The 141,597-nt window shown below is 46.0% G+C and overlaps 4 protein-coding genes across 11 annotated transcripts; 2 read left to right on the plus strand and 2 right to left on the minus strand.

Moving 5' to 3' along the window:
- The first annotated feature begins 2,169 nt into the window (after positions 1–2,169).
- AVL9 (AVL9 cell migration associated) lies at positions 2,170–63,145 on the plus strand. Of its 2 annotated transcripts, none has more exons than XM_031952799.1 (16): positions 2,170–2,379; positions 22,909–23,029; positions 25,306–25,391; positions 32,303–32,374; positions 40,377–40,466; positions 41,327–41,393; positions 42,377–42,417; positions 43,348–43,386; positions 44,845–44,914; positions 45,202–45,737; positions 54,803–54,937; positions 55,624–55,843; positions 57,089–57,206; positions 58,593–58,646; positions 59,098–59,186; positions 60,364–63,145. In XM_031952799.1, exons 1-16 carry the CDS (start codon positions 2,293–2,295, stop codon positions 60,480–60,482), a joined length of 1,944 nt encoding a protein of 647 aa, XP_031808659.1. In that variant the 5' UTR covers positions 2,170–2,292; the 3' UTR covers positions 60,483–63,145. The 2 variants fall into 2 exon arrangements, with proteins under 2 accessions (XP_031808659.1, XP_031808664.1); XM_031952804.1 differs by lacking the exon at positions 2,170–2,379 and adding an exon at positions 20,385–21,377.
- Positions 63,146–70,122: 6,977 nt separating this feature from the next.
- On the minus strand, positions 70,123–97,208 carry KBTBD2 (kelch repeat and BTB domain containing 2). Its single transcript, XM_031952813.1, has 5 exons — positions 96,969–97,208; positions 83,128–83,204; positions 78,321–78,824; positions 74,274–74,439; positions 70,123–72,774 (listed from the first exon to the last, which is right to left on the minus strand). Exons 3-5 carry the CDS (start codon positions 78,488–78,490, stop codon positions 71,239–71,241), a joined length of 1,872 nt encoding a protein of 623 aa, XP_031808673.1. The 5' UTR covers positions 78,491–78,824; positions 83,128–83,204; positions 96,969–97,208; the 3' UTR covers positions 70,123–71,238.
- Positions 97,209–97,737: 529 nt separating this feature from the next.
- Positions 97,738–106,900, minus strand: LOC116422812 (basic salivary proline-rich protein 2-like). The gene is made up of 2 exons (XM_031962547.1): positions 106,554–106,900; positions 97,738–98,812 (listed from the first exon to the last, which is right to left on the minus strand). Exons 1-2 carry the CDS (start codon positions 106,898–106,900, stop codon positions 97,738–97,740), a joined length of 1,422 nt encoding a protein of 473 aa, XP_031818407.1.
- LOC100929045 lies at positions 105,316–121,060 on the plus strand. Of its 7 annotated transcripts, XM_031952820.1 has the most exons (23): positions 105,316–111,266; positions 111,366–111,452; positions 111,648–111,746; positions 111,870–111,941; positions 112,041–112,136; positions 112,234–112,329; positions 112,427–112,528; positions 112,626–112,721; positions 112,819–112,914; positions 113,012–113,110; positions 113,208–113,309; positions 113,406–113,504; positions 113,602–113,700; positions 113,796–113,894; positions 113,991–114,074; positions 114,172–114,270; positions 114,367–114,465; positions 114,556–114,654; positions 114,742–114,840; positions 114,933–115,031; positions 115,131–115,229; positions 115,329–115,421; positions 119,566–121,060. In XM_031952820.1, the coding sequence occupies exons 1-23, from the start codon at positions 107,036–107,038 to the stop codon at positions 119,604–119,606; spliced, it is 6,285 nt and encodes a 2,094-aa protein (XP_031808680.1). In that variant the 5' UTR covers positions 105,316–107,035; the 3' UTR covers positions 119,607–121,060. The 7 variants fall into 7 exon arrangements, with proteins under 7 accessions (XP_031808680.1, XP_031808698.1, XP_031808691.1 ...); XM_031952838.1 differs by lacking the exon at positions 115,131–115,229; XM_031952831.1 differs by lacking the exon at positions 114,742–114,840.
- The last annotated feature ends 20,537 nt before the right edge of the window (positions 121,061–141,597 follow it).

Consider the following 141,597-nt stretch of genomic DNA (forward strand, 5'->3'; position numbering starts at 1 on the left):
TCCCGTCCCATCCACCCCATCCACCATTCAGGCCATCTAGCTTCCATCCATCTCCACACACTCCCAGATGTAGCCCTGGGGCAGATGCAATCAGAGAAAGGGGAATAAAAAAGAGCTACTGGAGATCTTGCCCCATATATGCAATGGACTAGCCTTGGGGGTCTTAAATGTATACAGTTCAAGGAGTTGGTCTATGTAACTACATGGGGATAGCTCGACATCTTCATTTTCCCTCATTTCAGACTGAAATGTGATGTTTCTTGCAATTACTTAAAAGAATTCTTCTGAGAAGGGTCCAGAGGCTTCCCTGGATGGCATAAAAACAGGGTGAGAATCTCTGTTGCCCTAAGTCTTGATGGGACAAAGTTGAAACAAGACCAAGTTCCCACTTTCAGCAAGCTTCTGATGTAGTGGGGGAAGAGCAGGAAAAGTGTGTGCAGACATAACTGCGAAACAAGAAGGGGCGTCCAGAATGGTCCCAGGCAAAGGACTGTGAGAAATCTGAGGAGGGACACATGACTTTTGGGGGTTCGTAGCAGAAAAAAGGAGAGAGACTCATCATGGGGAGAGCCAGAGAGCTAGTGTCCAGTTAAATCTAGTAGTCTCAGCATATTGAGGATCTTGTTCGTTTGCTTTTGTTCTTGGAAATTTCCTCATCCAGTCCGTAGCTTAGTAACAGCATACCTTTCATAAATGCTCATCCACGGTCAGACACTCAACAAACATTGATCAAGGACCTACTATGTGCCAGGCACTCCTGGTGACATAAAGGCAAAAGGAGCTCCCAGTCCAGTGGGAGAGAGAACAAGCAAACAAGTGTGTACCGAGAAGAGACAGACAGGGGAGACTGGAAAGAGCCTCAGAGGGAAGGCAATGAGCACTTCACAGATGCTTGTTCTTTTATTGACTGCAATCCAATCGAGATTAGTGCCAGTCTAATATCAAGATCCCCTTCCCCAAAACCAGTTGTCACTCTTCTTTCCAGGCACATTGACCCCCTAAGCCCCGCTACCTCACCAGCTATAAACTCTTGTTCCAGTCTCTCATTGTGGCTGGGAACATCCGTCCCAAGAAGCAGCCCCCCTCCTGCACCTTGAGCGCACTCGCTCCTGCCAGAGAGGCTGACGTTCCGCCGCCTCCTCACGGCCGCTGCGCAGGGCCGGGAGCCTTCCTGAGCGGTCGGCGGAGCTCCTACTATGCGCCCTGGAGGAGCAGAAGCGGCGCAGAGAACGCAAGCGGCTCTGTGCAAACGCCCCAGGCGCGGGGATGAGCGGGCAAAGGGTGCTCCCCCGTCACTCAGGGAGACTGGCTGGGAAGGGCCTCCTGGGGAAGGGGGGATTTCCCCGGGACCTGGAGGAAGGGGGGGGGGGGGGGGGGGGGGGGGGGGGGGGGGGGGGCGGAAACTCTCCAAGCTAGTCTTCTTTCCAACTAACCAAGGGAAAACGCACCTACGGGACTTCCCCCGGACAGAAAGGCGCTCCGAACGTGCTGGGCCTAGACACTGCCCCCGCAACCACCCCGTTTTACAGACGAGGAAACTGAGGCAGAGACTGAGTGACGGGTCCGCCGCTCGGGCCGGATTTTAAGGCGGGACTTCCGGGCTCCCTGGGGGGCCGTGGGGGGGGGGGCGGCCCGAGCGGAGGTGAGGGGGACGACAGCCCCTCCCCGCCAGGGTGGTGCCCCTACATGGGGGAGGGGGGCGGGGGGCGGCCCTTTGGTGCAGCCCCAGACACTGCGCCTCAGTTTCCTCCTCTGTAAAATGAGGAGCAAACGGCGCATCCCGGCGTCCGGACCCGGAGCCTTGGGGCGCCTGCGAGGGACCGAACGACGTGGTCCCCGAGCCCTGCGGGGGTCACTGTGGCCGGGCCTTTAAGGGACCGCGGGCCGACGGTCACCGCCCGGCTCGCCCACGAGGCCCGGGTCGCCCACGAGGCCCGGGTCGCCCACGTGGGCCGGGACCCCGGTGGAATCTGAACCCAGATCCGGGGGCTCTGGAGGCAGAGGGGCAGGAGGAGCAGAGGAGGTCCCGCCCCCTGCCGGGGCGTGGCCTTTGGGGCCGGGTCTCCAGGGCAACCCGGCCCCGCCCCCTCCGCCTTCCCCCGCTCGGCTCCTCCCGGCGGCGCAGGCCCCGCCCCTAGCCCTCCCCGGCGGCGGGGGCCGGGCCGGGCGGGGCGGGGCGGGGCGGGATCAGGTGACGCGGAGGCGGAAGCGGCGAAGCGGCTGCGGCGGGTGGGCCTAGCGGGGGCTGCCTCGGCGTCCCCTGTGGTCCGCGAGCCCCGGGGCGGGCGGCCCATGGAGAAGGCCGGGGGGCGCGGCGGCCCGCGGGGGCCCGTGCTGCACATCGTGGTGGTGGGCTTCCACCACAAGAAGGGCTGCCAGGTGAGCGGGGGAGGGGCGTGGGGGAGGGGCTGTAGCCCCCCACCCACCACGTGGGCCGGCCCCCACGTGTCTCCCACCCCCCGCGTGTCTCCCCGTCCCCTCTTCGCGTCTGTCCCCCTGCCTGCCCCAGGTTCTCGTCCCGGCCTCCACCCCGCCCCCCGGCGCCCGTCTTCAACTTTCCCTGCTACATCCCTTCTCTCGGGGTCACTTCCACCCACTTCCACCAAGCACCTGCCGCGCACACCGAGTCCCGGGGAGGCTTAGATCCGAGCAGGCCGCTGCCCTCCAGGCGCTTCGAGTCGGGGGCCCGGGGGGAGCCCCCTGGTGGGCGGGAGGGATGCGGGCCCTGCTTCCCGGGGCGCCCCCACGAGCTGGCCATGAGGGTCGGGGCGGCTGTCAGTCACCCCGCCGTCTTCGCGGGCCCGGGCCTAGGCCGGGCCTTCCCCGGATCTGGGGCCCCGCCGCCCGCCCTGGCAGCCCTGGCAGCCCTGGCCCGGGCCTAGGCCGGGCGCCCCCCGGAGCCGCCCTGGGCCTCGCCCCTGGGCCTGGGTCTGTGACTCGGGGGCGAGGCAGCCTGGCAGGGTCCCCGCTCTGCGGCCCTCGGAGGGCGCGGCCCTGGGCGCTCCAGCGCTTTGCTCCCCTCCCGGCGGGCTTTGAGGGGCCCCTCCCCGGCTTGTCCTGAGACGCGAAGGTTCGCGCTCTGGACGGGGGAAGGCCTCGGGCCAAGAAAATCCCAGGTAATTGAGGCTCTGAAGCGCCTCTGCTTGTAGATCGTCCTCAAACACGGACACGTGTTTTAACCTGCTTAGCATTTTTTATCTCCTTAGTGCTTGAGTCGGAAACCCAGAGAGGAACGGTCAGACACCGGGTTCTTTAACCAGAAGCGATAGAAGGCCGAGGCCGGGGGTCCCGGCAGCTGAGCAGCGAGCTAGCCAGGACCACCTGCTGGCCCGCCATCCCCCACGGGGCTCAGCCCCTGCCCGCCGCGTTCTCCGCCTTGTGCCGGGGGTGCAAGCAAAGCGGGGCGCTCCCTGGTCTCCAGAAGCTTCCGCTCTCCACGCTGAAGCACGTTCTAGAACAACTGTTGTTGCAAAAAGCCCCAGGAGTTCAGGGAATTAGACAGGACTTGGAGGTGACTTATTCTAGTCCCGTTAGAGACACAATTAAGCGCCCGGGGCTACAAGGTAATAATCGCTTCTGACACCCAGCCCTTTAAAGCTTGCAGAAATCTATGGGGCTTTGCTCCAGGTCCATGATAAGGAAACTGAGGGTTCCTCAGTGACAGTAAGGGAGAGGATTTGAACCCAGGGTTCTCCTGGCCCCGAGTCCTGCTTGCTCTCCACTAGCTGCCTTTGGGTGTCAGGTAGAAGGGCTAACAAATTTGAATACAAAGAAGGAAGCAAACTGGCCTCCTGAGAGAGGGCAGCAGATTGTGCATGAGAGGAGCTCCCTGCTCCTCACCGAGCTCTGCAGCAGCTCCCTCTCCTCTCTGGAAGGGGCCTCCGAGGCAGGAAGGAGGAGTTTAGAGAAGGCTTGGGGATTAGCCTCGGGAGGCCAGCTTTTCCATCCTTGTACTTTATAATCCATGTTTTTGATTGTGAACTTGATAACCATCCACTGAAATAAGTAATCCCATCAATACACAAAGACCTTTTAGCAAAATTAGAAGTAAACAGCCAAGAATACCTGTTACATCTCCTTCCAAAGCTGCTGCAAGCTAGAAGTTCCATTAACTTTGGCTTTGTGAGTGTGGGTGCCGCATATTAGTATGTGGGGGGGTCACCTAGCCTTAACTAAGTTGAATGGAGCCATTGAAGACTTTAACTTAAGAAGGCCAAGGTGTCTCCCATTTCATCCAGGCGCCCTGGCCTGTATCTGGCCAGGAGACCCAGAAGGCTCTAGAGGGGAAACTGAGGCAGCAACCTTGCACACCCTCCCTCACTCAAACCCACCTCACTTGCGGGTCCCAGTGTCACCTCCATGATGTGGCCCTCTTCCAGAACGAAGGACAAACAGCAAGAGCTTGTGTCAGGAGTGAGGTCTTCCTGACTGCAAGTCCAGCAATCTTTCCTCTATACCATCCTGCCATGGGAATATAATCATCTCGATTTAGGCATTTATATTGGTTGGCATCCCCCCAAATACGCACACTCACACCACACACACCTGGGATCCTAGAATCACATTCCCCCCATTTATTTGGTTTTGTCTTGATGCAAAAGAGACTTCTCAGCAGGCTCCCTCCAAAAACTGAATCCTTCAGCAAGTACCACCAGCAAAGACATAATAAGACCAGGGACATGACAGCCGTGGGGAGTTAGAAGAGGCTTGGGAGTCTCATAGACCTCTCAAATTCACCATAACCCAAATGAGCTCGTTAGCTTTCTCCCCAAACTGCCCCCTCTTGCATCCTTCCCTCTGCCCACCCTCCTGCCCAGGTTTGCACCCAGGGTGCTCAGCCTTGACCTCTCACTCTCCCCTCTCCTTCCAATCAGTCGCCAAGTCCCACTGTTGCTTCCTTTTCAGTGTCTCTTCCCTAAGCCCTCTTTCCCCGGACACTGTTGTCATCTCCTGCCTGGACCCTTGCAGAAACCTCCCCACCCCAGCCTCTCCTCCCTCAAGCCAGCCTCCACTCAGATATTGTCAAATGGAGCTTCTTGAAAGCAGGCTCTGAGGAGGTGCCCCCCCAGGCAGTGCCCTCCAGGGGACTTCGGTGGTCTCCAAGGCTAGGTGGGAAGTCTGGGCTTTCTCTGGCCTCTTGCTGCCTCCCAGTCTTCTCACACCTTACTCTTCCCCATTCTCTGTGATCCAGTGACTCTGACCTTCCTCTTCCTCGTCCCTAGACTCCCAGCGGGAGCAGCTTCTGTTGCCACCTCCTGGGCCCAGCTAAAAGCCCTCCTGACCTTCCTTAGTGCGCATTCCTCCTCCGAGATTGGCTCCCAGTTGTCCCTTGTCTGTGCCTCATTTTTGCAGGATATCTCCTGGCTGGCCTGCCAGGGACTCTGGTGGCTTCTTTGTATCATCAGTGTTTAGAAGAAACACTTGCGTTGGTCTGACCTGACTTGAAAGTCCACAGGGTCCTGCTCTCTTGTGTTATAAATGAGCTAGTCAGAGTACCTTAGGTAGGATTCGAACCCAGGTCTGAGTCAGCCGGGGCAGTGTTCCCACCAAGTGTGGTGCTCCAAGCCAGAATGATGTTGTTGCAGCCCCCTTCTTTCTTTGGTGTTCCTCTGCTCCACTTCCAGGGACAGATGTGCTTCCTGCAGTTGGTTCTCTGTTGGACCAGCTAATTTCACTTTCAGGGAAACTCCAGAGTTCTAGGCCAGTCATGGACCGTCTGGGTCAACAGGTAGGAACAAATTAAGCCCTTTTCCTATTTAATGCCTGAGTTTTATTTTGTTAAATATTTACCAGTTACATGTATACATTTTTTTTTTAATTTGAGTTCCAAATGCTCTTCTTCCCGCTCCTCCCACTTCCTTGAGAAGGCAATTTTATATCAATTTATATCAATTATACATGTTTTGCAGAACATATTTCCATATTAGACATGTTGCAAAAGAAAACACAGGCCAAAAATTAAAACAAGAAAAACAAAGGTTTTTTTTAAAGCATGCATCAGTCTGCCTTCAGATTAATCAGTTTTCTCTCCAGGCAATGAATAGCATTTTTCTTTGTGTGTTCTTTGGAATTTTCTTAGATCATTATCTTGGTGAGATTTGTTAAATCTTTCACATTTGATCATCCTTAGAAAGTTGCTGTTACTGTATATGATGTTCTTCTGGTTCTGCTCCTTTTACTTTGCATCAGTTCTTGTAAGTTTTCCCAGGTTATTCTTAAACCACCCCTTTGTCATTTCTTGTAGCACAGTAATATTCAATCACAATTATATACCACAACTTGTTGCCATTCCCCAACTGTGGACGTTCCAGTTTTTCTGTCACCACAAAAAGAGCCACTGTAAATATTTTTGTTCAGATGGATCCTTTTCCCTTTTCTTTGATCTCTTTGGGGTATTAACCTAGTAGTGGTATTGCTGAGTCAAAAGGAATGCACAGTTTATAGCCCCTTTGGGCATAGCTCTAAATTGCTCTCTCCAGAATGGTTAGATCAGTTTACAGTACATTAGCGTCCTAATTTTCCTACATGTCCACCAGCATTTGCTATTTTCCCTTTTGTCATTCATGTTAGCCGATCTGAGAGGTGCTATTCGGAGTTGTTTAACTTGCATTTCTCTGAAAAGTAGTGATTTGGGACATTTTTCATGTGCCTTTTGATAAATGACAGGCCGAATCATTTTTCAAAAGTTGTATCACTTCACCGACAAAGGAGAAGCATCAGGTGGCAGAAGCAGCATAACTGAGTCAGAAAGTCTTGATTTACGCAAGGGACCAAGTGACACAAAGTTATACTCAGGCTAAAGAGAGAAAGTAATGCCATGTGGGCCCAAAGACTGGCAGAGCGCCAAAGGGAGGGGAAAGGTGAGCTTGTGGAGAACCCCAGAACCAAGAGAAGGAAGCAGATCCAAAGAGGGAAGCAAGGAGCAAGTCTTTTCCATAGGTATCCCTGTCCTGTGAGTCATGTGAACTGTGCAAGTCCAGGGGTAAAGGTTCTCAAGTGTAACTCATGTCATTTGCAAAGAGTGATAGTTTCATTTCTTCCTTGCCTGTTTTTTTCCCTCCAATTTCTTTTTCTTGTTTTGTTGCTTTAGCCAGTATTTCTAGTACAATATTGAATAATCATGGTGATAATGAACATCCTTGCTTCACCCTTGATCTTACTGGGAAGGCTTCAAGTTTATCCCCATTATAGATAATGCATGCTCTTGATTTTACTTAACATTTTAAGAAAGGTTCTGTTTATCTCTATGGTTTCTAGATGCTTTTAGTAGAAATGGGTCTTGTATTTTGTTAAAGGTTTTTTCTGCATTTATTGATGTAATCATATGCTTTTTTGGTGTTTTTGTTATTGCTAACAGCCAATTATACTGATGGTTTTCCTGATATTGAGCCAGCCCTACATTCTTGGTATAAATGCTACCTAGTCATAGTGTACAGCCTTTGTTATAATAGTGCTGTAATCTCCTTGCTTCTATTTTATTTTTTAAAAGTGTGTTAATATTCACTAAGGAAATTAGTCGATAGTTTTCTTTCTCAGTTTTTATTCTCCTTGATTTAAGAATCAAAATAAGATTTATATTTGTAAGGAATTTGGTAGGATTTCTTCTTTATTTTTTCCAGCAATTTATATAGTATTAGGAATAATCATTCCTTAAAATGTTTGGTAGAATTCACTTGTAAATCCATCTGGCCCTGGGGACTTTTCCTTAGGGACCTCATTTATGGCTTGCTCAATTTCTTTTTCTAAAAGAGGGTTATTTAAATATTCTGTTTCCTTTACTGTTAATCTGGGCAGTTTATATTTTTGCAATTATTTATCCATTTCACTAACATTGTCAGTTTTGCTATTATATAATTGGGCAAAATAACTCCTAATAATTGTTTTAATGTCATCTTCTTTGGTGGTACATTCAGCATTTTCATTTTTAATACTAGTAATTGGCTTTTTTTGGTTCTTTTTTAAAAATAAAATTAATCAATGGTTTATCTTTTTATTGAGTTTTTTAACTTTCAATTTTATTAATTTCTCCTTTAATTTTCAGGATTTCCATTTTGGAATTAAATTGAGGATTTAAAATTTGTCCTTTTTCTAGTTTTTTGTTTTTTTTTAATTGCATGCTCAATTCATTGATCTCTCTTCCTTTCTTTTATTGATGTACACCTTTAGAGATTAAATTTTTTCCTAAATGCTACTTTGGCTGCATCCTGCAAATTTTGGAATGTTGTCTCATTTATCATTGTCATTCTTGTTAATGAAATTATTGATGATATTTCTATAATCTGTTTTTTGATCCATTCATTTTTGGATTAGATTATTTAATTTCCAATTAATTTTTAATATATGCTTCTCTGGCCCTTTATTAAGTGTAATTTTATTGCATTATGACTTGTATTGCAATTGATATTTCTATTTTTTAGCATTTGATTATAAGGTTTTTAATGCTCTGTTGCCCTGATAAATGGTCAGTTTTGGTGCCATGCGAAACTGAGAAAAACTATGCTTCTTTCTCTTCCCATCCTTTTTTTCCCCAGAAGTCTATCATAACTAATATTTCTAAGATTCTGTTCATCTCCTTGACTTCTTTATTTATTTTATGGTATCTAATTCCGAGAAGGGAAAGTTGAGGTACCCACTAGTATAGTTTTACTTTCTATTTCCTCCTATAATTAATTTAACTTTTCCTTTAAGAATTTGGATATGTGTCATTTGGTACAGGTGTGTTTAGTATTGCTATTCTTCATGTCTATGATTCCTTTAAGAAGTAGCCGTTATCCTGCTTATCCTTTTTAATTAGGACTATTTTTGTGTTTGCTTTGTCTGAGATCATGATCGCTACCCCTGCCGCTTTTACTTCAGCTGAAGCGTAATAGATTCTGTTCCGGTCCCTTATTTTAACTCTATATGTCTCTGTTTCATGTGTTTCTTGTAAACACTATATTGTTGGATTGTGGTTTCTAATCCATTCTGCTATCTGCTTCTATTTTGTGGGTGAGTTGATCCCATTGACATTCACAGTTATGACTGCTAACTACATTTTCCTCCATCCTATTTTCTTCTGTTTAGCCTCTCTCTCATTTTATTCTTTTTTTTTTTCTTTTTTTTTTTAAATTTTTTTTATTTAATAGCCTTTTATTTACAGGATATATACATGGGTAACTTTACAGCATTAACAATTGCCAAACCTCTTGTTCCAATTTTTCACCTCTTACCCCCCCACCCCCTCCCCTAGATGGCAGGATGACCAGTAGATGTTAAAATATATTAAAATATCATTTTATTCTGTTCCTCCTCTCAAGTCTGTTTTACTTCTGACCATTGCCTTTAAAAAAAAAAAAATCTGCCTTCTTTCTTTTCTCTTCACTCTTTTCTCTAATCCCATTCTCTTCCTGCTTCCCTGCTGGCTGAGATAGATCTCTATTACCAATTGAATATATACAGTATATATGTTCCTTCTTTGAACCAATTTAGATGGGACGTTTCCACCATACATACCCATTCAGCATTTTCTTTTCCTCTGTAACAGCTCTTCCTTGCTGCCTTTTTTTGTGAGATCATTTTCCCCAGTCTAACTTTCTCCCAGGGCATCCCTCTTTCTCACTTATCTGTTTTTTAAAAATACTGCCCCAACATAACCAATGCACTTCTGTGCTTCCTTTCTGTGTAAACTCCTAACTTCTCAAATGATGATGAAGTTTTTGATGTCACATGTATCTTCCCATATAGAAAGGTGAACAAGTTAGTCTTTATGATTTCTCATGTTTACCTTTTTATGCTTCTCTTGCATATTGTATTTGAAAATCAGATTTCCTCTTTAGCTGTGGTCTTTTCATCGGGAGTATTTGAAAATCATCTATTTCATTAAATAGCCATTTTATTCCCTTGTAGGATTAGACTCAGTTTTGCTATTTTGGGTTATAATCCCAGCTCTTTTGCCTTTTGATATATTATATTTCAAGCCCTCCACTCCTTTCACCTGGTAGCTACTAAATCTTGCAGGATCTGGACTGTAGCTCTGTGAGATCTGAATGTTGTTGTTGTTGTTTTCCCTGGGGGCTTAAACTATTTTCTGTTTGACCTGGGAACCCTGCACTTTGGCTGTAATATTCCTGGGAGTTCTCGTTTGGGGATTGCTTTCAGGTGGTGATTCCTTCTACCCTCGGCTTGCTTAAGTGCACTACTCAGGGCAGCTGCCATCATTTGGGTGTGTTATCTGGTACAAGCTGTGGTATGTGTTGTACTTGCGCATGGTTTCTCTCCTAAGTGGTTCGCACGTGTGCATCATACGTGTGCAGTGGGGGGAACATGTGTTGTGCACGTGTGTGCTTGTGTTGCATGTATTGTAGCTGCGTGTGTTGTGCATGTGTGCCTTCCACTGAGGGACTGCCCTCGACAGGAATAAAAGGTACTGGAAGGATTGCCTGTGGAGGCTTTCCTGTGGCCTACAGGAAGTAGGAGCTCATCCCTCACCTGGGGTTTGCCTCCCTGTGTGCAGGATGTAAAACGGGTCTGCCTTGTTTGGCTCTGGCTCTCTCGGGCCACTATTGGAAAGACTCCCTGGGCTGACCGGTGGCTGGGGAGCATTCTAGGGGGAGGAGCAGAAAAGAAACAGAGGTTGTTCTTTGATTGGCATGATTTCCAAAATTTTGACAGGGTACCTTTGCCTTCCTTGAAGCCGCCTGAGGCCCCTAGTCGGATGCAATGAGTAGCAGACTGGGCCGAGGTTAGGATGTTCAGATGTGGCTGTGTGACTGAACAAGCCATTGTATCTCTGTCTGCCTCAGTTTCCTCATCTGCAAACTGGAAATAACACCTGCTTCCCAGGGTTGTTGTGAGGATCCAATGAGACAATAATTGTAAATCACTTACAGTGCTTGGCACATAGTAGGTACTTGGTAAGTCTTTCCTTGTTTTCTTCCTTCCTTCTTCTCTCCCTGGTTGGTTGGTTTGTTTCACTGAGGCAATTGGGGTTAAGTGACTTGCCCAGAGTCACACAGCTGGGAAGCATTAAATGTCTGAGGTTAGATTTGAATTCAGGTCCTCCTAACTTCAGGGTTGGTGCTCTATCTGCTGCACTACCTACCTGCCCTGCCTCCCTCTTATATACAGAATGTAACTGAAACTTTTCAACTTTTCTGTGCATATGATTTTTTTCATATAACTTGCATAAGTTAACATGACACCTCACATAGGCATAGGACCATCAGAGAATTTTTTATCTTAGAAGCACATTTTCCCAGTCCATAAGAAAGGAGCCCTGTGCTTTTATAGGATGAGAATTAAATTACTTGGTCCTTAATTTTATCAGGATATGGTTTGTTGCAGCAGTATTTTTTTTCAGCTTTGAATTATTTTGGTGTGTTGTAAACACAAGAGATGATTGTGTATTAAAGTAATCAGACAACTAGAGAGTTTAAATATCTCTTGTAGTACTAACAGTCTTGCTGTAATGTCCACCACTTGTATTTTAAATAACTTACTAATTCACAAATTAAACTAACATTGACTCTTTGACATATATTCGTTCTTGGTTTTGAATCTGGTTATATGTTTGACCCAGCCCTCCCTTTTTCTCCATCCTTCCTATTTTTAATGTATCATTTCCTCAACTTTTGCACTTCTTCAGATACGCCAATTCTTTGAAATGAGGTGGGGCTTGGTCCTTTTCCTTGCGGTCTAGGTGGAGATGTGTGTCATAGTGTGTCCAGCCTCGTGCTTGACCCCTTTGCTTTTGTGTCAATAATGTTGGAAGATATGACCGGCATTGGAGTCAGGCTCAACAAACCCTTCCAGAAATCAGTCAGGAAAAACATAACCAGGGCAGACCAGAAAACTCTTTCTCCGAAGCTTTTTGGACAGTCTTTGGAAATCTTTGACTTCTCTGCTTCACTAGATCATCCCTGATGGGCTCCACCCACCCAGGCTTCTCAGTTACCTTTATTACCAACCCATTCTGGCACCCATTGTCATAGGAATGGGACAACACTGAGATTTTCAAAGGGAGCTCTCCCCTATCCTTAGCACAGAGATTGGCTATAGTAGACACTTAGTAAATGTTTATTGACTGACTGCTCTGTTTTTCCCACTCCGTGGAGGAGACTAGAATGTTCATCCCTTCTTGCAATAGGAAGAATCCGTCAGTGCTTGGAGAGGTGTTTATATTTATAGATCTGTGGGGGTAAGGGATTGACAGATAATTGATGGGTTCTTATTGGGAACTTTTAGGACAGTGGATCAAAGCAAGGCTACTTGCTATGTGGACCCAAAGCCAGGTCTGGCAAGTATATGAGCTTGTAAACCCTTTGGTTTGGTGACTAATAGGACAGATTTTGTAAACCTTTGTAGACTTCCTTCACATGCTAGAGTTTCCTGGATCTAGCATTCTCTACTGATGACTAAACCCATGATCCTGTGATCTCTAAGCTTATTCTAGCTTTAGTGTTTTAAGTTTGTAGCACTAAGACAATCTCCTTCTGGTTGTGCTGTGTGACAGCATCATGGAAACCATCATCTCCAAGAGTCACAGTCATGGCTGACTCAGAGGACAAGAGTATTCTGTGGCCTTTTACCAGGGGTGATTTGCATCCAAAAAGTAGTGAGATAATTTTTAAAAGCAGGCTTGGAAAAAGAAATGGGTCATGTGGTCAGAGCAAGGGACACACCTGGGGAGAGCCCAGGTGCTACAGTGGTACCCCCAGGATGTTCAGAGATGTGGGGACAGAGAAAATGGGTTATTGTTGACAAGGGCCGCCAGGGAGTCCTCAGCTTGGGCCCTGAGAACTTGTTAGGTTAGGTAGCTTGGGATTAGAAGAAGGTCTCCCGACTGTGTGCTAGAATCTCTGTGGAAGAGGCTGTGGAAGGAGAAAAGCAAAAGGTGCATAAGGTTGAAAAGGTGGGCTGAATTTGCCACCTAAATGTATTGATGGAAGAAGACTGATGTTGCTGCCTATCATTAGAGGAACATAATGCATATTCTAGGATGCCAGAAAAGATCCTAAAATACTGCCTGTAGGGGCCAACTTTTCTATAACTCTAATTCTCCCCTTAGAGCATGAATTTTTAAACTGGAGCTTCTGAACTTAGGGTTTTTTAAAAATGTTGATAACTATATTTCAATGTAATTGATCCCATAATATGATAGTTCTTGTATACTGTGTTTTATGCATTTAAAAAGGTAATTTTGAGAAGGCATCCAAGGGCTTCCCTAGACTCCCAAAGAGATTGGGGGATGGTGAATGGCACAAAAATGCAAAGAACCTCTAGACTAGATCTTCTTGCTTTCTGTCTCAAGACTTTGATCTCAGATTCTCAAAAAGAAGAGAGAAACTTCAAGCCTTTTGAGTGGTTTCTTGCTGGTGTTAATAAGTTTATAATCATTGAGTTTTATATAGCATTTTTAAAAGTTTCTTGTCTTCTAAACTTAAACACCAAATAAAACGGACCAAATATATAGAACATAAAAAGATTGTAGATCTCCATCATGCACAATTTCCTTTTCTTTTTTCTTATTTAAGTGTAACCTATAGTTTTCAGTCTGTCCATCTTTTTGGTTTTCTTCTCTTTTTCTGCAGTAGTCACACACTCACACACACACATGATGTCCCAGTTATCTCCACTATAGATTACAGAATTTTTATAAGTATCCATCCCATTTGATCCTACCGCTCTGTTGTATGGATGATCTATAGTGAAAATGATATCTACATATCTCTGTTTTACAGATTTGGAGTTCACTTAGTTGCCCACAGTCATATTAGCAGCAGTAGGTGACTGATTTCCTAGATTTAAGCTCAAGTGCCTTCTGATGGAATCCACCACCCTACACTTTACTGGATTTTGTGTTTGTTATATCTTATAGCCATCTTTTCTAGAAAGAAGGTAGGAGGAAACAAGAGGAGCCTAGGCATGGAAGATCCTAAAGGGAGAGAAGGACTAGAGAAGAGATTCCAAGCAATTCACTAACCCAATAGCGAGTGCGTAACAATTTTGAGTAGATCCTGCCCTCACCTCCTCTGCTATTTAAAATATTAGTCCAGTTTGGAGCTTGTTGCTCTGAAATCCTTTTTACATCTAAACATACCCCAAATCTGAGATTGTATTTCTGAGAAGAATTTTCTTTTGTCATTTTTCAGCTGTTGCTTTTCAACTGACGTCTTTGTTTTCTTCCTAAAAGTTCCCCAAAGTCATTGACTGCATGCCTGTGCTGAACACTAGCATTTTTTAAAGACATAATCTGGTACTTCCTTTAGAGCTGGTATTTTTATATAAGGCCTACCTCCCTATAGGCAAAGTAGATGGCCATCTATACTGTCTGGTCTAAGAAATGGGTCTCATAAAACCTCTCTCACTCATACTGTTCAGGACATTGCTTTTCTCTCTCACTGGGCTGACATGCCCACCATTTGGGGAATAAAAAAGCAGAAATTAACATTATATTCTGAAGATACCTTTTAAAATGGGTCTATATTTCCTGGCAATGGAGGAGAGTCCCTTTTGGGGGCTCTTCCCACAAATATAGCTTATTTGTTTAGATTCCTTATCTTGAAAAAAAACTAATGAGACTAATGAGACATGTGATAGCTAAATTCCAGTAGAAAGAGGAATGGGACAGCAAGAAGTCTTGCCTTTAAGGGCTTTTAGAAATGAAAATTATTCTTGTTTTTTTTTCTTTCAAAAGCATATATCTTTAACAGAATGAAAAAAGAAGAAAAAAAAAGAGAATCAGAGAAGGATAATGGGATGAAAGTTGATGGGATTATGATGAACTAGATGCCAGAGAAAACTTTATTGTGCTTGTTTTCTCTGCCAAGGAGATGACATTTGGATTGTCAAGGACAGAATAAAAATGGCTAATTGGTAGCTTAAATTCAAGTTAAATAAGGACCTAATTAGAGAGCATCGATCTGTCCTTGATAAGTTCAAGTCACCAGTCCCAGAACACTACATCCTGGGGCCTGAAAGCACTGGCCAAGCTGACTGCTAATCCTCTGGGATGCTTTTCCAAAGGTCAAGGAAAATGGAAGAAATGTCAGAGAACAGGAGAAAGGCATCTTTCTTGATTTTCAGAAAATACATAAGAGTTATCCCAGGGCTATATATCACTGATCTCAGCTTCAATTTCCAGAAAAATTTCAAAACAAGTTATTAAAGAGTACAGCAAACATCTGGAAAAGGGAAGTAATACACCCCAGTAGCCTGTGTCACAGATCCCAATTTGGCCTGACAGCCCTTTTATTGACCTTGAGGATCATTGTTCATAGAGTTTACCTGGATTTGAGCAAATCATTTCACCAAGTTTCTCTTTTTAAAATGAGCTTTCATACTCTCATCACATTGAAGTGGGAAGAGCTTTTCATATATCTGTTCATTTGGGGGGATTGGCCCCATCTGAGCTCTACCTTTGTTCCCAAATTAGACCTAAACCAATGGCCGGAGAACTTCCACTGTCATCTTGGAATCACAGGAAGCAACAGTTAGTCTCAGTCTCTCTTATTTGTACATAGGCAATATAACTTTACAGAGTTTCTCCCCCACCAGTCTTTTTCCTTTAATTCTGTTTAAATTGATTTTTCTCATACCAAAAAAAAAAAAAATCCTTATTTTCATTTAATCAACTCCATCTATTTTATGTCTTATAATTTCATTTGTTAAATAGCTGAGAACTTTTCTCCTTCCTATAACTGAAACAACTTTGTCACTCGATAATTTCCAATTTTCTGTGATCTTTTAAAAATATTTAAGTCATCAGTCCATTTGGAATTTATCATAGTTCATGGTAAGAGATGAATCTTATCCTCCCCCTTTTTTTGGCTATGACACTATAGTTTTCAAAAATTAAATTTTTTAAAATAAACAATCATGTTTTTCTCTCCTTCTGACCTCCCCCTCTCAAGAAAAATAAAACCCTTGTAACAAATAAGCAGGAGTCAAGCAAAACAGATTCTTGTATTGTCCATGTGTAATAACGCATGTCTCATTCTGCATCTTGGGTCCATCATCTCTCTAGCAAGAGATGGGCAGTACTCTTCATTGTCTGTTCTCTGAAACCATAAGTGATTGCTGTGAGTTGATCTGAATTCTTAAATTTATCAAAGTCTTTTACAGAGGTGGTGGTATGGTGGAAATTGTTCTCCTGATTTTATTCTCTTTACTTTGAATCCATTTGTGAAAGTCTTCCAGTTTTTTCTGAACCTCTCCCTTTCATCATTTCTCATAGTTCAATAGTAGCCCATAACATTTACATGCCTTGGGATGGAGAATCCCTCATTTTCCAGTTGGTTGCCATTACAAGAAAAGTTGCTATAAATTTTTTGTATTATGGTCCTTTTCAGCTTTCTTTAATCTTTTTTGGGAGAATAGGTCTAGGAGACATATTGCTGGGCCAAAGAGTACAAGATTTTTATTGAGAACTTCCTCCCCCAAGGTTCTGTGTTCTTGGATTTCTGAAAAATTCATGTGTTTGTGAAGGAACCTCCATGACCGTCTAGTCCAACCCATGCCTTTCCTTGACCTCCAAGGAGAGAAAATCTCAACCTCCCAGGGCTTCCCCTTTTCTATCTGACATACTTCTCCTTACTTAAATTAGTTAAATTAAATTAAATTCTCCTTACTTTAAATCTCTGCCATTTCCACCCATTGCTCCTACTTTTCCCCTCTGGAAGAGAAAACCTTTAATTCTTCTTCTGTATGACAGCTGTGTAAGCACAGCTTGGGACTTGTGGAAGGATTTACGGGGCGCAGACTTAGGGAATGCAGGTGATGCAAGGAAATGGTATACCCCATCACACCAGCCTGCAAAAATGTGGCACTTAACTGAACAGTGCCCTGGACTAGAGGCAAAGAGTTCAGATCCCTCTTCCCACGCTTCCTTGCTCCCTGCTTCAGTTTCCTCATCTTTAACCTGGATAGAATAAAATAATAGCACCTATCTTTTCAGGGCTGTTGTGAAGATAAAATATCGTCATATTTGCAAAGCGCATGGTAAACCCTAAGTACTCTAGGAAGTGCTGGCTGTCATTTCACGCCTAGCAAGATGGAATGAAACCTTAGAAGCGGCCTATTTTTCATAAACTAACAAATGGGATGCTACAGGGATGACAGATCCCTATATCAAGCTCAAAATTTCCTTGAGAACTCATCCATTAAACTAATGCTACCAGAGCATTACCAGAGACCCAAATGTTGCCCACAGTAGACTGGAGAGAACATTAATCTGTAATAATTTAAGAAGAAAAAAGTGGGAAAGAATTGTAAAAACAGATTATCACATTGAACAGATGTGACAGGTAGCTGCCCAAAAGTAGGGAGGAGTTTGTTGCTCTCCATTTTGGAACTCTTCAGTTTCCATCGTTTGTTCTTTCCATTTATATTGTTATCATCATTGTGCATATTGGCGTTATTTACTTCACTCTGTAGCAGATCATGAAAGTCTTCTCACATTTCTCTGTGGCCTCTTACAGCACAGTCCTATTCCACCGCATTCTTGTACCCCAGTTCCATCAGTCGAGGGGCATCTGCTTTATTTCCCGTTGTTTGCTACCACAAAAAGCTTGTTATAAATATTTTGGTGTCTGTGGACCTTTTTTCCTTTTTGTCAGTGACTATCTTGGTGTAAAACAGTAGAATCTCTGGATCAAAGGATAAGGACATTTTAGTCCATATTATTTATACTATATTATATTATATTATATTATATTATATTATATTATATTATATTATATTATACTATATTATACTATATTATATTATATTCCAAATATTTGCATGATTTCAGATTGCTTTCCAGAGTAACTGTCCCAGTTCACAACTTCACTAACAGGGCATTAGTGTGCCTATTTCTCTACAAGCCCTCTCTTTGGCCATTTTTCCCACTTTGCTTACTCTGTAGTGAAACTTTAAAGTTTTATTTTAATTTTTTTTCTCCTTAATGATTTAGAGCATTCTTTGTTGTGGATATTAGTACATTACAGTTTATCTTTGAAAAGTACTTGTTCATATACACCTATCACTTGGGCAATTACTTTGTTTTTATCTCTTTCTCTTAGTTCTCCATTTGCCATCCTGCTTTCGAGTTTTCCCAGCAGTTCTTCTCAAATAATGAGTTCTTTCCTAAGTTATTTATGTTTTCAGCCTTATCAAACACTAGGTTATTGAGTTCCATGTTGTCTGACTCTCCCTTATCTAGACTGTTCCGTGATCTACTTTTCTATTTTTTTTAATCAAATGGTTATCACTGTATCAGATGTTTTTGATGACTGATGTTTTTTAATAAAGTTTAGCATCTCACCTTAATTTCCTCCTTCATCCCTACATTTTTTCTGTATTTCCTTTGATTTTCCAGATTTCTTGTTCTTCCAGATGAATTTGTTATTATTTTGATTCTGAACAGTATTTCTTTGGTAATTAAGTTCTTTTAGTAGAATTAAATATATATTAGCTTTGGAAGACTTTTAATTTTTCTGCATTGGTATGCCTAGGACAATGACTATTCTTCCAAATACTTAAATTTTTATTTTTTTTAAAGAATATTTACAAATATCTCTTCGGTAATTTAGGATCCTTTAGTAGATTGACTCCTAATGTTTTTTGCATTTTGAAGTTGTTTTGAGTGAGACTCACCTTTCTTTTATTATATCCTGAATTTTATTATGTGAAAACACTTTTGATTTTTATGCGTTCATTTTGCTAAAGCTATTAAGAGGATTTTCTCTTTGACCCTAAAGGCAAAAGGAAACCACTGGAGTTTACCAAGAGTGGGCCCATCTTGGTCAGTTCTCAGCTTTAGGAAATCCCTTTGGCACCTGTATAGAGTAGGAGACTTAGATTGTGGGGAAACTCCAGCCACGGAGGTTGTGGAGATGAAAACTTTTAAGACATGGCAAGGGGTCAAATCTGTGGAATAACTGAGAGTGAGGATGAAGCCTGGATTGTGAAGTCAGGCCCCCAGAGGAGGGGGGACGGCCATGGAGCCTCTAGTGGGTGATTTGGTTGGTATTGCTTTAAATCTGTAACTTGACATGTCACTTCCTTTATCCTGTTGGCTTTCCTTAGTCAAACACATTCAATGGTTTTCCAACTGTTTCCTTATTTATGTTTGAATTCTTTGATGGTTGTCTTCAGTGGTATGCCGTTCTGGGAGTGTCCTCATGAGTTACAATCTAAGAATTTGATCTACCTTGTCACTATTGTTAATGTATTTCCATTTTCTTAAGTTTTTTTCTCTTGAGTGATACATTGGAATGCTAGGGATTTCTGGGAGTTGTCATTTCCCAAAATATTGTACTGAAGCTATTTATAAGGAGTGTATAATGGAAAGAGAGAGGATTAGGGGTCAGAATACCTGGGTTCAAATTGTGACTAGTGTCTTGCTGTGATTTACCGAGGTTAAACATATCTAGTTGTTTTGTTTTTTAAGTTCTTTATTGGTCAGGATTATTTCCTTAATTTCTTCTTTTAATATGTGTGTGTGTGTGTAGATATCTATATCTATCTATATATACATAGATAGATATATGTTTAAATAGTAAATGGTGAGCACGAACAGCCCAGTTTCCTTAGCAGGATAACCTCCTAGTTTCTCCTTGACAAACAGTGTTCTTGGTTTCAGGTAAATATTTTTTATCAGCTTAAGAAAAAAAGTTTTTGTTTGTTGTAGTGTGCCCTGCCTTATTTTGGATCTTGGCCATTTGATTTTCTTTCCTTTTTTGATTAAATTTGCTAAGGCCTTATTAATTTTATTGATCCTTTTTTAAAAGAATTACCCAGCTCTTTGATTAGTTTAGTTCCCATCTTATTAATTTCTCCTTTAATTCTGCCAATTTTTCATTTGCTTTTGGTTCTTTAATTTGTTCATTTCCCAACATCCTTAACTGGCAACTCACCTCATTGATTTTCTTTTTTCCACTGTCCTTGTTAATATATGTGATTAATGATCCAATTTGCCTCTGGCTGCTGCTTTGCCTACGTTCCATGAGTTTAGCTAGCCTGTATGTCTGTGGGGAGAGGCAGTAAGCAGATGTAGAGAGAATATAGATGTGGGGGGGTTGAAGGTGCCCCCACCCCCACCTTCTGGTCTTCTTCCTCTTTCCCTCCGTCCCCTCCCCAGGACTCTTCATGCAGTGGCCCCAGCCTCTTGGCTGGGCCTAGGCTCTAGGCTCTGGTCCCTTCCCACCTGTCCCCTGGGGCTGGAACACTTCCTCCCCATCTCAGCCTCCAGATCCCATCTCCCACTGCCGGGGGGTCCGGCCCCTGGGAAGCACATGAAATACCTGTGGGCCGCACAGTGACTTAGCTTTATCGTGTTGCTGTTAGCCATGGTTTATTGAGCTTTTGTTCATGTTGCTGAACATTTCTCCTCACATTTTAATGTGGTGGGGGGGGGGGGAGTATTTTAGGTCACATGCCTGGAACTCTCTGTCCCCCAGGTGCCCCTTTCCCTCCAAGACCCTCTCCCATTTAGACTCATAGTCTCCCCCTTGGATTGGAAGCTCCTTGAGCACAGGGACCGCCCTTCACCTTTCTTGGTACCCCCGGTGCTTAGTCGTCCGGTTCGCCCGCGGCAGGGCTCACTCACCATGACCTGATGCACTTCTCCGAAGAACAGGAGGTGCAGTGTTCAGAGCGGCCCTTGTTAAGGTGGCTGCCATCTGGTCGGCTTTGTGCCAGGCTCTGAAGAGAGAACACAATCCCCACCCCCGAGGAACTTTGTATTCCACCGGGACAAAGCAACATGTGTCTGGAACGTTAAATACAAACTATATGCAAAGTCATTTCCTGGAGTGGGGCATTATGGCCTCCCGTAATGGAGGACCTGGGATGGAGCTGCCAGGTAACTTAGGCCGAGGGCACAGGCCCAGGGGAAAGGAAGGGGCCCCTGGCCGCCCCTTTGGAGCTAACCCCACGGGAAGGTGAGAGCCAAGGCTGACCAGGCCCCAGGACTCCGGGTGCCGCGTGTGGGCAAGGCTGGGGCTTTCCACCCGCCACGTGTTCATTACTGGGTGTTTGATGAACCCCACAGCCAATGTGTGCTTTGGGGCATTGATTTTAACTTTGGGCCCCAGCCTGCCATCCTTTTCAGGGGAAGTTTTGTGTCACTTTTAAGCTGTGTCCTCCTCCTGCTGTCTGGGGATTCCTGTTTTTGAGGGAGGTCCTGGGCAATGTTTTCCTTCTCCCTGCTGATGTTTTCTTGTTCCTTCTTCACGATAACCTTAGCAGTTATCTATCATGGTGGCCGGAGAGCTGTGGAGGCCCCCCTCTGACCCATGCTGGCCCAGTGACCCCGGGCAGTGGCTCCCAGACTCGTTGGAGAAAGAAAATATTGTGGGTCAGACAGCAGGACTGTTCTGGTGCCGCCCATCCCCTCTGCTCTTCTGACCCAGGAGGTGCCCTGTTTTCTGTTACTCTTGACTACAGAAGCCCCTAATGTAGTTAAACTATGGCAGACTGTGGGACCCCCCAGCTCTGCCCATTCCACACCTAGCCTCCCCCTCCACACTCTGGCCCCCCACATGAGGGCCAACAGGACTCCCAGCTCCCAGCCTAGTTTTCCTGTTCTCCCCTTTTCTGTGCAGAGTGCATCAGCACAGGCTCCCAGGTGACACGGGCCAGACAGCCCCTCTCTGCTGCTCCTGCCTTGGCAGCCTGTGCCAGGCTGGCATCCCCTTCCCCCACCTGCTTCGGTATCCTGACTTCACTAAGCACTCCCTGAGGAACCCAGTCGCTGTCCTCTCCGGCCATGAGGGGAAAATAGGTCTGGACAAGTATCAGAGGGGTGGCCCTCTGTCCCCTCCCTCATCAGTCTGCCCCTGGACGGTCCCAGGGCTGCCCCCTCCTCTGATTGCTGCTTAGTGTCTTCCTGGCTCCCTCAGTAAATTGGGTTTGAGGGAGCAAGAGGAAGCTTGAGTTGCCACATTGTCCCAATGGGCCAGTGCATTGGGCTAAACAGAATTTTTTCCCCATTAATATCATGAGCTTCTGGGCCAAGACAATTTCTGATTCATTTTATCATTTCTTTTAGCACGAAGTAGGGACCTAGCAAAGCATTCAGCCCCACGGGTTTGATCAGTGAGTCCCAAACCCACGGGTTTGATCAGTGAGACGTAGCGTCTGCTTCATACCCCCAAAAGAAACTGAACAAGAAGAGCCAGTCCCGTTTTCCCATAAAGCCCATAAAAGCAGGGACCGGGGGGGTGGTGGTAGTGGGGCCCTGCCTCTGGGTGCTGAGGGTGTTCTGCCAGGCTCCTTTCATCTTCACCGTGATTTTCTGCTTCCTTGATCTCTTCCTGCTCTCCTCCCTTTCCTAGTTCTCCACTTCCTGGTTCTGCTTTTCCTCCCTGACTTTTATTTCTCTCTCTTTCTGCCTGGCCCACATCACAGAACCCAACACATTCCGTTGTTGCTGCCACAGTTTGGTCGGTCAGTCATGTCCGACTCTTTATGGCCCCGTTTGCTAGGCAGAGATATTGGCGTGGCTGGCCTTCTCTGGCTCCCTTCTCTGGCTCACTTTACAGATGAGGAAACAGGCAGGTAAACTAGAAAAGTGTCGACCGACACTGACCACTGTGCCACCTCGCTGCCTCCGCCCAGCACGTGGTAAGGGTTTCCTAAGTGCTCCATCCATCTGCCTCCCTCTGCTCTCTGTTAGTAGTGGAGTAACTAGGAGGCACTGTGGCCAGAAGGCTCATCTCCCTGACCTCAAATCCAGCCTCAGACACTTACCGGCTGGCTGACCCTCTCTGCCTCAGTTTGCTCATCTGTAAAATGAGCCAGCAAAGGAAATGACCACTCCACTATCTTTGCCAAGAAACCCCAAATGAAGTTGTAGAGAGTCAGACATGACCAAACAGCAGTCAGTCTGCCGGGATATCCTCTTGCTCCCCGATTTTCTGGCCAACATGTTCTTTTCTCTTTTAGGTTGAATTCTCATATCCTCCCCTGATCACAGGAGAAGGCCATGACAGTCACTCCCTACCCGAAGAGTGGAAGTATTTGCCTTTCCTCGCCCTGCCCGATGGAGCTCACAACTACCAGGAAGGTGAGGGAGCCACGGCCTGTGGGGGAAGTCGGGATGGGGTCTGCAGCCCCTGGAGGGTTTTGCGGAGGAGCCCGTGACCCGAGGTTCCCCCCATCGGTTCTAGAGTTGCTGGAGGAAGTCTATACCCTCCTCCAGGGATCTGAGCCCAGACTGAACCCCTGTGGAAGGGTTCATCCAGCCAAGCAGGAAGTAGCAAAGCCTTGATTTGTGCTTCTGAGGCCTCCGAGGAACAAAGCCGGCGCTGGAAGCACTCCTCCGTCCCGTTCCCCGTGGCTGTTGTGAATGGGGGGGCGGGGAGGCAGCCCCAGGGTGGCTGAGCCCTTTCCCGAGTCATTATGTCCCCCTGCCTGCTTCCCTTCCTTTGACGGGTTGGCTGCATCCAGGGCGCATGCTGGGCAAAATTTCTCTCCCTACCTAAGAGAGATACTTATGCTTTATTCTAGTTCTCTTGTAATTACTGTTGAACCGTATTATAGGTATTTCAAACCATCCCTACCTGCTTTCCCCCTCTGTGCTAATCCTTATCCCAGCCCCCTAAATTAGTTTGATTCAGTTCAACAAATATGTATGAAGTAGCTGCTGTGTGCAAGGAACTGAATCAGGGCTGGAGATCCAAAGAACAGATTGCCCAGTTCCCCCCGGCCCCTCCTGACACCGGCCCGGGGAGGGTGCCATGACCCAAGGTGGGGGGGAGACAAAGTAGGGACAGAGGAGTCCTCACTGGAAGCCCGGCACCTCTCGTGGAGATGTCCCCGCATGCACTTTCCACTTGCGTGGGGTGGACGAAAGGGAGTCCGTAATATAATATATTGGGTCCTTCAAAGTCCTCTGGCTTCTCGGAGGTCAGGCCTCTCAGAGCCACAGACACCCAGAGAGACGCACAGAGAGCATCTGTGGCCCTGAGGCTTGGGTCTTTTGGCCACGGAGATCAGTGAAGGGGCATCTGCTGAGGTCTGGAGGGCCTGTGGTTCTCACTGACCCCAAGGAAAGCAGAACCTTTCGGAGCCCTCCGCTAGGACCAAGAATGGCTCCCAGGCAGGGCTCCCATACTGAGAGACATCTGGGATCTTGGGCTTTGTTTTTGTTTTTCCTTGGATTTTCTTGGACCAGAAATCTATTTTCTCTTAATTGGTCTGAGGTAGCATTGCTGCCAAAATGGAGAATCATCCTCTTTTTAGGAACAGATTTCCAAGTTGTTGAGCTCACTGGCATTTCCACGTGTGGCCATCTGACTGCCTTTCCTGACAGTCACTTTTGCCATATAGTTGTAGTCGCTTCAGGGCTGGGATGGGGGTGTGGGGAGTGGAGAAGTAGTGAGGAAGCCAATTTCTGACTTAAAACTCCCCCACTGTTTCCTCCCCCCCCTCCGCAGGCCATAAGTGAACTCACATGCTGATTTGCTTTACTCCCTTCCCCCTCTGCCTCCTGCCTCCCACCTTCTCCTGTCAGGGGGCCCCCAACCTTTTTGTGAGGAAAAGCTATTTTTCCTTTCTTTGAAGCTGGAGGTCACGGTGGGGAGGGCTGTAATCACAGCCTTGTTGAGTGGCTCCTGCCAAGTGCTGTCATTGTACTGGGAAATGAAAAAGGCCGTGAACGTGAAGCTGACGATAATCACGCCGCTGCAGCCCCGAGCCCTTTCCCAACCTAATGAGCAGTTTTCACAGTGGATTCCAGTTTCAAAAGACTGAATTTCAATCTCTTGATTTACTTCAAAATCATATTATTAAATGTGGAAAATTATTTCTAAATTATCCCAAATCTTTAACCTTAGTAATTTAGCCTACAAAGATCTTCAGGGTATGGTATATTCATGGTATAGTGAGAAATACAGTTACCATCATGATGCTCAAAATGCAGTTTTAATAAGAGCCCAAACAAATATTTAGAACTAGAGGAATAGATAAGACATATAACACCATTATCACTTCATTTAATTGAAAAGTTTATCTGTATTTAACTTTTATTTCTTCCTCAATTACATGTAAATACAAATTCTTGTCATTCTCATTTTAAAAATTTAAGTTCCATGTCTTTCCCTGCCTCCCCTTCCCCCTTCTTGAGAAGGCAGCCACTTTGATAAAGATTATACATGTGCAGTCATGCAAAACATATTTCCATATTAGCTCCAAGAATAATAAAGAAAGTTTAAAAAGTATTCTTCAATCTGCATTCAGATCCCATCACTCCTTTCTCTGGAGGTGGATGGCATTTTTCATCGTAAGTCCTTTGGAATTGAAGACAATGTATCTGAGTGAATTTATCTGAATATCTTTCAGATACTGTGTTTTTCCACCTGCCCCCCAGAAATGGAAACGGGATGACAGTGTATGGTGTCTCTTGCTACAGACAGATTGAAGCCAAGGTATGTACACTGATAGAAAGAAGAAATCTATAGAAATAAGATTTCCCATCTCTAGGCCTTTAGAGGAATATTTTTGCAAGTTTCTGTGGTGTGGTGTTAACTTGAGTTCAGAATGATACAAATTTTGTGTATTAGACAAGGGATCCCCAAAGTCTTAGTGCCCCTTAGGCTTTAGTAGCTTAAAAGTGCACGAAGCTTCCTGGTGCACCCCAGATAGCTTCATATTATAATTTATATCTTACATAATACTTCATTTCCATCCAAAGTATATCCAAAGGAACTTCCTGCTGCATTATTTATTGTTTCCTTGAATTTTTTCATTTCTGGGATTTTGCTTGTAATTGGAAAGGTGGAGTCACAGTGGTCTTCTTTTTCATTTTTTAAGTTGAGCTTTGACTGTTGGTTCCCTTGCTCATATAGCTCCTGAATTAAATACACAGCTGTCCTCCGTTTCCCTCTCTTTCCAGCCTCACACAAAGTGTCCAAGTTTCCTCCTAATTCCGCCTTTGCAGTGTCCCTTACGTCCTTCCCCACTTCTCTGTTTACAAAAGTGCTAGCCCTGCTTGAGCCCCATCACCTTTTCCCCAGTTTTCCCCCTGTGCAATCATCATCTGTCTTCTGGAAGGAGAGCTCTGACTTGTTGTTCCCAAGCCTACATTGTCTGTGGAGGAAAATCCAGGTTCCTTGGTTTGGCATTGAAGCCCCTCTAAAACCTGCTCCAGCCTGCCTCGTTTCCCATTCGAGTCCGACTTTGGAGGGGAAACAGGCCGATGGCCGACTGCCAGACAGCCCTCCTGCCCCGCTCCGGCTTTTCTTCTTCAGACCAAACTCGTCTGTCCTGTGCTTGCGGGACCACAAGACCCTCTTTCCCTGCCCGCTGTTCAGCCTGGGGTCTTTCAGAGTTCCCCTCCACTTTCACTTGGTCATCTTTTGCCATTTTTGCCATTTTAGACACAGTCTGACTTGGGCAGGGCACAGGAAGACTGTCACCTCCTCGGTTCTGGAGATTGTGCCTCTCCTGATGGAGCCCAAGATCAAATTAACTTTTTTTTTTTCACTGTTGTTTCATATTGAGTCTGCAGTCCACTGAACCCCCAGGGCCTTTCAGAGAAGCTGCTGTTCAGCCACCTCTCCCTATCTCATACTTGTGGATTTGATTTTTTTTTTTTTTTTGTGACCCAAATATAAGCACTAACATTTGTCCCTACTTAATTTCATGTTATTATATTGAGCCCAATGTTCCAGTCTGTCAAAATCCATCTTAATTTTGAGTCTGTTATCTGATGTTAGCTGTCCTTCCCAGTTTTGTGCCATTTGCTAATTTAATAAGCAAACCATTTCTGCCTTCAGCAAGGTCTTTGATAAAAATGTTAGACACCACAGAACCCAGCACAGATTCCCGGGGCATTCCACTGTAGACATCCTTCCAAGATGACATGGAGCCATTGATGACTTATCAGTGGGACAGGCCTGTTCTGATCTGCTGTGCTCATGGCTATATCTGCACTTTTTCTGCAAGGATAATGTTGGGGGGCTTTGTAGAATGTTTAACTAAAACCAAGGCAATCTCTCTGTCTCTATGTCCCTGTCTCTGTGTCTGTGTCTCTCTGTCTCTGTCTCCCTTTCTCTCTCTCCCCCTCCTCTCTCCCTCCTTCCCTTCTCCCTTCTGTCTTTCTTCCCCCCCTTTCCCTCTCTCTGTCCTTCCCTCCTTTTCTCCTTTCCCTCTGTCTCTGTCTCTGTCTCTCTCTCTCTCTGTGTCTCTCTCTCTCTTTCTCTCTCTCTTCTTCTCTCTCTCTCTCTCTCTCTCTCTCTCTCTCTCTCTCTCTCTCTCTCTCTCTCTTTGTCTCTCTCTGTCTCTCTCTCTCTCTCTCCTTCTCTCCTCTGTCTCTCAGAAATGTGGTGAGCCTGCTATGACCTCTTCTTGCAGAAGCCAAGCTGCTTCCTTCTCCAGACTTCCTCAGTCATTTCATATACAACTAAAACTGAGGCGCTACCTCATACCTATTAGAATGACTTTTGGGCCAGTGTGGTGTGTATCAATTCCATTGAGTTAACACTAGGATTCTAATGTTTCCCTTGAGTTATCACCTTGTTTCAAGTTGAGTTAACACTAGGATTCCAACAGGCCAGAAAAGGAAAACAACAAATCGTGGAGGGAATGTGGGGAAATGAGACATTGGAGCATCGTTGGTGGAATTGTGAATGGATTCAGCCATTCTGTAAAGCAATTTGGAACTCTGCCCCAAAAGGTTATAAAATCACGCTTACCCTTTGAACTAATAATACCACTCCTAGGCATGTATCCCAAAAGATATTTTTAAAAAGGAAAAAGACTTATGTGTGCAAAAATATTTAGAGCAGCTCTTTTCTGGTGGCAGAGAATTGGAAATTGAGGAGATGCCCATCAATCGGGCTGGAATAGGGTTGTGCTATGAGAAATGATGAGCAGGATGCTCTCAGAAAAACCTGGAAAATCCTCCATGAACTTGTGCAAAGTGAAACATAACAAAGTAACAGCCAAGTTGTGGGCTGATCGACTGGGAATGACTTTGCTGTTCTCAGCAGTACGATGACCCATGACTACTCTCTGAAGGACTTATGATTTAAAATGCTATACAAAATGGTTGTGTCTAAAATAGTTCCTGAAGCATAATCTTTTTGAACTTTATTTTTCTGGAGATAGGAAGACCTGTGGGGTTTTGTGGTTTTGTTTTGTTTTGGGTTTTTGGCTTTTTATGGAAATATTGCGGGGAGGGGAAAGACAGATCTTCAGTCTCAGCACCATGACTATTTCTGCTTTCACCTTTCCTATCCAAAATGGATTCTTCCGAAAAGAGACAGTCAGAAGCCTGTCTTCTCTGTTGATGCTTCTCAGACACCTGTCTTCTCTATCCTTCCCCTCAGGAGAGCTTCAGAAGCCCATTGTGTCATCTGGAGGATCTTTCCACATGAGCTTGGGTTCTCCCTTCTTGATACTCTTCTTAGCCTGGATCCCACTTTTGTACTCATCCTCTTACTTGCCCTTTACTTCATCTTCTATACCATTTTCTTAAGAAATCTTGGCTTGGTTGGGTTCCTTAAACGGTTCTCCATTTTTCTTCTCATCAGAATGGTTTCTTTCTCAAGAACCTCCTCTCCCTCCTAAGATGATTTTGCCTGTAAAATACTGGTCCATGAGATGCTATGGGTCCTTTCTCTGCTTCTTTTGAAATCTGCTCTTCCAAAAGTCTGTGTTGCTGGTGACTCCACCTGGTTTTCTTTCCTTCACATATGCTAAGATTGGGAACGTTTGGAGGGTGGGAAAGAAAGTCCACTTCCCCCTAAAATTTTTGTGCTTTCCACTATAGCCACCATTTCCTCCTTGTGGGTGAGTGTTGGGTCCCGACTAGCAGTTTCCCCATGGGCTTTGGGGCAGCAGTAGGGATCTGACTGACCCCTGAATAAAGTTTCCCCTTGCTGCTCCAGTCCAGGTGTTCAGACTGCTTCCCACTCTCCCCATCCATTCCTCTTTCTGGCCAGATTAATGTCCTGTTAATGTCCATCCAAATATGGCCTGCTGTGCTTCCCCTTTCTGTCCCTTACCTTTCCTCACACAGTGTGGTTACCTGCCTTACCCTGCCTTTTTACTGATCCTTATCTTTTCAGATAAAGAATACCTATCCAGGGCCATATTCTAGTCAGGGGTCCCATGTTCCAAATCCTATGACATCAGATTTACTCCTTGTCTTAGGATTTCTAGGTCACCCCATTTGTTCCCCATATGTTGTACACCTTTATTGCTGTCCCCTTTCTTGGATTCTGTGGACTTTGAGGACATCTCTGCTGCCTGCTGCTTATCCTTCTTACATTTTAATCACCTCCTATGGCATCTAGCCTGGCAAATGTACTACACAAGTAGTATTTTTCCCTCCAAACTGAGCTAGTTGGCCACTAAAGCACCTAATTTTTTTTTTCTTTTTACAAACTGTTGTCTGATCCAATCAGGAGAGACATTAAAGGCTATTAAGGAAGGGATCCCCTGAACTTCTTATTGAGCACCACATTTTCAAGAAACACTGCCCCCAGAGCGTGCAATCAGCCCTAAATGTGTTAAGGATGAAGCTCCCCCTCCAACTATCATAATTTGTGGTTTGCATTCCAAACTGGACTCTCTGTGTGTCCTTGGGAGTCAAGACAGGTGCCAGACGGTCTGCCCGGGGCCGCCGCAGCTGGGCCTTGTAGATAAGGAGACCATCCATCTTTGTGCCCTAGCAGTTTCCAAGGGAGAAGAATGTGGCTTTTGCCCTCACCTGGCTCCTCCCCTTTGGGTGGGGTTTGTCCTTTTCCTACCTTTACCGGGCCTTTGCCTCCCGGGTCACCTCCCCCCTTAGTCTTGCTGTCATAAATATGCAGATTTGCGTAATGACCATGAACTCTTTGCTCTGGCTTTGGGTTCTACATACATGTTCATTTCTCTTTTAATTTCATGTAAGTTTTGTGAAGCTGTGATTTCCTGTTGACACTAGTCACACCGCCTCTATTCCATAATTGTACAGTCTTTGAACCCAAGTATTAAGAATTCACATTTATCCCTTTTAAAATTTTGTCTTCGAACTAGCATCAATCCCATGATGTGCCTTTTGGGGCTTTGTGGATCATACACAGTCGTTCATCATAATTAACCATCCATTCTGGGTGTTTGACCAATGCCTTCACTCACGTTACACTCAGAATGTTCAATATCCCAACCCCAAGGACAGATCCTTTGGGTTTTTCATCAGAGACTTTTCCCCCATTTCACATTGGCCCATGAATGGCCATTCTCTGGCTGCTGCCTTTCGACCAGTTTCCAAATTCACCTAATTCTACGTCCTTGAGTCAACATTTCACCATCTTGTCCAAAATCTTAGTTTGAAAAAGCGTTTCAGATGTTTTCCTAAAATCCACCCATACTGTATCTGAGATAACTTTGGATTGCTGTTATAATAAATAGTATGAAACTGTTAACCTATGATAAACCCATGAAAGGAAATATGTTTAGTCTGGCAGGATGTCTTCTTTAAATTAAGTCTTTTTTTCAGATCCACATTTTTTCTCAAACATTTCTTCTCTCCTTATCTCCCTCTCTCCCTCCCCCTCTGCCACAAAAATGAAACCTCTATTATAAATACATATAATCAAGCAAAACAAATTCCCACACTCCTCATGTTTAGGGAAAAAAAGTCTCTCACTCTCCACTCTGAGACCATCCCCATCACCTTTCTAGTAGGAGGTGGGTAACATGTTTCATCTTGAAGCCTCTGGAATTGTGGTTGGTCATTAATTGATCAGAGTTCCTACATTTTCCAAGATTGTTTGTTTTTACATATTTTCTGTGTGTTTACACTGCTGTTATTGTGTAAATTGTTCTGCTCACTTCACACTGCCTAAGTTCATTCAGATCTTCCTGATTGTCTCTAAAGTATTCCTCTTCATCTTTCTTATAGTAGTGTTCCATCACATTCCTATACCATGACTTATTATTGAACCATTCCCCAGTTGATGGGTATCCCTTCAGTTTATAAATCTTTGCCTTCACCAAAAGATCACTGGGGGAAGGCAGGCTGTGAGAATGGTGCTCAAGGCAGAGGAGGCCCTGCTGACTTGCCCCACAGAGCTGGGCTCTGGCCACCCAGTCTCCCAGAGTCCAAGTGAGAGCTTAGAAACTTAATCCCGTCTGGCCTGCAGTTATTGCTAAGGAGCTTTCCCCCAAGCAAGGCAGAGAAATTGGACTTGCCTTGGGAAGAGACCTAAAATTATTTGGGCCTTAAGCTGTCAGCATTCTCAAGCGCTTGGGAATCAAGTCAACAAGCATTCATTAAGCTCTTGAGCTGTGCTCTACCCCAGGAAACGCAGACCCAAATCAAAGCCAGGAGCCCGAGACCTATCATTGGGGCGAGAGAGGTATGACGGAGGCTCTTAATTTGAGGAATCCTTTCCAGAAGTGAACATTTACGAAAGGAAGGAGAGAAGAGCCCACCAGTTGTAATATTAGGATCTCCCTTGGTGGCCTCAGTCTGTGCTCCTCCAAAGAGCTCCCTTGTCTTTGATAGCTACACTTTGGGCACAGTTTGAACATTTGTGGTGGTCTTTCTAGTGGTTAATAGGAGGATAGGCAGGATAACAAGCTTAAGAGGGATTCCCAGAAGACCGCGCCTTTTCTCCTGGGTGAAAGAAATGTGGAAAGGGACATGGTGGCTCCCTTGGTCTTGGAGGTGAATACGCCACACAGTGTCTGGCACAAAGTAGATGCTTCATAATCATTTTGATCTTCATTGGGTTTCAATTCTTAAGTAGAGAAGTGGCCAGTTCGTAATTGAAATGGGTGCTGTACTCCAACTAAAAGGCCTTGTTTTTGGTCACCTCTCTGTCTCTTCCTTTATACAACCTTTTAGCCTCAGTCAGAATCCCTGTCAAAGGATACAAATATCACAAGATTGTTGAAATAACTCACATTTCCGCCTGTTTTTTACAAAATGCTTACTTTGAAACCTTTATGATGTGAGGATAGCAAGTGTCACCTTATCCATCTCATTGCTGAGCAAACTGAAGCCTGAAAACTTAGTGACTTGCCCGTGGTTCCACAGCCACTCAGTATTAGAGCAAAGATTTGAGCCTGGGGCTTTGGACACCCGGTCCATCACTCTGGCTATATGTGCTGCTCTTTTTAAGGTGAGCCCTTAATGGACACTGACTGTCATCCCCTTGAAGGAAGAAGTTCTCTCATGTAGCAGGCCCTGGGGAGGGATGGACAGACAGGCGGTCACTGGTTTGTGCGGGATAGAAAGTCTTCGCCTATCTTACCATACTTTGTATTTTACTATATTTTAATATGTTCATTCATCTTTGAATTTATTTCTAGTAAGAGTCTTCTGGTTTTGTTTTTTAAATAGGCACTCAAAGTCAGACAGGCGGATGTAACCAGAGAAACTGTCCAGAAAAGCGTCTGCGTTCTAAGCCAGCTGGTAAGAGAACTTGTAAAATCCTAGAAACTCACGAGAAAGGGAATCCTTGAGAGCAGAGCAGTTAAAACTTGGGTCAGTCACCATATTTGCTGGAGTCTGGTTATTACGCTTCCCCCGTCTGTCATCTAGCAGTTTCACACTTAGAATTAATACCTCTAACACCCTTTAACCAGAGGGCGAAAATTGTCACTGGTTTTCCCCACAATTAACAGATTTAGTAAAGAGTGTAGGAGGAGGAATTAAAGTCTTATGGGTAAATTTAGCTAAAAATAGGGGTTTCGGTTTGTTTGATTGTATCCTTGGTTTTTAACTTTAACAGACATTTATTTCTAAGTATTCCAAGGACTGTACTAAGGCCCTTAAGCCCTAAGGACAGTGCCACTTAATTCTGCAGGACTTTTCAAGGCCTTCTGGGTACAGGGTTCTGCATATATTGTGGAGCATACAAAGTCAGGGATAAAGAGGGGTTCCTTGTTCTCCTGGAAAACTGAGGAGGAGGAAGAGGAGGACACCAGTTGTGCCCTCAAGGAGTCTGCAGTCTAAAGAAGGAGAAGGCCTGTGTGTGAGAAGGAGCACTCAGAGTCCTTTCAGAGGGGAATGGGGGTCAGCTAAGGCCACCTGAAAGAAGCTGCTACTCCAGAGACACAGCTGGAGACCTTGGGGGAAAGGGAATCAGTGCTGGAAAGGCCAGATAGATCATTTTATCTCTTCCTCAGCCAGTCTTGAACCTGATCCAGAAGCAGATCTCTGACCAGAATTGGGCCAGTTTTATTAAACAGTTCTCATAGAGGCTTGTCATTATCAACTAAGCAAGACATTTTCCAGTGGTTCTGGGTATGGGGAGAGGCAGCCTGCTCTGGGGTCCAGCCCAAGGTGGTCTTCTTCCCTAGGTCCCAGGCAAAGGTCTGGGCAAGCCGTACAGTTTCCCTGCTCAGACCCATGGGCCTTTTATCTTTTGGATGACCTCTGGAGTCCGGAGTGAACCATTGTTTCACGAGGCTCTGGGGCAGCCCAGGGTCTCCAGGGCACTCCCCATGCCCAAGTCCACCATATCTGAAACCTGGACTCTGCAGTCATGGCACATGGCACAGTGGGAGCCATGTCAGTCAGGTGGCAGAAGTGTCTCGTCACTGCAGTGATAGGCCATTCTTCGGTCAGTATAGTGGTACAGGTGGCAGCTTGGACTGGAGATGATGCCTCCAGGTCCCCACGCATCTACCCACAGACACCCCATCCTGTCCTATGGGACAGGCTTCTAGGGCTGGGAGGGAGCTGGAGGACCCACACTTGGCCTTCAGACACATTTCCTCACTGACTAGCTAGGGTCATTTGCACCATGACCACTCTGTCTGATAAGGTTTTTGTCTTTTGTGGGAAGATGAGGAGGAAGTTCTTGGTCTTTCCCATTGTATTTTTTGTTTGTCAGAGTCCAATGCCTAGTTCATTTTATTTTCCTTTTTTAATCTCATGAACCTGACAGCAATTAACAAACTTGAATGTTTCCCCATGTACAGAAAACCAGAAGAGAGAACAACAAGTGAAACCAAGAATTATCACTATGTCTAGCTGGTTTTTTAAGTCTGGTCCAGGTTTAACAGAGTCATTCCAGCACCACTCTGCCCACCTGTGTCCCCTTCTGAACTTCTCCTTCCTTGTCTGAGTGTTTTGGGATTTTTTAATGATTCATTGATATTCTTCCCTTCCTTTTTACCCTAATATAATCCCCCAATCCCTCTATAACTTTGCCCAAAGCTTCCCTCATCCCAAATAGAGTCAAGCAAAGTGGAGCCAAGCATCGGCCTTCTCTGCCTCCATCCCTTTTCTGTCCACCTAAGAAGCATGATTCGCCACCATTGGTCCTCTGAGCAGATCATTGTATCCATTAAAGTCCTGAAGTCTTTCCCAGCTGCTTTCCTTAACAGGGCTGTGGGCATTGACTACCTGGCCCTGGTTTTGTTCATCTCACTTTCCATCAGGCCATCTAGGTTTCTCTGCATCTGCCTCTTTCATCATTTTCCATGGCAAAATAGTATTGCGTTATATTCATATACCATAATTTCTTCAGCCATTGCCCGTTTGATGAAAACCCACTTTGTTTCCAGGTCTTTGCTACAGCAAAAAAAAAAAAAAAAAGCTGCTGCTACCAATATTTTTCTCTATATGGTTCCTTTTTCCTTTTATTTGATCTCTTCGGAGTATGTACTTAGCAGAGATGGTACTGGATCAAAAGGTGTGCACAGTCTAGTGATTTGGGGTTATAGTTGGTTCCACTTTGCTTTCCAGCAGTGGTTGAATCAATTCCCAGCTCCATGTCTATCACTTTAATGTTTCTTACTTCTCACAACCCTCCCAAGAGTTAACATTGTCCCTTTCTGTCATTTTTACCAATCTTGTTGGTGTTTAGTGAAGCCTTAAAATTGTTTTAATTTTCATTTTGTTAATTTTTCACTTTATTTCATTTTCATTTGGAGTATTTCATAGGATGACTAATGGCTTACCTGTCTCCCTGAAAACTCCATTTGTGTCTTACAAAATTGCTATTATCTTTATATTTTTTATGAATTCTCCCATACACATTTTTCATGTCAGACCTTTATCTGGGAAATTTGTTGCAGATATTATTTTCCCAGTTAACTGTTTTCCTTATAATTCTCACAGCACTGATTTTGTTTGTGCAAAACTTCAATCCTAGTTGTCTATTTTTTTTCTCCTGCAGCCTCTCTATTTCCTTTTTGGTCAAGAATGTATCCCTTATCCATGGTCGTAAAAAATGTCTCCTTGCTGCTCTGATTTTCTTGCGATGTGATCTTTTGTATCTGTCTTTGATCCATTTGGAGCTTATTGTAGATCTGAGATGCTGATCCAAGACTACCTTCTGTAAGATTGCTTACAGTTACTGTTCAGTAGTGAGTCTTTAATCCAGGAGGCCAAAGCCATGGGTTTACCTCACACTGAGCCTAGTAGTTCGTGACACTGATCTTCCCTCATATCTTTACCACAGCCCGATGGGCTTCTACAAGGGATGAGGCCTCCCTGAACTTGCAGTGCCCTTCACCTCCTTGAAACCACATCTCTTATTACTCTTTCCTGAAACCCCAGACTGTCGGCCCCCACTAAGCGTACCCAAGGGTCCTAAGTCAGACCACTAAGAGAAGTGGAGAAGTAGGCTGCTATACCTTAGTGAGCATCTGGGCCCAGGCCGGTAGGTAAGCGTAAGCTGTGTACACACGCCGGCACCCACCCCTACCTGTACTCACACATGGCTTCCCATCCACAAGAAAGTCTCTAAGAGAATCTGGGCTTCCATTTTGGATCAGATGACAGAATCTCTAAGGAAGGATAGGATTACCAGAAATTAGAAGGTAATCTAATTTGGCTAGGAAGTGTGATTCTGTAAGGGGAAGATCACTTCTGACTCATTGTTGCATAAAGGCTCTAGGGATCAGAGATATGGGCCTTTGAATTCAGTCCTCTTAGTTTTTTCAAGCAGATTTTTATTGGTATCTTTAGTTTTTGCACCACCTGAATGTCCTCCTTTATCTCTCTCCTTTCTCCCTCTCCCTCTAAGAAAAATTTTAAAGGAAGCAAAAAGAGAAAGGAAAAAATCAGGAAACCACCCAACACATTGGAAAAAATCTGACACTTAAACAGCATAGCCTACCAGAAGAGGCCCGTCTTCCCCTTTAATCATCTTCCTTTGGCCCAGGATCGTCCTCTGGAATTTTGTCCCATCCGTTTTCAGCTGGTTTATATCAGCCCCCTTCTTTTGGAATGCATCATGGAGGCCGAGAGGAAGGAAATGATGCCCGCAGACTTCTTCAGGTGGTTGGGAGCAGAGCTGGGTGGCTGCCGCCTCCTGCTCCAGCCTCTTTTCCTTCTTGTCAGCCTTTCTGCCCACTCCCTGATGGGACCTCCTTTATCACACCTCCAATCTAGCTCTGAGCCCAGGATCAGGCTGAGACACAGATGGAGGCACTCTGCTGCTCAGGAGGTTTTGATGGCTCCCTGTGGCCCCAGGAAGGAAATGCCACCTGGCTTCTGGCTTTCCTGACTGGGGCTTTCTCCAGGCCAGCAAAACAGACACTCCTGTTTCCCATCCCATTCCATCTCGGGGCAAGTCAAAGCACCAAGCATTTAAGTACCTGCTGTGTGCCAGGCTCTGTGCTAGGCTCCAGGATACAAAGTGAGGCCCATAACAGCCCCTGCCCTCACAGGGCTCACAGTCTAATGGAAGAGACAACTTGTAAACAGCTGTGACCTACAAGATAGAAATGGTATAAAGGGGAGGTAAACCCAGAGGGAAGGCAAATCCAGAGGAGAGGCACCAAAATCGAGAGATGAAGGAGGGCTAGGAAATACTTCTTGCAGAAGGTGGCACTTGTGCCAGGTGAGGAGATGGCACAGCCTCCAGGCAGGGCAGCCAGGGAATGAGTGGCATGGGAGGGGCAGTGATTGGCTTTTGTTTGAAGTCCTAGGGAAGAGGGAGATGGGGAGGGAGTCAGACCTGCACTTTAGGGAGATTGCGTTATAGCCACAGGACCCGAAGCTGGCGGGCCCTCAAGCCTGAGGTGATGAGGGGAGCACCAGGGGAGCCAGTGTCAGAGGAGAGAAGGGGACGTGGCCGAGAGACAACGATAAACCAAGAGGGAGGTGGGGCTGAGCGGACGTGGCGCCTCCGATGGAGCCTTCTCGGGCTGGCCTCCCCCAGACCCCAACAGCTCCCTACTTCATATCCTTTTTGTAATTTTCTCTGCTGCTTCCCCTCAGGAGTGTGCAGGCTGCGTCCTGCACTTAGCCCAGCTAACAAAGACTAGTTTTTCCAACAGTGTACTCCTTCCTTAGGTAAGGGAGAAGGAACCAGTTGGTTTGCCTTATTACATTCTCAGAAGCTTGGGAGATTCCACATCAGAGCTATTTTTTTCAAAAACAATGGCTAGAAAAGTGACGTAGGGACTAGAGGCAAAAAATGTGGATTGGTGGGTGTCCCTTTATCAGTGATTCTCCCAAGATCAGTAACAGGACTGGTCTTATTTGGAGTTGCTATAATTGACCAGGACCAGGAAGGGCCCACAGTATTCCTCAGGATTACCCATCCCGCTAAGCCCATCAGGTACCAAAATGCCTTAGTGTGAAGAGAGGAACTTGAGGAAGTCCTCAATGGGTCTGAGTGTGGCTGAGGACCCTGGAGGTGAGAAACCGTGAGACCTCAGGTAGTCAGGGGGCTCTCCATGGAGCTTGGTGGACTCCGCCTTCAGCAAGGAGTCTGGGCCTTATTGTCACTAGGTCACTCGGTCTTTGTTTGGAATTATGCAGTAGATTACCCATCATTACCTGAGAGGGTCGGCCCTTTGGGATGGCTCTGATTAGAATCTGCATTTCTTCTCCACTTTCACCCTTGCCTCCCTGTTTTGCTTCCTGAGGCCAAACATCATAAGTCTTCTTATCTGTGACAGCCCTTCACACACTAAAGACAGCTCTTGGGCCCCTCTGGGTTTTTTCTCGCTGAGGCCTTTTGGCCGGTCCTCAGGTGACCCGTGGCTACCCTCCCTCCCTCTAGGAGTTCTCTCATTTATTAGTGACTTTCATAAACGTGGCAAGGCAGGGGCAGGGGAGGGGGAGGTCTGACCACGTCACAATCCACTGATTTCCTCCTCCTCTCCCAGCCCAAGGTGTTGCTAGTTTCAGGGTTACCCAACACCCTCTTATTAGTCCATACTGAGCCCAAAGTTCACCAGAACACCCAGGTCTTTTTCAGATAAATGGGATATCCAACTTACCTCCCCGTGCTGATGACATTTTCTCCCTTCCTCCCCAGTTGTCACTGTACCTTGGAAATTAAGAATTGTGTTTGCCCCCTCTGTGACTCCCCCCATCAGTCACCAGCTTCTTGTTTTTGTTAGATTCGAGCCAGATTCCCCTCTTCTTTCCCCCTTTTCTTTGAATTCTTCTGCTATATTTATCAACCCCTCTGAATTCCCTCACTGACAAAAATATTAAGTAACTCATTCAAGGACTAATTGTCATGGGATGACATTTGTTACAAGAAGGGAGCCACAAATAAATTAGGAAGGTTAGGCGTGGGGTGGTCTGGGAAAAAAAGACAAGTTCTCAATGTTCATTAGGGACCATAACTTATTATAAGTCAGCACTACTAAGGTATCTTTTAAATATATTTTTAAATAGTGTTTTATTTTTTCCCCAGTTACATGTCAAGAAAATTTTTAGTATTTAATTTTATTAAATTTTGAGTTCCATGTTTTTTCCCTCCCCTCTTCTGAATATGATAGTTAATAGAGTTCATACATATGCTGTCATGTAAAACATAGTTCCATATTAGTCAACAGTTGTGAAACAAGAAACAGGTCAAAAGAGGAAAAAACCAGAATAAGTGAAAAATAAAGTCATTATTTTAAAAAACAAAAAATGAAACTGAATGAAGATGGCATTTAAAAGCCAAAAAACAATCATTCCCCTCTTGTACAGAGAGACACAGTTAGTACTGCATGCAGTTTTGATCTGTGCATATAAAAACTGGTCTTCCGTGAAGTAATTTTCTTTAAAAAAAGAAAAAGAAAACTTTGTAATAATTATGCATAGTCAAGTGAAACATGTTCCCACATAGCTTAAAAAAAAAAGTCTTTATGTACCCTGAGTCCATTTCCTCTGGGTTGCCTGTTTCATTATGGCTCCTCCTAAGTCACAATGGGTCAGTACATGGATCAGAGTCCTTAAGTCTTTGGGAATTCTTTCTTTGGGAAAAACGATTCTCTTCCTGCTTACCTGAGTGAAATGAGCTTCTATTTATGCAAGTTTCCCAAGTTTCTTTGAAAATATCTTCTCCAGAATTGCACTTGTTTAACCTACATTGATTTACTTGCCATCTAGGGGAGGGGATGGGGGAAAGGGAGGGAAAAAATTGGGAACACAAGGTTATGCAAGGGTGAATGTTGAAAATTATCCATGCATATGTTTTGAAAATAAAAAACCTATGAAAATTATCTTCTCCATGAAATCTTTCTTTATTACTTCTTCATGGGGTTGGAGTTGAGCCTAGGTTCTTGATGACAGAACAGAAAACAAGTTCAGATGAGTCCCAGCAGGCTAAGGCTTTAGAGTGCCAGCCCAGGAACAGGCTGCAGTGGGCAGTGAGAGCCAGGACAGCCTCCCCCCCTCCCATCCCCTGGTAGATGGATCATTGGCCTGTTGTCCTCCCCAAGCCTGCAGGGCCTTGGCTAGAGCATCCACTCTAATGACATCGCAGATTCTCAGGGTGCTGCAGTGAAGGGCTGAGGAGGATCCAGAGAGAGTTTAAAGCTAGAAAGTTTAAATAGAGAAAGGAGGACGTCCCTGGCTGCACCTCCCAGCTGACGCTCCATCTCCTGACTCCACTGGCTGCCTTTCCTGGTGCCTGGAATTCTCTCCCTCCTATTCTCTGCCCCAACTAAAATCTCAGTCCCCTTAATTCCGGTACCTCTCCTCTATGGATTCCCTCCGCTTGTTCCATGTTATCATCCCTCTTGGACTGTGAGCTTCCAGAGGACAGGAAATGCCTTTACTTTCTTTGACTCAGCTCCTGGCATATAGTAGGTGCTTAAGAAATGCTGTCTTCAAATACATGTGCATTTAGGATGTGGAACACAGTCTTTAGGGCCTTAGTTTCCTTGAATTGAATGGGAAATCACATTAAGTGATACCCAGAGAGAGTTTGGCCACGTCCAGAGAAGGTTTTCTCCCTGACGGCAGAGTCCGGCACCATGGGAGCTCAGATCAGCAAGGCAGCTTGTACCTTGAGGAGTCCTTGGCTCTATTTGAACATCATCCTTGACCAGTTGAGTCTTTGCAGAAAGAAGGCCCTGGGAAATGGACGATCCCATGAGATCTCTTTCAGTTTGTGACTGTGGGGGGAAATGTAGCTCATTTGAAATCTCCTGTTTTACCTCCTCTTCATGTTCCCTTCACTTTTGCCAATTCCTCCCTAACGATGTTTTGTTTCTCTTGCAAGCCTCTCTATGGTTTACTCCAAGCAAAACTGCAGCTCATTACACATGCCTATTTTGAAGAGAAGGATTTTTCCCAAATTTCAATCCTAAAGGTAATTTTGTAATGTCTATCTCTCTACCTCTGTAAATGTGTTCTGCTAAAAACAGGAAATTAAGGGGAGGTGGGTTTGTGAAAGGAATAATTTGTTAACCAGAGCCCTGGACCTGAAGAGAAGTGACATGAGTGATGGCTGGACCCCTCTGCAACGTGCAACTCCCTTGTGCTCATGAAAGCCAAGCTCTGTTAGCTTCTAATTAGTAACAATTCAGTAAACTAAAAGCAAATTCATCTTGAAGGAACACCTGCTTACAGTGGATCCCCAAAATGTGACTGTCCCCCTCGTAATCATTTCTCTCTTATGAGAATCTGTCCTTTTCTAAGTGAAGATACTGGGCAGTTTCTCGAGCCTCTGGCTCCCATCCCCCATAGTGCAAAGCACAGCAACATGCAACTACTTCCTGGAAAACCAGCCATCAATTTTCTCAGAGCAGAGCCCGGCTATGGCATTGAACTCCCATTGTCAGCTCTGTCATTGACTTCTACTGCATCGCGGTGATTGTGCCGGCAGGCACCCAGCCTCGGTCCTGCAGAGGAGAAGGGAGCAGAATATGAATTAGGAGCTAACGATGGGCCCAAATGGGGGCTGGGTTGTCTGGCTTGCTTGGTAGCTCTGAGCTGTTTCTTGGTTCTGGTTTAAGAAATAAAAACAAATCTTATGGTCTTAGTGAAAGGAAATGGGGGAAAGGAAGTCATAAAGCAGAGAGTCCGTGCTTTCTCCAAGGGGGTGCCTAGTACATTCAATTCCTCTGGTATTAAATAACCATTTTCTCCTTTTCTCTCCTGAATTCTACAATATTCCCAGTTTATAATGTCTGAAGTGTCATAATTTCTTTTAAAATCTGCATTTCCTAGGAACTCTATGAGCATATGAATAGTTCCTTGGGAGGAGCTTCCATCGAAGGGTCCCAAGTATACCTTGGTAAGTCCCTCTCTGCTAGCCAGAAGAGACCTCCTGGTTCTTGTAGGACAAACAGAGTCCTCTCTGGCTCAGATCTGCTGCTCCCAGGGTTCCTTCTTTCTCCATGGCTTGCGCTTTCTTGTATCTAACTTTCCTGATAGCCTTTCTCTGCTATCTCTGCTATGGAGTAGAGAGCTCCATCAAGATGGTCGTCCTGTTGCACTGTGGTTGTCATCTCACGTTCTCTCCTGCATCCCATAACTTTGGTTACCTGGAGTTTTGCTCTCCGAGGGAAACTTCCTCCTTCACCCTTTCCATTCATTTCAGGCTCATTGTTAGATGTGGTTTTTGTGTGTCATCTGTGTGTGCTTGGAGTAAATAGAATCGTATAGAGCGTAGTATGGGTAGACAGCGTCTGTCTAGTTGGTTCCATGTGCCTGAATTATTCTCTTCAGCCAATTTGAAGATCTTCAGGAAGATCAAGGACTGTCCGTATGCAGTCCTGGCTGCCAAGAAATCCTTGTCCTCTGTAAAGAGTTGTTGAGCTCTCCCTTGATAATGGCAAAAGGCAGTCTTAGTAGTGGAGGCAACCCTTATATGGTGCTCTCAGCAGCATCCAGTCACTAAAGCCATCCCTTGTTCACAAGGACACGTCTTGGATGAACGCAGACTCTCCCCAAACTCTGCTTTTAAATGATCATGAGAAGTTATCTCTGGAAAGTCCTCAAAGACCAGAGTGGTTCAGAAAGGGCCGCAGCAGCGGGGACTGAGAATTGCTTTCCCAGTTGGGTGTTAGTCATGATTCTTTGTCCCACAAATAAGCTCGTTTGCCAAATGGTTCTGGAGGCCCCCGATTCCCGACCGCCTCTGGATGTTTTTCTCCTGCGAGCCTTGCACCAAAACCACGTTTATTTGATCGTGGGTGTTGGTGCCTCTTGCTCCCTTCCCCTCTGCCCGACCCTTGGGGACCGAGACACTCACAGATTGGCTTCTTTCCACTGCAGGTCTGTCCCCAAGAGATCTGGTCCTTCAGTTTCGACACAAGGTAGGATCCTCTGCCGGGCACAGGAAGTACAAGAGTAGGAGGCAACGTCCTTGCCCGTGTTCATTGGGCGCAGTGTAGCATTTCCTTTAAAAATGTTACTTTCTTCAGATGGGAATCGAGAATTCCAGCCCCTCTGCCCAGATAAAAGGGAACTTTGTTGTATTTCTAGTTTAGCACGAGTTGTTTCTTTCATGATTTTTTTGGTATTCCTATCTCCAGCCATCTTTTTTTTTTTTTTTTTTTTTTTTCAGTTTTGTTAATCCTAGAACTTCTTTTAAGTCAGATTTTTGCAAGGCAAATTTCATTCTCAGTTTTATTTATAAGTGCAAAAGAAAAGGAAAAAATATGATGCCAGGAGATGTTCTAAGGAGCATACAGAGTATCCCTGCCATTTGTCTCTCTCTTGAGCTGTGCCCAGTTGTCTGGATCTCCATCAAGAGTTGGGCACCATTTTTGTGGCCTTGACTAAAACAAGTATCTTTGGAATTGGAGATCCCTAAGAAGAGAGCCTAAATACCAGAGTTGGTGGGAACTTTGAAACGTCCAGAGTGTTTTGAGGCACTTTCCCACCAGCCTCTACATCTTGACCAGCCTGTTCTCATGGACGTTCTGTAGCTCTGTCCACAAGCCAGCAGCTGCTGGCTCCCTAGCCGGGGCTGGGACACATCACTTTGATAAAAAGCAGGAGCAATGAATAATGCAGCACATTTTTGGAGGCACAAATAACCTTTGCAGAGTTAGGTTAGCGTCTAGGTTAGATTTAATCTTTTTTTCAGCATAATTTCCTTAGGACTCTATTTGCTTAGCAACAGAAGTTGTATAAAATGGGATGTTCCATAGCAATTGAAAAATAACCCCTAGGAGTGGGAATATTGAGGTTAGGTTCATTTGTAATCATCTTACGGTTTCTTTTTTTCTTTCTCTGGGCAGGTCTTAATCCTATTTAAGCTGATTCTTCTGGAGAAAAAGGTGGGATTTGAAGGGCAGGGCATGGGAGAGTATTTAAAGTTTATTCTTTGCCTATTAAATAGCTTAGCTGGAGTGAACCTAACACCTGGCTGATGGAAGGGGCCTGTGGAAGTGGGTGTGTGCCTTTTGTTTGTAGACTTAATGCAGAAAATGAGGGCTTTTTGATCTTTGAGGGGAGCGGGCTCTTGCGGGGCAGCAGCCAGTTCCATGCAGTTGTATTTTATGCCATTACCACAGGAGGTTTTTTAATTAAACTCCCCGTCTCTTTTGGTTGACTCGCTTTCCTGGGTCAGTCTAGCTTACCGCCAGACCCGAGTGCCACCTCCCCGTTAGTGTAGGCTAGAGCCAGGCTCGTTTTTCCTTGAAGGAGCCATGTCTCCTCTCCCCTGCCATCCTTGTCTTCAGGGCTTTCTTTCCCTTGGAGAGTGGACCTCCCCACCTCAGCCAGACAGGCAGCACATTGACCCGATTCCTCCCTCCTTAGACACTTTGGGGGCACCCGCTCCCCAGAACTGAGCGTATTGGTGCTAGACTCATGGGGCCTCTGCTTGACTGTGGCTCAGAACGGAACTCAGGCCTTCTGGCAGCCTCAAGGGCCACACACAGGCCCCTGCCGCCACGTCCACCCTTTGGGGCTTCCTGGCAAAATCAGGGCTCCTTTGGGATGCGTTCCAAAGCCCACTGATCTTTGTCTTAACCGCTATAAGGGGGGCATCCCAGCTCAGCAAGGAGGGGCTCCCGACTTTGTTATTTGGCCGGTAGAGATGCCAATAGATCCAACGGAGCCTCCGAGATCAAAAAGTAGTGAGAAAGTCATTTAAGACCTAAGAGCCTTGACCCAAGAGACCGGTGTGGTGGAGGCTGAGTAGGGACTGTGTGTGGTAACTCAGATCAAGGGTAATGCTCTGCATCTTTCTGACCATCTGAGACCCATTTACTCCTCTTCGGAACAAAAGAGAATAAAAGCCTTTGGAAGACGGCCTGGTGACACAGTAGACGCTGGTCACGTCGTGACAAATGGGGCGACTCACTTGTGATGTGGTTCTGTAGACAAAGGGTAACATAACTTGGTGGCTGTGGGTCCCCTTGTAAACACAGATGTCTGCTCTGGGCCACAGGGGCTGGGCTGTGGCCTCCGGGCCTCTGGGCCGGGATCCAGGCTGCTGCCCACCAAACCAGTGCAAGAACCAGCAAGTGTCCCAAGCTCTGGGTGGGAGACTCAGCTGGAAAATGTCTTCCCTCGAGGGAGTCAAAGTTGAAAAGCCAGGCTGTCCCAAGGGCTGGCTCTCCCAGAGACACTGCTTAATTAGAGAGGAAACTGGGTCAGCACAACAGCCTGGCTGCTTTGTTTTGGTTTCTGTTTCTTCCTAGCTGATTTCTCATTAGCCAGCTTTGTTTTAAGTTTGTTTTCTAATTGAATCTTTGTTTCTAATTTAAGCAATTGTGAATCCGTTTCAGGTTCTGTTTTATATTTCTCCAGTGAATAGATTGGTAGGTGCCCTAATGACTGTGTTATCCCTTTTTCCAGGTAAGAGAGTAGTTTTGTCTACTTTTTTTAAAACTTAACTTCTATAACTGAGGCTATCGTGTAATATTTGTATAAAAAACTCATTAGGAAAAAACTTGTTTGCATTTTTACCGTCACTTCAATATGACCTTTCCCTTGTGGGATTGCCTCTATGTTCAGACTGAATTTTTTCTAAGCAGTGTTTTTGAAAGGTGGAAATGTTCACAGTTGTAGTTTATTGAGCCTTAAGCAAGCCCATCTCATCTCGCCTTTTCCACAGTCCTTTTTTTGCCTCTCGTACACTGCAGGGATGATAGAACATGGCCTCCGGGACTGCTCCCAGTACAGGCCCCGCAAGAGCCTATCTGAGGATGCGGGGCTCCACCCCACTCCCCCTCCCGCGGATGACTATGTTTCTGGGTCTGTTGCTGACGGTCCAAGCACAGATTCAGCGACGAGCCAGAAAAAAGTGTCCAGGAACCACGGAGGGGACGCCCCAAAGGCAGATGGGATCGTGTCCCCAGCAGCCAAAGATGTGGGCAGCGCGCAAGCCTCCAATGGCCCCGGGCAGCCCGGGAGACTTCCTGGGCCCGTGACCTCCGAGGCATCGGAAAAGCCACGGGAGCCCCCGAACTCTGGCATCTTGGAGGGCACAAGCGTGAAAAAAAGGGAACAGGGGGAGCCTGAACAAATAAACTTCCTTCCGAGGGACTCCGTGCCCTCTGAAAGCGCTCCGATTACTGTGCAGCCCCAAGCCAACCTGGGCCAGGTGGTGCTCGTGCCGGGACTCGTCTCAGGCTTGGAAGAGGACCAGTACGGAATGCCCTTGGCCATCTTCACCAAGGTAAGCGGAAAAGCCCCACACGAGTTTGTGATGGCCTGAGAGCAGCTTCCAACAGGCAAGGACGGCCACGGCTCTTCTCATTTCAGGCCGTCCCCATGTGTCTCACAAGCGGTGGCCTTCCACATCCAGGCTCTGGCCCCCGAGGCAGGGAGCAGCAGGTCCCTGCTCAGGTCTCTCCTGGATGATGGCAGGGAAGAGCACTGTGGGCAGAGCACAAACCAGGGAGTCAGGGAGACCCTTATAAACTCTGTGGCCCCGGGCAGGGAGACTCAGTCCTTCTTAGAGTCTGTGTCATCATCTGTAAAATGGGGACATTAACACCGCCTGCTGCCCAGGGTTGCGGGGAGATCTTGGTGAAGTGCTTAGCAAACCTTTGCCACACGGAGCCCACCTGGTGCTCCATGGTACCTCCCTGGATGTAGAGAAGTGGCTGGCACTCACCCCTGAGTGCCCCTGAGATCTACTTGCAGTGGCCTTTTGTAGTAAGGACTGTGGGCAGCACTGCCCATGGCAGTGGGTACAGTGTACCCACCATGGAGCCCTCCAGGGCCTCAGAGGCCTGGGAGAGCCTGCTTGGTGACCTGACTCTGATTCCCCCACCTTGAAAGTGCCCAGTGCTCGGGCCCCCTGAGAAGAGGAGCAGCTTTGGGGGAGATTTCTGTCTCCTTTTTCTGAGCCGTGATGACTCTGCTCCGGGCATAGCTGCCTGTGGTTCTGCAGAAAGGGGGCATAAAGCGGGACCCTGCGCAGCCCCTCGGTTCTCCTCCTTCCTCAGCCTCCAGATTCTCTTCTCTCCGGTTCATTCCTGCCAGCCCAGGAAGTGCCCTCCCACCAGGGTCAGTAACCACCCAATGAGTGGCCCCTGGAAACGAGTGGTGGGGGCATTCTATGTCCTTCCATTGGGAACTGCGGACAGAGGTCAGCCTTTGTTGCCTGTTTCCCAGGATTCGAGCTGGAGCTCTCTGTTGAGTGATGGTCTGGGACAGGTGTTGCCGGTCAGACTGGGGACCCTGGCAGTCCCACTTGGCTGGGAAGAGCGGCTTCCCAGAAGCAGGAGCTGCCATCTTGCCCCGGCGTCAGTCCCTCTGCAGGAGCCACTCTCCCCTCTCCCTGCTCTCAGGCAGTTCCTAGGCATGGTCCAACGAAGGACTTGGAATCTTGGAGGACTGTGGCTCCCAGGAGTCCTTCGAAAGACTGCCTGAACCCATTGACTTTTTTCAGCGCTTCCTTCAGTTTGGGGTGTGCTTTAGTGATGGACTCCACTTTCCACTCAGGTTGTTGTGCTTTGGTCCTTACTCTGCAATTCTCCACCCATTTCCTTAGACATTTTAGAACAATATTTGGTATTTTAATTCCCTCTTTTTAGAAATATTATAGGGTCTGCTGGCTTTTCATTTTCAGTTAACAAGCATTTATGGAGCACTTACTGTATGCCAGGCTGAGAAGTCTACTTTTAAAAAAATAAAAATCCTACTGAAGGCTCGTTTTGCAGACGTGGCCATTGTAAGAGCCTTGCACAATCACAAATGCCGGCATTGACAATTTATTTTCATTTTTATTACAGTTTTTTATTTACAAAACATATGCGTGGGTAATTTTTCCAACGTTGACCCTTGCAAAACCTTCTGTTCCAACTTTTCCCCTCCTTCCTCCCACCCCCTCCCCTAACTGGCAGGTAGTCCAATACATGTTAAATATGTTGAAATACATATTAGATCATGTATATATATATATATACACATATATACACATATTTATACAGTATATTCTTGTTGCACAAGAAAAATCAGATCAAGAAGAAGAAAAAGAAAAACTGAGAAAGAAAACACAATGCAAGCAGATAATGACGGAGAGAGTGAGGATGCTATGTTGTGATCCACACTCAGCCCCCACAATCTCTCTATGGGTGCCCACGGCTCTCTCCATCATGAGACCATTGGAACTGGCCTGAATCATCTCATTGTTGAGGAGAGCCGCGTCCATCAGAACTGATCGTCGTATAGTCTTGTTGTTGGCATTGACAGTTAGCGTGTGGGTGTCCAAAATGAAACATCCAAGTGGAAATCAGCTACGGTTTCATTTTGTGCTCGATGGAATAAGAGACATGACTTCTTGGCTGAATAAATGAGATGGGGCTCCGGAAGTTCTACACGTGGCCGAAGCTGGGACTCTTGGGCAGCCTTTGAGAAGACAGAGCCAGCGGGCCTCTAGCAATGCACCCCAAAAGTGCCGTCGCCTCCCAGGAAGAATCTAGCACTGATACGTGTGGCCCTGTGATCTCTGCCCCACTAGGGGACCCAGGCCATCCTAGACCCCGCTGCCAGCTCCCACGCTGAGCCCCACTCCAGGACCAGCGGCCTTCCCGCTGTGCCCCAGAAGACCCGGTTTAGCTCGGATCTCTTACTAACAAACAGCCTTTGGACTCACTCAGCGAGCAGTTACCAATCCCTGTTCTCAGTCATGGTCAGTCCCTGACTTGGGCCCGAGTGGTTCTACTCTAGGAGAAGACCTGCATGTGGGAGGCCCAGAGGGGAGGGAGGCTGCAGAAGAAAGCTGAGCTCCAGGGAAAGGAGTGTGCCTGGTGGTCTCTGGACGATGGCCGGCCTCCAGGATTCAGTAGGCAGAGGGACCCTCAATTGTGATCTGTTACTGAGGAGGAAAAAGGGGGGCACTGAGGAGCAAGGACCCTCCTGGCCTAGGAGCAGTGACTCCCCATGGGAGAAGGGGAGCTCAGCGTGGAGAAGAGGGCTTTCAGGGGAAGCTGGTGTCAGGGAGAGCAGTGGGAAGGGCCTTAGCTTGTTAATGAAAGATCCAGATCCAGATGGCACAGGTGGGAGAGCTTGGGGGATCTGTGGGAAGGAGGAGCCAGCAGGGGGTGGGGAGAAGAGTTTGTGGTTCAGGCTGAGAAAGGCGGAGGGGCCATTGGAGACACCCCCAGGGAATAGGGCCAGACAGAATATTGGGGCGGGGAGTAGCTCTGTGGGGAGGCGGCAGAGCCTTTCCCAGTTGGTCTCACCACGGGGCTTTGTGGGGGAGGCAGCAGCCTTGGTGGCCCCACCACAGCCGCTTGTTCTGACCCCTGGGCGAGATCAAGGAGTCTGTTGTTCTGCCTGCCCACCCATCTCCTGTCCCAAAGAACTTGACTCCTGCACGTTTTAGGGTAGGGAACAGACCATCCATTTCTCTTCAGATAACTACAACTGAGATAGGATAAAAAAAAAACCCTTTCTAAGCAAAGCTGTCCAGGCGCACTTAATGTAAAATCCCAAGTAGAATTCAAGCCCGTGTATTAAGGCAAAGCCACAGACGGAGCTTTTGCTCCATGTCTCGCTCCGGCTGTGGGGCCAGAGCTCTGTGCCAGGGCCCGTCCTGGTGAGACTTAGTATCTGTCCCCTCACACTTCCCAGTGGGCCTGGAATGCAACAATAGCTCCCAATCTGGAGGCAATGAGCCATATGGGGCTGGGTACCCGGGGGATGGCGGCTTGATCCAAAGGACAGTCATTGACAGGTCATTTCCAAGGACAGTGACAGAATGGGCATTCAAGGTGACCAGTGAGCCCTGAACGAGAGGCAGAAGGGTGGGACTGACTGGATGGAGATGGACGGGCAGCGGGGGCTCCAAACCCGGTGGGAGTGTAGTGTTGGAGTGGGGTCCGTAGGAAGTCTTTGTCAACACTAAAATGAAGGACTTTTCCAAATGAGGTGCTTAAAGGGGGAGCTTCTGGTCGTGTGGCCAAGGTGTCCCTGCCTGCAGATACCTACCCCATGGTGCTCTTTGGGACCAGCTGAAAGTCTCCAGGCAGATAGTCGGTTTCTGGAAGTCCCATGTCCATGTGGTGCTCCTTCTTTCCGGCCGGTCATTCCAAAAGCTGTGTGATGGAACCAAAGCCGAGGACTCCAGATGTTCCCTTTGGAAGGTCCAGCAGGACCGGGGCAGTTCTCCTGCAGCTGCTTGAATGCTCCATGGTGTTGTTGGGGAAGCTTTGGGGAAAGGGCGTGATTAATGATGTGCCCACTGCCTCTCCTGGGGTTTTAACGACCCAACTTCCCCAGAGGAATTTGTAAACCTTGCTGGTGAGGTGCACAGGAGGATTTCTTTTCTTCAGAGCTTAGATTATCTCCTCAACCCCCTGACTGCTTTCTGGCTTTTGAGTTAATAAGATCAAATGAAAGGCTATAAACCTTAAAGCTCCCCATAAATGGGAGAGCCCTTATTAATCCCGTGAATAAACTATGAGAAGACCCTCAGCCGTGAAAGCTGCCAGGGTGTCCAGTCTGCTCAGATTCTTGGGCGTAGCCTTGGCCTGGCACCTGGCACCCCCTCCCCCAGACAGGACTTGGGTTGCCTTTTTCCCCACTGTGATTCCCATAAGGGAGAGGTGCAGAACCACATGTGTTTTAAACCAAAGTCCTTATTGATGCTCCTTCTGCTTGTCTTCACCCTCTAAGATAGGAGGGACTATAAAAAGCTCTCGTAGCCGGGACGGGCCACCTGGGCAGGAGCCGCCTTCCACTCTCTTTAGCCCTTTCCTAGAAGCATGGGCAAGAAGCCATGGGCCGGCTTGTTTGCCATTGAGTTAATAAGCATTTATTTCAGGGCAGTCCTCTACTTCTGACTGGCTCATTGTGTGGGCAAGAGTCCTCGGGGCAGGGACCGGGACCCACAGGAAGCGGCAGACCCCGGAGGTCTCCCAGAACCAGGGGGACAGCCACGGGACGGTTTGGGGCAGGCCAGCCTGCCATGATGGGAGTCTGGCCGCAACAAGCGTGGTGAGGGGCTGGGAGAGGAAGACCCTTCCACCACAGGCGTCCTGAACATGGATGGCGGAAGGGCCATCGTTCACCCGGGCACCAGCATTTGTGCTGTAAATCAGAGAACATTTTGATGATGGATTTTAAAACTCAGTTATAAATTGCCACGGTACTTGGCCCAATTAGTTCTGACAGCTAATGCTTTCCGATCCATATTTCTCTCTTCTCATGAGTGCCAAGAACCAATTCAGAACTGCATCTGGGAAGGGAGAAGTAGTGAGGGTCTCATTGAGGGAGAAGAAGAGAGAGGGAGATTCTAGAAAGAGACAGGAACTCAGGTTTGAATTCCACCCTGTACTTTGTAAGTCACTTTCTGGAATCTTCATCTGCAAAATGGCATTGGATGCTGTTGCTCCTCTCTCAGGGCCTTTATGAGAACCTGCTGAAGCTCTGAGAAGGACTTTGTGAGCCCGAGACATCTGCTGTGGCAGTGAGGCTCTAAGCTCTGCCTCTGCCACAGAACTCACTGGTTTCTGCCTCCCGGCCTCCAAGTTGTAGCCTCAGTGCTGCCTCTGGTCTTACTTGCCCTTGCTCCACATGGCCATTTCTCCCTCTCCCCCCTCGCAGACCACAGCCCTAACCCAGGTCTTGCCTGGACCATTTCAGAAGCCACCTGATTGATCTTCCTGCCTCAGGTCTTTCCCCTTTCCTAACCCAGCCTTCCCACGGTTGCCAAATCTTATGGCAGCATTGGCCACACTCGACACTCTGGAGCCCAGTCACGCTGGGACCCTCTCCCTTGCCTTTGGTCTGGCTCTTGGTGCTTGAAACCTACATCCTCCTTCCCTTCACCTCTAGAATCCTCCTTTTCCTTTAGAATCCAACTCAAGCTCAGTGGTGGGGACTGTTCCATTCGTATCTGCTGGGTGTCGCCATCGGTTCTCATGCTCCGGCACTAGTGATGGGAACGGCGTCCCCGGCAGAGTCCACGTGGTGGGCCCGCCCCGTGGCGCCGGAAGAGCGGGAGCCAACTGAGGCCTTGGGCACGGGAATGGCCCCAAGGATCTTGTGCTGCTTCTGCTCCGCACGCCTTGTTGCGTAGCATGGCTCACACATAAGTTGGCTGCAAATTTGTGTGTTTTTAAGATCAGCCAAAATTATTTGCATTTCTTTTGGTTGCAAAACTAAAAGCTATTTTCAGAAGCATTTTGTTAAGAGCCTGCACTTGTTATTTTGAAGCGGATGGAGCACTAACCTAAATACTACTCTTCTAACAGTCAATTCAGAAAACAATCTGTGGGTGACTAAAAAGAATGTAAGCAGCCTTTTAATTACCACCAGTGGAACCCAGATCCCTTTTAGTAATGGGCATCCCCAAGGGGCCAGACTATCCGGTCGATGCTTTAGGTGGCCGGGGCTCCTTGGTTTTACGGCTTCAGTGGAGGGGCTTGGTCAGTGGCCCAGGGTGTGAGTGCGAGAAGGCAAATGAGCATCCAGGCCTTCCTCCACTTGAGCAGCTGTCTTAGGTCTCAGCCATGAAGTGTGCAGCTTCTTCCCCGTGGTCTTGCTCTCACAAGGAGCACGTACCTGTCTAGGTTATCTTTGCCATTGGCTTTCTGTGCCCTGACCTTTCCAGCAGAGGGTTATCGGCGTTTCTACCCTTTTCCTTTTTAATTACTAGCTAGAGGAGCATTCGATTTCCTGTGGCTGCGTAATGGGGGGCTGGATGTCTTTAAGCAAAACCTGATTGCAGTGGACCAGGGATGGAGACTCCTTGGCTGTTGTTCTCATTTAGGGGGGAAACTTTATCTTGCCCAGAACAAACGACTTGTCGGGTCATTATTCCTCGTGGAATATGGGAGCGGAGGAGGGGATGAAAGGGGAGCTGAGGAGGACCAAGTTGGTGGCAGGCAGACCCTTCCTGTTTACTGATAGCAGTGAGAACGCTTGCCCGTGGAAAAGGAGAAGATAAGAGGCTCATTAACCAGAAACAGATGTGGAAGCTTTTATTTCTAGCTTAAAAGATGTGACTGTTTAACATAACGAGATGTTTACAAGCAGGCCCTAAAATACTATTTCACTACGTCCCATTATTCCAAAAGATGTCACCTTCCTGCTCAGGAAACTCCCCTGACTCCCTCTTATCTTCAGGATCAAATACAAAATGCTGTTTTATGTCCCATGGTGACCTCCCCTCCCCTGCCAGTTTTCTGACACCTCGGGCCCCCCACCCCCACTCCCCCCCACTCTTTGATCCAGTAACTCTGCAGGGACAAGACGCCTCAGGTCTGGCTCTTCTCACCGGCCGCCCCGGGCCCGGAAGGCTCCCGGAACTCCTTCCCACCTGCGGCTTCCCCTCAAGTCTCCCCTTCTCCAGGAAGAATTTGCCAGCCCTTCTCGTGCCTAGGGTCTTTCCCCTGCTGCCCCTTTCCTGTTTATACTCCGGATGTGAGTACATGTGTGAGTGTGTGGGTGCACTGCAAGCTCCCCAGGGCCAGGGCTGCCCCTTTGCCTCTTTCTGAACCTCAACACTTAGCACGGCTCCTGGCATACAGTAGGTGCCTAATAGTGCTTCAGTGACTGACAGGTAGCCTGGTCCCTGCTGTGCTTCCCGCTTGGCCGTGTGACCTTTTCCGGGTTACACTTTGCTCATCTGTGGATTGGGGAGAGCCTTCTAGCTTTACATGTGTGACCCTGGGCCAGCCCCTCAGCTCCCAGATATTTCTGAGGGCCTTAGATGGGGGGAGCACTCGGGCTGGGGGTCACCCGCTGTCTCCCAGAACCAGGACTGGCGCCTTTGGGTTTGGAGGCCCCGGGGCCCAGCCCAGCCCGTCCTGGGCAGAGAGGCAGTGTTGTTCAGTGGGCAGAGAGCGAGAAGGTGCCCGGCTGTGCCGGTGGCATCCCAGGTTCAGGCTTCCAAAAACCCTGTCCTGGGCTGACTCCTTCTCTCCTGGGCCTCCTGGAAAGGCTGCCGTGAGCCAAGTTCCTCTCTCTTGGGCAACCTCGTCTCCCCTTTCTCTCTCCCTCCCTGGACCTGGAGAGAATCCCTCTGTGCTCTGCGCCATTCGCCCTCAGCTTTCACTCTCTCCCCGGTCTGGGCCCTCGGCGTCTCACGCCCCAGCTGTGGCAGTTGCTGCCGACTGTGGTGTTCTTTTTCCAAAACACAGCCAGGTGATAAAAGTTCAGATCTTTTATTGTGTCCTTCAATATATGCTGGTTAGCTCAGGCCTATCTCTCCGCTTGGTTCCAAGAGCTCTTGCAGCTTTGTCCTTGGCTTCTGCCTCTGCTTTCTTCAGCCTCCAGCCAACACCAAGGGGAAAGATGCAATGACTCTCTCTTGCCTCGAAGATAGGGCTTGTGGGCTTCCTTCCAGAGTGCTCTTCTCCGACCACAGTCAATGTTACAGAGAAATTCTTCTAAGCTCTAAGAGCTTCCTCTATATATATGATCTCCCAAAGGTTAATTCCTCTTTCTGGAGGCAGGGATTATGGGTTATCTCCCAGAGTGCTCTCTAGCCCTAAGGGAGGTGTGAATTTGGATATCTAAGCCCTGAAATCTCCCAAACGTGTGAACTCCAATGAGTACTTCAATATTTCTTGCTTCTATGAGCTCTCTAAGGGTGTGAACACAAGCATCGTTTCTATCAGTTGTACTTAGTACATTGTTTCATGTTCTGACCCAAAATATCTCCTAAGATCAAATCAATCATATTGAACCACGCCAAATTAGATAGTTATTGTCTCTATCAACTCCAGTGGCTTAACACTTTGTAAAGATTCCAGCAGCCGGCGAGGGGGGTCTCCCTGCCCGTCCTCTCTCCAGAGTTCTGGCCACATGACCGCTTGTGTCCAGAACCGAATCCCGAGTGCTCTTGCTTGGCATTGGGAGCCCTACAGTGTAGCTCCTGCCCCGTTTCGGGTCTGCCCCTGCCACTTGGCTCGCCCCCTCCGGGCTCTGTCTCTGGTCACGAGCCGCTGTTCTGTGCACAGTCTCCGGTTCCTGTTGGATCATGACGCCCAGAGGGGCTGCCTTCTGCCACAGGGTGATGGTGCCCATGGGGTCGCTCACCCAGGGCCACCAGACATCGCTGGTGGAGCCGAAAGCCGGCCTGACAGGGGCGGACTCTGAGAGCCTCAGCCCCGTTTCTCAGCATGTCTCCTCCCCGGCCCTTTTGCTCTAGGGGAGCCGCCATGGAGGCCTCCCTTTCCGGCCCTGCGCAGAGCGCCCGCCCTAGCCGGGACCCTCAAGGAGGTGGGGCTATCGGGGGCCCCAGGTCAGCTCCTCCCCTGGAGCTGTGCTCTTCTCTTCCAGGGCTACCTCTGCTTGCCATACATGGCCTTGCAGCAGCATCACCTGCTCTCCGACGTGACTGTCCGAGGATTTGTGGCCGGGGCGACCAACATCCTTTTTCGGCAGCAGAAGCACCTCAGTGATGCCATTGTTGAGGTAGGTATCGAACGGAGAAATGGGGGTGGGCAGAAGGGCTTTGCTAGGGAGTCCCTTTCTCCCCCCCCCCAGAATGGGCGTGGAAGAGCGTGTGACCCCAGCAGAGGCTGGATGAGTCCGTCTGAGGTCAGAGGCTGGCTTTTGGCTCTATCTCCCCCATTCCCGCTCTAGAGGCCAGACACAATGACTCTGTGTGTGCCACAGGGGCCGGATGGGACTCGGGGGTCACCGCTGTGCTTGTGGCTCCATTGCTTGGGAGTGGGTGCGATTTGGGCTTGGGAAGGTGAGGGCAGGCCCTGGGGGAGCACACACCTGAATGCTGTTCCCCTTGGGGGTCTTGGGCTGCTGAGGGACTTGGAGCCGCCGGCCTTTGGCCTGGTAGGGTGAGATCTCCCAGCACAGAGTCGGGGACACTTCTCTTTTGGCTCGGGAGCTGTGTGCCCTTTTTTGTGTCAGAGACCCCATAGCAGACCCTTCTCAGAGTCCGGTGTTGAAAGGCTCCACTTCTGTTAGAGGGGCATGGAAATACCGGCAGCCTTCCCGCCATCCATGTCCATGGACTCCCTGAAATCTCCCCTTGGACCTTTGGGGGTTCACGGGCCCCGAATAAGAACCCCTGTGTAGCTCCCCAAGCTCTCCAGTGCACGACATCCCCAAGGGATGATGCACACGTGCGCACCTCACAGGTGGAGGAAGCGGTCGTTCACATCCACGACCCAGAGCTGAGGAAGATCCTGAGCCCGACCACCGCCGACCTGCGGTTCGCCGACGACCTGGTGAAGCATGTGACCGAAAACAGGGACGACGTGTTCCTGGATGGGACCGGCTGGGAGGGAGGCGACGAGTGGATCCGGGCGCAATTTGCGGTCTATGTCCACGCCCTGCTGGCTGCCTCGCTGCAGTTAGGTGAGTGTCCAACCCCTGGAGGGTCTGGGGGGGAGGGGGCTGAGAGAACGCCCCCCGAGCCTGAACTCAACCCCTGAACCCGGGGCGCTGCTACAGCTTTAAATGTAAAAATGAAGCCAGATACGATCAGTGTTTTTAAATTTATATCAGTTAACACAATATTAAGCTGTGCTGTGTTAATATACAGAATTATGTAGAAAGAAAGCAATGAAAATAAAGTTTAAAAAGCAGACGAGAATAAGCCATAGTTCAGTCGTTTCTCTCTGGACAGTGAAGATCTCATCACATGAGACACAGTCCGTTTCTTCCCCCCCCCCCCCCCCCCCCGCCCCCGGGAGGCCCCCCCGCCCCAGCGCGGCCCCGAGCCCGCACAACTTTCCCGGGCGCCCGCCCGCCTCCCTCCCCGGCGCTTGCACAGGTGCCGCTCGCACAGGTGCCGGGCGGCGGGGAAGGGGCTCCCACTCCCGGAGGGACCGCGCCAGGAAGGCCGCGGGGGCTGCGGAACCAGGCCGCCCCCCCCCCCCCCCCCTCCCTGCTCCTGGGCCGTGTCTGGGCCTGCTCCTGGCCTCGGTTGCGTTACTCTTTGGGACTCTCCGGTCCCTTTGGTGAGAAAGCTGAGCCATGAGGCTCCTCCTTCACCTTGACACGTGTGAATGCAAGCGGGGAGCGGGGGGTCCCCAGCTTTGCTGCTCGGAGCCTGGGGGGCTGGCCCAGCCCTCCCCACCTCTAGGACAGGGGCTTGTTTCACCTTCCAGTTGAGGGAACTGAGGCACCAAAGAGCAGGGACTCTGTCCAGCCTCAGGGCCCTGTGGGAATTCTGACCTCGGCCTCCTGAGGAACCGCTGCTTTTTCTCGACAACTCCTTGTCCTCCCATCTGGGCGGTTGCAGCGGAGGGAGGCTAAGGGTGGACGTCCATCCGGGAACAACCACAAGGCGGGTGTTGGGGCCCCACGGCGGCGTCCATCCCCCACGGGCCCCGTGCCTGCGGTCAGCTCTGCCCACATGACGAAGCGGCATCGGGCTTCTGGGCTGGAGTGTGGTGGCCACGCTGGCTCCAGGGTGGGGGACCTTGGTCAGCCTCGGGCCACGGCGGAGGGCTGAGGACGGAGAGTCCGGCCCGGATCCCGTCAGAGCTCGGACGTCGGTCCGTTCTGCCGGAACAGGTTTGGGGAGGACTGGGTGGGGTCTGGGGTGATGTCTCTGGCTGGAAGCCCCTCAGCCTGACCCCCATGTTTCCTTGGCAGATAACGAAAAGTTGCTGTCGGACTATGGGGCCACGTTTGTCGCAGCCTGGAAGAACACGCACAACTACAGGGTCTGGAACAGCAACCGACACCCGGCTCTGGCAGAAATAAACCCAAAGTAAGGAGCGAGGCGGCCGGCAGCAGGTCCGGTCCCGAGGGCTTCCTGTCTGGGTCCCTGACCTCATGGGCTGGCGTGGGCTCTCTCCGCTGCCCCTTATCTGCCCTCTCTTGGGGTGGCCGCCTCCCTGACCCCCGCCCCCGTCCTTGCCCTGAGGTTCTAGCTCAGGCTCCCCTCGAAGCCTTGGCCCGGCCACCCCCACCCCTCCTGCCCCATGTCTGCAGGACCTGCCCCACGCTGCCAGTGCCTTCCCCTCTCCCTGCCTGTCCCTGTAGGCAGCGGCCGGGCTGGCTCTGGGTTTGTGCCCCCGGGTCTGGGCCCAGTGCCTGGCCCTTAGTAACTCTTTGCTGATTGAAGGCGAGGCCGGAAAGACATGGATCCTTTTCCTGGAGAAAATCTGGGATTGGTCCAACAGCCCAGGTCCAACCTGGGCCTCCCCAGGACAGTCCCACTTGCTCTCCTCGTTTTGGTTAACTCTGGGGCTGACTCTTCTGTTTGGGGGCGGGAGGTGATGCCCAACTCTGGGCAGTGGGCGGTTTTCTGGGCCGCTTCTGCATCGGGGCTCCTCCCTCCATAGGGGGCTCGCTTTCCGGTGCCCTCTGGGCCCGAGCTCCTCCTGCCTCTTCAGGGCTTGGAGGTGGGTGACCCGGGTGGGGGGGGGCAGGGCTGTGCCCAGGGCTTCTCACACAAACGCCACCTCTCACTGGGTGATCTCTCCTGAGTGAGCTTGGGGCCGGTGGGGAGCCTCCTTCCCTCCCCTGTCCCCTCCATGACCACCCCTGAGGATCTTACCTATAGAAAAACTTGCCCCCTGTAGTCCTGGCTCTGGCACTTGGGGCCTTGAGCCATCTGGCCCCTCCTCACTCTATTCCCTTGTAAAACAGCAGCAGGTGGTGCAGGGCGCAGGACACTGGGCCTGGAGTCAGGGAAACCTGAGTTCAAATCCAGCCCCAGAGACTGCAGAGCTACATGACCCTGGGCACCTGTATCTCCCTCACGTCCTTAGATGAAACATGGGGATAGTCGTAGCACCAGCTTCCCAGGGTTTCTGGGAGAATCAAATAAGATAATATTTGTCAAAAGAGCTTAGCATGGTGCCTGGAATGCAGTAGGTGCCAAATAAATGCTCGTTCCTTCCCAGTCGGCTTGGGCTGCTCACAGTAGCCAAGCCTTGCTTGAGCCCCTTGGTCCATCCCCCTGCCTCTCCGAACTCTGCTTGTTCACTCCTTCCCATCTTTTCTCGGGGGACTGGTGTGGCCGGGCCCGGGCTCCCTGCCTTGCTGACCAGAAGGCCCGGACCCTGGGCGTGGCCGTGGCCCCTGGGGCCCCTCGCAGCCGCAGGGGCCTCCTGGCCGGGAGAGCCCAGTTGTGCCCTTTGTCTTGCAGCCACCCCTTCCAGGGCCAGTATTCGGTGTCGGACATGAAGCTGAGGTTCTCCCAGTGAGTATCCCCGGCGCTGAGGGGTCCGGGGGCATCCTGTAAATAGCTTTGGGGAACCTCTTAAAGGGCCTTGGGCGGTGTCCAGTGGGGACAGGGGAGTGGGGCAGTTCTCGGGGCCACTCCGCTGCCTTCTCCCCTGGCATGGGGCGAAAGCTGCCACTTCTGGAAGAGGGGAGGGCGAAGGTCACCTTGTGACCCCTCTGGTTCTGAAAGGATCACCTGCCTCCAGGCTCGCTACCTAGCTTGGGCCTGCCACTGCCTCCCCAAGCCTCATTGTCTGTATCTGTGAAAGGGGACAGTGACAGCTCTGCTGCCTGCTGGGGCCCTTAGGAGGAGGGTCTGCCTGTGCACGTGCCGCCTCCTCCCTGTGCCACAGGGACGACATCAGGCGGGGGGTGGGGGTGGGCACAGCTTTCTGGGAGTGCTTGACCGGTTGCCCTCTCCTTCCCAGCTCTGTCCAGAACAGCGAGCGGGGCAAAAAGATTGGCAATGCCGTGGTCACAACGAGCCGGAACGTCGTGCAGACCGGGAAAGCCGTGGGTAAGGCGTCCCGGGGCCCAGGCTGCAGCTGCACCCCCAGGGGAAGGGGCTGTGGGGGAGCCCGAGCAGTCCCTGGGACAAGGCAGGCAGCTTGTTGTACAGGGGAACGTGGCCCCGGTCGGGCGCCCTGTCCCGCCGCCCCCTGAGCCTGGGCCCCTCTGGGCAAAGTGAGGCAGCTGGTCTCTGGGTCACGGCAGCCCCAGCAGCCCCGCGCTGACCCCTGACCGGATGCTCCCAAGCAGCTCCATTCCCATTTCCATTGGCCCTTCCTGAAGCCTCTCCCCGGGGCTGCCCGGCCCAGAATTGGAGCGCACCCTTCTCTGGGAGGCCGGTGGCCCAGGCCGCAAAGCCAGCAGCTCTCAGCCCGCCCCGCTTTGTTCCCTCGCCCCAGGTCCCTTCTCCGGCTCCCCCCGGGAGGTCATTGTGTCCAGGCACAGCCCGGCTGGCACGTGCTGCCCAGCTCCGATGCCTCATTAGGGAGCCGCTTCCTGCTCAGCAGTGGCCACATCCAATCTGTGCAGAGAGCCGCTCCGTGTCCCCAGTGCGGGGACAGGCATTAAGTGTCCCGCGCCTGCTGTGGGCCCGTGGCCTGGACGGTGGGCACCTCGTTGGGCTGGAACAGGTTCCCTACTGCGCTGGAGGCAGAAAGCCTCTTCTCCTTGGAAACGAGGGTTTTACCAGACTTTTTAAAAGTGAAAACGAACAAAACAGTGATTTGGCCATAATATGCCTGTGAGATGGGGGGATTTTGAAATTAGACATTAACCTGGGGCTTTTCATCATCATTATTGCCCTTAGCCATTTAACAGATGGGATCTGAGAATCTGGATGGGCAAAAAATGGCCTCTTTATTATATAATTATTAGATATTATATACATATATGTATTATATAAAAAACTAGCCTCTAAAAGAAACCTTAAATTTCATTTAGCATTTCCTTCAATTATTTAAAGCCGTTTTCCCGAGAAGGGCCCCTAGGTTTGAGCAGACTGCCCGAGGGACTCGCTGCACCAAAGGCTCCGAAGCCCTGATGTAACCGAGTCCGGGACAGGCTGGGTCCTCCTTTCCTCCCACTCACCTCCATCCAGCTGAAGTTTTGAAATTCAGGCAAGTGGTGAATGCTTTCTCTCCTCACAAAATTAAGACACCCCCATTTTTCCCCTTCCACATATCCAGGCCAGTCTGTTGGAGGAGCTCTGTCCAGTGCAAAAACAGCCATGTCCTTGTGGCTGTCCACTTTGACCCAGTCAACCACGCAGGGGGGTCTCACCGACCCCTCTGAGGGGAAACACTGAGAGAGACGGGCAGAGCCTGCTGGGAGATCGGACCTTCTTGCCGCCTTCGGGACCCTGGATGCACGTGTGGGAGAAGCGACACGCCGGACTGTTTGGTGGCCGAACGTGGCCGACGGTTGCTCTCGGTGTATTTTTAAAATACTGTATGTGAGCGGGTGAATGAGTGGCGTGTGTGAAAGAATGGCCCTTACGGGGTGGCCCTCTAGAACGGTTGCTTAATTGACTACTTTCATTTCAATCTGAGCCTAACTCATACAGACTCAGAAATGGACCACGTGATGGTTTGGATTTTCTGATTTTGTACATTTCTTTGTCCATAGAAGTTGTTTATGTAAATTATAGTTATGTTTCACCTTTTGGATAGACAGATGCATATTATAATTTGTTCATTAAATATAATATTATATAATGATTCCTCTCAAATTGGGCCCACAAATGTTACTTGGCCCTTGGCTTTGGCCGTTTGGAGCCCTTTGCCGTTGGGGGATTTTTTCCCATTTTTTTCTATTCTAAATGAATTCAAGCAGAGGTGTAGACTCATCATTAGGTGACAAGGGTAGAAATTTGCTGTTTCCCAGCCCAGCCTGTCCTTTGCTTTCCCCAGCCCAGGCACTAGTGTCTTGTGTCTTGCAACTCAAAGATGATGATGGGAAAAAAAATTGAGGTTTTGTAAAGTAATTATCTAATCCTTGCAAACTCCCCTGGCCGGCCCACCCGCTCCCCCAGCTTTTCCTACTGCAGCCCCAGAAGGGGAGAAGCAGGCCCCAGTTTGGCTGGTTTGGACCAGTGTCCACGCTATTGGAAGCACTGGCTTCCTCATGGTATTTTTCAAGATGGCTGCTCTTTGTGTCTCCCTGAGCCTTCCCCCTGCAGCGGGGCTCGCAGTCTGGGTCTCCCTTCTTCCTCTGTGGGTTCTCCCGGGATTTTTGTTCCTCCGGCTTGCCGGCCTTTCTCTCTTCCCAGCTGAAAGCCATTCTTCTTTAAGGGATTTTTAGAAGAACAACAAAAAACAACAGGTCAGACGGGAGCCCCTCTCAGTGCAGATCTGTGCAATCTGAGTGTTTCAGGGCAAGGAACGGAGCCGGGGAGGCCAGAAAGGAAGGTCACCGCCCCCCCCCCCGGCCAGCCTCATGGTTTTTGGGCCCAGGCATGGGGGATGCTGCTCTTGCCCTGAAGGGCTTCTGCTGGTCTTCTGTGACACATGCAGACCAGGGCGTATTTCCTGCCAGTCACAAACTTAGTAACAGGAAGCGGCTCCTGCATGGGGCTGAGGCCGGAGGATGGGGATGGTGGCCTCCCGGCCTCCCTCTGGTGACCTCCCTGCCCCATCCCCCCGGTCTGCCACCTTCTTCTCTTGTGCCAGGCGTGGGCCAGGCTCTTGTCCGGGCTGTTCCCCCCCAAGCAGGTTGTGTGAAGGGGGAGCTCCCGGACAGGAGCAGCCCTGAGACCTCAGAGGGCCTGGGAGCTGCTCTGTCCTTCCCAGGCCGAGGTTTCCAGAGTAGAGCTACCTTCCCTCTCCCAGCAGGAGGTAACCGGGCCAGGTCTGTCAGAGGAACTGGGGAGCCTGCTTGGGGAGACCCTCTCAGGGGCCGGGACGGGTGTGGCAGCTGGGCTCGCCCTCATTGGGAATCTCTACCTCGGAGGGACTTTCCCTTTGCGTTCTTTTAAGGAAGGGCCATAATTTCATGGATTGAGCATGAGCCAGGAGCAGAGAAGGGGGGGCCGGGCCCCAGCCCAGGACTTGTGACCTCTCCAGGCTCCCATGTCCCTTAAGAGGGAAGAGCCACAGCTTGGGATCTGGTTTCCTAGGGAAGGCCTTGCCCGTATCTGTTTCACCCCCAGCCTAGGAAGACCCCAGAGTGCATTTTTTCTGTGACTCTGGAGGTCTAGCAGGGAGTCTGGGGGCCCAGGCCCTGCACAGGGGTCCCACTGATCCCTGGACTGAACAGCCCATGCCATGAGCCTTTGCCTCCATGGCCCATCCCCGGGCCTGGCTGCCCAGGGAGGAGATGCTGGCGGGCAGGCCCTGGAGGAACTCTAGTGGCCCAGAATACCCCAGGTGGGCAGGGACCATCCCGGTGAGTGCCCCCCACAAGGAAGATGCTCGCCCCACAGAGAGGCTGGAGGCTCATTCTGTAGACTCCACAGTGATTCCCCTTCTCCCCAGGAGCCACCCATTGGCAAGTCCACAGGCCCCTCAGACCAACCAGTCTCAGCCTCCTGCTTTTAAGAAATCTTTTTTGAGGCGATGACCCCGGCACCGGATGTGATTCCTCGGGGGGATCGGTGTTTAGAACTATGAGGTTTGTCAGGTGGGATGTCAGAGCGGGGTCAGGGAAGACCCTGAGTAAGGGAAGCCCGAGCTGAGGCCTTTCCGGTTCCCGGGTCAGTGTCCGGAGAAGCATCTCGTGCCCTGAGGGATTCTTTTGGAGGGAGCGGGGGATCATCAATTAATGATCCGAGTTTAAAGTTTCAGATGAAGAGATGCTGTTGTGCCCAAGCAGACTCGGTCCCACTCTCGGGCCTGGTTTCTATTAAGTAAGACGAGCCTTGGGCAAGACTTGGAGCTTTCGCTGGAGCCGCTCCATGGGAGCCGGGAATCAAGTCCTTGATCCCTAGAGTTTCTAAGGGAGAAACAGTGATCTCGGTGGGAGATGGCGCAGAGCCCCCCTCGCTCGGTGGTTCCGGAGACGGTGGGCCCGCTCCGGGGCTGCCCCCACCCCTTGGTCCCCCACACTCTGCTTTTCCCCAGTAGACCAGCGACCGTGGGCCGGAGCCTCCGAACGGCATCTGCAAACCTCCCTCAGGGACAGCGAGGGGAAACAAAGCCCGGGCCTTGTCCATGTAGTTGTGTTTGCAGGGACTTGGCGAGGGCCTCGGGTCGCTCCAGAACAAGGTACCAGGAACGGCCAGAAACGGGTGTGTTTGCTAAGGTTTGGGGCCATTTGTATTTTGCAGCCACGCTCAAGTTTGCTTTTTGTCTTCCTGGTCAAAGAAGGGAGACCGAAGTCGTGTGGGGCAGCCTTGTTCCTTGCCGCCTCTCGGCCCCCTGAGCGTCCCCGTACCTGAGCTGCCCCGAGCGCTGGGTCTGGGCACAGGACGGCCCCCGGGGCACCGAGAGCATTGGGTTTCCCCGTTGGAAGGGCCATTCTCTACTGTCTTCTTGCAAAAGCTTGGGTGTTTCTCAGCCGGGCCGGGACCCATCGGACTCGGGACTCGGACTCTCAGTCTGGCCGCTTGTGACCAGACTCCGGAAGCATTTCCGGAAGGAAACGATGGACTCTTGGGCTCCCCTGGCGACTGCGCCGCTCGTCCCACCGAGGAAGGCCCGCGGGCCGGGGGGCGCAGCCTCGCCCTGGGAGGTCCCGAGCAGGGAGCGGCCCTTGTAAAAGGGCCGGGGTCTGTAAATCATATTGTCCAATTATGCCCAGTTGTAAAGCGCTCACACGAGCTTCTATTCTTTCAAAAAGGAAAAACGTGAGAATAAAATCGCCCTGTCCCGGCCCTGCCTTCGCTGCTGACTCTCTGGGGCCTCAGCTTCCCCCACAAGCCCTCGGGACTCGTGGGGAGTCCCCGAACCAGTGGGGGGGGAGGGCACGGAAGGGGGTCGCCTCATTGTCTGCTTTCGGCAGCCGCCCCTCAGGTTTCCGTCACCGCTGGTGGGGAGCAGCCTCTGCACCCCCATCCAAGCTCCTGGGACAGCACCCCTCCCCCATCTCCCCTCATTCGGGGGCTGCGCTTGGGGAGAGCACGCTCTCTGAGCTCCCCACCCCCTCCCGGACCTGCTGCCAAGCCAAGCAAGCTGCTGTTCTGCCCCCCCCCCCCCAGCTGCCTTTGTTAACCGGGCCCGTTGCACATTAAAAAATCGGTGTCTGTCTGGGGTCCCGGGACCCCCGAGTGCCCCCTCCTAGGTGTGGGGCCTCCGGGACCTGCCCTCAGCTCCCCCCCTCATGGCTTCCTGCCACCCCGTCCTGATGGGGGGGCAGCGTCTCTGGGTGGGCTGAGGCCCTTTCTGGGGGGCGGCCGGGCGGTGGGCGAGGAAGGCGGCCGCCCGTGTCTTGCTGGGAAGGAAGGGCCTGGGTGGGGGAAGGGAGCGGGAGGAAGAGGGGCTCGCGGTGGGGAAGGCTTCCCGGAGCAGAAACCAGGGCCCTCCCCCTTGGTGGAGCCTCTTTTGAAAACCCCATTTGATTCCCAGCCCTGACGCCCCCCCCCCCTTCCTGAGCAGCCCGCAGGCACCCAGAGGCCGGGGGAGGGGATGGGAGGGGATTCCCTTCCTGGAGGCCCAGCCCCAGGACAAAGGGCCCTGTGGGAGGCGGCGGCCGCCCCCCAGCCCGGACAAAGAGGCCCGGCCCTGCTGGTCTGGGGGGTGCCCGGCAGCCCCAGGCTTGTGCGCCGAAACCCCCAGTTCTGGCGCTTGGGCTTTTGCCCCCCCCCCCCCCTTGCTGTGTCCCAGTATAATCAGCTTCCTTTGTGATCCTGGTTCGATTTTATGCATCTGAAAACCTTCCCCAAGGAATCCGGGCCGGGGCACCCTGGGAGGTCCGGGACAAAAGGGGGGGGGGCCGGAGGCCGCTAAAGCCTTGAGACTCCCTAAAAAGCCTTTACCCGGGCCCCCCACTTCCGCCCCGCCCCAGCCCCCAATTTTGATGAAGGATTTCTAAGGCCGAGTGGAAGGTGGCAAACGCGCAGCTCTGGGAGCCTCGCGGCCCCTCTAAAGGTTAGCCATGGGGGGGGGGGGCTGCCATGAACCCGAGGGGAAACTGAGGCCCGGGCCAGAGTTGGGGCCTCAGGTCACATTTGAACTTGGGATCCTCCTTCCTCTAGGTCCCCGTGGGAGTTACAGAAACCCCCGTCTGAGTGTCCAAGGAGGGAAGTCCCATGTGGCCAGTGCCCTGAGCCCTCCCTGGTGCCCCGAGCCCCCCCAGGGCCCCAAGCCCCCCCAGTGTCCCGAGCCCCCCAGTGCCCTGAGCCCCCCAGTGCCCTGAGCCCCCCCCAGGGCCTCAAGCCCCCCCAGTGTCCCCAGCCCCCCAGTGCCCTGAGCTCCCCCCCCCAGGGCCCCAAGCCCCAGGATGGGCCTGCAGGGGACGGGCCCGGCCTCCCTGATCTTGGGCCCCGCGCCCACCCTGTCAGGACACCCCCTCCCCGCCTTAGTTTCCCCTGCACTAGACGTGGGCAGTAACTGCGGCCCTGCCCGGGTTGTCATGGGGGCAAAATGAAATGGGAGGCGCGGAGGGCCTGGTCAGTCTCTGAAATGCTCGGAAAGACACAGCCCCGGATGGGGCCCAAGACCCGCAGCCACCCGGGGCCCGGGCACCTTTAGGGGTCACAGGGGCCACTCTCTTGGGCCGAGGGAGGACCCACTCAGGGGGAGGAGGGACAGACAAAACGCGGGGACACAGTAAACTCCGGGGCAGCCGGTGAATATGGAACAGCGCGGGAGGGGCCACCCTGACCCTGACCCTGACCCTGACCACTGCCCGAGCCCCTCGGGGAGGACCTGCTAAGCTGGGACAGAAACGGGCCGGAGAGACGCTGTGACCAAGGGACGCCCTTTGGCCGCCTCCGTGGAAGGCAGGGCCCGGCCCAGCCAGTGCCGGGTTGTTGGGGAAGGACGTGGCCGGCTTGGGGAGCCCCCCGCGGAGGCGCCCACTTTCTGAGAAGCCGTGCTGGGAGAGACATCCCGGCAGCTCTGCCAAATGGCCCCGTGGGGTCCTGACCGTCATCCCGCAATAAGGTTTCCTTCCCCTCCATGGCACAGACCCCCCCGCCCAAGCTCACGGGACTTCAGGGACCAAAGCCGGAGGCCTTTCTGCACTCCTTACCGGCTTTAGCTTGAGAATGGGGGGCGGGGTACAGAGCATCCCATCCCGGCCACGAAAGGCCCTTCCTCAGGCCGCTCCTCCCTGTGACCCTCGAGGCTGGGATCCCCTTCTCCTCACCGCTCATCTGAGCCTGGGGCACGCCGGTCTCTCGTGGTCCCCCCGATGGCCCGGATCTTCCTGCAGACCCCAGCAGTGCTCCCCAAGGCTCCGAAGTCTTTGTGCTCTACCCCACCCGAGTCCCCTCCTCCGCTTCCGTGGGTTCCATGATTATCTGTTCTCAGATTTACGCGGCCCTAACTGCCGTCCCCTGTCTGACCTCGCATCCAGGTCTTTCATCTTGGACCCGAGTCCAGGAGATGTCTCCCACCCATTGTGTCCACAGTGGGACTTGCCTTCTCCCTAGCGCCCGCCTGGCCTACGGTGCTGGGGCACCGCCCCCTCCTCAGGACCCCCTAACCAGGCTCTTTCTCATCTGTCTCCCTCCACCCCCCCCCCCCCCCCCCCCCCCCCCCCCCCCCCCCCCCGCCCTTGCTCACCTCCTGCCACTCCCACCTACCCTTCCTTCTACTACTAAAGAGACATCACTAAAGCAGGTCTGGTTCTGGAGAGGATTTGGAACTGTGCCCAAAAGTTATCAGATCCTGCATCCCCATGATCCAGCAGTGCTGCTACTGGGCTTGTGTCCCAGAGAGGTCTTAAAGGAGGAAAAGGGGCCCACGTGTGCACGAATGTTTGTGGCAGGTCCCTTTGTAGGGGCCAGAAGCTGGAAACTGAGTGGATGCCCATCAGTTGGAGAATGGCTGAATAAATTGTGGTATATGAATGTTATGGAATATTACTGTTCTGTAAGAAACGACCAACAGGATGAATCCAGAAAGGCCTGGAGAGACTTATAGGAGCTGATGCTGAGGGAAACGAGCAGGGCCAGGACATCATTATATGCTTCAACAACAATACTATATGATGATCAATGCTGATGGACGTGGCTCTTCAACAATGAGAGGATCCAAATCAGTTCCCATAGAGCAGTGAACCAGCTACACCCGGGGAAAGAACTCTGGGAGATGACTAGGAACCACTACATAGAATTCCCAATCCCTCTCTTTTTGTCCACCTGCCTTTTTGATTTCCTTCACAGGCTAAGTGTGACTATTTCAAATTCCAATTCTTCTTGTACAGCAAAATAACGGTTTGGTCATGTATACTTATTTTGTATTTAATTTATACTTTAATATATTTAACATGTATTGGTCTACCTGACATCTGGGGGAAGAAGTGGGAGGAAGGAGGGAAAAAGTTGGAACAAAAGGATTTGCAACTGTCAATGCTAAAAATTACCCGTGCATATGTCTTCTAAATAAAAAGCTATAATAAATAAAGCAGGTCTGTGTCAAGGCGCTGCACCCCAATGCTTCATTCCGGGGCTCCCCTAGTACTTCCACAACCAAATAGGCAGTTCTGTGTTTGGCTTTTGGAGCCCCTTCCCCCTTTTTCAGTCTTGTATTTTCCTTTTCTCCATACACTCTATGATCCAGTGGCACCGGCCTCCCAACCCTTACCTGAACCTGTGCCTCACTCTCCCTCCTCACCTCAGTCCCCTCCAAGACCCAGCTTTCCCTGGGTGTCCCTCCTCCTTCCCGGGCCTTCCCTCTGGACCATCTCCCATATGTAATGGACACACATTCCGCACAGTCTGCATGCTGTCTCCCCCATTAAAATGTCAGTCCAGCCAAACAGTCATCATTTACTCTGTGCAAAGTGCGGGGGACACACAGAAAGGGGGAGTAACGATTCCCTGCTCTCCAGGAACGGGCAGTGCCGTGTGGGGGCCAATCTCCACGAAAATGGTCCCTTGTGAGCTCCCCTATACCCAGACTCCTGGATTTCTGCACATGATGAAAACACTCTTTTCCCATCTAATCCCAAACTAAAATTTACTAATTTTTAGTAAAACATATTCCTGCAGAGCCGTATTTCAGCCATGGTTCCTATGCCATCGGGTCTTGGTGACACTTGGATAATGTCAGGCTGGCCCCGTCTCTGCGAGTTCACTCTGTTCAGCCCTGGAATGGACCTTTCTAGAGCGAGCTTTATAACTGGTTCTTTTCTAGGACTTTGTTCCTTCTGAAACTCAGGGACGGGAGGGGAGGAAGGGGGAAGGAGGTAGCCTTCGAAACACTGTCACTCCCTACTCAAAACTCTCCTTCTTGCCTTTAAAATCAAATATAAATGTGGTCATTTCAAGGCCCTCGCCAGCAAGGGACACATCTTCACTTTACCTGCCCAGGGACGCAGACAAAGGACCCTTTGTGGCTCAGCCTCGAGAGCCAGCCCTTCTCCCTTCTCCCCTCATGTATCAGCATCCCGGGCTCCCCATCTATCCACCTGTTCTCCTCCAAGATCTCTGCCCCTGGCACATGCACTAGGGGCACGGGCTTGTGTCCGGCCATACAGGTTTGCTCCCTCTCCTCCGGCTCAGTTTAAAGCCCTTTTGATTAGATCTGTAAGGTTCCAGGAAGATTCTGATCAACCGTTAGGTAGATTCCATTCACCTTCACAAGCCATTCTCAGTCTTTTCACATGTCCAAGGTGCTTGTTTTCTAAGCTTTGGCCAAGCTTCACCTGACTTCCTCCTGGGGTCCTCATTTGTGCCCGACTTAGTGGAACTGGGTTCCTGTGACCCCCTTAACCCTGACTTAGCAGAACCGGGTTCCTGTGGACCCCTTAATCCTGACTTAGCGGAACCGGGTTCCTGTGATCCCCTTAACGACAGCACAGAAGTACAATTCACTCAAATCAAGGATGGGAATGCAAAGAGCCACAAGAGCAGCCCTAGAACATTCAAAGAGCCCATGACTATCCCAAAGAGCTTCCTTATACTGGGTCCCAGAGAGAGGTTCAGGGGGTCTCAGAAAAAGCCTGACTGTGTACGATGACTGATGTTCTAAAGAGGCTGAGTTAAATAGTGACCATTTCTGGAGAGCAGCAGTACAAACTCCATCTTTTTCAGTGTAAGATGTGAAACTATACAAGATATAATTACACTCTTTAACGTAAGTAAGATGTCACTGAGTTTTAAAACTGGAAAGCCATTTAGAATCATGCAGCCCGAAGTCTAACGAAGGGCCAGAGAGAAGTGATTTCCCGGGGTCACACAGCTAAGACATCAACGTGGGCTTCAAAGTGAAGGTTCTGCTGGTTCTAAATCCCCGGTATTTCCTCTACAATAGCTTGCCTTGCTCAATGTAGACAACCACCTTCTGACCACCACCCAACAATCACTCTAAGCTAAAGCCTGAGGAACTGCAGGAATTGCTAGGAAGGGAAAGAAGAGGAAGAAGGGAAGAGGGGAGAGAGACACAGGTCTCCCGTAACCACAGAACTAGCTCTGAAAATTAGGTAATAGATGTCACCCATTAACTCTGTGCACTCAAGAAAAATGTCACGTTCGACATATGAAAGAAACAGCACGAAAGCCGTCTGTCACTCTCGGGGACCTAGACGCGGAGGTGAGCTTTCTCACACACGTCACCGACCTCACTGTGGTGGGCACTGTGGGCAGTCAGCGCCCAAAGCCAAGTTCCCGTGGGTGACCCATCAGCCTCTCAGTGTTGCAGCAGTGCACCTGAACCTTTTGGGTTCTGTTCTGCTCAGTTCCGTCCTCTGCAGAGGAATGAGTTGTTTCAGTTCTCAAAGATGGAGCCCAGCTCTAAAACTCAATGAATCTGACCATTGCCTGGTGAAGCCGTCCCAGCCGGGAGCTCCGGAGCCATCCTGCACACACTCACACTCACTCACACACAAAGGAGGAGCCAACATTTTCAAGGTACAATTTCTTTAATAAATTAACGCCAGTCAAAATACAGTGCCAAACATGATGCAGCTCAACATGCTGGTAACGTTTGTCATGAAGCACCTGTGCTCCTGGGAGAGTGGGGGAGCCCCATCTCTTCTAGTGGTTCCTGGGATTAGTTCCAGAGCAGCCCTTGATCTCTGCCCTGCTGGCCACCTCGTGCAGAGGATTCCTGAATGCTTCGGTCCCCCCCAATTGACCCTGACCCCACCCTCCCACCCCCAAAGAAAAAAAAAAACACAACCTGATAGCTAAGGGATATCCATACACAATCACTCTACAGTAATGCTCGTTATTCAGTTAACCCAAAATAAAAGACCTGGTTTAAGCCACACTAAAACCTCGGTTTGACATTGGAAAAATACCTCAGCAGCAGCAGCAGCAGCAGCAGCAGCAGGAAGTCACAGAAGCACGAGCTGACGTTCCTGTAACTGGGAGGTGGAGGCACTGACTGATTACAACCCCAGGCAAACCCACACTGGAGGGGCCGCCATTTTGACTGCGAGCCTAGAGACCCAAGTTCACCCCTGGTTGGCCAACTAGCAGCTGCTCGGAAGCCCCGCCCTCCAAAGAGCCAGGCCGGAGAGGGAGCGCGAGCCCCAGGCCTTGTGGTCCAGCCGACTGGTCCTGCAGTCAGGGGCACAAGATGACGTTCTCTCGGAACAGAGAAGCCCAGGAATCATCGACACACGTGGGAAGTGTCTCTCAGAAGGACTCGGGACGCGACACATGAGGAACATCCAACTACCTTAATGAAGCAAACTTGTCCCAGATGAGCTCATGGGGCTAACAGTGAGATACTCCAGATGCTCAGGCTCTTGTGATATACAGAGAAGTTTCTCAATCATTGGATAAGCTACTTCAGATTACGGTAGTCTATCTCTCCGCAAGACTCACTGACATAGGCATTATACTGCTGCAAATATTGAATAGGGCATGAATAGGGCATAAAAATACAATTTATGAAAGAAAGGATTAAACGTTTCCATGGCTAGCCCTTCTTTCCTAAAGCTTTCTTCTCTCTAAAAGTAACTACAGAGCGCGGATGGGGGGCACACGCGTCCTGAGCCCCGCCGCCCCGCTATACGGGGGGCAAGGCAACCACGTCCCGGTCTAGCTCAAACTCATCGGCTCCGTCGGGCGAAAAAAGACACGCTGGCGGTTTCCACGGAGATTCTTCGAGGCAAGATGGATACAGCTTCCCCACAGTGCATCGGAAATCTCTGCCCAAGTCCCACAGCACACGCTCGGATATGTGCTGCCGCAGAGACCAGCGGTCGAGCTCCACGTCATACTGGTAGGTGGCGTATTTTGCTCTCTCGTTTAAGTGGGTTTCTCGCATAAAAACGCACAGAGAATTCGAGATCACTACAGCTCTCACACAAGGGTCCGAGTACCGCTTGGCAGGGATGTTGGCCGCCATCCTCCACTCGTTCTTGTTCACGTCGTACACTTCCACGGTGACCGAAGAGCCGTCGACCGTGCTGGTCGGCAGCCTCAGGCCGGAGCTGCTGGCGATATGGAGGCCCCCGATGTAGAAGATCTGATCGCCAAAAGCCGCGGCCGACGCGAAGGATCTGCTCGTCTGCCTCATGGCCATTTCCACCCACGAGTCCGACCTGGGAAAGTAGCAGTACATGAGGTTCAGCGTCATCACGTAAATGCAGTCGTGGACCACGACGGCGGCACTCCATTGCCAGGCGCAGGGCAGGGGGCTCACCAGGGTCCACTCGTCCTTCTCGGTGTCGTACCGCTCCACGGTCCTTCGGTTGAGCTCCCCGCCCACGCTGTCTCCCCCGATGGCGTAGATGTAGCCTTCACAGCAAACCAGAGAGGGCTTGATGCGGACAAAGAGCATCGGGGTCTTTGGGAACCAAGTGTTCTGCTGGGCATCAAACCAGTAAAAGCAATTCACAGTTCGGAAGGCAGCCTGAAGCTTGCTCGTTTTGCTGTAATTGGTTTTTGTGTTTTTTAGAGGAACCTGCCCCCCCGCGATGTAGATGTCGTTGTCGGGCGTGACGAGGGTCCCGACCTTGTGCAGGTCGGCGGGCGGGCTGCAGATCTTGTAGACTTTTTCTGCCTGGGGGCTGTAACAGACAGAAGAGTACAGACTCCCGGGGTTTTCGGAGGTGGCCTCGATGAAAATCATCATTTCCTCTTTGGTCATCCCGAGCCTCGGCTTGAAGAACTTGGGCATGGACTTGTAGAGGCCCTGGACCACGACAGACTTGTCGTTGGGCGGCAGCCCCTGAAACCAGGCCCTCTGCGTCACTTCGGAAAGGGCGTCGATTCGGATCTGGCTGAGCACCGAGGACAGATACTGCGAGCGGGACTCTGGGTTGTACTCAAGCCACAGCATGGCGGCTTCTCGGACCGTCTCCTCCTTCTCCACGTTCAAGTTGTCACTGCTTAGGATGTCTATGAGCAGGTCGTGAGAGAGCTGCATGAAGGCATCCTGGCGATACACGGCCGTGAACTTGTGCTCCACCATCCGCTTGGCGCTCTGCTTCAGCTCCTCGCAGCTGAAGAGATCCGCAAAACTCAGGAAGCGGACACAGTTCTCGGCATTTATTTTTTTAATTAAGTATTCTCGACACCGCTGTAACACATCTTCTACCTACAAGTTAAAGAAGGTCAATGAGAGCAGAACAGACTCTAAGCATATTAGTATAGATATAGTGGCTCCTTTCAGAGAGAATCATGGCCACAAAGTTCTATCTAGGGTGATCTCCCCAAGTGGGGAAGGTGGATCTCAGGCATCCTCCCCAGAGCACCTTCCCAAGAGACTCACCTCCAAACTGTGCCCAAATAAGCTAGTAAAGAACCAATACACAATTACTGAGTAATAAAGTTCATCGAGTCTAGATGTCGTCCAATATTCTCCCTTCTTTAACATTTTTGAAAAGTGTTTAAGGGGAATGGGAGGGGATCTCTAAGGCTAGAAACAACTCACCAGTAACTGAAAGGCAGTACTTACAGCTAGTACTCTCTTTTTTTGGCAGGGAGAGATGCAAAGCTTCAAGTTTGGGTTAAAAAACTTTAGATTCCAAAGACAGCTGAGACCAATTGCTTGGGGCCCTACATCAACTCATCTTCCAGTAGCCAGAAGCACTCTGGCACATCTCATAGCCTGTGGGGGTCATCCACCGCCCATCCCCTCCTTCCCCATTCCCACACCCTGCCTCTTCCCTACTTAACCCCAAGCAGTGTCAAATCACCCATTCCTGAAATCTAACCTCCTATCTGCCCTGCCAAGGATAATGGATTTCAGAGAAAATCTTTTCCTTGATCTTCTAAAATTTTCAGTGAATAAAATGAGAGAAAACACATGATATAAATTTTCACAGATAAAGTCAATAGACAAGTTTTACTCTGGCTCAAGGATGCCTTGGCCATGTCCCCTCCAGTGCGGCCGGCAAAAACTTATAGTTCATCCACTACTCGAAGACCTTGTCAGAGGAAAAAGAAAGACCCCCATTTTTCCACCCATCTCTGCAGCCATTGACCACAAAGTCCAAACCGCCCTGAGGGGCAGTTCGGTTCTGCTAGCTGTTTTTCTTTCCTCTTTTCTTTGTTGTGAGGGATTGCTCTTAGGATCAGAGGAAGGGACACATTGGAAATGTGGGTGGTGTAAAAATAAAAGATAGTCAATAAAGTTACACCGATAGAAATGAGGACATTAAATTTCCAAAGCTCTAAACAGAAGCATAGGAAGTACAGGAACTCAGTAAACAACAAAAAAGCTTCACGGTAAATCACACATCTTAAATAAATGGAAATGTTATGTGACTTATAATTTCAAATACACTTAAAAAATATGCCCAAGTTAGTTCCTGTATTAAGACTAATGTACCATTTTTAATAACTTAAAAAGGATCTTATAGTTGAAAATGATGGGAAACAAATTACTAGTTCTTTCCTTATTTTATCCAGAAGGAGATGAGAAGGAATGAGAATCACCTCTTTATGTCATAAAACAATCATTATAATATATTAAGACAGAGTAGTGTAGGCAATCACTAAAAGGCCAAGAATGCTTCCCCAACTCAATAGGAAGTTATCCCAACTCAAGTTGGACACCAGGAAACAAAGTCCCTGAATGCGGTGAACACCCACCTGTAGGAAGCAAGCCGTTTCATAGAGCTGCTCCACAGTGCTATCATTTATTGCCAAGTTCCCCGTGTATGCATAAGCTATGATGAGCTGTAAAGTAGCCGAGTCAACGTTCCTCAGGTTCACGTGTGTCTGTTTACTTTCACTGAGTCCGCTCATGAACATGGCCCTAGGGGGAAACCCACAAGTTTTCATTTAGTCTAAATATAAGAGTAAAAAAGATTAAAACTTAATAAAGACAACTGTTATCCAGAGCTTAAAATTCACTAGAAACAAAAAATTCACTAGACAAAAAAGTTTTGAAATGATGCTTAAACTTATAAATCATCAATTAGAATTAAATTAGATCAACGGCAAATGACTTTCAATTCAAATCACTAGAAATTCTGAGGACATCCAAAGTCCAGCTTTCTGCCAAGACGTCCAGCCTAGCCCATTCTTCCATTCTCATCTGTCCAGCACCCATCACGTGCAAAGCCAACAGTGGAAGATGTGGATAAATGTCCTCCAGTTGCTCTTCCCCAATGGGCTTAACATCCACTTACAGAGATGAGGTTCACACACACATGTAACAACCCAAGACCATAAGTGCAAACTGCCAAGGAGGAAGAGAGATTCCTTTCGGGCTCTCTGTGGGGACCACGGAACCTCTTTCCAAGATTTCCAAGATCAAGCACATAGTGGACAAGAAACAAAAACACAAATCCTCCCAGCCCTCAGTGGAATTACACAATCAAATCTGACTCAAAGAGGAGAACTTGGAAAAGCACCAAGTTGGAGTGATAAAGAACAACCTTAAGATGAAGCACCTATCTATTCTGGGTAAACCCAAGTGCCTCCCTTTGCCTTCCCGCTGCATGACCAGAGGTCGTGCTTGCTTGTGATGTGATGGAAGATGCTCTTTCTCCCATTTTGTTTTTGTGCACTGTATGACTACATTAGTAATTATATGTATGACTGGTACCAGGAGGTACGAAGGATGTGATCCTTGACTAGAGTGACCAGAGAAGGCTCCTGCAAAGAGAAGCCTTGAGCTCGGATCTTGACGGACAGATGGATGGATGGGATGCTTGCTATGTGCAAAGGATTAGGGATACTATGAGAAAAAAGGTTCTTATGGTGCTTGTGTTCTAATGGGAAGAAAGAACACACACATACAAAGAGGAGGTTTCAGCTGCAGGCCAGATGATAAAGTTCTTTAGGGAATTGGTGCAAATGTGGCATCTTTTTTGTCATTCCCACCAACAGAATCTTATCTGTCTCTGAGGCTGAGCCATATGACAGCACCAAGAAAATTTCTTTTCCAAACGGGTAATTGCTTAGGAGAGAGCTATGGTACCCACAGACCTTTCAGGACTCATCTCTATCAAGGCTTCCTTTGATGATGGCTACAGGGACTGAAATGGCAGCCAGATTAGTGGTCCAGGGCATACTGATGTCCCTAGGGCTCTTGGAGCTATGTCCATGGAAGTTGAAGGGATGCAAAGAGAGCATGGTGCTTCTCAGAATCAGAAAAACAGCCACATCTCCTTCCAAGCTACTTAACCTCTAGGACTATCTACTAACTCATGGAAGGGTGATATGGAACATGGGTTAATGAAAGGAATCTTTATGCAGATAAAATCCTGGACTCTTCATATATTTGAAGGAATAAAAAACTAAGACTAAAGACCCAAGCCTAAGTCTGAGAGGGAAGGAAAGAGAGAAAGAAGAAGGAAGGAAGGAGGAAAGGAGAGAGAAAGGAAGGCAGAAAAGGAGGGAGGGAGAGGAGGAAGAAAGGAAGGGAGGGAGGAAGGGAGAAAGAAAGGAAAGAAGGGAAGGAGGGAGAGGAGAGAGGAAAAGAGAAAGGAAAAAAGGAAAGGAGGAAGAAAGGAAGGAAGGAAAGGAGGGAGAAAGGGAGGGAGGGAAGAAGGATCTTTACTTTTTTAGAGTAAACAATTAAGTGCCTTCATAAGAGTCAAAGAGCTAGGTTAAGAATTGAAAATCCCAGCAAGACTTCCTGAGCCCTGGACCAGCACTCTTCTTCCCCATGCATGAGACCACATGATCCCTCACATCTTGGATAAGAGGAGAGGAGGACAGCATTGCTATGAAAAGCATACCTCAGTTTATAATAGGGATAATAATAACTTCTTCTCAGGGTTATTGAAAAGAAAATGAAATAATAATTTGTAGAGTATTTAAGATAGTCTTACATATAGTAAGTACTTATAAATGTTAGATATTATCATTATCACAGATTTATGAGGCTCACAGATTGGGAAACACCAATTCTGAAAGCATCTCAATTTGAGCAAAGAAATTAGAAATCTTTCATAATCTCCTTGTAGCCTAAATGAGAAAATGTGGACTAGCCAATAGTATAGTTAAGCAGAGTTCTATCTGACTATATGACCAAACCCAAAGTATTGAGATAAATTTCAGCTGAGATAAAAGGCAATAATGTACTCTCAAATACCTGTTCTACTTAATATTTTATCAATAATATGAATAAAGATATGGAAGGCATGGTTATCAAATTTGCAGATGACACAAAGTTTGGAGGAATAAGTAAAAAACCAATAACAGAACCCATATGCAAATGGTCCTAATTTAGGATTGAAAAAATTAACTGCACCAGCCCAGTAAGTAAAAAGTCTGCCTTGATAATCCATTATGTGAGAAAGACCTGGAGGAGTGAGTTGAACTAGCAGTGCCCCGTTGCTATGGAAACAGTTAACGGTGCCCTGTTGCTATGGAAACAATCAGTACAATCTCAGACCTGAGCCCATTAGGAGTGGGTACCAAGGCCCTAAAAGGCCTTGGGCAGCCCAGCCCCCATCAAGCAAAACTGCTCTTAGTTTGGAAAAGCTAAGGGACTTGGACTCCGATCTCAATTCCAGGTCCAGCAATCAATCATTCCAGAGCCTCAAAGGGTTTTATAAATGGGTGTGGCTTTATTAGTTTTCAAGTAAGCTAGCCAATTTAAAATTTCTCTCTGAAAGGCAACGATATGAAGAGCAACAATAGCATTAAAATTTTGCCTTCAGCAAGGAATCTGGTGAAGCTAAAAGTTGTAATAAAGTAGATAGAATATGATCAAACACAGTAGGAAAGGAAGAAAAAACCCAACCTGTTTCTCCTCCTAAGTAAAAAACATTGTGCCTCTAAAGATCAATAATGAGTCTAGAAATAACTACTTAAAAGATAAGCTTTTTCCAAATTTTAAATTTATGAAAGAAGGGTCTTTTCAAATAGATTGCTTTAAAAGATTAAAAGAAAATAAAGGGATGATTTCTCTTATTCTCTATTAGTTGAAAACACCTGCCAAAACAGAAAATATTTCAAGGATTCAGCATTGTGCCAGGGTGAGTTTTCCCCTACCATCCTAGATCACCTGGCTTCTCTGCCTCAGTGGCAGTTTTTTGCGAAGTGTTCTGGACCCAAAGTCTATATTACTTGATTCCCAGCCTTCCGATAAAGCCTCAACAAATCCAGGTCTGCTCCATGATGCTCAGTCAGACAGAAGCTGCAGCCGAGTGCTTACTCAAAAGCTTCCCAGCTGGGCTGGGTATGGATAGACCCAGCTTCTCAGCAAAGTTCTTGAAAACTCAGTCATGCCCACACAACAGGAAGGTGCAGGACTTATAAGTGCAGCTGGTCAGAATAATGTATACTTAGAATGTCCACTTTTAAAATCCATTCTCCCTAGCTTATCATCCACCATTTTCCTTTCCTTTAATCTTTTCCAAACTTCTTTAATAAGAAAGAAATGATACGACCAGCATAAGAGCATCTTTGGAGAAACAAAGTAGCAAAGTGGACAGAGGGATGGCCTCAGGATCAGCAAAGCCTGGGTTCAAGGAGCACCTCTGAGACACGTTGCCCTTCATTTCGCAGGCAACTCCTTGGAGAAATAAGTTTCTGCTAGTGCACATGGGGGGAAGGAGCTGATTTAGAGGTTTGCACATAATCATCAAGAGAGAGAGTTCAAAATGGATTCTGAGGAACTAATATTAAATCAAAAAAATCCAATTTGTATATACAGAGTTGAATAGATGAAATACCTACCTGAAATAAGAGCTACATGTTGCAAGAACCATCTTATGACAAGAGAACTCAGTATCCTCAACAATCAACACTATGTCAGTGAGCAGTTGCTGCTCGTAGAACAGTTTTAACTGTTCCAACAGGGAGACGGCATATTCCGTATTGATCTGCCTCTCGTCCTGAGTGGACATGACTGTATTCCATTAATATCTCTAAGACCAGATTAAGGTAGATGCAGTCTTTCTGATGGAAGATCAGGTGAATAACTCAAAAGAGAAAGAATTCTACGTGAGGTTATTTGTGTCATTCAGAACCTGAGACACCCAGATTCACTAATTAATATTTTGTTGCATATTTAGAACAACTGCTAAATTATTCCACGTTAAGGATGCATCAAACTCTTCTGAGGATTTCAGGACAGTCTGTAGATATGGTGCTCAGATCTGCAATAATACTGCACAGGACTGAGAGAAATGAAGAGAGGAGGTAGATTTCGTAGCAGCATCCTGGGATCCACTTGAGTAACTGAAAAGAAAAAAAATTGAATGGAGTAAGGAATCTATTTCAATACATTTGTAGAAAGCAACGCCTCAAATGACATTTGGATGTAAGTTGTATTTATGTGAAGTACAATTTTAGGCACTACCATAAAAAGAAACGAGATATTCTAAAACGCTATTAAAGTCTGAGTATAAACACGACCTTAGTTTAGAAATAAGAGACAGAAGGACAACTTAGAAGTCTTATTTCCCATTCCAAAAGCAAATATGCCAGGAAGACAGTAACAAAATGTAAATGCGTGTTAATTCTTATTTTGGAGATTCTTTATGAATACAGAATATGGGTAAAAAGTCCAGTAAAGCAAGTGAGGCTTTCTAGGCATTTGGAATGAAGCTACTTTAAGGAAAACCTACTTTCTTAAGTGACAATACAGTCATCTAATAAATTCAAGTGGCATCTTATGCTACATTTCCTTATTTCATATGTTCACCATTTATAGCGGACCCCAAACTCACTTCTAAGTGCTTTTTTATTATCTTGCCCAAAATATGCACAACATATTCACAAACTCTTCCACCCAAACTGTGCTCCTTGTGTTTCTCTGCACCCCATTCTTCCTCACACCCATGTCTTTGCGCTGCTCCGTTCAGTGCCTAGAAGGGCCTTCCACTTGGTGGAGTTCCTGGCTTCCTCCAAGGCTCAGTGAGTGGACTGTGTCTTGGGGAAGCTTTCCTGATGGTCCCACCTGGGAAAGTTCACTTATCTCGGGGAAGGGACAGGTTCCCTTCAGTGTTGATGTCAACACCTGCAGAACCTCATATAGTTCCTGAAATAGCAGGTTCTGATCAAATATTCAGTCAATTTGTCTGCCCACTTTGTATCTTCCCAGTAGAATCCAAATTAATACATGTTCATTAAATGACTATGAGGTCCCAAGCCTTGGAAAAACAAAACTCAAACCAGAACTGCCCCTGCCCTCAAGGTGTTTACCTTCTACTGGGGTGAAACATCATATACACAGAGAACTAAATGCAAAATAAAGTCCCATCAGGAATGAGGGAATTCATTCACCTGAGCCAAACCTCCGAGGAAGCAAAAGAAGGTGAAAAGGAAGAGGAGACTGTTAGCCCCCTGCTAATAAAGCAGCTTGTCTTTCTATCTCTATTGCCTCATCTGGAGCACAGGGGCCTTAATAAACCTCCTCTGGATCACATCCCACCAATCTGGTTCAATAGCTTGTGTCAAGCAGATGAACCAGGAGCAGCCCCAAGAGCTTTTCCCCAGAAAGCCTCTGACACCCACTGCCTGCTGACTGAGCAGGGGCCTTCCCCTCTCTGGACCTCAGTTCACTCATCTGGATAATAAAAAGGTGGACTTGGTGGCCCCTAACGTCCCTGCCCACTCTAGAGCCATCATGACAATAATGGCCACGATAGTAATGAAAGCTAAAATGTCTACAGCACCTACCCTATGCCAGGTACTGTGACAATCGATTCACATAATTAGAATTACTTTTATCCCCACTTACAGTTGAGGAAACTAAAACAAATTAAGAGACTTGCCCAGAGTCTCACGGCTGCTAAGTGTCACAGGTCATAGCAGAAGTCAGCTCTTCCTGATTCTAGGCCCGGCACTCCCTCCAACACCACACCGAGGACCCTTTATCTAGATTTCACAACCACCACCAAAGTGTATATACAAGATGCTTCTCTTTTGGGTAAAAGATCCTAGAACTCAGAGTCAAGAGGAGAAGCATGGGAGCCCCCCTTCTCCTAGACCCAGACAACTTTAATGACCACAAGAGTCATGAAAGCAGTTCTATGAGAAGTGCCAAGAAATGGGATGTAATGGGTCCCCAATCAGCCCACTGCCCAAGACCTAACTTACTGGCTGCTGCAAAAGTATCTTAGAAGTCTGAGTCCTAAGGGAAGTCTTTGATGAAAACAAGTCACATGACACAGACTAAATGGCCCCAACTAGAGAAAAACACCCATAAATCAATCAGGGAACTGTTAATAATATGAATCAAGGCCTTTGTACTTCACTACAATGAAGCATCTTCCAATTTCTACCATCTTAAAATTTCTTAGTCAATACTTTCACATATTATTCCTTAGGATGAAATTATTGCAAGAATATGATAAATTTTTGCAAAGCTAAGAACCAAAACCACGATGGACTTGGAGGGGTGAGATGTGGCTTCTGGTCCTATTTGTCTATTTCTCTGCTGGGTGACTTTGTTACCTTACCAACCTGATAATTTAGGGAAGGCTTTCTAATAGCATAACCCCAGAGTTCATGAATTTACACACTCTTCTTTTGTACCGAATGTATAAACTTCCACTTTAAATGTGTGTGCAAACATATGTGAGATCAATACTTTATTAGAGGAAATGCAAACTGATTAGGTAGATGAACATTTCCTCTTCATTAATCTATTTTGTCAAGAAGTTTAAAGGTGCTGTGAGGCCCGAATGGGATCATCAATGTAAGCACTCTGGAAACCTTAAACCAGTGGTTCTCAAAGTGTGGTGCAGTGAATCCTGGAGGGCCTCTGAAATTCTTTCAGAGGGTCTACAAATTCAAAATTAGGTTTTTTTTTCTACTTATGATAAATATCTATTATGTAACCCATATAAACAAAAACTCTTTGGACATATTCTCAATAGTTGTTAATACAGTAAAGATACTGAGAAAAAGAGTTTGAGAACCCACTGCAACAAAGCTATGTAGATGCAGCTCTCCCTAAATAAGACACTGTTTAAAGACCTAAAAGACAATGCAACTTGAAATACAAGAAGAGAGCCAAAAAGGCTTGGTGAAATTCTAAGATCTTAAATTGGCACAAAATTTTAAGATATTAAATTGGCACCAAAATTTTTAGGACACAATGTACACCAAAATGGTGCTTGAGCCCTATGAAGTCTGTGTTTTAAAATGGCCAATTCAAGTTTAATTGACTGGCTGTTCTGCTTTATGGAAAAATCACAATTTGAAGATTAAACTTTAAATTTGCATTTGAAATGTACAAACTCTTCAATGCATCCATGCTTTCCTCATGAGGTCCTAAAATAGGACCACAATGGGAGACTCTCAGCCTGAATGTCTGTTCATTTTCTCCTGTAAGCCTTCTCTTGATAATGTACACAAATACTGAACCTGAAGCTTAAACACTTTGATCATATAATAAGATGGTACTCACTGGAAAAGACCCCGATATTGGGAAAGATTGAAGGCAAAAGGAGATGACAGAGGATAAGTTGGATTGATAACATCATGGAAGTAACAGACAGGAGCTTGGACAGACTTCTGAGAGAGACTGGAGGATAGAGGGACCTGAAGTGCTGTGATCCATGGGTCACCAAGAGCCGGACAGGACTGAATGATTGAACCACCACCACTAAGGTCTTAGAAATGCCCTCAGGCTGCCCATTTGCTATCCTTTGCTCAAGGTGGCTAATGACTGGGCCACCTTCTTTCCCAATCACGAATTTCTTGAACATTATCTTTTACACCACCCCTTCTTGTTTGAAAATCATCAGTGATGATATAATAAAGCCAACTTATACCCAACATGTATTTCTGCTGTCTCTCTGTTCAACTATAATGAAGATTCTTCAATAATAGTGGTGCTGCATGATTTGCAACCATATAACACAACAGGAAGAATATGTATTTGTATGTCAGAAGGCAGTCTGAGTTCATTTAAAAGCTGGGCACAATTCCCTCCTCTCTTTCCTGGATTCAGTTTGAGTCTCGCTGAATGTGCCCACCCAACATATACTCACTAACCTAGACTGCCAGCTAAGGGCATCTTTCACAAGAGCAGCAGACTCTTTTGGCAAGCAAGGGTCTCCCTCTCATGATCCATGAGATGTAATTAATCATAAGAATGGCACTGCCTTAGCAGCCTTTTAAAAATGATATCATATTATTCAGATTACATCTGCATGAAACTAATCCCAATAGTTTTTATTGTCAAGTTTTCCATCTGAGGTGAAGGATTTACAGGAGAACATAATCAAGCGCACAGGATGCACAATTATGGATGGCTCCTGTACATACAATTTGGAAAGGCATATTCCTATAAATAATTAAATAATGGATCCACTGAAAGGTTATGATTTTTAAATTCAATCTGTGCCAAATATAACCAAATTGGAGAAAACTATCAAGTTTCTATTTTATGAATAACACAAACTATACCAGCTTACATATTTACCTACTCCACCCCCCACCCCGAGTTGATAAAATGGGGAAGATGGGGTATTCATGAGGTAATATACAGCTTTGTCAAGAAAAACTGGATGTCCAAGAAATTTCTCACCTGGGCCAAAGTTTGGGGAACATATGTGAACTATCAGCAGGAACGGTTCCTTTCAGAACAGATGATCAATTGAGGAACTGTGAATAATAAAAGAGATTTTCATTTACTTAAAGATAAAACAACTAAATACCATTTATACCCCTTTAATTTTTCTTACCTGCAATAGAAACTATGAAGGAAAATTAGAGAATTTTTTTATTCCTACTCAAATGTGTAACTTGTTGAGAGAGCAACTAAGGGAGAGAGAAGATCTGAATAGGAAATGTATACAAGTATATATAGAGTCTCTTCATGCCTAATTAAATTACATGATATTTAGTTTCAAAAATCCAAAGGGCAAATACTTTTAACATGGAAACTATAAATGAGGATCTTGCTGATCCTGCTAATATTTTGCTCACAGAATGTCAGCTTTGCAAGAGTGTCCATGCAAGGGTCAAAAGGTACAGGAAGTACCAACTATACTATTACACGAATTTGATAGCGACTGTCAAGTTTCCAACAAAGTTAGTTATGGAACTATCCAAAACAAGTGTAAAAAGCAGAACAAACTTCAGGTCATTTAAGGTAACAACTTTTTATTTCCAAAGCAAAACTAAAAATTCATCATAAACCTAATCAGAATCTTCTAATCATTCAAAAGCCAAGTATGCAATAACTGAGCTACATTAACAAGGCGATTTTTAGAGGAAAATAAAATCAATATATTAGAAAAACGGACTATTCTTCCATAGTAACATCAATGTAAAGATAAAATGAGTCATTAATTCCATATTTACTATGTGGCTGCTTATAGACAGAGCACTAGACTAGGTATTGGGTGTGATACACAACATATCTTTGCCCTCATGGAGATTGTAATCTAGTGAGGGAGAAGTCAGAGAGAGTATTATAACAAAAAATAACAATTACATCAGGATAGGGTTTTACAGAGATAATACAAAGTGTTAAGTGAAATCCAGAAGGGAAGGTCATTACAGAGAAAGAGAGAGAGACAGAGAGAGACAGAGAGACAGAGAGAGACAGAGAGAAATGTGTGTCTGTGTGTGTAGGAAAGAGGGGGGAAAGAAGGTGATGTTTAACAAAGAATAATTCAATTGTTTACTATTTGTCCTTCATTCTTGAAAAGAACCAATGACATCAGGAAGGTAAAGTCTTCTTTTTAATTATTATTATAGCTTTTTATTGACAAAACATGTGCATGGGTAATTTTTTCAACATTGACCCTTGCAAAACCTTCTGTTCCAATTTTTCTCCTTCCCCTAGATGGCAGGTAGTCCCATACATGTTAAATATGTATATGTTAAAAGGAAGGTAAAGTCTTGACTTGCAATGGAATTTAGGGAAGGGAGGGCTATACAAAGTCACCAGCCTCCCTCTCTCTTTCAGAGCCATCTGGGTCCAGTGGCAACATATTGATCAGGATAACTAAAGATGGCCCTGGATGCAGTGGGAGACCGTGGCCTTTTAAAGCTAAGGTCTGCCCTAGTTCTATTTGTCTGAGACAACAGACATTCAATGATTAAAGCTGGGTAAGAAATTCAATATGCCAAAATCAAAGAGGGCATTCTGAACATTGAAAACCTGTATGAACAAAGGCATGGGCAGGAGGTGCCATGTTAAGTTTGGGGAGCTTAAAGTAAACCCTTTTGGTCAGGGCATAAAGTACAGTGAGGGCAACAAAGTAAGAAAGCTGGAAAACACAAGCTGGTGGAACTGTGAAAAGGTCTGCATGATAATCATATCATTACAGAGTGCTTTAAGATAACTATCATTGAAGCCTCCCAACAACTCTATAAGGTAGTTGTCATTATGATCCCATTTTCTAGATAAGGAAACCTGAGGCTCAAAGAAGCTAAGCTATCTACCCAGGGTCCCACAGCTGGGTAAGTGTGAACGAACATAATGACAGCCAACATTTTTATGGCATTTGCTCTGTGCTAGGCACTGGGTTAATTGCTTCAGAAATATTGCCTCAAAAGAACCTCACAACAATCCCGGGAGGGAGGTGTTATTATCATCCCATTTTATAGATGAGGTTAACCGACCTGTCCATGTCTGAGACTCCATCAGAAACCAGGTTCTCCTTTCCTCTTCCCTATCTTTGTCTTCTTTCTCCTTGATTCTCTCTTCTCTCTCTCTATTCTTTTCTCTGGCAAACTCACCAATCCCCATGGCTTCAATGATCATTTCTAAGTGGCTTGAATCCCAAATCTTCTGCTCTGTCTCCCACCTAAAGGAGGTATCCAGTATCTTACTTCTACCTCCCTGCTGGGCATTTCTCCTTAAATGTCTTCAAAGTATCTCAAATCCAAACCCATCATCTTCCTTTCCCAAACCAGGTCTCCTCTAATTTATATATTTTTATTGAGCTATCCTGGCTCTAAACTTCACCCTTTTTTATGTACCTGGTATTTTTCACAAAGTCTCATCTCCCTCCCCTCCTTTTCACACTCCTTCTGAATCCTTCCTATTTCTGAAGGTCATCTGTTCTTACCTAGTCTATCTTAAGAGTATCCTAACTAATCTTCCCAACTCCAGTCTATTCCCAATTCAACAAGCTTCTATTAAGCACCATATGCTCGGCATGGTTACATAAAGAGAAAGTTCCCATCCTCAAGAAGCTTCCGTTCTACTGGAGGAATAATTATAACATATATGCAGAAAAATAAATTAAAAGTTGATTACATTTAGAGCTGGAAGGGAATTTGAAAGAGGGAACATTCCCAATTAGATGGTCCGGGAAAGATTTCCCAGAATAGGTGGCATCTGAGCTTAAACCTTGAAGGCTACAAAGGATGCCAAAGGGCAAAAAAAAGGCAGAGAGGAAAGAGATGAAATGCTGAGTACCCCACTCTCCTCCACGGAGCTGGGGACTGAGGAATGTTGGACATCCTCCTGTGGCCACCCCTTCAGCTCCAGCTAGCCAGGTGACACAGCTAGCCACCTTTCTGTTCTCCTCCACCCTGAGTGACCCTCTGTAGTTTCTTTTGCTTAATCATTATCCACAACATGTCCCTATCCACTGGGGACTTATAAGCTTCTCTTCTTGGGCTTCTTTCATGGGCTCAATTATCTCTGTTTGCTTCCTAAATCTGTTGAGGATGACTTCCAAATGCTAAAGCAGCTTTAAGCTATGAAAGTTTATTAGACCTTAAGACTGCACTAGGACTTTGGGGATCCCTTGTCCATTCATTGCTCCTGTGTCTTCTACCCACTTATGTGACATCAACTGCCTGCTGGCCACCCCATCAAAAATGTCTCACAGGAAAGGCAATACTCATGGGGAACACATCCAGGAGAACTCAAATCTTTTCTCTTCTTTCCATATTCATTCAATTCATAAAGGAAGATAATATAGAATGAGTCTGGGTCAAGAATTAGATTGAAATAAATTCCTTAGAAAAAAATCAAGAGCACCATGTACCAAATTGATTTTGCCCTGCCTGCAGTAGAGTGAAGGAATGGAAGCCTTACTAGAAGCAAAAATGGTGTCAATAAAGGAGACCGAAGGCCAGTTCTCAGGATCTTCTGAGTACTGGAGATAAGGATACTGGTTATCAAGAAGTCTATCTTGAGCAGAAAACTCTTGTCCTCACAGCTTTTTAATCTCACTCACCCTAGGCCACCAAAATCACATCAAACAGCTCAGAAAATTCTTTCCTTCCTCTCTTCAATGCTGGGGAAGGAGAAACAATAATTTTCTAGCATCTAGATACAATGCCAACTGCATCTTCCCACAAAATGATTGTTCTCTACAGTAGTTGGGCACTGATACTATATTATTATCATAGCATTTGCTACTCATGGAAAAAATGGTTTAAAGTGAGTTTACCAAAGTACAACAAATCTTGAAACACATGTATGACCAAAAGTTCAGATGAGCTGATAACAGAGAAAAAATGGTGGATAACACTCAGACTCCAGCCCATTGGGTAGATTCCATATGAACTAGTTACAGGGATGCACTGCCAGGTGGGAAGTTGGATGGTGCCAGGCCTGGAGTCAGAAAGATTCCTAAAACCTGGCCTTAGAGACTCACTAGCTATATGACCCTGGGCAAGTCACCCAATTCTGTTTATCTCAGTTCCGTATCTGTGATATGGGCTGAAGAAGGAAATGGCAAATCACTCTTGGCCAAGACCCAAAAGGGATCACAAAAAGTCAGTCACAATTGAGATGCCCTCGGAAGATAAGGCAGTATGGGATGAGATCACAGACCTGCCAAAATATCAAGAGCACCCACTTTTAGGTCTTCAAGAGACTCTTGTAAGTTGGCCTGAGATTCAGTAATACTGAATACTGATTTCTGGATCACCTGACAATCCAATCTCAGCTTTTTAACTGTCTAAGGAGTGGGTTCCCCGTCCCTGGACGGAGGAAGATGCCAAACGACCATTTGTTATATTGTGATGGTGAGCATGACTTTAGAATATGGTCTTAACCTTGTTGTGTCATGGACCTTTCTGGGAGTCTGGGGAAACCAATTATGTTGAAACCAAGTTATCAGATTATTAAAAAAAAAAAAAAAAAAAAAAAGTTCAGAACCCCCCAAATTAGTATCTAATGGTTAAAGAGCATAAGTTTGGGAATATGGCTATTAAGGCCCCTTACAATTCTGAAATTCTGTGACTGACTGCAAACCACTTTAAGGAGTCAGTGTGAATAACAGCATGGCCCAAGAGAACAAGTACTAGGGTTTAGGGGTTTGTGAAGCCTAGTTGTGCTCCTTGGCTCTCAGCTTCCCCATCTACTATCTTTTCCCCTTCTAAGATAACTACAGGAGTAGAAAGCAGATATTTGAGTTCCTGAGAACCAAATGAAAGCCCTCTGTGGTAACTTTCAGCTCTAAATCCAAGACCCCCATTAGAATGAATCTCACAGAAAGTCAGAGTCTAAAGCCAAGAGTCAGGGATCCCAGTTCTGCCAGCAGCTGGGCCCTTTTTGGTGGCTCTCTGCATTCTCACCTATAAAAAGCAGGAATTGAGAGATCTCTAGGTTCTTAAGAGTTATACTTCTAAAGCTAAATCATTTTCTTCTTCAGATCAAAACTTCAGAGTAGCAGAAATCTAAAATTCTTAGGAAATAACAGGTATTAATTTAATTTGGGAGACAAGAAGAAGATTGGAGGGAGGACTGGATATGATCAAAATACATCTGCCCCCCAATTTTGCCAGCAGCTACCTCCCCCTTTGCTCTGAAGTTTTTTCTTTTATCTCAAGGTTTTCCATGATAGTTCTGAAGCACAGAGCCTTGGAACATAAGCATGCACCATGATTCCTGATGCTGTTGCTTGAAAATAACTGGGAAAACACTTGTTTTGAGTTGATCTTTATTATTTCACCTTTTTTGGAAAATTTCTCCCAGAATCACTTGTTACCTATATGGAAAGGAGCCCAATCATTTATTCCACTTGAGATCCAAGTGAGGGGCCTGGAACCTTAGGCAATCAGATGGTCTTCTCAGAATCAGATTTTAAATACGTAAAATATAGCACTAAGGAGTACAAGGGAAACCATCTATATTGAAACGTGGTTATTAAAATTTATTTTCAAAGTTCCTAGACCTTGAAGGGAAAAAGACCCATGTGTGCAAAAACGATTGTAGCGGCTCTTTTTGTGGTGTCAAGGAACTGGAAAATGAGTGGATTCCCATCCATTGGGGAATGGCTGAATAAGTTATGGTGTATGAATGTTATGGAGTATTTTTGTTCTGTAAGAACATAAATAGGCTGATTTCAGAAAGGCCCAGAGAGACTTACATGAACTGATGCTGAATGAAGTAAGCAGAACCAGGAAATCATTGTACACAGCAACAAGATTATGTGATAATCAAACATACATAACAGATTTAGCTCTTCCTGGCAATATGTTGACTAAGATATTTCTAATAGATTTGAGATGGAAAATGCCATCCACTTTCAGAGAGAGAACTATGGACACTGCATATAGATCAAAGCATAGTATTTTTACCTTTTTTGTTTGTTTGCCCTTTCTTTCTCATGATTTTTTCCCCTTTTGGTCTGATTTTTCTTGCAAAACATGACAAATTTATGGAAACATGTTTAAAAGAATTGTACAACAAAACACAACAACAACAAAGTTTATAGACCTCAAATTTCTAAGAATCCCTGAAGCAAGATATACAGAAATGCCAAATTTTAAGAAATATTATGTGCAATCATGCAAATTCACTTCATCAAGAATGCAAAAGATAACCCTGACAGGACGCTGCAGGAGACCATGAGAAGAATAAGTATTGGCCTTCAAGGAACTTCTAGTCTGCAAGGGGGAGGTGTGGAAACCCTCAAGTACAGCATCGATAAAGAGGATGAAGGCACCAAATGCCAGTGGAAGAGCAGAAAGAGCAAGACAAGCAGATGAGGAGTCTCTCGGTGGGGGAGACAACCCGGAAGGGCAAAAGAGAAGCAGATTCCATACGAATTAGGGAGAGCAGAGCCTCGAAGGACAGGCAGAGATAAGGTGGGGACAGGTGGAGACTGGGTCTCAGGATGAAGTGGTAAAGAGTATGCACAGGTGCAGTAGGGAAAGCTTCTGGCTCTGACTGGCTGATATTGAGGGCAAACTTTGAAAGGAAAGAAACTCTCATCCTGATCCTTCTCCAAGCGCTCTGCTGAATCAATTAGTTTTTGACTTGGCTCTTCTGAAGGGGAACAAACGTGTGACAGGCTAAAACGACAAGGGAAAATGACCACCCAGAGGACATGGAGAAAAAATCCACATTCCACCATCCCTCACCCCTGATCATTCTTTATGGTGATACCCAAGATCCCAGGGCTAGAGCTAGAGGCAGCCTGTGGCACCAAGGAGAGGGGTGGGCCTGGAGTGAGGAAGATCCGAGGGCAAATGTTGCCTGAAATTCTAGGATCAAATGAGATAACGGCCTGGCACACAGACAAGACTTAATAGTATCTTCTTTCTTTCCTCGAGTTTCAATATGAAATCATGGTCAACCTTCAATTCAACAACTATGTGTGAGACACCGTGGTAGCTGCTGCCCATTGTTGATAGCCCAACCCAAAACCAACCAAATAAAACCCTCCACCATTATATCATTTGGTTAGTACAGGATCACTGAGGAAAGAGAAAACACTAACAAGTAGTTCCCAGCTCCTGACTTCCTCCTCTGTACCTCGAAGGGGTTTGACAGAGAGCGTCCCAAGTCCCTTTAGACTCTATGACACCATCCATGAGAGTCCCTGCTGAGGAGCTTATCTTCAGTTGGGGCCGGAGCACATTCGTGGAGAAGTAAAACAAGTCAGGCACCTCCCCAAGGCCTTTTTCTGAGGTCGCTTTACCCCTTATCAGTTAGTGGCACTAAGAAGCACCAGCCGAGTACACCATCACTGCTCTGTGCCCAATTCAAGAACTTGCCAAGGCCAGAGAAGCCTCTGCAAGGAAGGGAAGAGCCCGGAGCCCAGGCAAGGCTGCAGGATGCGTCCGCAGCACTGTCCCCTGGCACAGAAACCCAGCAGGTTCTCAAGGGGGCCACATAGACAAGAGCTTCTTCCCCCAGGACCATCAGTCATGTCTGCTCAAAACAGACAGAGAACCCCAGATCATCACCACAGCTGTGCTCCTGCAAGATATTTCTGGAGTCTCCCCCGACTATCCACTCCCATACCTCCCCCACATACTCTGTGGCTCATAAAACATGGAACAGGTTGCAGTTGTACACCAATGACACCGTGTCAGTGACAGCTTGGACCTAATAAATGTCTCCGGTTCCCTGAAACCCTGTCCAAATAAGCAGACTTCCAAGTTCCTGTGCACAGTTCCCATCTTGTTCTCCCACATCTCCATCTAGTAAAACAACTTAACACATTTTTCCATTTGAACGACACGGATAGTTGTTTGGTCACAAAAACCATAACATAAATGAAAATGTTTTTTTGTAATGAAAAAATGCAAAATTGTCTCAATCAAGTAAAAGAAAGAAAAAATAATGAATTGAATAAAAGCAGCATATTTTGAACATTCCTTTGATGTAAATGTTTTACTAGCATGACTCCAGTCACGATTAGGGTTTCTTTGGATCACAAATGGAAAAAAGAGACAAGGAAGAAAGAAAAAAGTCAATTTTCTCAAGACAACTGGCCAACCGTTGGAAATGAAGGGAAGGAAAGGAAACCCTTTCCAAGTAGGTGTGCCAGCATCCAATACGATGTCCTCTATATGACATCCTAACAGATCTAGAACAAGGCGGCTTCAGATCATCCAAACCAAGCCCATCATCTGACAAATGAGAAAACTGAGGCCCACAGAGGTTAAGCAGCATGTCTCAGATCACAAAATAGCAATAAAGGCCAAAGAGTGAAGAAAAAAAGAGCGCTGGATCTGGAGCTAGAGAATCTTGCTGACACTAGGGAAAACACATCAAGCCTCAGTTTCCTTATTTGTAAGATTGGACAATTCTTCTATCCCCCTCCCACGGTTACCAAGGAAACCACAATGGGAACTATAAAATGCTGGCTACATTAATGGACAGGGATCTGCTGCCACTGTGATCAACATAAGGGCATTGCCCAAAGTAAAAACAGATTACTGAATTTTAAATTTTATTATTTACTTTCCACTTTATTTTGAATTCCAAATGTTCTCCTTCCTCTTCTACTAAGAAAGCAAGCAATATAATTATCAATTAAACATGTGAAAATCATGCAAAACATATTTTCATCTTAGCCTTATTACCAAAAGGAGGCAAGAAAAATAAACAAAGTGACAATTTATGAATTCATCAATTCTCTCTCTGAAGATAGACAGCATTTTTCAAAATGAGTCCTTTGGAATTATCGTGTTGATCAGAGTAATCAAGTCTTTCACCAATGATCACCCTATGGACAATTATCTCCTGGTTCTGCTCCCTTCACTTTGCATCAATTCATATAGGTCTTCTTATGTTTTATGTAAACCATTCCCCACATCATTTCTTACAGCACAATCCTATCCCACAATTACATGGCACACAACTTGTTCAGATAACGAGCATCCCTTCAATGTCCAATTCTTTGCTATCCCAAAAAGAATACGATAAATACTTTTGTACAAATTTTTCCTTTGATTTTTCCTTTTTCTTTGACCTCTTTGGGATATAGCACTGATACCATTACTGATAGATCAAAGAGTACATACAGCTTTAGTTCTTTGAGTGTAGTTCTAAAATTGCTCTCCAGAATTGTTGGGTCAGTTCACAATTCTACCAATAGGGCAATATTTCCAAATCTCCCCCAGTATTTATCATTTTCATTTTCTGTCAGGATAGCCAATCTGAGAGGTATTTACATTTCTCTAATCAGTAGAGATTTAGAGGATTTTTTCATATGACTACAGATATTTGATTTCTTCTGAAAACTGCCTATTCATATCCTCTGCCCACCTAACAATTGGAGAATGGCTTTAATTCTTGTAAATTTGAGTCAGTTCCCTATATATTTGAGAAATAAGGCCTTTCTCAGAAACTTGCTATAAAAAAGGTTATATTATTTCATTGTCTATAGCATCTTTTAGCAAAATGTAGTTTTTCTGATTTTCTGATTATCTCTTCTACCCATTTGCCTTCATCCTAAAAAAAAAAAAAAAAAAAAAAAAAAAAAAGCTTTGTTTCAGGGTAATAAGGCAGAGTTACAACCTCTTCCCCCGATTGTCTAGAGACAACACTGCTCCCCCAAAACAGAGCAATGGCTTCAAAAGTGGGAGGGTAAAACAGCTTCAGAACAGAGAGTTCAGTACTCACATCCCATCCTGCCGACATCTCTGTTCTGAGGTGCAAAGTTCCACTTTTTCTTTGGGGCTAAGCCTGTCATCTCCCCGATACAGAGATCACAGGGAGGGGTACATCACAATACCTTGCTTGTAGGGTAGTCAATCATATGCTAAATGAAAAGCAAACATTACTTAAATAATTTTCACTAAAGCACAGTGCTATATATAGAGATCAAAATCCACATCCTATCTTTTAATTCAACAAATAGTTTTAAGAAAACAAAATTCCCAAATACTCTAAGAAAAATTCCCACCCTAAGGTGAAATACAACCCACTGAATTTGTCTAAAACAATTCTATTTGGCCCTCACTAATTTCCTACCATTAGTTAAAAAAACCTACCATGAATTACAGGCAATTTAAAAAATAGTATTTTCCCCTAATTTTCAAATAAGCAAGGGAAGAGAAAAATGTGATATGGATTAACTCCAATACTGCTGAATATGTAAAGGGAAAAGGTCACAGAGGAAAATTAAAAGGACAGGCAGCAGTATGGGGACTCACCACTAGTGTAGAACCTTCCTGTATCAATGAGCATGGGGTCTCTGGCCAGGACAGAACACTGCCTTTTTCCTCCTTTCTTGTCCTTTTAAATGCCCTTTAAACCATTTAAGGTTAAGAAGTTTGTAACACTTCTTAAGCTTGGTAGGGCTGATGCCCAGGGCAGATTTAGGGCACAAGAAGAAATGACTCTGGGGGCAGCTGGGTGGTGCAGTGGATAAAACGCCAACCCTGAAGTCAGGAGAACCTAAGTGCAAATCTACTTAACCCCAATTGCCTCAGCAAAAAACAAACAAATAAATAAATAAAATCAGCTTGTTCATTAATTTTAAAAAATGATTCTGCCATTTGCTAATTTAAAGACCACCTCACTGATAGAGCCCCACAACTGACGTTCCTGTAAGTGCTGATGAGAGGACAATACTACCACCAGGGATTGGGTAAGATTTTGTTAGACAACTGGCAGGTTGCCCTGGTGTCCTCAACATCGAAATTGGAAGGGGGCCCCTCACCCTCTCTGGTGGATCTCTAGTGGCAAATTCTTGGGGAGATGGGGCTGGGTAGGGACAGACTGAGCAGGCACCTTGGGAGGGAACACTGCCTTGACAAGACCCATGTAAGTACATTTTATATGGTCTTTGGTATTGGATGCACTGCCATGCTAGTGTCAGAATTACTTTTCACACCTATCCATCTTTCCAGTGAGGACATGAATTATTCGGCAATGTGAATAAAATATGACCCACATTTCAAAGTGGAAATTTCTTCAAATACAATGTGATATTTCATTTTCTGGAATGTGTCACCCTCAAAGTGGGAAGAACATTTGACTTTCAAAGTTCTCTCACAGTTTGACTTTCATAGTTCTAACCATGAGGAAAAGAGCCCTAGAACCATGTCTGCTGTATGAAGGGGCCAAGCCCTATGAATAGAGGTAAGGGGATTTCAGTGATCTACCACTGATCCCCAGGTAAGCAGCATCAGGGCTAATGTGTTTCTGCCTCTGATCCCTCTTTCTGAATCCTATCATCTCCTATACTTCCACTACCATCTGAACCACTTGAGAAGCCTTGAGGAAACACATCTGCCACTGAAGGATCACAACGGCACCAGTGAACCTTCCCCCGCATAGGGAAAAGATCGAGGAAATACTGAAATACTTCTAATTCTAGGCAGGGACGGGGCCAATTTTCTGCACCTACTCCCTGAAGTCACCGCCATCCCTGCCGTGTCCAAGAGTCCAAGTGCCGATCCCGCTCGGTCAAAGTCTTGTCCCCCAATCAAAATGGTCTCGAAGGCATCCACTTCAAGACCGACTTGGACAATCATCTGTTATCCACACATGTTTTGGTGAGAGAGAAAAAGTCTCTGAGGTAACAAAAGCCTGTCTACATGAATGCCTTTGACAGCGAGGGTAACTATGTGAAACGTGCATCTCGCTGCAGAAGATGGAAACTAATTCTCTTTAGAATTAGCAGGAACTTCACCTTCGTTCTGAGATTTAGCCTCTCTAGTTCTTAGGGCAGGGCCTGGCACACGGTTAGCCATTTTCAGGCGGGCCCAACTCTTCGTGACCCCATTTGGGGTTTTCTTAGCAAAGACACTGGAGGGCCATGTTCTTCTCCATGTCATTTTACAGATGAGGAAACCGAGGCAAACAGAGTGAGAAGGTGGGGCAACATAACTAGGAAGGGTGTGAAACCACATTTGAACTCGGGTCGTCCTGACCAGAGGCCCAGCACTCTGCATGGCACACGGCTGGCACTTAATAAACGTTCACCGACCGGCAGAGCATCTCTCGGCTTTACTTTCCGTCTTCATGTGAAGTTTCCGGGGTTTTGCCACTCACCGCGTTTAAAACTATCCACTTAAAGACGTGGGTTTTCAAACTCCCTTCTCCTTGTTCCTGCTGCTTCCCAGAGTAACGTAGGAGAGGGCAGAAGCTGGGGATGGGAGCACGGCCGCGCAGACCTCCCGGCAGAGCCCCGTGAGAATGACGGGAGCCACCCTATGGGAGCGTGGTAAACTGGGCCTCGGCAGCCTCTTCCCCGCTGCCCTGAGGGCGGACAACGGGGCAGCAGCTTGAACTGTGGGGATTTCTTAGAGCAGGCTGATCGCAGCATTGCCGGGCTCAGCCCTAACTGGCTCCACTCGCACACAGGGCGAGGTGCCGGGGAAAGCAGGCTCCGCAGGGACAACATTAAAGAAAAGTTCCCGCGGAGGGACACACAGGCCCCTGAATCTGCCTCGGAGATTCCTTCCTACTAGCTAAGCCTTTCACGAGGCGCAAACCAGTCACTTTTTCAAATACTGGAGATTCACACTCAGTGCTTAGGTACCAGCGTTAACGTGGGGAAGCCTTAGCCACTTTGACCAACACAATGGCCCGGAGAAAGGGCTCGCCAGAGAGAAGGGATGAGTTCCGGGGGCACTGAAGCGGGCCCCTCCACTTTATGTTTCTTGCTTTTTATTGTTTGTTTTGCAACATAGTTCATAAGGAAATGTTGTGCGTGACTTCATATGTGTGACTGAGAGCGTGTAGCTTGCCTTTCAATGACTGGGGAAGAGCTGGAGGGAGAGAGATGTCAGAACTTAACTTCTGTAAAAACAATACCAAAGATAAAGTAAAAAAACAAAGACTCAGACCCTTCCGCGCTAAATCCCTCGCTAGCTGCGAGAGCCCCTGCTAGGCAAGGCCCGAAACGCGCGCCTCAGTCTCTTGGGCTGTGAGGCGGGGAGGACAGCTCCTCCCGGGAGCACCGAGAGCACCGCTCCTCCCGGGAGCACCGAGAGTACCGCAAGTGTTTGCCTGCAAGCGTCCCTGGACATCCGCCCTCACTGCTGCCCCGCCGGCCCGGGAGAGCACCTTGAGCTCAGTGATGGCCCTGGTCTTTCCAGTCTAATTGGCCCCGAAGTGTCTCGGTCCGATGGGACCGCCTGCTGCCCGAGGGCCCGGGGCGCCTCCCTGAGCCTCAGCTTCCCCACGGTGACACCAGGGGAACGAGCTCAGGGGGCGGGGGCGACGGAGAGGGGCTCCCAGGCCCCTAAAGGGAAAGTCAGCCCTCCAACCAGCGCCTGCTGAGGGCTCGCTCCCGGCTGGAGGCGGGGCCTGCCCGTAGAGAGCTTCCAGTCCAACGGGAGGAGGGAACGCTCCAGATGGGGCCTGACACAGGGGGCGCTTCCCCGAGGCTTTCGGCCTAGACTGGGGGCCACGAGGCTGGGGGGAGGGGGCGCCCAGGGACGCGGAGGGCGGGAGTGCCGGGGTCCCAGCCCAGGGGGCCCGAGGAGCAGCACGTGGGGCGGCGCCCCGCCCCCTCCGACGCCCGCTCCCCGGGAGCAGCGCGGGCCGGGCAAGGGCGCACGCGCAGTTCGGGACCCAGGCCCGCGCAGGCGCACGGCAGCGCCACGCCCCCGGGCAGGGCCGCGCCGGGCAGAGCCGCCCCCAGGCCCGGGCCCAACTCGGCTCCGAGTCCCTGTCCGCCGCCCCCGCCCCGGCCTCGGCCCGCGCCGGCGGAGGCGCTTCGATCGCAACACGCCGCCCCGCCGGCCCCCACTCACCCGGGCCGCAGGCCGGCGCCGCCGAGGAGGGTCCGCGGTCCGGGCGGGCGGCGAGAGGAGCAGCGCGCAGAGGAGCCGCGCCGGGAGGGCGGGAGCGGAGGGGCGGTGCCGAGCTGCGCCCCGCCCCCACGTCCGTCCGTCTACCGCTCCGCCCGCCCCTTCTTCCGGCCCTGCTCTCCTATTTCCTCCCCCCCGACTCCGCGCCCCTCCCGGCCGGAGCAAGCACCCGTATCACGTGACTCGGGCGGGGGGGGAAACCGCCGGAGCGCCTAGGCTCTGCCCCAGTGAGCTCTATGGAGCCGCGCATGCGTCCTGGAAACCAAGTCTGTCTGCCCGCGCTTTTCGTGAGGAGGGCCCCTCCCCCTCTCTCAGCTGGAGGCCGAGGGTCCTGGGCCGGCTCTAAGGCTTCCCTCCGATTCCTGGCGTGGGAAGGGGGAGGAGCAGCCGCAGCCTTGACCTTCCCGCCCTTTTCCCAACCGCAGGGCGGTCCTGGTCCTCCCGCTCTCTGCCCCGCGGGGCTTTTCCATAGAGACGCTATGGGAACCCTGTGGAGGGTCCAGAGAGAGCCAAAAACTGCGCCCCTCCTGGGCCGTGGGCCCCGGAATCCAGAAAATTAGGTTCCAGCCAAGGTCCTCTTGGCCCCGTGACCCTGAGCCAGCGTGCCTCCGTGTCCTCGGTCTGTCAGAGCGGGGCGCTTTAGAGGCCCAGCCCCTCCCCCTGGCCCCGCTCTCCGCCGTCCCAAAGCCGGCTCCTGTACAATTAGTGCGGGCTATGAAATCTGCGTGAACACGGCGCCCTCGGGAGTGGGGGGGAGGGGTCTGGAAAGGCGCGTCCCGAGCTCCCGCCGCTTTCCCTCCGAGGCGGGGACCCCGAGGGGCTCCTGGGCCGCCGGCGCGGCTCGGCCGAGGGTCCCGAGGCCGGAGACGGCCTGCGGGGTGGGGGCGGGAGAGGGGAACGGGCCCCGGGCTCCCCAGGTGCTTGAGTCTCCACGCTGTGGGAAGCCGCTGGACGTTAATTGAGTGGGGGAGGAGGGTAAGGGAGGGGCCGTAGAACGGCCCGGGGAGAGAGGAGCCGAGGCCGGGGGGCCTGCTAGGGACGCTGTGGCGATGGGGTCCGAAGGTAACAGCCTCGGCAGCAATGAGCTGGGGAGCCCTTGCACTTGCGCCGGGGCCTTCTCGGGCAAGAAGGGGCTCCGGGGCGACCTCTCTACCGAGGGCGGGCCCCGCGTGAGACGGCCCTGGCGGGGTTCCGGCCCTCGGGGGGTTCCGGCCCTCGGGGGGTTCCGGCCCTGGGGGGTTCCGGCCCTCGGGGGGTTCCGTCTGGGCCGCCGGAGAGAGAGACGGCTCCGGGAGTGGGAAGGGAAAAGTCTGGCCGCGGATGGGGAAGTGAGCAGGCCGGCCCCCGGCCGGAGCAAGGCTGAGTGTCCGGAAATAGAGCTCTGGGAGTCGGGGCGAGAGTAAGCCCCGGCAGCTGGGGGGTCGTGGCGCGCTACAGAAGGGCGGAAACGGGATGGGGCAGAACGCTGGGCCGCGGTCAGGGCTCGGGGCCGCTGAGGAGGTAGCAAGGGAGGCTCAGAACGAAGGGACAAGTAAAGGGCCCGCGAGAGGCCCGAGTGCAGCCCGTTGGAAGCCTGGGCAGGCACGGGCGGGGCTGAGCCCAGCAAAGGAGACCGGGCAGGGACGCTTAGATGGGGAGATGGGGAAAAGGGGCATCGGGCCGGAGGGGCATCGGCGGTGTGGCCTGTCTCAGAGGTCACTGTTGTGTCTCGTTCGTGTGTTTCGGGAGCTTCTCTGGCGTTCGCTGAATTGTCGGCCCGTGCCGACTTCTGCCCAACTGCTCTCCACCTGGCCCAGAAGCGTCCGTCAGAAGAGCGCCCATCCCAGGAGCTGGGGCTTTGCCGTTATGTGCATTCCCTTCTGATCTGCTGCACTCGTTGTTCCTTTGGGCGCCCCCTTCCCTTTCCACTTGAGTCTGTGAGGGGAGTCCTGATGTTCTGTTCTTTCAGAGGAATCTCCATCCCGTTGGGGTGTGACTGCTTCCCGTTCACAGGGATTTCAGAGCGATTTCTCGGCCTGGTCGGGCTTCTGTTCCATGTCCGCGGTGTCTCCGTCTACAGCTTTAAGTACACATTAAGCACATATCTGGGTGCCAGAGAAGCAGCGCGGTGTCTGCCCTCAGGGAGCTAACTTTCTACCGAGATGGAACAAGGGGTGGGAAAGTAGTAAACAGAGGTTGAGCCCAAATAACCCTTTGGCCTCATACAGCTGCACAATGTAGAAAATGGGTTCTTTTGAGGGGAGGGGTGTCAGTGATTATTAATTCCCTAGTCGCTTTTGGCCATTTTCTTTTCTTGCTTTTTGGTCTCCTTGTGAGGTGTTTACAGGGAAGAAGGGAGGTATGTTTTTTATCCTCTCTTCTCTAAAGTCCAAATGATCTCATTCTATTTTCCAGTGGTGCTACAGGCACATTTCCTTAGATTGCTATTTCCATAAAGTTCCTACATTGATATTAGGGATGGAAACTAGAGGTTGGAAGGGAAAACTGGCTCTTCGTTGCTCAAAAGCAAATGCTTTCTGCATATGTTGAGCTATAATCCATTTGGATTTGGATATTAAAAAAAAAATAAAAGTCATCACTCTCACCCTGAAGCACATTTTGTTCCTTGATCACTCCAATCCCCCAAAATGGGAAATTTTAACTAGATTAGCTAAAGGTGTCAATTCAAAAAAAGACGTTTTTCTATAGACCAACAAGTTACAAAAGTGGCAAATGCAAGTGAAATTGTCTCATGGGGGACTATCCCTTTTCCCCCACTTTCTTCATGGTGAAGGTGGAGTCTAATAATTAAGAGTGGTCAACTTGAATTAGTCTAGCTAACCTATGTTAAGTGAAGTTAATAATGAATGTATGAATGAAAATATGAAAAAAGCCAAAGTACAGACAGCCTGAAAGTATTTTATTTAAAGATCAGAGATAGTCTTAATTTGAAACATGATTAGCTCTCTTTTCCCCTGCCCTCTGGCCATACTCACATGTATATTCCTCCAAATACTGGCCTAATATTTATCATTCTAAGAGTTAGATTGAGGGGAAAAAAGGGAAGAGATTAAGTTTTCCAGATGACTAGAGATTAGGGGTCCCACAATTGTTTTGTGAAGATTCCTCAAACTTCTGGCATGTGAGATTCAGCTTGTTGTATACTTGTCCTAGATCACTTGAAGGGATAGAAATTGCAGAGAAATATTTCAGGTCAAGGTAGGGAAAATATTATTTTCAGATACTATATCTTCCTCATCAAAAGCTTTTAAGCAAAGGCTGGATGAGGACAGTGTGAATTCATCAGGTATCAACAAAAGTTTAAGGAGCATTTAGGCATAAAAGCAATCTAAAAAGTTAACATTTTGCTTCATTAGTTCAGAAGAATAGTTATAATTTTGAAGAATCCTTTTCTTGAAACCACAAAATCTATGATTCTCCAAGATTAAGTGACTATTGTTCTGAATTGATGAAGCAAAATGTTAACTTTAATTATACCCTGACTTATGTACCTATGTTTGAGCATATTGAAAATTATCCTACTTCAAAAATCCTGTAAACATCACTTCAAAATGTCTTGTGTTAAAGTGACATGTCTGGGAGCAGGAAGGGACTCTCAGTTTAGACATTTCTTCTTTCTGAAGCAGAACAATGCTTGAGTTGAGAATTGAAAATAATGTCAATTTCATCCAAGTTGTAAAGTTGAATCAGAAAGACCTGAATGTGAATCTTGCCTTAGATATTATCAGTATAACTTTGGGCAAGTTGTTTCATCTTTATTAAATGAGCGGATTGAATGCAGTGACCTCTGAAGTCCCTTCCAAATCTAAGTTTCTGATTCTGGGCTTTCAAAGATTGGAAATGGGCAAATATCCTAATTGTTAAATGGATTCTGAAAACCATAAACCCATGAGGTGGAGGTTTATTGATCCCTGGCAAGAATTTGAAATTCACTATTAAATTTTTTTATTGATTTTGTTTCAACATATGATATAAATGTTCAGTACGCTCCTGTTTTATTCTCCCAACCCCAACACCAGTCCTGAAAGAGTTAAGTAACCTATCAAAAAGTGATTGTTGTAGTAATCCACCATTAGTGGATTCATTGGTGGTGAATTGATTTAACCATTCGGAAAAATAATTTGGAAATTCAAAGTTGCTAAACTGTTCATATCTTTAGCTCCAGCATTACCCCTGCTGAGCATATATCCCACAATATGCAAAATATTCACGTCAGCACTTTCTATTGTTAAAAAAAAATGTCAGAAAAAAAATAAGTATCCATCAATTAGGGAATGACTGGCCAAATTATGGCCAGTGGAGTTAATGGAATATTGTCACATCAAGAAATGGACAGAGTTGAGCCAATCTGGGAAGACTCAAATGAATTGAATTTGGAAAATAATTTATGTGATGACCATGAAAAAACAGCTCTCATCATTGCAATGACCAATCATGATTTCAAAAAGCTGATGAAAAACATAGTTCCCAAATCATGGGAGAGATGTGACATTCTAAGGGTAAAGAATGACATATATTTCTACAGTCAGTGTCAGTATGTGAATTTGTTTTGCTTGATTCTGCTTTCTTCTTATAGGCTTGGGGTTTTTATTTATTAGGCAGGGAGTTGTGGAAGGAATGGGAAGGTATTGATAGTTGTATCAAGAAAAAAAGAAATGAAAAATGGAGCGTGAATAAAACATTTTAAAATACATAAAAGAGCCACAAGTGTGGAATATTAAGTATAATGTCATATTAGGTATATTGATTGATTTTTTTTTTCTCTTTTTAGAAGCATTCTTTGTTATAATGCATGGCTTTCTAGAAGAGAAGGGGAGGGATGGGGAGAAATCTAGGCGACATAAAAACAAAAGATATCAATAGAAATCTACTTTAAAAAAAGATAGCAAAAAGTAGTTCAGAAGGGCACAGGGAAAGCAGGAGAGAATTGGACTTACCATATTAAACATAGCATGTACATTAAATCAAACAAGCCATGTACGATGCAGGTGTATGGTGTCATCTACAATCTATTCCTTATTTAAGGAAATGATCATGTTTTATATTTACCAAGTTCCTAATAAAAAAGGAAAGAAATCATATGGCGCAAAAGAAAGAATGAATAGAAGGAATTCAAAGAAACAGGGAAAGACAATGTGAACTGAAGTGGAAAAAAAATAGAATTGAGAACAAAATGTAAATGTAAAGGAAAACCCCCACGATATCAGAATTCATATTAATATAATGAATGACTGGTCTTGATTCTGGGAGGCTGATGCTGAGACATAATTTTCTTTCTCTTGAAAGAGAAGCTATGGACTGTATATCAGTGGAATTCTGCATAGCTTATCAGATACAACCAATTTGTGGATTTGTCTTAACTGTTTTTTTTTTTTTTAAACATTTTATTGATGCCTTTTGTCCCTTTTACATTTCTCTTCTTTTCCATTGATAATTCTCACCCTCATAATAAAACTCTAGTTAAGCATACTTCGTCCACAGTTGATCTTTTTCACAAGGCAGAATTCTATATAGGAGCCAGGATTTGTTGGAAAGTGACAGTGATATAAAAACAAGTAGCAATAAAAACATTCAATTAAAAAAAGTGATCATGCCCTAATGGAACAGGCAGCCTAATATTTTAATCATTTGGAATGGAATAAATTATGTTAAAATGAACCAGGTGCACGTGAAGCTGCAGGTCCAGTTCAGCTCTCAGATAACCCCCAGCATTTCCTTTTGCATTATACTGATTGGGGGGAGGTGGGGTGGGGTGGGGGAGCACATCCATTTCCTCTACTGGAGTCTCAGCACTGGAGTCCTCATTCCTCTTTGTGCTTCCTTCGGTGCCTCCAATAATTCTTGGAATATTAAAAAAGCACTTAAATGTTTGTTCAAGTGACAAGGGCCACTACCTCAGCCCGGCTTTGGACTAGGTTAACCAGACTGGAAAAAAGCCACAGACAAAACAGATCTGGATTTTATGGAGGCATTTTACAGGAGCTTCCAAGAAAATCAAGGCATACATGTAGACAAATGTGGGCCAAACAAAAGGGCCTCCCCAGATTGTGGAAGTTATTGTCAGCCTGGAGGGGGTACCCTGGTGCAGTTCTTATTCTGCATTTTTGTCGATGACTTGCATTCATTCACTCATTCATTCATATTCATTCATTCAACTAGCATTGATTCATCCTACTGGATTCCAGGCAGTAAGAAAATTAACTAACTCAAACCCATCTTTGCTCATAAGGAGTTTATATTCTATGGGGGCCCAAATATAGAGATGGCATGCTTACCAAATTTCTGGATGACACGAAGCAAGCAGGGATAAATCAGAATCAAGATCCAAACAGGCTTGAATATGCTCAAATAAAAGGCTGAGTTTAACCAAAAAAGTAGTAGTAGGATGAAATGTCCAATTGTAAACCTAAGTTTAAAATTTTATTTGAGCTAGTGGAAGATTTAGGAGACCTGAGAAAACAAAATTTAAAAAAAAAAAAAAAGACTTAAGAAACTAAAGCTAAAAATCAACTCTGTGACCTGGATGTCAAAAAAAAAAAAAAAAAAAAAAAAAAAAAAAAAACCCTCCAACATATTAATTCCTGTTTTCAAAGAAATAGTAATGTCTAAATAAGATCAAAATAGCAAACTGTAGGACTGGGAGCAACGAAGGGGCAGAAGTGGTCAGAAGGCTTATTCAGGTTGAATCTGGGGGGAAATTCCTAACAATGAGAGCTACCCAAAGAGTGGCTGGAGAGGGGGCGGGGGAAGGAGAGAGAATCCTCCAAGTTTGGAGGCAAAGAATGACCCCAGGTCTGGTATGTTATTTGCTCAGACGTGGGTTGAACTAGACGACCTCCGAGATGCTCTCCAACTGTGAGATTTCGCAGTTACTTTTGTAATCAAACTCTATCTTGTGGCAAGAAAGAGTTATCCCACAGGTGCACTCACATGTATAAAGCTAGCACCTGGCAAGCTTCCCCCCTTCTCGCTCCCATTCTCTTCTCTCATTTTCCTCCTCTCCTCCCATCTCCACTCCTTTACACTGTTTCCACATTCATTAAGTCACCACAGCAGTGGGCCCTCCCTGAAGAAGAAAGGAAAAGGGCAAAGGGGAGGAAAAGGTGAGGGGAGGGAAGGTTTTGGAAACTGGAAAGCACCGGGAGCCCCTTCTTCTTGGGTTGGGGGCAGGGGTCTCAGGATTTTTATGTGTCTACAATGAATAAGGAATGCAGCTCTTTCTGCAGCACTTTTCTGGTTAAATCTTGCAGATGGGGGTTTGGGGGGGAAGTGGGGGTTTCTTTGTTATGAAAACTGAATCCTTCCTTCTTTTCCTCAATTCACTTGATCTGGGCACACTGATCTGCGATGGCTAGGGCTCCACCTGTCTCTTTGGTGCCATCTAGACCTAAACTGATGGCTGACAACATCCCCCTCACAAGTCCAAAGGCGAGTAAGAAAGCAATTTCTGAAATCCCAATCGAGGAGCTCTGTGAAATTTCCATGGGGTCCTTTGCTGTTTGCTACCCTCTTTTCCTGCCCCATCTCCGCCCCCACTTTAATTTTTTCTGTCCAGGATTCCTAAGCCCAGCATTGAGGGAACTTTGGAAATTTCCCTCATGAAGAAATATATAACTGACAACTGAGCCAAAATTTTAATTGACAGTGTCCCTGATCACATTCATGTTGTCAGTATTTGACTTGAGTATTGATTTCACATTTTGAACAAGAGGGGAGCCTGGATAGGGGAGAATAGAATCACCCCCATGTTATCTTGTGAACTGATTAGCACCTTCTTGTATTTTGTAGTAGCAGTATTGAATAAACTGGCCTGTTTGATGTTCCTTAAGTGGGACAGATGTCTTTCAGCCTAGACCATGAATGCTTCTCCAGATCCTGGAAATTAATCTTATTTGAATGATAACAAATAGCATAAGAGGTTCTTATGTTTCTAATGTCCAGTCTACCACATGCCCAGAATTCCTGGATACTGTCTATAATCCTCATTCTAGTCCATTGAACAAGCACCCACTATATGCCAGACACTCTGCTAAGCGCAGGAAATACAAAGAAGGGGGAAAAGTCCTTGCTCTTGAGGGGCTTACAGTGGAGGAAATAACAGGCAAACACTACACACGTATGTATGTGCATACACACATGTGAAAATATATATATATTTACAAAATCTTAGAAGGCATTGGGATTAAGGAGGACTGCAAACACCTACTTTAACAGAGTTTGAATGTTACTGAATATAATTGAAGGGACGATAATAGTAATAATAGCTAACATGTATATGGTTCTTACTGCGTGCCAGACGCTGCTTAGGATGTTACCATGGTTATTTGTCACTTATTAAGCACTTACCGGGATATGTGCTTTATAAAGATTCTCTCTCTTGATCTTGATGATGACCCTGGGAAATAGGTCCCGTCTTTATTTTTATTTTTCCATTTTACAGGTGAGGAAACTGAGACTGAGTACCTTGCCCAGGGTCCCAAAGAGAGTAGGTGTTCCAAATCGGATTTTAATTCCTGGTCCTGACTCCAGGTCTGGCCTTCTAGCTACCCAGATCCCTGTGTGGCGTGTCTGCAGCAGGTAGGGTCAAATCATGCCGTGGAATGAGAACATTTTCTGAAATGAAAGGCTTTAATAACTTCCAGTTAGATGACATTTCTCTTTTCTCCCTTTACCTAGTTTACTTTTAACATTCCAGCCCCGAGAATCAGGGTTAATGGTGACAACTTTAGTTAAATCGGTGAGCATTTATTATGCGCCTACTATTCACCTGGTAGTTCTTCCCTCTGGGCATACAAAGAAAGGTCAAAAGCTTCTGCCCTCAAGGAATTGGCCAGCTGAAGGAGATTTCCTTGGGATCCTGGGATAAACAACCTGTGCCCATGCAAGATAATGGGGATGGAATTTCAGAGGGAAGGTCCTGAGTGTGGGGGAGGAAGTGGGGCTGGAAAAGCTTCTAGGAAGTGGGTGTCGATGGAAGAAGTCAGGAAGCAAAGGTGAGGAGGGGAAGAGTAATGCACACAGGGGAGACAGTAAAAAAAGAAAAAAAGTCCCCGGGTTGTTACTTTTGTGTGGAAAGGAGACAAAGAGGAAAAAATCCGGGAAGCTAGGAAGGGGCCCGGGGTGAGACGGTTTTCCTCGATTCAAGAATTGTGACTTAGCGACTAGCGGACTCTGAAAACTGGCCGTCCGAGCCCCTTCGGTTCTGCTTGGGGGGACACGGATTTCGAAGCGGAACGGCCTTTGGCGATCATCTGTTGTCCCCAAGCCTTCTCTGAGAAGCCGCGGGAAAATGACCCCTCCCTGCTAGTAACTGGCAGTCGGGATTCGAACCCAGGGCTCCGGGCTCCCGACTGCCGAGCCAGAAGCTCGCGGCAAACCCCGTGCGCCCGTGCTTGGGCTCCCTTTCCGCCTCTCCCTCACCCAGTGCTTCGAGCATATTCCTTAGAGGCAGGAAGGTGCCATTTCAAAGGACACTGTGTGCGCTATAAAACCATGCGAGCGGTTGGGAAGCGTCGCCCGGGCTCTCACCGGAGGTCCCAAGGAGCGAGATCTCGAGGCTCGAGAGCAGCCCCAGTGTCAGGTGTCCGCCCGGGAGGGGGCTGGGCTGGCCAGGCGCCACCCCCGCCTGGGCAAGGTGGTTGGGCTCTGTAGGCGAGAGAGAGAGAAAGAGAGAGAGAGAGGGCTGCGGTGGGGGTCGGTCGGCCACTTGGTTGCGCCCCTACTCCCCCCTCCCTCAGAGCAGCTGCGTCTTTGCAGAACTGGGCGGAGCCGCCTCGCAACCACCAGTGGCTGCGCTGGATGTTGGAGCTCTTGCAGGAATTCATCAGCCGCTGGATGCTAGGTTCAGCACTGAGCTCCTCAGCAGTCAGTCGCATCTTGGGCTGCGCGCTGGCTAGTGGCCCCCGGACCGGAATCCATCTGCCGGCACCTGTAAGTCTCCAGCAGCCCCGGGCGTTCGCTCAGCTGTTCCACCGCGGTCTTCTTTGGCTGTAAGTACAGACCCACGAGCCATGGAGAAACTCCTCCAGATGGTGGAAGGCATGCATCTAGAGGAGATGTCTTCCCAGCGGCTCCAGCCCGAGCCCTCCCGAGCCCAGAAGCGTCCCCTCTCTCCGCAGGCGGGCCTGAGCGCCTCCAAAAGGAAAGTGGTCCCTAGGTCGGAGAAGCAGCCCGAGACGGGGTCAGGTAGTGAGGAGAGTAAGAAAGAGGAGGAAAAGAAAGATAATGCGGGCGTCGGAGTGGAGCGGGGAGCCTCGCCAGCCCAGTCTATCCGATGGCCGGTAGAGAGCAAAAATAAATTTGTGCACATCAGTTTGGGGGACCAAGAGGAGAGGGCTGAGAGTTCCCAGACGGGATTAGCTGTAACCGAGCCCAAGCTCGCGGCGCCCGAGATGTTAGCAGATCCCGGGGCTAGCGCTGCAAGTACCTCGTCTACTCCGGGGGCTGAGCGCGAATGCGTTTCGACAGAGAGCATGCGTAAAGTTACCGATGTAGTTGCGGAGAGCGGGGATGCGGACACGGATCGCGCGTCGCCCGAGCGATCCGACAAAGGGCCCGCTTCTGTAGAGGGTGAGCCGGTGGCGACTGAAGTGGTAGGAGAGAGTGTGGAAACCGATGCCGGGGCCGTTGCCACCGAAAGCGAGCTTGCGGGAAAGGGCGTGAAGTCAGAGAGCGGGGCTCCTGGCGCGGGTAGCTCGGACTCTAAGCGGCCAGACTCAGAATCGGCTTTGACGGAGGACGAGGCTCCGGTAGCGAGTGTCGGTGCGGACCGCGCGTCTCCCGACACAAAATCCGCGTCCTCTGAGGTTTCAGAAACTAGCGTTTCCTCAGGTGACAAGGCTGTGCCGGCCCAAGTGTTATCGGAAAAGGTCCTCCCCCCCACCAATGTTTTGTCTTCCCCGTGTCCCCAAACTGTTACTGGTTCCCCCGAAGGAGAGACTGTGGTGCCTGAAGTGTTGTCAGAGAGAGGGTCCGCAGCCCCCGCGGTTTTGTCTGATGCGCGTTCGGAAACTAGGAGCGTTTCCCCCGAGAGGAAGCCTGTAGTAGCCAAAATGTTGTCAGAGGCGGCGGCCTCGTCCCCTGGTGTCTCATCCCCCCCGTGTCCCGAAATTAAGTGTATTATTTCCCCCAAAGGCAAATCTGTGGTCACCGAAATGTTATCAGGGACAGTCCCTCCCGTCCCCAGCACCTCCTCCTCTGAGGTTTCTGAGGTTAGATGTCCTTCCCCTGGGAGCAAGCCAGTAGTAAGTGGCTTGCTCTCAGAGGCAGTATCTCCGACCTCGAGTATTTTGGCCTCAGAGGATTCGGAGACCAGATGTATCACCCCTGAGAGCAAGCCCTTGGTAGGCGCTGTGCTCTCAGAGGCCGTGTCTCCGACCTCCAGCATCTTGACCTCTGAGGATTCAGAGACGAGGTGTACTTCCCCTGAGAGCAAGCCTATAGTAGTAGGTGGAAAGCTCTCAGAGACCGGCCCTACATCCCTAGTTGTTGTGACTGCTGAATGTTCTGAGGCTAGAGGTACTTCCGCCCAGAGCAAGCCTATAGTAGGCGAAGCGCTCTCAGAGCCCGTGACTCTAGCCCCAGGAGTCCCGGCCGAGAAACGTGCGGAGGAGACCAGATGTGTCCCCCTGGAAGGGAAACCTGTTGTAAGTGGAGTGGACTCCAGGCCGGGCTCACCAAAACCAAGTGTTTCCTCTACTGAATGTCCTGAGGCTGGACGCCTTTCTCCCGAGACCAAGCCAGTAGTAACTGGAGTGGTCTCAGAGACGGGATCTCTAGCCCCAGATGCCTCATCTGCTGAATGTCCCGACACCGAATGTGAGTCTCCCGACATCAAACCGATAATAGTCAGAATTATCCCCGATAGATTATCCCCCCCCATCAGCATCTCATCCACTGAGTATTCTGATACTGGATATGCTTCCCCAGAGAGGAAACCTGTGGTAAGTGAAATCCTCCCTGGGAGACTATCTCCACCTATCAGCATCTCTTCCACTGAGTACTCGGAAGCTAGCTGCGCCTCCCCCGAACGCAAGCCAGTAGTAACTGGCTTGTTCCCAGAGATACACTCTCCAGCTATAAGTATCTCCTCTGAGGGCTCGGAAGCCGGCTATTTTTGTGCGGACAGAAAGCCCATAGTAAGTGACATATTCCCCGGAAGAATTTCCCCGGACATGAGCAACTCATTTTCGGAGTGTTCGGAGGTCAATACCCCAGAGAGGAAACCAGTAGTAACTGGGCTCTTCCCTGGGAGAGTGTCACCAACCACCATCGTCTTGTCCTCTGAGGGTTCAGAGACTAGCTGCCCTTCCCCAGAGAGGAAGCCAGTTATAGCCGGACTGCTCTCCGGGAGAGTTTCACCCACCACCGTTGTCTTGTCTTCCGAATGTTCTGAGAATAGCACTTTCTTTCCAGAAACCAAACCTGTAGTAGCAGAAATGTTTTCGGAAAGGTTCTCTCCAGATGAGAGTAGCTTTTCTTCAGAAAGTTCAGAGAACAGCTGTGCCTCCCCAGAGAGGAAGCCTGTAATAACAGGACTCTTCTCGGGGAGGGTCTCATCACCCATCAGCATTTCATCTACAGAGTACTCTGACCATGGAGACGCTTCCCCAGAAAGGAAGCCCATAGTAGCTGGACTTTTCCCAATGCGGTCATCTTCACCCATAAGCATTTCATCTACCGAATATTCAGACATGGGAGGCGCTTCCCCCGAAAGGAAGCCCGTGATCAGCGAACTGTTAGAACGAATGCGTCAGTCGTCGAATGTTCTGTCTTCTGTTTGTTCTGATGGTAGGTGTGTGTCTCCGGAAAGTAAACCTTTAGGAAGGGGTATATTCTCAGAGACCCTATTGTCATCCACTAGCATCTTGGCCTCTGAAGGTTCAGAGTCCAGATGTACTTCTCCTGAGAACAAGCCCACAGTAAGTGGGATCTTCTCAGAAACAGGGTCTCCAGCCCCAGATGTTTTGTCTAGTGAATGTGGTTTAGATACTCGTTGTGGTTCTCCAGAAAACAAGCCCATGGTCGGTGGAATGTTTTCCGAGACACTCTTCTCAGCTACCAGCATTTTGGCCCCTGAGGGCCCGGAGTCTAGGTGCACTTCGCCAGAGAACAAGCCCACGGGAAGTGGGATGTTCTCAGAGACACTTTTTTCAGCCCCGAGCATCCTGGCCCCTGAGGGTTCAGAGACTCGCTGCCCCTCCCCAGAGAACAAGCCAGGAGTTTCTGGCATGTTCTCCGAGACTCTATCTCCACCTCCCAACATTTTCTCCGAAAGTTCGGACACCAGGTGCGTATCCCCGGAGAGCAAGCCAGTAGTAACTGGCTTGTTCTCCGAGACAACATCCCCACCTCCCAACATCTTTTCCTCCGAAAGTTCGGACACCAGGTGCATATCTCCCGAGATCAAGCCGGTAGTAACTGGCTTGTTCTCCCAGAGACTATCTTCACCCATCACCATTTCATCTACTGAATGTTCGGAGACTGGATATACTTCTCCTGAGAGGAAACCCGTAGTAGTTGAAAGGCCCCCAAACAGACCCTCTTCACCCATCAGCATCTCATCAACTGAATATTCTGACACTGAAGGTGCTTCCCCTGAAAGGAAGCCGGTAGTTACTGAACTGTTTTCAGACAGACTGTTTTCATCAACAAGTGTTGTCCCATCTTTGTGTTCTGAAACAAAACTTGCTTCAGCAGAAAGCAAGACTTCATCAACAATTGGACTTTTGCCAGAAAACATCTCTCTTCCATCTACAAGTTTCTTTACCACTCAGTGTTCTAACATAAGATCTTCCTCTCCCGAAAGCAAACCTGTAATAGCCAGACTGTGCTCAGAGAGCCTAACTCCTACCACAAGCCTCTTGCCTTCTCAGTATTTTGAGACCACATCTGATTCTACAGAAAGCAAAGCTACAGAGACTGGAGGACTGATTCCATCCTCGAGTCTCTTTTCTTCTCAGAGTTCTGAGACAAGATTTGATGCTTCTGAGAGGCTTTCTGCTGTAACCAGACTATTATCAGAGCTTGTGGATCCTGCCACACTTATGATGGCTTCTCAGTCTTCTGGCATAAGGTTTGCTTCCACACAGAACAATCCTGAAGTATCCAGACTGTCTCCAGAAAGACTGATTCCTGCAACAGGTTTTGTGTACCCTCCCTCTTCTGAGACAAGAGCTACCTCTGCGGAGAACAATCCGGAAGCATCTGGAGTGTTCTCGGAACGATTGTCACCTAGGACAGGTATGGTGTCCTCTCTCTGTTTTGAGACGATGCTTGCTTCCACAGGGAGCAAGCCTGTAGTATCCAGAATGTTCTTAGAGAGTGTGTCTCCTGCCACAGGTTTCATGTATCCTCCACGTCCCACTTCATCTGAAAGTGATGCTGCTGTACCTGACGTGTTTTCCGAGAGATTGTCTCCCACAACAGGTATTGTGTCTCTGTGTTTTGTGACATTATTTGCTTCCACAGGGAGGAAGCCTATAGTATCCAGTATAGTATCAGAGAACACCTCTCCTGACTCACCTGTTGTATCTTCTCTACATCTTGGGATAACTTTTGCTTCCACAGAGAGTGATCCTGCAGTAACTGGCGTATTCTCAGAGACCATGTCTCCTTCCATAGGTATTGCATTCCTGCCATGTCCACCAATAGAAGCCGCTCTGACAAGGAGTGGTCCTGCCAGAATGGGAGTCTTCCAAGAGAGACTATCTCCCACAACAGGTATCTTGTTTTCTCTATGTTTTGAGACAATATTTGCTTCTACAGAGAGTAAACCTGTAGTATGCATAATATTCTCAGCGAGGGGGTCTCCTGACACAGGTATCTCATTTTCCTCATGTTCAGAGACAAGAGCTGTTGAAGAAAGCAGTCCAGCAGGAACAGGAGTATTCGCCGAAAGATTATCTCCCACAACAGGTATCTTGTTTTCTCTATGTTCTGTGACGATACTTGCTTCCACAGAGAGCAACCCTGTAGTTTCCAGAATATTCTCAGAGACCATGTCTCCTTCCACAGGTGGGACAGGCACTTCAAAGAAAGAAGAAGCTTCTTCAAGTCTGAATGAAGCTTCACAAGGAGGAGTGCTGATGGGGAGATTATCTCCTATAGAAGGTATTGTGTTTTCGCAATTCTGTGGTAATATTTGCTTCCACAGAGAGCAAACCTGTAGTATCCAAAATATTCTTAGAGAGTGTGTCTCCTTCCACAGGTGTGACAAGCACTTCAAAGAAAGAAGAAGCTCGTTCAAACCAGAACGAAGCTTCACAAGGAGGAGTACTGATGGGGAGATTATCTCCTATAGAAGGTATTGTGTTTTCTCAATTCTGTGGTAATATTTGCTTCCACAGAGAGCAAACCTGTAGTATCCAAAATATTCTTAGAGAGTGTGTCTCCTTCGACAGATATGAAAGGCACTTCATGTTCAAAGAAAGAAGAAGCTTCTTCAAGTCTGAACGAAGCTTCACAAGGAGGAGTACTGATGGGGAGATTATCTCCTATAGAAGGTATTGTGTTTTTTCAATTCTGTGGTAATATTTGCTTCCACAGAGAGCAAACTTGTAGTATCCAAAATATTCTTAGAGAGTGTGTCTCCTTCCACAGGTGTGACGGGCACTTCAAAGAAAGAAGAAGCTCGTTCAAACCAGAACGAAGCTTCACAAGGAGGAGTACTGATGGGGAGATTATCTCCTATAGAAGGTATTGTGTTTTCTCAATTCTGTGGTAATATTTGCTTCCACAGAGAGCAAACCTGTAGTATCCAAAATATTCTTAGAGAGTGTGTCTCCTTCCACAGGTGTGACGGGCACTTCAAAGAAAGAAGAAGCTCGTTCAAACCAGAACGAAGCTTCACAAAGAGGAGTACTGGTGGGGAGATTATCTCCTATAGAAGGTATTGTGTTTTCTCAATTCTGTGGTAATATTTGCTTCCACAGAGAGCAAACCTGTAGTATCCAGAATATTCTTAGAGAGTGTGTCTCTTTCCACAGGTGTCATGGGGCCTCCACATCTAGAGGCAGAAGCTTCTTCAAAGGATAGCAATCTTCCAGAAATGGAAATGCTGATGAGGAGATTATCTCCTGTAGAAGGTATTGTGTTTTCTCAGTTCTGTGATAATATTTGCTTCCACAGAGACCAAACCTGTAGTAGGCAGAATATTCTCAGAGAGTGTGTCTCCTTCCACAGGTATCACAGGGCCTCCACTTTCAGAGGCAGAAGAAGCTTCTTCAAGAGAGAAGGAATCTCTAGAAATAGGAGTGCTGGTGAGGAGATTATCTCCTATAGAAGGTATTGTGTTTTCTCAATTCTGTAATAATATTTGCTTCCAAGAGAGGAATTCTGTAGTATCCAGAATATTCTCAGAGAGCGTGTCTCCTTCCACAGGTAATACAGACCCACCACGTCTAGAGGAAGAAGCTTCTTCGAAGGATAGCAATCTTCCAGAAATGGGAGTTCTGATGAGGAGATTAACTCCTGTAGAAGGTATTGTGTTTTCTTGGATTTGTGATAATATTTGCTTCCACAGAGAAGAAGCCTGTAGTATCCAGAATATTCTCAGAGAGCGTGTCTCCTTCCACAGGAAATACAGACCCACCACATCTAGAGGAAGAAGCTTCTGCGAAGGATAGCAGTCTTCCAGAAATGGGAGTTCTGATGAGGAGATTATCTCCTGTAGAAGGTATTGTGTTTTCTTGGATTTGTGATAATATTTGCTTCCAGAGAGGAAGCCTGTAGTATCCAGAATATTCTCAGAGAGCGTGTCTCCTTCCACAGGTAATACAGACCCACCACGTCTAGAGGAAGAAGCTTCTTCGAAGGATAGCAATCTTCCAGAAATGGGAGTTCTGATGAGGAGATTAACTCCTGTAGAAGGTATTGTGTTTTCTTGGATTTGTGATAATATTTGCTTCCACAGAGAGGAAGCCTGTAGTATCCAGAATATTCTTGAGAGCGTGTCTCCTTCCACAGGTATTGCAAAGAGAGAAGCCACTTCAAGTGAGAATGAGCCTGCGGGATTGGGAATGCTGATGAGGAGATTATCTCCTATAGAAGGTATTGTGTTTTCTCAGTTCTGTGATAATATTTGCTTCCACAGAGAGCAAACCTGTAATGTCCAGAATGTTCTTAGAGAGTGGATCTCCTCCCACAGGTATCCCGTTCCCTCCATCTGCAGAGGGAGAAGCTGCTTCAAGTGAGAATGCGCCTGCAGGGACGGGAATATTCACGGAGAGATTATCTCCTTTAGCAGGTATTGTGTTTTCTCTGTTTTTGATAATATTTGCTTCCACAGAGAGCATGTTTCTAGTATCCAGAATGTTCTCAGAGTGTATGTCTCCTTCCACAGCTATTACATTCCCGCCCTGCTTAGAGACTGAAGCTGCTTTGAGTGAAAGCCACCATCCTGAAATGGGGATATTCACGGAGAGATTATCTCCCATAGGAGGTATTGTGTTTTCTGTTTTGTGACATTTGCTTCCAGAGAGCAAGCCTGTAGTATCCAGAACATTCTCAGAGAGTGTGTCTTCTTCTACAGGTATTGCATTCCCTCCGTGTTTGGAAGCTGAAGCTGTTTCCAGGGAGAACGATGCACCAGGAATGGGAATATTCACAGAGAGATTATCTCCCATAGCAGGTATTATGTTTTCTCTGTTTTGTGATAATGTTTGCTTCCAGCTATAGTATCCAGAATGTTCTCAAGAGAGTGTGTCTTCTTCTACAGGTATCACATTCCCTCCATGTTCGGAGGCAGAAGCTTCTTTGAGGGAAAGTGATCCTGTAGAAATGGGGATATTCACGGAGAGATTATCTCCGTTAGCAGGTATTGTGTTTTCTTGGTTTTGTGATATTTGCTTCCAGAGAGCAAGTCTATAGTATCCAGAAGGTTCTCAGAGAGCATGTCTCCTTCCACAGGTATTGCGTTCTCTTCCTGTGCAGAGACAGAAGCTGTTGTGGTGGAAAGTGATCCTGGAGGAATGGGAGTATTCTCTGAGAGACTATCTCCCATATCAGGTATTGTGTCTTCTCTGTGTTTTGAAATAATATTTGCTTCCACAGAGAGCAAGTCTATAGTATCCAGAAGGTTCACAAAGAGCATGTTTCCTTCCACAGGTATTGCGTTCTCTTCCTGTGCAGAGACAGAAGCTGTTTTGGTGGAAAGTGATCCTGGAGGAATGGGAGTATTCTCTGAGAGACTATCTCCCATATCAGGTATTGTGTCTTCTCTGTGTTTTGAAATAATATTTGCTTCCACAGAGAGCAAGTCTATAGTATCCAGAATGTTCTCAGAGAGCATGTCTCCTTCCACAGGTATCATGTTCCCTTCCTCTGCAGAGACAGGAGCAGCTTTAACCGAGAATGAACCTGCAGGAGTTTTCTCCGAGAGATTATCTCCCATTCCAGGTACTGTGTTTTCTTTGTCTTTGAGATAATATTTGCTTCCACAGAGAGTGAGACTGCAGTATCCAGAATGTTCTGAGTGTTTCCTACCATAGGTATTGCATCCTCTCCAAATTCAGAGACAAGAACTGTTTTGATAGAGAGTGATCCTGTAGGAATGGGAGTGTTCTCAGAGAGCGTCTCTCCTATAGCAGGTACCTTGTCCCCTCCATGTTCAGATACAAGAGCTGCTTCCACAAGGAGCAGAGTGTTCTCAGAGAGCTTTCTCCTGCCTCAGGTTTCTTGTCTTCTCAGTGCTCTGACACAAGATTTACTTCCAAACAGAGTTAAGTGTGCCCTAGCCAAAACAGTCTCAATAGGCTATGGCATCTATAGCACACTCTCTCCATTCTGACATGCATTTTCCTTCTACAATGAGCTGGTCTGCAATAAAAAAAAAATATTAGCCCACAGTAAGGCTAGTGCTGCACACGCTGCATCAGCTCAGTGTTCTTACCGAAGATTTGCTTTCAGAAAGCCCAAACCCACAGTGATTGGGATGACCTCCAAGGGCACGGATGACGCCACAAGTCCCTCCACTTCTCCCTGTTCTGACGTGAGAATGAGTTCCACAGAAAGAATGCCCACCATTGCCAGAATGTTCTCAGGCAGTTTGGATCCTATCTTCCCAGTGTTCTGGAGCAACACTGTCTCCTATCTCCTCACAGAGTAAGCGTATCGTAATCAAAATGTCTTCACCTTCAGTAGGCTGAGCCATTCCCAGCACACTTTCCATATGCTGACACAAGCTTTGCTTCCACCACGAGCAGGTCTTCAGTGACGAAGACATTATTAAATAGGACTGTGCCCACCACACATCTCAAAGCCTCTCTCCCCCTTCTCACCAAAGATAGGGTTTCAGAGAGAATAAGCCTGTAGCCAACCAGAAATCCCTCAATAGGATGGCAGGCGCCACGCCACATCTGCCACATCCTCTTGAGGGCCTTACTGTAGGTTTGCTTTGAGTGTGTCCCAGAGAAGGGCAAGGTTCTCAGGCAGGGATGAGGTGCAGCAGCTTCCTGCCTCTTCTTTAAGAGTTGAGTATTTCTCAGCACCATCAAAAGGGGGAGAGCCTGCCCCCAAAAGTCTGTCTTCTCCCTGGCTTGCTGAAACTTTTTCAGCACCTACATTTGAAAAGCTGCTACTAAACGCAAAACAAAACATCATCTGGGCTTGTGAAATTAAGTGCTATAGTGTCTATCTGATGACAGCTTAAAGCTGGCAGTAAATACAGATCTAGGGATTGGGCTAGTGAATGAGGCTGTTAAAATTACAAAAACCTGTTCATATCAGAATTGTCAAAAGGAACTTTAGATACTTATCATGCTGATGTAGTGGTATTTCCACCTGGCTCACTTCTTATCAGTATCTTCTGTCCCTAAAATGCAAGTGATTCCTCTTTTGGGATCCTTAATAATTCTGCCTCCTTTACTGAAATATCAATTAAATACAAGTATCATAGAACAAACCACTCGTGAGTCGGTCAGTTGTTTTTGCCCGCATCAACAAAAAAAAACCATGCAGCTAAGAGAGCATTGAGTATTTGGCAGAAAACCTAATGCAGTATTATAGCCACACAGGTGGAATCACAGGCTCTTCATCTAGGAGATCTGGAAGCACAATTTGAATCTTGTCATTTTTGACTTCTTTCATTCCATCCACATGCTAAACAACACAGCAGAGTGACCATCAAGCATGAATCTGAAAGTCTGAGAGACCATCAGGAGAAAGAGAAGGCATTCCAGAAGAATGACTAGCAAAAGTAGTTGGGGATGAAGGAGAGTGTCAGGCATGAGTCTGTAGAAGATCATCCTTTTAGCAGGCTACTGATTTTTTCCTTCCAGAGGCAGTGCCACTGTGGAACAAAACATTATCAGAAGAACCTTTGTAATCTAGGGATAAATGCTACTTTGGAGGAAATTTAAGTATAGGGACATAGAAAGTTGTATTCAAAAATATGAGGTACTCTCTTCCTCTGTGTGGGTATTTATTCCCTCAGTTGACCTCTTAGAAATTAAGAAATTTCAAATGGCTAGCTAACTTGTAAGTTAAGATATCAAAACATTAAAATATTGTAAAAGATAAACATGATAAAAAGATGTCAAAGGATGTATCTAAGTCAAGATGTACCACTGAAAGAGATTTGTCTGAGGCTTGAACTACTGAACAGGCTATTAAGACTTGCAAAAATCTGTTAGAGGGAAGCATTGAGGACAGGAATAAAACTCTTGTATTGACCCAGTGGCACATGTGACAGGCTAACTTCTTGTGATTTTCTTCTAAAAGCACCACAAGATCTTTTGTCCATCGAGACTGCATATTGACAGTTAGGTTTTATCCTTCAGGAAAAAGCAGGCAGTATTACTGATGATGAATTAACATTCAGACTGCTGCAATGAAAATGTTGATTGAATATGGTCACAAGTATGATGAGTTGCCAGATGAAACTTTGCACTATCAAGAATTGTTTTGTTGTTGTTGTTATTTTTTTTTTTTGCAAGACCACTGCTTACCTGAAAGTTTTGCAAGAAAACAAAAATCAATATGCAGCTGATGTTGAGGTACCAAACAATCTCCAGAAAATCATCATTAAACACTTCATCTGTTCCTAAGAAGATTTTAAACTGGTAGGCTCTTTGACATGATTTGACATGAAATGATTTTGGAAAGAATTGTCATTTTTCAATGATCTTATGTTTTATAAGAATTGCTCGGATTCTGCATATTTACTGAGCGGCACAGCTGAATCAAACAGCAGTCTTTATCAGTATGTCTTTAAAAGTTGGGAAACTGCCAGTAGAAACATAAGGTAATTCTGGAGAAATAATTAGCTGCAGAAACAGTTGATGACAAGTATAGAATGTCAAGAGAAAGACTGCGGAAGAAGCTGTGAAAATCTTTTTTAAAAATACACAAACAAAGCCAACTAACATTCATGACCCAAATAATGGTGCCACTGAAGATGTGATAACCAAAAATGGCACGCAGGGCCACAAAGAAGAGACATGTAAACAAGACCAAAAAAGAGGAACATCGTGGGAATCGGCTCCTGAGAAAAATAGATTGTTAGGCAAGCAGGGGTTTCAAAAAATGTGAAAAGTGTATTAAAGAGCCCATTGCAGACAGAGAACATAAATGAGAAGGGGTTTGGCACAATGTAGACAGGGTTAATAAAACCTTGAAGAAATATGTTGAATCAATCATCAGGAACTACGTATGCTTAGAGAGCCACGCTGACTTGACTTTATAGGTTTCCAGTTGCAATTGGAAACAAATATATGAACATGCTCAGAAACATGGTCTTAGGAATGAATCTTCTAGAATAGATCTTGATAAATATTTGATGGTTAATTCCAAAAAGAGGAGGTATGGAAGCTAGGTCAACTTCAATAGGAAGGCAAAGTTGGATGTTTTGAACTGGTTATGCCACAGGGAAATTAAGATCAGACTTGTTTGTATAATGAATAGATGATGAGATAAATTTTTTGAGATAGGGGTTAAATACTGCATTTTCTGGTTGCAGAAACGATTGGTGTTCCATTGTCTAACTGTTAATTTCATCTTATGTTTCCTTCCTTCATTTGGCAGGTACTTATTAAGCAACTACTTGTGGACTAGGCACTAAGGAAATAAAGACAAAAACAATATTTTTTCTTTAACTAGGTTATTCTATTGGGGAGAAACAAAATGTGCAGTAAAGTAGCTAGTTCTAACAAGGGGCTGGCCCTCAATGGCCCAGTCCTAGAAGCTTTTGAAATAGGATCTGCCCACAGGATACCCATGTGGTTATTTGGTGAGACTTCTCTTGAAAGTGGGTTGTGGTTATGGAGTGGTCTCCATTTCAGAGCATGTACAGGTATTCTGATTGTTCCTGGTCTGTGCACTGAGTGGGGGTGGTGGGAAAAGGTTTGGTAGGCTGCTAAGCCAGGATCATGTGTACACTGGCATTAACCAGGCAACTCACCTTTTTTCTTGACAGTCTGAATGAAAAAAAGCTGTAAGACAGTGGGTGGGGAAACTCCTCCCCTACCTTCTCCACCACATGGCCTTTAAGCTACATGTCACCTATATCTCTTTTGTCCATTTTGTCTATTCTTTCCATGCTTAGATGAAGCAGCACTGGAGAAGGAACAACCTGATGAGATTTAAATAATTTGTGGAGGCATGGAGGTTTACTGATGAAAGTCTATGGCAGAACCTGTTGTAACCACGCCAGATGAGGAGTCAATGCAGCCCCAAGAAGTAACCTGCTGTATCCAACATGGCAGTGAGGCAAGAAAACAACATCACCAACTGGCAGCACCATGTTTGGAAGCAGACTCTCAGGATAACCATTTTATACCGCTGGAGTCTACTTTTGGGGGACCAGGGTGGTGGAGGGTTAAGTACGCCCCTGGTTCAAAGGGATGTTTCAATTTTATCTTTTCAGCAACTATCCCTTTGTAAAAGCTAAATACTATTAATTGGTTGACAATTAGCATTATTCAACTGGCTAAATTATTAGTGAAGCTCTAATCAATGGCATCGATATGTGGAGGAGACAAGGGGATAGCCGGGTGGAGCAGCTGGTGAGGGGACACTGGATGGAGCAGCTGGTGAGGGGACACTGGGTGGAGCAGCTGGTGAAGGGGACACTGGGTGGAGCAGCTGGTGAGGGGACACTGGGTGGAGCAGCTGGTGAGGGGACACTAGGTGGAGCAGCTGGGTGGGTAGGGGGATACTGGGTGGAGAACCACATTCAGCACAGGGCTTAGAAGAGGAAAGATCTCAGATGCTCTTTGGCCGTGAGACTGAGCAAGTCACTTACACTCTACTTGCCTCAGTTTCCCATCCGCAAAATGAGGACACACTGGAGAAGACAATACTATACTACTGCAAAACCTTTCCTGAGAAAACCCCATGAAAACATAGTCCATGGGGTTGGAGTCAGACACAATCTAAACAACGAAAACACTGACGAGATATCAACTTGCACTTTTTATAGGGCAAATAACTGGTCACGACATCAGAGGAAACACATCAGATTGGGACTTAAGTCATCACATTAAAAGAATTCTACTGCCCCTTAAGAGTACTCCTAGAACTCTCGGGGAGAAATAATGGAAGTCATTCTCTTGGAACCCAACCTAATAATACTGAGGATCATTGGGAGAGTTAAGTCCAGAGTCTGACCGTACAAATTACATTCAAACACCCACATAAATATAGTCAAGTGGGGTGGAGATAGTTAACAAACTGGGGATGAGTACAGTCATCATAGTAAAAGATATTCTAAACTCTGAGCCTTGGTAGGAGCCGAGGACTTAAAGACAACAATGAAGAGGAAACACATTCTAAGCCCAGGTAATGATCTATGTAGAGGCTTGGAGAATTATGGAGTATAATGTATAGGAAATACAACTGGCACAGTCTGCGAAGTATGTAAAATAAGAATCATTGATCTGATTACTAATTGTACAGACGACAAAAACTTATACTAAATAAAAGCTGTACCTGACGCAGAGTATGGTCTGGGGAAAACCTAGATTAAAATTCTACTTCTGATACTTTGTAGCTGTGTGACCCTTGACATGTGAAATTCATCATTGGTTATGATCTGTTTGGGGGGGAAGGGAAGTTCTACACTCACATGTTCCTTTGTGCATTCATTTAATAACAAAAACATATGTCCAAACGGAAAGCAATTTGGTGCCATTAAAAATACCAGCTCTTTTCTTTGCACCTGGGAAAGAAATTTGCATTTTTTTCCCTTAAAAGAGCAAAGCAGTTTGGAGAAAATGTGTAAAGCTCACATTAACTAGTAAAAGTTCAAAGTGACTTCTTAAGTTCTTTAAAATGCCACATCACTGTGTAATTTCTCACTTAATTTGTATGAATTTGTCGATTCAAAAATGTTTTTGCAGAAGAAATTGTCTATATTGTATGTTTTAAAATGTGCTTACAAGATAAATATAAATGATTTCTTAAAGTCATTTCTGGTGTTTCAGCTTTTTATTTCTACCATATGTGTTTCATAATGATGGGAATGATTTATGGCATCTTAACTAGGTCTGGGTTACAAATAAGAGAAAGTCTTTAGAGTATTGATATTTTTTGCCTAATTGCTAGCAATGTTTGAGGGAGACATTGATGGAATCTTTAAAAAAATCTTTAAATCAAGAAAAAAGGTTGATTTATTTAGCTTTGTTACTTTTTTGAAAAGAATCACATAAACTTTGCATTGTGGTTTTCAGAGATGCTGGATGTGTGGGACATCCAAAGCAACCTCATTTGTGTCAGAGTTTGTGCAGAATAGAATATAGTCTTCGGGCTTTGCTGATTCCAAGGAAGAATGGCTCATCTCCTCCCCTAAAGACCTCACTAAGGCTAAATGGTCAATGTTACCTTGTTAAGAGATTTAATTTTTCAATATTTTTGAGGCCCTATGTCTAATGAAATATAAAAATTGTATAAATTAAATTAGTTCCTTTCTAAATAATAGCAGGAAAAGACAGTCAAAATGCTAATATCTGACAACAGTAAACACTGTTCTTAAAAGAGAAAATACTTATTCCGATACTCAGATGAACTTGTGATCTCATCTTCATTCCAAAGATGTAGATCAAATCCATCCATACCCACTATCATAAGAGGAAATGAATCAAGTGGTCTCCTATTTTTATAGCTTCATTACTGGAATGAAATGAGACACTCCAAGTCATTAAGTAGTTAACAAGAGGTTGGCTTAGCTCCACCATAGAAAGGATATTCAACAAGAATATCTTAGCACTTACCTTTGATAACAGACATAACTCCACTTAATTCTGGAGGGAAAAAAATCAGTTAAATATTTATCAAGCACCTACTAAGTGCCAGGTACTGTGCTAAATGCTAGAAAAACAAATAAAAGCAAAAAATAGCCCCTCCTCTCAAAGAGCCCCACGTTCTAGTGAGACAAAAAACATGCAAACGAGTATGTATGTATAAGAAATAGCCAAGGTAAATAGTATTGGGGGGGGGGGAGGAAGGCAATTGGGGAAAGGTTTCTTGCAGAAGGAAAAATTGTTCCAACTCTTGACTGAAGCCAGTTCTCTGGCCTTGAAATATTTGATAAGTTTAAAGATATCTGATTCCATAAGGGTGGGCCTTTTATGCCCACAGATGACCAGGACACCATGTCAATCTAGACAGAGCCTAGCTATATGGAAAAATGGGATATGGAAATCCAATTTCCATATAGTAATGTATCAATAGAGACTTGGCTCAATCAATTCTGAGAGCAGTTTTCCCACCAATACTAAGCTGCATATGGGATAAAGAACCTGGAAGGTGGTGATACTATCACATCTCAACTTGGTGGCAAGGTCTTGAAGGACCTTTCACCATTTAAATGAATTAGATCTTTTACTGAACAATCCTAAGCTTGTAGATGTGAGAAGCCTGGAAGAGAGGCAGGAGGAGAAGGGGGTGAGAATGGGGGCTGGGGAGAATGAAACAAAGCATACCAGAAATAAAACAGACCCGAAACAATGAACAGTCCCGCAAAGGAGTGACCAAAAATGTGGAGGAGAATGAACAAAAACCCTGGACTTCACCTCCCTGATTCGGAAGGGTCACTGGATCCTTCTGGTAGGCAAGGTGGGCCTCTGGGTGTAAGGCACTGACAATGTGCAAGGCAGCATAGGGGATACCTTGGTCGATCATCAGTTCTTCATAGATGAGTGTCATCAGTAATAATATAGTAAAGAGGCGATGTCTCTTGCAAATAGCCTGCCCTGGGATCTAAACTGACACGGTCGTCCCTGTACTGCCATTCAGTGTTCTCTGGCTCACCCACAAAACCTCCCTTGCCCCGGGGGAATCCACTGGGAATCTTTGCTCTATTAAAAGGCTCTGTAAAAAGACTGTTCTTCCACAGGGGCCAAAAAAGGCCTCTTCACCCAGAAGAGTCAGCTAGAGAATCTAATTTCTTTCAGATTTATACACACACCATAATTATACAAAGAAAGTATCACTTCCCCACTGTCAGAAAATACAGCGCATCCCAACAATATCATTCACTGGTCCTCCAAGTTCTTCCTGGGAACAAGCTGGCTGAACCCCCAGAAAAAAAAGCCTGTGAAAAAAGGGGGACCTGAGGTTTGTTACTCTGAGGGAACAGAGACCTTGAGGTCCAAGTGACTTTGTACAGAGAAAGCATCAGGAGAAAGGCTGAAGAAATTCAGCCATAATTATGTTTCCAAAAGCAAAAGTAAGCTTTTTTTTCTTTTTCTTTTTAATTCAGTTTCACTTTATTTTTAATTTGGAAATTCTTGCTTTCTCCTCCTTCATCCCTATTGAGGAGGCAAGAAACACAAAATATGCTTCAATCCGCACATGAAGTTTCTCACTTCTCTGTCTGGGGATGAACAGCATGCTTCTTTGTGGATTATCGGGTACATTTTCCTGGAAACTAGATCCAAGAAACTGCTAAATGGCTAATCTTAACTACCAGAGACCCTCCTCTTTTCTCTTCAAGTGGCAATGATTTGACCCAGATTGGGCAGTTAGGAGCACAATAATGTAAGTTAGTAGGAGCAAATCTCTTGCCTTGAAATAGGGGAAGAGAGCCAATTCCTAATTTGGGCACAGGTCAAAGTCCATTTGGGTCAAGTAGGTGCTCTGATTAGCAGAAAGAGTCCACTAGGACAGAGATACCTATTTCATCCTTAGAGAGATCATATGGTCAGATGGCGAGCACCCCATGGCAGTCAGGGGCAGTCAGCCTGTCCAAATTGGCAACCTCTGCTGTTCTTGTAACGGCTCCAGCCTGGGAGTCTGAGTGGAAAGCAGAGGAGAGCTGGTGGTGCTCCCTACAGCAGCTCATGGTACCCAGTGGGAGGCAGCAGCCAAAGTCCTCCAAAGCCCAAGACCACTTGGCCAGACCCAAGAATCAATGTAGACACACTAGACTTCCAAGCCAAAGGTTCTTAGTCCTTGGGAGTCTGGGAACAGATTTTAGGGGGTCCACGAACTTGAATGAGAAAAAAAAAATGACATCCTCAATGCTCACTCCTTCAGTCCCTGCCAGACTCCAATCCTGACCTCCTGGACTTCTTTTTCCACCATGTCCTAAGTCTTCTCAAGGTGGAAGATCATTCCACACCTGCAGCAGGCCCTTCTTCTGGTAGACTACTTCTAGAACCCCTATTTTAAAGTGCCCAGGCCAGCTGCGTGCACTCTATCCTTGTTCTCTGGGCACTTCTCCAGTCCCTCTATTCTTCTTTCTTTATCCAGCTCCACTCAGATTCCTTCCTCTCAACTTTCAGCTTTCCTCTGTAATCCTATGTTTTTATATCATGCATTTAACAATGTTCTGGTAAAGGGATCCCAGCCAGATTCCCCTTTGCTTAGGTTAGGATCAACCTAGGATTCTGTAATCTACAGAAGAGTCTCTCTCTTTTTCTCTCTCATTCATATTCTCATTCTCTCTCTTTCTCTCTCTCTCTCTCTCTCCACCCCCCCACCTCCAGAAGTGTTACATGTTGAGGGCTGGTGCTCTCTCTACTACACCAATTGGCTGCCCCCATTCACTCTCTCTTTTGCAGATTCTTATAGTATGGTGTGATATGGACAACCTCCCATCTTAGCCATCAAAAAAGGGACAAAGGCTAATTTATGGGTAAAGCATCTTATTCCTCCAACACATGGAACTGGACTGTGAAAAAAAGATTCCTCCATATTTGCTCCAGGGCTACAGTGGATGTAGCACTGAGCTTGGAATCAGAAAGACTCCAATTCGAATTCAAATCTGGCCTCAGACACTTACTAGCTCTGCAACTCTAAGCAAGTCACTTAATCCTGTTTGCCTCAGTTTGCTCATTTATAAAATGAGCTGGGAAAGGATATGGCAAACCACTCCTGTATCTTTGCCAAGAAAATCCCAAATGGGCTCATGAAAAGTTGGACACAACTGAACAACCACAAATGTTTGCTCCAAGGGACCCCATTCTGAGCAGCCATTGGTCCAGTGAATCCCAGTTTCAACTTTTCCTTGTTGGTGAAAGGCTGCCCACCAGCTGCCCCACAGTAGAAGCATTCATTTGGGAGGCAAGAAGCCTGGGTCTTTCTTACCACCATTGAGGACCCCTGTGGCTCTCCCCTCTGCTCACAATCTCTTGACTTACAGCTCTGATACCCACAACACCCAGGGATGGTTTCTGGGCTAGAAGCCATACTTCCCATGGCCATCAACTTTTAGTGTGACAGGCTCATGGCATGGTTGTCCCTCAGCTTTCATTATAAAGTTCAAAAAAAAAAAAATGGAGGGCCCGAGGTATGCTGGAGCCAGTTGCAACTTTGCAAGAGGGCTGTTACATTTTCAGTGTGAGCAGTTTACCCTTTAGACACTACAAATCAGGGCTTGAATTATTGTTTGGCTGATTGTAGACTTAAGAAATTGATTTTAAGGTGCAAGTTAAACTGAAGAGTGTGTCTTTCCAGATACTTCCTCCCCTCCAAGAGCTGGTTGTTAAACATTTGCTAGTATGCCCCTGGCTTTACACCTCAGTATCCTTTTGTTAAATTGTTGGAAATCTGATTTTTTTTTTCTTCTGGGATGGATATCTTTATGTGGTGCTTTCTTTTATTTGCCATTGGCAGCCTCTTCCAATCCCCACTGAACTAATCACTCTCTACATACCAATTAATCAATTAGTAAATATTTATTAACCTTTACTATGTGCTAACCACTGGGAATACAAAAAAAGGCAAAAAGACAGTTCCTGCCCTCAAAGAGATGGGCAAAAGGGCCCTCACAGGGAGAAAGGAGAGAGTGTTTATGGAGCATCCACTGCTCCCCCCCCCCCACTACCTCATGACCATCTTGTGCTATTTAATGATTTGGACTTTGGGAAACTTCACAAACAGACTGACTCAAATCTGTCTGCTAGTAGTCTAGTCTCAGCATTGGAATAAATCCAGACACTCAGAGGTCCTTTAACATTAGGAAGCTTATAGCTATATAAAATATATATATATATATATATATGTTATATATATATATATATATATATATATATATATATAACATATAACTATATATATAGTATATAACATATAGCTACCTTAGCTATAGCACCAAAGATCATCTGGTCCCTTCACATATAGATGGAAACACATCTGGAGAGCTGGGGAGTGTGGTCACTCTCAAAGTGACAGAAAACTGCATTAATAAGGCCAGATAATAAAGTCAGATTCAGCACCTGAATCTGTGGTACATCAATGGAAGCGGGCTATGAGGTTCATCTAGAGGAACAATTTCCTGGCCTTTTAGGGAAAGAAGTAGCCCAGCCTTTATGGGGCAGGAGCGGAGAAGACAAAACAATAATTACATCACACCATGTTTCTCCATAAGTTCATCACAGGGTGGATGACCATCTTGCTGGTGACCTTCCTTAAAAAATGAGGCAGCTAGATGGCACAGTGGATAGAGCACCAGCCCTGGAGTCAGGAGAGTCTGAGTTCAAATCTTACCTCAGATACTGTGTGGGTGACCCTGGGCTGGTCACTTCACCCCAAAATGCCTCCAAAAGCCCTCCCCCTATTAAGAGTCTGAGGTCAGACTTGAACTCAGGAAATGGAGCCTCTGATTCCAAGCTCAGGGCTCCATCCTGGAGCAAATATGGAGAAGCTTTTTTCCACAGTCCAGTTCTATATGTCAGAAGAATAGGATGCTTTATCTGGGAGTGCAAGAAGGGGAATCATGTCCAATGAGGCTGAAAAGGATAGGTTGGAGTCAGGCTGTGTAATGCTTTCAAAGCTAAACAGAGGGTTTGAATTTCATTCTATAAGCAACAAGAAACGTCTAGCATCTGGAGTTGATAGAGTAGGACATCCCATTGTCACATATGTGCTTAAGAAATTTCTTTGTAAGGAGTATGCAGAATGGATGAAAGCAGGGGCAGCCAGGACACAGAGTGATTTTGGAGGCTGTTCCAATAAGAGATCTGATAAGGGACTGATCCAAGGTGGCTGTTGGGTGAGCAAAGAGAGAGCGTCCAAAGAGGTTGAAAAGAGAGAAACTGCAAGATCTGGAACTGCTTGGGGTTCTGAGATGAGGGAAAGATATGCAGGACAACTGGGAGATCAAGAACCCAAAACATCCAGGTCTTCTCCAGTCCATCTTCTTTCTCTCCCTTGTTCTTTTTGATATGGTTTCTCCCTTCTCTGTGAAAACGTCCAGGACTGTGATGTTGGAATATAAAGGTTAGTGGCTTTACTCAAAAATATGCTCAGAAAGCCTCTTTAGTTTGTTTTTTTTTTTTTTTCTATTTCCTGTACTTCTTCCCTTTGCACTTTTAAATGCCCTAAGGATGACATTGCTTGGTTGGATCACTTGCCAAGCTTTCTTTAAACTGATTTTACTCTCCACTGCTCGCAATATTCCATCATGCTTCTTCACAAAATTTTACAATAAACAAATTCTAAATAAACATATGTAAATAAAAAATTTACAATAAACACTCTCTATTTGACAAGTAAGTCAAATGTTTGCTGATTCCTTTTTGGGGCTTTTTCCTTCTTGTTATGATAACATATCAGTTAAAACTGTATTAAATTATCCTAATTTGTCTTGTCATTTCTTCTATTTATTATCCATTTTTCATGATCCTTATTTGATGAAATTCTTAAGAATTGATTTTTCCATTTGCATAGAAAGCTTTTTTCTTGTGATTATCCCAATTTCTTTTTTTCAAATTCTGACTTTCTTCACAGAAGTCACAGAAGTTTTTTCTGACTATAACAGACAACGGCTTCAGGGAGGACTACCATTTCAAGAGACTTTTTCCATCTGTTAAAACATCATCGATTTAAATGATCAAATGATATGAACAAACAATTCTCAAAAGAAAAACTATAACGTATTCACAACCACATAAAAGAATGTTCCAAATCAGTAATAATGAAAAGATGCTCCAAATCACTAATAATAAAGAAAATGATAATTGAAACAAACTTGACAGTTAATTTCACACCCTGAAAATTGACAGAGAACAAAAAATGGCAATAGTTACTGTTAGAAGGGTTGTGGGATGATAGGAATACTGTGGAGCTGTGGAATGGTGCAACCATTTTGGAAAGAAATTTGGAATTATACAAATAAAGTGATTAAAATGCCCATACCATTTGAACCAGAGACTTTATTACTGGCCTTATAGTCCAAAGAAGCTATCAATAATAAAAAATCCTTATATTTTCTAAAATGTTTATAGAAGAGCTTTTTGTGATAGTAAGAAATTGAAAACAAAGTGGTGGCCCATTAACTGAGGAATGGTTAAACATACTATGATATGTGAATGTAATGGCCATATTATTGTGTTGAAAAAAATTATTTGTGTGATAAATACAGAAAAGTCTGAAGAAATTTCTATGAAATGATACAAAGGGAAGTGAGCAGAACAAAAATGATATCAAACTCAAATTAAAAGCGGGGCCAGTAAGCCATGTCTAAGTATTTCAAGTCAGAACTGATTTAAAAGACTATATATTAACATCTACATTGTATTGCATTTTTATTTTGTTAAAAATTTCCCAATAACATTTTAATTTGGTTGGAACCAATAGGGTGTCCTTGGGCCACACATTTGACTCATTTTTTTTTTTTAAAAGAGGGGCAGCTAGATGGCTCAGTAGATGGAGAACTGGTCCTGAAGTCAGGTGGACCCGAGTTCAAATCCAGTCTCTTGGACACTTAATACTTCCTAGCTGTGTGATCCTGGACAAGTCACTTAACCCCAATCACCTCAGAATTAAAAAAAAAAAAAACATCAATTAAAAAGATTTACTTAAAAAATATAATCAATTGATCTGGTTGTAAAAAATCTCATCACATGCTAAGTGAAGTGAGCAGAACCAAGAGAACATTGTATACAATAACAAGATTATGTCATGATCAACTGTAATGGGCTTAGCTCTTTTTAGCAATGGGATGATTCAAGGCAATTCCAATAGACTTGTGATGGAAAAAGCCATCTGCAGCCAGAGAGAGAAATATGGAGACTGAATGTGGATCAAAGCACAGTATTTTCACCTTTTTATTGTTGTTGCTTGTTTTTCTTTCTTTCTTGTATTTTTCCCCCCTTCTGATCTGATTTTTCCTGCATAGCATGACAAATATGGAAAAATGTTTAGAAGAATTGCATGCTTAATCTATAACAGATTGCTTGCTGCCTTGAGTTGAGAAGTGGGTGAAAGAAAGAAAAAAATTTGGAACACAGTTTTGAAAAAGTGAATGTTGAAAACTATCTTTGCATATATTTGGAAAAATAAAATATTAAAAATTATATCGTAAAGAAAACAGAAGAGCAATGAAGATACCTTTTTACAACTGTAGATAATATAGTGAACATCAAAGGCCAAAAAATGGGCAATTTTGTTTAAAGGTCTCATTTCCAAAATACATGGAGAACATATTCAAATTTATAAAATTGAACCTTTCTAATTATCAAGGATAAAATTGTCAATCAATTATCAATCGATAAACCTAGAATAAAAATAGGTATTTTTCAAAGGAAAAAAATCCAAGATTTCAACAGTGAAATGAAAAAAATGCTTAAAATTTTTGATAATTAGAAACAAATTAAAATAATTGAGATCCTATCAGTTTATAAAACTGACAAAAATAGAATATTTCAATTGCTGAAGAAAAGGTACACTAATACACTGTTGGTGAGCAGTGAACTGTTTTAGCCAGTCTGTAATTTGCAACTATATCACATAAATCACTAAGCAGTACTTACCCTTTGGCCTAGTGGTAAAGATGGCAACAAATTAAAGAAGGTCTTTGTAGCTTAACTGAACCCTGGCCAAGGAAAGCCCCAATGATGGAACACATGCAAGTGGCACACTTGTGTTCATAAATTTCTGAAGATATGGATGGAGAACCAAGGCTTAGGCCGGGAGGGATTCTTTGTTTCCTGGGCTCTTATTGCTGGATGAAGGAAAGCCTTTTGGTTGGCCAGTGATCTCTTATTTTCTAGCTGGGTTTGGATGAGGAGGACAAAATGCTGGATTACAGGTAGGTAATTAAACTTTGGACCTTTTGCCCTTCCCCTGGGTTGCCTTGATTGTGGCTGTGAACTCACGGACCTACTTTGACTTATGTCCTTATCATGCTATTCTTCTACCCATCAGTGAAGAAGTATGATATAAACTAGGCTATGAACCTGGGGGCTTTCACAGATTGCAGAACAGTGGTGGTAGTCCAAGACAGAATTTACTGACAGCTCTGTGTGGACCTGCCTTAAGGAGAGAAGTTCTGGAGGTAATAGACCCTTGTAGTCCAAACAAGTAAGACAAGACCCAGACTATTATGTTCAGTTCTATATGTTACATTTTAAAAGATAATGATAGACTCAGACCTCTCCAAGTTGGGTCTAAAATGATCTTCCCACAACATCTGAAGGAACAAGGGATCTTTACCACAAAGTGGCTTTTAAGGCTGATGATGTTGGAAGGGGGAATTTGATTTATTCTTCTTTTTTTGGAACATAGCACTAGAATAGGTGAAATGTTTGCGGAAATATATTTTGATTCCATATTATAAAATTCACATAATTAGAGACATCCCCAAAAAAGTTAGGATTAATTGCTCTGGCATGTGGTGAGAACTTCACTAGAAATGTTCTAAGATAAACTAGAATAAACATCTCTTAGATACTGCTGAGAGGATTATCCTGTGGATTTGAGTTTGGGAATGGATAACTTCTAACCTCTTGTAATTTTAGAAATCTGATTATACTCAAATTCAGAGGATTTTGAATTAGAGGAGCCCTTTGGCATTCATTTCTGATACATTAAAATATCTACTTATGTTCTAGATACTGTGAATAACCTGATTTTTTTAAAAATGGAGGTAGGTATAACAAAGACTTTAGATTTATTCTCCCAGTCCCTGCTTAGGTTGGCAGATCAGGTCCCCAGAGAATAGCTGCCCACCCTCAGGACTCTAGGGGAGTCCTGAGTGTTGGCTTTCCAGGGCTAGCTCATGGGTCTTGTGTGCTGTCCCCATGATTTGAAGTTAGTGAGACTTAATTAGCTTTTAGAAGTGGGTATGTCCTTCATACAGTAAGAACAGTTAGTATACAGCACTCCAAGTCCAGGGGAAAGTGGGATCAAGCTCAGAAAGGCCATGTGGCTAAGGGGTAACTCACACTCCTGGAAATCTCTTTGTTGGAGTCTTCAAGATGGTCATCTTTGGAGTGGTGTAGCTCGTCCTCTGAGGTCCAGCTGCAGCCTTTCCTCATCACATCCATGCTGTCCTCAGTTCCCATTCAGTCCCACTAACATCTGTGGGTCACTCACTTCAACTGAGGCAGAGGAATCATTCAGGCTGATTCTCCTCTGACGGGAAGCGCTCTTACTATTTAAACAGTAAAGCTGGAGGTGGCATCTTTCCATATCTCTCCAAGGGTGAGCTTGTAAGGGAGCAGGCAGGGGCTCCAAATTCTTTCACAACCCAGAGTCACTGGATCCCGGGACTGTCCTATTTATCACACCTTCACTTGTACTCAAACCAAGAAAAAATTTCCCTTTGAGTCCAAGCTAGGAATAAACCGGGTGGAATCAGTCTGATATACTTCCAGACCAGAATTTCTTTTTCAGAAACTTTATCTAAATAGTCTTGTGCCAGAAAAAAAAATCCAACAAAACAGTTACAAAGCAACTACCCATAAACTTGGGAACAGCTGAACAAATTGGGACATATGAATGGAATGGCATGCCACGGTGCTATAAGACATAATGACCGTGAGGAATGTAGGAACGGAGCCAAACTTGGATTAGCTGCAATAAGCAGTCTTGGTTCCAGCTTATCTCACCCTGTGGACCGTCCCACCTCCTCCCCAGCAGCTTTATCCATCTTGAGATGCCCTTATTCTAAGGCTTTCTCTCCTGATTGGCAAGTCCCTGGCCAGGACCACCATTTCATGAAGGGTCTCAGTCATGATCACTTCAATCCTTGAACCTTTTACCCTCTAGTCTGCTCTCCCTCCTCATCAGCATCCCTGTCTCTGTCAGCCCCTCACTTCTTTATTTCTAACCTCCCTTTATATTTTATTTTTCTTTTGTTTTAACTGAAGTTTTTTGTTTTCAAAACATATGGACAGATAATCTTTCAACATTGATCCTTGCATAGTCTTAAGTTTCAGATTTTTCCCTCCTTCCCCCCACCCCCACCCCTAGATGGCAAGCAATATATTTTATACATATTAAAATATATATTAAATCCAATATATGTAAACATATTTATACAATTCCCTTGCCACATAAGAAAGACCAGATCAAAAAGGAAAGAAAATGAGTAAGAAAACAAAATGCAAATGAACAACAACAAAAAGAGTGAGAATGTTATGTTGTGATATTTTGTCTTTCTTTAATCAGAATGGAAGCTCCTAGAGAGCTGGTATAATCTTGCTTTCCACTCCCTACTACTTTTCACTGTGTGTGGAACATGGCAAACACTTAATAAAGGCTTTATTTATCTTGACCTCAGAGCTCAGGTGATGAAACAAAGTCCTCTCCCCACTCCCCTTTCATTCCCTCCCCCGAGTTATTCTTGTGATTTGCTTAAATCTTTTTCTAGGTAGCAAGGGAAAGTTCAGTGTGTGATTGAGTATATGGGAACATAGGGTTGATTAAAAAATGATTGATGGAATAGCAAAAGAAAGCAAAAAATTTTTTTAAAAGAAAAAAAGCAAACTCTTTAAAAATACTTTGTATTGGTTTTGCCTACATTTAAAATACCAACCTCTTTCTTTTTGAATATGCCTCCTATTCTCTCCTGCTGCTGTGTCATGGTAAAAAACCCAGAATGTCTGCTGGCTGAAGTTCTAAGTAAAATTGAGAAGACACTGACATAGTCAGGACATCATGAGCTCCTTAAGACATCGTACTTCTGCCAGTTTCTTTTGGACTCTGAGCACTTACAGTTAAGAAGTCACACGGTTTTAAAGAATAATAAAATCCCTCTAATCATCCCTTCCCACTTAATAGATCATAACATACATTTGGTGGCATCTAGGAGAAATATGGGCTCAATGAGGTGGTCAAAGACAGCTTAAAATTTTTATGGGAATTATTGTTTAACTTGGCTATCATTCTTAAACACAGCATCATGCTTATTTGTTCCTTCTGATTTAGTGTTTTTAGCCTCTAACTGGTTAAATTCTTCTCAGATCCTTCAATAAAGCAGGGAGAAGCTGTTTTGTGCCCAAAGTGCAAAATCTGAAACCCTATTTGCCAGCTTTTAGTCTTGGCAGTCTGGAGACCTTGGAAGAATGTATGTGGTAATGACCCAAAGGAAGTAGTTCAGGAGGAATGCATGTGCTTCCCATAAACTCTTAGACTTTTAATGATTACCATGATGGCCAAATTCTCAGCATAGCACTGATTTTCAAAAAAGTTTTGGGAAAACCTAGAAAACTCTAATCACTTTTTTTAAAAAAATCTCCCTGCTGATACTGTAATCTAAGACAATTTGCTTACCTGGCAATTCAATCCTTGTATTTCTGGTGAGATACAGTCCTGGAAAAGAAAGTCCCAATATGTAAATTCCCCCATGAAAACAATATTATAAAAACATTTTTTAGAATAAAAAATTATGATCTGGAGCTATGTTCAAAATCTGCCTTTTTATAAAATGCCCCAAAATACTTTATTTTTCTCAACTAAATAATATGTCATTTGATATAAACATGTAAATATGTTCAATATAATATAATAATATAATGAAACAGAACAGAGTAGCAACTGTTAAGTCTATGTAATATATTAGTTTATCGTATTGAGTTCTTATCTTCCCTGATTCCTGCTTTAGTTTTCTGTAATATGTCAGAAGGTGAGGGAAGAATGCCTTTATTAGATGCTGATAAGGTAGAAAGGAATGAAATTCCAGGTGGAGAGGGACAAAACAAGCAAAGGTGAAATTGTCTGTTGGACAATCAGATGATCCAAGGGTCAGTCAGTTGGTCAGTCAACCAGCATGTTATTTCACCCCTTCTATTTGGGAACAGCAGGAGATAAGGCTAGATAGATAGAACAAAGCCACATTTTGGAGGTCCTTGGGTTCCCATGGGCAGTGGAAAGCTACATGTAGTTTGAGACCTCCTAGCTTCTCAATGTTTTTAATAGGTTGCTAGTATATACTTTACAACAAAGATAACCGTATAAGGTAATAGTGCAAATATTAGTTCTATAGATAAGAATAAGCATGAAGCCCCAGAGAAGTAGACCAATGTCCATAATCACACAGTAACACAGCTGATCCTTGAACTTGCATCTTCTGACTGGTGGGATAAATACTCATCAAACCATGAATTCTCTATGGGCCAAAGCAACTGACCTAGAGTACCGGGTACACAGAGAAAACTTAAGATTCTCACAAGAAGAAAACAAACCAAAAAAGCCAAACAAAACCAATAGCAAACCAAATAGCTGAAGTACAAGCACGCTGCATGAAACAAACCAAGTAACAGAACAACGTGGACCAAATGATTTACTAGGACATGAATCCAGGTTGTAATTTTTAGGAACTGCCTCTCTGTGGGCTTAAGTTTTGCTGCATGACTTAGAAACCTTGAGCAATAAACTCCAAGGGCTTAACATTTGGGGGGAATCTCCACATGTTGATTTTTTTAAAAGGTAGCTTTTCCCAGTGAAGTCTTCCATTTGGGATTCCCCATTTGCCTATATCTATTCTTTACTCAGGACAGTTTAGTTTCTCATCTGAAGGAGGGAAAGGCTGATGTCCAGTACATAGATGAGATGCAGTTTACATGGTCTAAGGAAATGCCTTACAACCATGAAGTCACAAGCCTATTAAACTATCCTACTGACATTTATGGCATCTGAGGTTAAGATCTGAAAGAGACCTCGGAAGTCATCTAGTTCAATCACCTAATTTTATAGGTGAGGAAACTGGGGTCTGGAAAGGTTGAGTGATTTGTACGGGGCCACACAGGTTGGCAGGAAGTGACAGAACTTCAATCCCAAACCACGTCCTCTGAGCTGGCCCAGGGCTCTTGTCATCATGATGTTGCCTCCCAACTAGAAAGATTGCAAAAGGAAAACCTGATTTTATATATAGAGAGATTTTTTTATCATAGATTTTTATTTACAAAACATATGCATGGGTAATTTTTCAACAATGACCCTGGCAAAATCTTGTGTTCCAACTTTTCCACTCCTTCCCCCCACCCTCTCCCCTAGATGGCAGCTAGTCCAATACATATTAAATATGCTAAAGTATATGTTAAATCCAATATATGTATACATATTTATATAGTTATCTTGCTGCACAAGAAAAATCGGATCTAGAAAAAAGAAAAAAAAAAAACCCTGAGAAGGAAAACAAACAATAACAGAAAGAGTGGAAATGCTACATTGCAGTCCACACTCATTTTCCATAGTTCTCTCTCTGAGTGTTGCTGATTTTCTTCATTAGGGAACAATTGGAACTGGAAAATGTGATTCTGAATTAGAGATGGTACAGCAAAGAAACAAATAGATTGACCCACTGCTTGGAAAGGTAAAAACACATTATGGGCGACAAGTGGCATGGAATACTATTTATTCTGTTGCAATAAACAATGAGTAGGATGAATGAAAAAGCCCAGGAAGACTCAAGTGAAATGGTGGTAATTAAAGCAAGTAGATCCAGGAAAGCAATGGATGCAATGATTACAACAATATAAATAATTTTAAAAAGAAAAAGAGCATTTCAAAATTATAACAAACAAGCTTGTCCCCAAAACAGAGATAAGAGAAAACAGCCAGCTCCTCTGTGAGGAGGTTGGGGAGGAGGTATTGGTTCATTGCATGGCTGTGTTGTGGAGCATGGCTTATGTCCGTTTGTTTTTTTTCTTTTTTTGTAACATATTGATACGTTTGACTGCATTTGTTACTCTCCTTGCTCTTCCCCATCCCCCGCCCTCAAAAATTTCTTCTTGTAAGAGTGGCTGTTTGGGAACTGGGAGGGAGAAAAGAAAGGGGGAAATATAGGCTATTAAAAAAGAAAACCAACAACTAACAAAAGATAAGCCAAATCAACTTTTAAAAATGCTGCTAATCTATGTATCAGAAAGTTTTCTGTGTAATCCTCTGCTTTACTCTATAATGTAGATAGAAATGCTTCTTTAATTTGCTGTTTGCTAAGTTTGGAAGTATTTAAATGGAGAGGGGAGGGAAGAAAAAAGTGGTTACAAAGTGCTAAGCTTAAACTTTCTGGTCAGAATCTGTTCCTGCCCGTCAAGAACAAGGAACAAAGTAGATGTGTTCAGCCCCTCCCTCTACTGCCCATGCCTTCCACTGCCATTAGTAATTTCTAAGAATAACTTGGCGCTTTCAGGCTGGAAATTCTATCCTGGCTTTAGTAACTATGACAACTGTTTCTCCTGATCCCTCTCCTCTCTAGTGTTGATGAACTGGTTGGAACAGGTCAGTGTTAGAGAATTGCTTTTATTCATCATCCCTTCTCAGGCTATATGTGCTGCTAGCTGACTACCAAAGAGCCATGGGAACAAACATCCAGGACAAGGTTTGTAGTTGTCTCTGTTCTCCACTCCCCCTCCTCAGAGATTTTTTAATGTTGTCATTTAAATAATCACTTAAGAGAAAGGGCATTGAGCTTTCTCTTTCCTTTGAGCATTTTCTGCCTAAGAAATACAATTATAACTTCGTGGGCATTAACACAGTCCATTGATTTCGAGTAACACTGAACTCTGTTCCTTCAACTGCAGATATTTCAGGATGAGTAATTACAAGAAATTTGAGAATATATTTGAGACTGGGGCTGCATTTGGTGAGGTCCTTCATGCTGCAGCCTTCCTAACACCCTTCAAGCACAGTTATCACAATGCACATGTGTATAGTGTAATAAGGCACTTTTCTCACAATTCCCTTAGAAGGCAGATATCACAAGAATTATTATTGTCTGTTTTATAGATAAGGAAATGGGGAGAAAGGGGGGTTTGTTGGAGTAGTATGACTTGCTCAAAGTCACAAGTAGTCAGAACCAGCCAAGATTCAAACCCAGATCTCTGCTGTTTTTTTTTTTTTATCCCACATTATCTCTCAAGAAATGATATGTTTAAAAAATTAACAAACTCTGGGGAACTTTTCCATTGATCTGCCTTGGTTCACTTGTAGGAAGTAAAGTCAGAAACTGATTGGAAGTTAAAAAAAAATTATGGAGATATTAGTTTATTTTTAAGGGACTAGTCCTGGGCAACCTGGAGCCCATCCCATCCTAGGTAGGTTTGACATCTCTGTAAGACAGGAAAAACTGACTCCTGAAAAGTAGGCTGCTTGGAGAAAGCAGAGAGGTGAGGAAAAGTGATATGGCACTAATGTGGAATTGCTAGAGAGAATCCTGAGAGCTTCCACCACTCACATCAACCTGTCCCTTGATTCCCAGCCCTGCAACCTTAGGAACTGCTAAAAGCAGATTTTTCTGGGGAAGTTGTTCTCTCCTTGGTCAAGCTAAGATTTCATCTCACATTCAAGGTACAAGCTCTTACTCTTGTGTATTCTATCACCTACATTAATCAAAGTCATTATCCCAATCACTATTTTCCTGATCACCCTGAGGTTTGCTTGTTTGCTGAAATTGCATTTTGTATACTTAAGTGTTTGACATTAGCTAAACTCTATGGTTAGGCCCTGGTTAAGCTATGATCCCTCTTGGTCTAGAATGGACTTTCCCCCTTCCAACCAGCCCAGAAAGTGGCTTTGTCTCTGAAACCCAAAAGAGCATAGTAACCTTGGACTGAAAATATCTTCTGTGTGATAGGTTTAATTCTAGCCCACTCCCCCTCTTGTAGACGAGAGGAGTAATCACCTAACCACAGCTGTTCTCCTCAACTCCAAAAAGGAGGAAACAGCTATCTTCCTTGGAGACATGGAGTGGGGCAGTCTAGATCATTTCTAAAGATATCTAAGTTCTACCCATCTCAAATCCTTTGGGCCTGGTTCAAAATGCCCCACATACATAGGTGGTTGACATTTAGGTGGTCATCCCTCATAGATACAAGGAATTAATCTCATGTGATCCTTCATTGACCATTCAAGGTTTTTACTGATAATAACCTGATTTGGAAGGTGAGGAAAGGCTCCAGGTCCCCAAGTTAATGAAGCATCCATTTCAGGAGTTTTGCTACCTCTACCACTCAGACTTAAGTTGGTCCTCGAACTTTTTCTACTTGAAACCTGTTTTTGCCAGAGAAATGTTTATGTGACTCCAGGTATAGAAATATATAAGTTAAACATTTACTGGAAATAAATTATAATTTCATGATCTACATAGTTACAAGATGGGATCATGACCCATGGTTTAAGAGGCTGCATTCTAGAGTAAAGTGGTCTTGGATTCAAGGCACCTGGAGAGTTCACATTCCTAAAATTGTAGCTCAAATCAGCCAGCAGACACAATGACCCCAAAACAAAAGGATGTACTACGATGGCTATCCAACCTTATCTCTCATAATCTTGGGGTACACTCCCCATGCAATGCAAACAGTGTCAGTGACAAGAGTGGGCACCCACATCAAGTGTGCTCCAGATAAACAAACTTGGAGGGAATACATGGCCAAAGCACTTCACCGCCCCGCCCCCCCACCCCAACCTGAAAGCCTGGTTCCTCTGCTGGTACTTTTGTGCTGCTTCCCAGCTGGGACACTGAGTCTTCCTGTTTCACAGTCAGAATCCCCAAGGCCAGCATTAATTATCTTTTGGATCCATGGCTGCCAGAAGTCCCAATTTTCAGAGCTGTCGTCTGCCCTTATATCCCTTTGAGTTTGATTTTTGTTTCTTGCTGGGTCTAGATTTTCCTACAGGAAAGAGCTCTCCTGTTAAATTCCTAACCTTCAAGTTCCAAGGGAGAAGAGGAAGAGAAAGCATCCATATCTCTTACTAAGAGCAGGATAATAAACTTATTGCAGGTCAACGAAAATAATATTTTTAATGAAAAATGACTATTTTCCAAGACAAAAACAATCGTGAGAAGAGTGGTATTGTTTTACATATTTTTGTAAATCTTTTAAGTTCAGGGCTTAATAGAAAAATGTCTAAATTATCCTATATGCTTTTTTTTTGTCTTTAAAAATCTTTTAATAGTATTTTATTTTTGCCAAAAAATATACATTTATTTTCACTCTTTTTTTTTTCCTATTTGCTTTTGCATTCAAGTCTGTGGTGATGTTATTTTGGTTGAAATACATGAAAAAAATCTAGCCTTATGGAGATAATTTAGTTGAAAAAGGAAGGAGTATCTTAAAAGACAAATAGCAGTAAGGTCGAAATGGATTCATGATTTAGACATAAAGGGTGACAGTATAAGCAATTTAGGAGAACAAGGTATATAGTCTACCTGTCAGATCTGTGGAGAAGGGAGGAATTGATGGTCAAAGAAGAACTAGAATTATGACACACAAAACGGATAATTTTGATTACATTAGATTAAAAAGTTTTTGCACAAACCAACATAACCAAGATTTAAAGGTGGATAGGAAACCAGGAAACAATTTTTATAGCCAGTGTTTCTCATAAAGGCCTCATTTCTGGAGAACTGACTCAAATTTATAAGAATACAAGTCATTCCCCGATTAATAATCAAGGGATATGAACAATTGTCAGATGAAAAAATTAAAGCCATTTTTAGTCATATGAAAAAATGCTCCAAATCACTATTGATTAGAGAATTGTAAATTAAAACAATTCTGAGATATCACCTCATACTTATTAGATTGACTAAGATGACAGGAAAAGAAAGTGATAAATGTTGGAGTGAATGTGGGAAGAAGTGGAACACTAATGCATTGCTGGTGGAGTTCTGAACTGATCCAGTCTTTTTGAAGGTCAATTTGGAGCTATGCCCAAATATCAAACTGTGCATATCCTTTGATCCAGCTGTCTCACTACTGAGTCTGTATCCCAAAGAGATCATAAAAGAGGGAAAAGGACCCACATGTGCACAAATGTTTGTGGCAGCTTTTCTAGTGGTAGTAAGGAATGGAAGTTGGTGGATGCTCATTGGTTGGGGAATGGCAATAAATTGTAATCTAGTTATGTTATGGATTATTATTGTTCTATAAGAAATGATCAGAAGGATGATTTGGAGAGGCCTCGAGAGACTTACATGAACTGATGCTGAGTGAAGTAAGGAAAACCAGGCGATCATTGTACACAGCAACAAGATGATTAATTCTCATGATGTGGCTCTTCTCGACAATGAGATGATTCCGGCCAGTTCCAATGATCTTGTGATGAAGAAAGCCATCTGTATACAGAGAGAGGATTGTGGGAACTGAGTATAGATCACAACATAACATTTTCACTTTTTTGTTGTTTGCTTGCATTTTGTTTTCTTTCTCATTTTTTTCCCTTTTTGATCTGATTTTTCTTGTGCAGCATAATAATTATGGAAATATATATAGAATAATTGTATAAGTTTAACATATATTGTATTAATTGCATATGGGGAGGGGATTGGGGAAGGAGAGAGAAAAAATTTAGAACACAAAGTTTTGCAAGGATGAATGTTGAAGATTATGCATGTGTTTTGAAAAGCTTTATAAAAAAGAAATGAATGTTTATATGTAATGGAAAAAAAATAAAGTACTATTAATTAAAAAAAATTTAACGATAATTAACATCCTAGTATTCATTTGAAAGTAATTTTGATCCCAAGAAAGGATCTTAGAGATTCGTAGGAACGCACAGACCACACTTTGAGATGACTCCTTTATAGAATTAGATACAATAAAAAATTCAGAAAAAAAGTTCAGTGATATTTAGGGAAATAATTTAGGCTGACATTGACCCATCAATTTAGAAAACATTTAATTACCAAAAGTGTATGGATTTGGATAAAAACTAGAAAAGTGGATTGGGGAGTGGATAAAGAAAGGAAACAAGACTTGTATAAAATTTACCCAGTAGAATCTTGTCTTTGATGAACCAAAACAAACAAACAAAAAAAAACCAACAAAACTCCCAAAGCTAGAAAACTAGTTAAGAACTTGGTCCCCAATGAGAACTTGAGGAAAGCAATTTTGAATTGCATAAGATATAAAATTAGTCAGTTTTGACTTGGTTATCCCATACTGTTGGATTCTTATCTTCAGGA

Source organism: Sarcophilus harrisii, chromosome 1, assembly GCF_902635505.1.
Source record: "Sarcophilus harrisii chromosome 1, mSarHar1.11, whole genome shotgun sequence".
NCBI classification, from domain to species: domain Eukaryota; kingdom Metazoa; phylum Chordata; class Mammalia; order Dasyuromorphia; family Dasyuridae; genus Sarcophilus; species Sarcophilus harrisii.

What these genes read in the sequence shown, in the direction of transcription:
- AVL9 (XM_031952799.1), top strand. Translation starts at nt 2,293, where the DNA reads ATGGAGAAGGCCGGGGGGCGCGGCGGCCCGCGGGGGCCCGTGCTGCAC. An exon ending in CCCAAATTTCAATCCTAAAG is followed by an intron (nt 40,467 to 41,326) that starts GTAATTTTGTAA and finishes TGCATTTCCTAG; the next exon opens with GAACTCTATGAGCATATGAA. An exon ending in GGCTGCCTCGCTGCAGTTAG is followed by an intron (nt 55,844 to 57,088) that starts GTGAGTGTCCAA and finishes TTTCCTTGGCAG; the next exon opens with ATAACGAAAAGTTGCTGTCG.
- KBTBD2 (XM_031952813.1), bottom strand. Translation starts at nt 78,490, where the DNA reads ATGTCCACTCAGGACGAGAGGCAGATCAATACGGAATATGCCGTCTCC. An exon ending in ACATGTAGCTCTTATTTCAG is followed by an intron (nt 74,440 to 78,320) that starts GTAGGTATTTCA and finishes GTTTCCCCCTAG; the next exon opens with GGCCATGTTCATGAGCGGAC. An exon ending in AAACGGCTTGCTTCCTACAG is followed by an intron (nt 72,775 to 74,273) that starts GTGGGTGTTCAC and finishes TTTAACTTGTAG; the next exon opens with GTAGAAGATGTGTTACAGCG.
- LOC116422812 (XM_031962547.1), bottom strand. Translation starts at nt 106,900, where the DNA reads ATGCGACTGACTGCTGAGGAGCTCAGTGCTGAACCTAGCATCCAGCGG. An exon ending in CTCGCTCCTTGGGACCTCCG is followed by an intron (nt 98,813 to 106,553) that starts GTGAGAGCCCGG and finishes CTTCTGGGCCAG; the next exon opens with GTGGAGAGCAGTTGGGCAGA.
- LOC100929045 (XM_031952820.1), top strand. Translation starts at nt 107,036, where the DNA reads ATGGAGAAACTCCTCCAGATGGTGGAAGGCATGCATCTAGAGGAGATG. An exon ending in GAGACTATCTCCCACAACAG is followed by an intron (nt 111,747 to 111,869) that starts GTATCTTGTTTT and finishes CCTCATGTTCAG; the next exon opens with AGACAAGAGCTGTTGAAGAA. An exon ending in GAGATTATCTCCTGTAGAAG is followed by an intron (nt 113,111 to 113,207) that starts GTATTGTGTTTT and finishes CTCCTTCCACAG; the next exon opens with GTATCACAGGGCCTCCACTT.